The 144179-nt window shown below is 39.1% G+C and overlaps 1 long non-coding RNA gene across 2 annotated transcripts; it reads right to left on the bottom strand.

Annotated features, from left to right (window-relative positions):
* Positions 1–71672: 71672 nt before the first annotated feature.
* On the bottom strand, positions 71673–125937 carry LOC131054268 (uncharacterized). 2 transcript variants are annotated; one of them, XR_009107975.2, is made up of 4 exons: positions 125589–125937; positions 124315–124376; positions 123482–123568; positions 71673–71775 (listed from the first exon to the last, which is right to left on the bottom strand). It is a non-coding gene; the product is annotated as an uncharacterized LOC131054268 (long non-coding RNA). The 2 variants fall into 2 exon arrangements; XR_009107974.2 differs by lacking the exon at positions 71673–71775 and having other exon boundaries at positions 121902–123568; positions 125589–125928.
* Between the last annotated feature and the right edge of the window lie 18242 nt (positions 125938–144179).

The raw sequence follows: 144179 nt of genomic DNA, 5'->3' as shown, positions 1-144179 counted from the left end.
TCGAATTCTCCCAAGTAGAGGCGAGCAAAATGTTTCGAAATCCTTGAAAATTCTTTGTGAGGTAAAACCAATTCCATCATATTTTTCCCTAAGAGTGCAGGGTAAAATGAAGTTCCATAGAGAAAAACTCACTTAGGGGTCAAATTTCCCACGTGAAGAGGTAATAAAAGTTAAGTGTAATAATGGTGGAAATGGGGATGACGCGCGTGCAGGAGATCGCGAGCGGCAGAGCTAGGGTTTCGAGGCCCTAGCTCACGGGAGGCGACTGTGCAGGTGCGGGAGGGGGTTGGCAGTGCAGGGTGTCGGGGAAGTGCAAAGGGTGGCATTCGGACGACGCGGGAGAAGGGCTCTGGTCTGCTGTGATTCATGGGCATCCCGTGGGTTTCACGTGGCTTTGGGGGTTTTGGTGGGCCTCCCCCTTTGGAGGTGCTTGGGAGGGGTGGCATCTTGGAGTCTGCAATCTCGTTAGGGGCCCTTCGGGTTGGGATCCTTGGATCTCCCATTTTTGCCTTTTAATTATTTGTGCATTCCGATGTCGGGCTCTAGTGGTGAGGCTTCGCGGGTGGCTCCTACCATGGACTTCTGTGCTGCAGTGGGCTCAAAACCCCGACCTCAGAGTATGAAGACATTTACCAATAATCTTTTTTCATCAGAACTGGGGGTTGTGAGTGTTGGTAGCTCTCACCTTATGAAGGTTAATGGGTGTCTGGAGCGATGCAGTGAAAGGCCGAAGCTAGTTATTCTTGCTGAGATGATAGCAGAGGACGTTGAGTACTACTCAAAACACTTGCTATATTGCAAATTTTTGGGAATGAGGGTCTCCTTGCAGTTCCTGGAAAACTGGGTGCAGAGGACTTGGGCACTGAATAGGGAGATGGAGATAATGTTGTTGGCAAACAACTATTTCATGGTTACTTTCAACTGCATGGAGGATCACAATAGGGTTTTTGAAGGAGGCCCCTATTTTTACAACCAGGTGGGGTTGTTCATCAAACCTTGGCATGCGAGGTTTAACCCTTTGAAGGAACTCCCAAATAGAGTTCATGTGTGGGTTCGGTTACCACGTTTTCCAATGGAGTGTTGTTGGGAGGATGTGTTACGGATGCTGGCAACTCTGCTTGGGAAGCCAGTTGGATCTTCAACGCAAACCCTAGGGAGAAACGTAATGACCTTTGTGCGCATCTATGTTGAAATTGATCTCAGTAAACCTTTGCCAGATGCTATAGATATGTGTGCGGGCTCTTACTCATGGGTGCAGCAGTTAGACTATGAGACCTTACCCTTTCGTTGCCGTCTATGTCATGAGTATGGTTATTTACAACATAAGTGCCCTAGATATAAACCAGTGGTGCACCAAGCTCAACAACCGGCCCAGAGTCAAGATAAGGCTGATAAAGGAAAAGCTACTATGTCAGCCGAGGTGGTGGGTGTTGATGGGTTTGTTTTAGTTAAGACAAAGAACAAAAATCGGGGCCAAAAGAGGTCCCTTCAGGAGAGACAGGAGGAGGACACCTTTAACAGATTTGAAATATTGGATGACCTCAACCAACAGGAATTGAATCCAGGGTTAACTTCTTTGGACCAAGGTGCTTCAGGGGGGGTCTGGAAGGAGTTATGGAGGATTTTACCCAGGCCTTGCTAGGGGTTGGAAGTCAACAAATGAAGATGGAGCAGTCAGTAGGGGCCGAGGTGGGACTTACTCCTATTGCGGAGGTGAATTTGGTTGGGGGGAGGGATCCCCAATTGCTCTGAAATTGGAACCGGCCGGAGCTAAATCTAATGTCTTCTGTTCACCTAGGTCTTCATCAGAAAGATATTAAGAAAAGTTCTTCAGAGAAAAATTCAAAGGTTGGCAGAAAGAAGGACTTGGATAAAATCAAATTGATGGGAGAGAACTTGGTTGAGTCAGGGTCTGTAAAGACTTTGGATTCTCACTTTTCCAACCCTCCTAAATGATTGTGCTTTCATGGAATGTGAGGGGCTTGAACAACAGCCCTAGACAAAAAGTTGTTCAGGAATTGATTAGAAATCATTCACCTGATGTCCTGTTCTTGCAAGAAACTAAACTCTCGGTGGACAATATGATGGGGTTGGTGTTGAAGCTCTAGGGGCAAGGCGAGTGTTAGTGTATTGCGGCAGCTGGCTCCTCCAGAGGGGTGGCTTGTCTTTGGAATCCTTCAAAGATCTGCCTTGTCTGGTGGGTGGCTTCCAGATCTTCGTTAGCTGGGGTTGCCTCTAGTCTTGAGACCGGAGATCTTAGCTAGGGTAAGCAAAACTTATGGTCTCATATTTCTTGTATGCGAAAGCCGGTCCCCTTTTATCCTTAGATTATGGCGGGAGACTTCAATGCTATCACTGAGTTGAGTGAGAAGAAGGGGGGTGTCATGCGGCTGGAGCCTTCTTCTTTTCTCTTTCGGGATAGTATATCTTTGTTGCATCTGGTTGACATTAAGCCTGGTAATGGTTTGTTCACTTGGAACAATAGGAGAATGGGAGAATATTGGATTGCTGAGACGCTGGATAGATTCTTGGTTTCCAGTTCTTGGTTCGGTGGGGGGTGGTCCACAAGTTATGAGATTCTTGACTGGAGAGGGTCTGACCACTGGCCTATCAAGCTAGTATCTTCTTCTGCCCGGGTTGCCCGCTCTCCTTCCTTCAAATTTCAGCTTATGTGGCTTCGGGATCTCGATCTGTACGCTCTTGTTGAGAAGTGGTGGAGGAAGGGGAGGCTGGCCTTTGGCACTGCTATGTATACTTTTGCCAAGCAGCTGTAGTTTGTCAAGTTTCAGCTGAAACAGTGGAACAGGCAGGGTTTTGGGAACATTTTTCTGTTGAAATGTGGTGACTAATCAGCAAAGTACTGTACACTTAGCATGTATCCTCGCCAGGGTCCGGGGCCGGGCTAGGCCTCGGCGGCAGCCCCCGAGAAAAAAAAAATTTTGCCGTTTTTTTTTCGTTGATGAAAACTGACATTGTAATAAAACCCTAAAAAGGCAGACTTTGTTTGTTGCCCTAAAAACACATGTTATAAGCGGCTGGGATGCTTAAGGCATTGTAAAGTTGATGTACTATTTTTGCTGGATAATAAGAAAGATTGGATGACTGTGTATAGTGGACGTAACCCATTCTGGGTGAACCACGTTAAATCTCTGTGTTATCTGTTTCTTGTTTTATTTCTTTATCTTTTGTATTTAAATCTGCATATAATTGTTAGTTCATATTTGCTTTGGATCTGATTGAAACCCTAACAATTGGTATCAAAGCAAGGTTTTCTGTAAATTGGCAGGACTTTCAAATTTGAGTGGGAGCAATGGAGGATTCCAAATTCAAGGTTGAAAAGTTTAACGGCCAGAATTATCAGTTATGGAAAATGCAGATGGAGGATTACCTGTATCAAAAGGATTTGTGGCGGCCATTGGAAGGAAAGGCAAAGAAACCGACCACAATATCAGATGAAGAGTGGGACATTTTAGATAGAAAGGCACTGGGATCCATTCGATTGTGCCTTGCGTCGTCTGTAGCATTCAATATAACAAAAGCAAAAACGACTATAGATTTGATGGCAACATTGGCTAAGTTGTATGAGAAACCCTCGACTTTGAATAAGGTATTTCTTATGAAGCGTTTGTTTAATTTGAAAATGAGTGAGGGAAGATCTGTAGCGGAGCACTTAAATGAATTTAATACAATTACCAATCAATTGTCTTCGGTAAAAATTACCTTTGCAGAAGAGGTTAGGGCTCTCTTGATTTTATGTTCTTTGCCAGAAAGCTGGAATAGCTTGGTTATGGCTGTAACTCTGTCTTTGGTAAAAATACTTTGGTATTTGATGATATTGTTGGTGTTATCCTAAGCGAGGAAATGCGAAGGAAAAACACAGGTGAGACTTCAACATCATTGGGTAGTGTTTTGAATGTGGAGAACAGAGGAAGATCAAAGGCCCTAGGAATGAGAAGTCACGAGGGAAGTCAAAGAAAGGACGCTCTCAATCTAGAGGAAAGAAAGATTGCTGATACTGCAAAAAGCCTGGTCATCTAAAGAAAGACTGTTGGTTTCGGAAAAACAAAGAAGGAGACAAAAATGAAAATGACAGTAAGGAAGCTAATATTGCAAGTAATACTTTACAAGATGCTTTAATCTTATGTTTGGATAATGTTAATGATTCCTGGGTAATAGATTTTGGGGCTTCATTTCATGCTACACCCCATAGAAAATATTTGCTAGATTATGTTCAAGGTGATTTTGGACAGGTATATTTGGGTGATGATGAGCCCTGTCAAATTGTTGGAAAAGGAAAGATAAAGATCAAGTTGCAGAATGGTAATGACTGGTTTCTGCAGGAGGTAAGAACTGTTCCTAATTTAAGAAGAAATTTAATTTCTGCAGGGCAACTAGGTAGTGAAGGTTGCATAGTTACCTTCTCAGACAGTATGTGGAAGGTCACTAAAGGATCATTAGTAGTAGCTAAAGGTGCGAAGGTAGGCACATTATATCTGTGTACTGGTAACACTTACTCTACCTTAGCTGTTACAGATAAAGTTACTGCAGGGACAACAACAATAAATGTTGCAAGAACAGATTCGATAATGTGGCACCATAGGCTTGGGCAGATGAGTGAGAAAGGGATGAAAATCCTTCACTCTAAAAATCTATTGCCAGGACTAAAGAAGATTGATTTAGAGTTCTGTGAAAACTGTGTTTATGGTAAACAGAAAAGAGTCAGATTTCTCAAGGTTGGGAAAGAGAAGAAGAGTGAGAAGTTAGAGCTTGTACATTCAGATGTATGGGGACCGGCTCAGGTATCATCTCTTGGTGGCTCTTGTTATTATGTTATTTTTATTGATGACTCAACAGAAAAACATGGGTATATTTCCTAAAACAAAAATCAGATGTTTTTAAAACTTTTAAGAAATGGAAAGCTTTGGTTGAGAATGAGACAAGAAAAAAGTTGAAGTGTCTCAGATTGGATAATGGAGGTGAGTATTGCAGCAAAGCATTTGAAGATTACTGTTCCTTAAATGGGATTCGAAAGCAGAAGACAGTTCCAGGAACTCCACAGGAAAATGATGTGTCAGAGAGAATGAATAGGACCATCATGGAACATGCGAGGAGCATGAGATTGCATGCTGGATTGCCCTTACATTTTTGGGCAGATGCTGTACATACTGCTGTCTATTTGATAAATAGAGGACCTTCAACCCCTTTAAATGGTGGTATTCCAGAGGAGGCATGGACTGGTAAAAAGGTAAATTATTCTTTTCTAAAAACTTTTGGTTGCGAAGCTTTTGTCCATGTTGATAAAGAAAACAGAACCAAGCTTGATGCTAAATCTCAGAAATGTACCTTCATTAGATATGGGATAGATGAATATGGCTATCGGTTATGGGATTTTGAAAATAAGAAAATAATTAGAAGTAGAGATGTTATATTCAATGAGAAGGTTATGTATAAAGAACAGATGCAGGAAAAGAAGCATGAACAGGACAAACAAGAATATGTGGTGTTGGATGAGATTCCTGAAAATGAAATGCCACAGGTACCTGATGCTCAACAACAACAGATTGTCCCACAAACTCTTGCAAGTGTTAGACATTCTACAAGGACAAGTAGACCCCTGAAAGATTTTCTCCTTCTTTGTATTCTATTTTATTAACGGATTCTGGTGAACCAGAAGAATATGAAGAAGCAATGCAGGTAGATGCCAGACAACAGTGGGAACTAGGCATGAAAGAGATGGACTCCTTGATGAAAAATAAGACTTGGGACTTAGTCCCTTTACCTGTAGAAAAAAAAGCCTTGCCTAACAAATGGGTTTATCAGCTAAAGGAGGAGGAAGGAGGTCAGAAAAGATATAAGGCCAGACTTGTGGTAAAAGGTTTTGCACAGAAAAAGGGTATAGACTATGATGAAATATTTTTTCCAGTTGTAAAAATGACTTCAATTAGAACTGTACTTAGTCTTGTAGCTGCAGATGATTTACATCTTGAACAATTAGATGTCAAAGCAGCTTTTCTCCATGGAGATTTGGAGGAGGAAATTTACATGTTGCAACCACAGGGATATGAGGTCAAAGGTAAGGAGAACTTGGTGTGCAGGTTGAAGAAAAGTCTGTATGGCCTAAAGCAAGCACCCTGACAATGGTATTTAAAATTTGATAGTTTCATAGTTGAACACGGTTATCATAGATGTCATTCTGATCATTGTGTATATTTTAAGAGATTTGATAATGGCAGTTATATTATCCTGTTGCTTTATGTTGATGACATGCTTGTTGCTGGGTCTAACATGCAACATATAAATGATCTTAAACAGAAATTAGCCAGGTCATTTGCTATGAAGGATTTGGGTGCAGCTAAGCAAATTCTCGGTATGACGATTACACGGGACAGGAAAAATAGAACCTTGAATTTGTCCCAAAGTGAGTATATAAAGGTGTTGAAAAGATTTAACATGCAAGATGAAAAAGCAGTTAGTACACCTTTGGCTAGTCATTTCAAATTGACAAAGGAGATGTGCCAAAAGGCACAGGAAGAGGTTAATAAAATGTCTAACATCCCATATTCATCAGCTGTTGGCAGTCTGATGTATGCAATGGTATGCACAAGGCCAGATATTGTACATGCAGTGGGAGTTGTGAGCAAGTTTATGAGTAATCCGGGTATGGAACATTGGAATGCTGTGAAATGGACTCTTCGGTATTTGAAAGGAACTACTACGAAGGCATTATGTTTCAAAGGATCTAATGCTGCTCTAAGTGGATTTGTTGACTCTGATCTGGCAGGTGATATTGATTTACGGAGGAGTACTACAGGGTATGTTTTTACTATAGGGGGAACTGCAGTCAGTTGGATTTCTAGGCTGCAAAAGGTTGTTGCACTTTCAACCACTGAAGTTGAGTATGTTGCTGCTACAGAAGCCAGCAAGGAGATGATTTGGTTACAATGTTTTCTGGAGGAATTGGGTCAGACACAGGAGTATCGCCCATTGTATACTGAAAGCTAGAGTGCCATTCATCTTGCAAAGAACTCTGCTTTTCATTCAAGGACAAAGCACATTCAACTCAGGTACCACTTCATCCGAATTGTTTTGGAGGAGGGTCAATTACGGCTTGAGAAGATTCACACAAGTGAGAATCCTACCGATATGTTCACAAAGGCAGTTCCACAGGAGAAGCTGCTTTCTTCATCAGTTTCTGTTGGTCTTCTTGATTGATAATTGTGGAATTTATACCAATCGAGTCCTAGTGTTTTATCCAGTGGATGTTGCATGTACAGTGGTGTCGTGTAGTATCAGTCTCCAAGTGGGAGATTGTTCAGTGTGGAGCCTGATGAGTCTCCAAGTGGGAGATTGTTGAAATGTGGCGACTGATCAGCAAAGTACTGTACACTCAGCACGTATCGTCGCTGGGGTCTGGGGCCAAGCTGGGCCCCAAGTAGGGGTTCGGGGGCGGCAGCCCCCGAGAAAAGTGAGGGTTCGAGGGCGGCAACCCCCGAGAAAAAAAAATTTTGCCGTTTTTTTTTCGTTGATGAAAACCGACATTGTAATAAAACCCTAAAAAGGCCGACTTTGTTGCCCTAAAAACGCATGTTATAAGCGGCTGGGATGCTTAAGGCATTGTAAGGTTGATGTACTGTTTTTGCTGGATAATAAGAAAGATTAGACGACTGTGTATGGTGGACGTAACCCATTCTGGGTGAACCACGTTAAATCTCTGTGTTATTTGTGTCTTGTTTTATTTCTTTATCTTTTGTATTTAAATCTGCATATAATTGTTAGTTCATATTTGCTTTGGATCTGATTGAAACCCTAACATTTTCATGCTAAGAAAGCTGCCCAAACAGTGTTAAACAACATCACCAGTGAAATCAGAGAGCAGGGTTTGTCTAAAGCCTTGCTTAGGAAGGAGGACAGGGCTCTCAAGGTTTTAGAGGAATGGGAACTCAAAGAAGAAATTTACTGGAAACAGAGAGATTGCAATGATTGGCTTCAAGCGAGCGATAAGAACACTGCTTTCTTTTTAAATTCTGTGAAAGCGAGATGCCATGGAAATTCCATTTCAGCTCTGGTCAATGATAGAGGTGAGATGTTATTATCCTTGAAGGAAATTTCTAGGGAGGCTCTTCAGTATTTCCGATCCCTCTTTAGTGAGGATTCTCAGGGGGAATTGGTGGAGGAGAACCATGTCTTGCTTGCATTCCTCCTCTCGTTACTAGGGAAATGAATGAGCATCTCATGGGCCCCATTTTGTTCCCAGTTGAATTCTTCCAAGAGTTCTGGGAAATCATCAAATTGGACTTACTGGAGGTAGTCCAAGAGTCCCAAAGGAACAAACAAATGCTGCGGGCCTTGAATGCGACCTTCATTGCGCTAAACCCTAAGTGTGATGGGGCCGATAGGTTAGGCCAATTCCGCCCTATATCTCTTTGTAATGTGATTTACAAGATCATCTCTAAGTTGATTGCAGAGAGGCTTGAAGAAGTGTCTGGGGGCAGTTATCTCAGAGGAACAGAGCGGGTTTGTGGAAGGGCATCAAATTTTGGATGGTGTGGTCATTGCTACGGAGACCATTCATTCTATGGCTTCCTCCAAGGAAAAAGCTATGTTTATCAAGTTGGATATGGCTAAGGCTTATGATAGAGTTCATTGGTCCTTCCTCCAGAGGATCCTTAGGGCTTTTGACTTTGCTGAGGAATGGATCCAATGGGTTATGAGTTGTGTTTCATCCACCTCTTTCTCAGTGCTAATCAATGGGGATCACACTGAGCTATTTGGTACATCTAGGGGCCTCCGCCAGGGGGACCCCCTCTCCCCTTACTTATTCATTCTCTTGGATGAGGGTCTGGGGAGGCTGATCAAGCATAATGTGGGTCTAGGTAGTATTCAGGGGTGGAGTTGGGGTAATGACTTGCAGCCTCAATCTCATCTGCAATTTGTTGATGACACGGCCTTGATGGGGCTTGCTCGGATCAAAGAAGCTACTAATCTTCGAAAGGTTTTGGATGTTTACCTGGCAGCCTTGGGTCAGTTGATCAATGAAGATAAGTCTTCTATTCTTTTCTTCAAAACTCTTGGAGCTATTCAAAGGAGGATTGCTCTTATCTTGAGGTTCCAAGTGGGTACTTTGCCATTGACTTACCTTGGTATTCCTATCTCTCCTGGTAAGCCTCCTCGGGAGTCATGGCAGGGTATCTTGGATAAATTTTGCTCAAAGGTGGAACATTGGACTCATAGATGGTTATCATTGTTAATGGTGTATAAACATACTCGATAATGAATCGGTGTCAAAGCAAATGATAATGGATCAATATAAACACATCAATAATGAATCGGTTTAAAGTAAACAATAACAATAACTGTTAGCATTATATGTTATTGGGTTAATACCCCGATAGTATATTAATGTCGATTCATATATGAATCAACATTAATATGCTATCGGGTTACTAGCCCGATAGCATTTAGATTGATGCTTAACATAGTTAAGTAGGTCGTCAATCAAATCCATCATTATCAAATATCAATATCATAATTATGATCAGTGTTATAGTCTGATAAATATAAAGCATGAATGAGTAAGCTAATAACAAAATAGAGGAGATTAATGATTTAGGAGACTCTTATCTTGCAGAAGCTACTAATGCATTAACACTTACAACATCTATTTGATTAGGAGATATCCTTGTGTTACTTTTCAAAATTCTTCAATTATAGGTATCTCAAATTTGAACTATTAATTTATGTTTCTATAGGCGTCTATTGGAGAATGTCCATTATTTATTACTATTTGAGTCCTCGATTCTTTCATGCCTTCCAATAGCTCTCAGTAGAGTTTTCTACTCATTTTCAATACTTAACTTATTTTTCTAATGAGGTGAGCTTTGTTTGTTTGATTGCTTACCATTTATGTAATGATACATCATCATGTGACGTTACTATCTTTGATGCATGAGGTTGAACCCACACTCTCATATGCACTCATTAGATTCTTTACAATAGATTTTTCACTTGAAGCGTCTAATGTTCTGTTGATGTGTCTGAAATCACATTGCTGCAAACTCCATCCAGCCAACACATAATAGAATAGCCAGCTGAGTATCCTATCCTCTCTTGAAATAAGGGAATCCCTAATGCTATTTTCTACGTTTTGATCAAATGAGATAACCTCAAGGTTTCTTTCGTCAGGTCTTGACTGCGGGATCTCTCAGTGGTCTGATGTGTTTATGCTGGTAACACAAGGGGGACTTACGTTGAATGGGTAATTTATAGATAAGTTCCCTGGAACTTTTATAATCTTTCTATCAAATGATTTCGGTTAAGTTGATACTGTTTTAATGGGACTGCAGATTTTCTGGATAAAAAAGGGGAAAAAGGAGGGAAGGATAGGGAGAGAGAGAGAGAGAGAGACAGGAAATGTGAATTCTAACTAAGATAGCAAATTCAGTCAAGCAGACAGACACCTCCAAGAAACTAGATTAAACATCACTAGCTACTTAAGCACAATGTTTGCATAAATCCAGTGTAATCTTCAAAGGAAAAGCAAGATTTTCATGTTATCAAGTACAACATTAGAACTTTTACATTCATAGTATGTGTTTGATAACCGAACTAAGTATGAAAGGTCCAGATTAACCATGCAGAGAGAAAGGCAATCAGTCGTTCCCTAATGGTGTGGACTGCAAGGATTCTATCAGATGCTTGCTTGAAAATGCTATGTAAAGGAAATAAACACAACTGAAAGATTTCTAAATTAAGTGAAGAAGGAGACCATGCACTCACAAGGAAACTTGAAAATAGTCTTAATCTTTGCATTAATTCCTGTAAAATTTCGCCAGAGCTTTTGCAACAATCCAAGAACTTCTTACAAAATAAGGGAAAACCAGTCCCTTAAATAGACTTCAAAAAGGATGAATGGCCTAGATTTAATCTAAACAAGTGGCCCAGATTCATCCATAAAGCATGGTTGCCCATACCCATAAATGGGATGCAAATATCAACAACCACCCCAAAATGGGCAATAACTACCCAAAAAGGGATAATTAAATCAATTTGAAATAATCCAAAAAGGTGTATCAATAAAGTTTTACATTTTGTTGACTAGAAGTCAAATGTCACCTTTTGGTGCAAAAGCGCACTTTTAAGATTTAGAGGGAAAAAAGCACTTTTGATAAATCACTTTCTCTATTTCAGTCCCACACTCCTTTTCTAGAAATTGATCTTCGTCGTGCAAATATTCCCGCCATAAATTACGACTTGCTGTCCGTTCCTCACGAACGTATTCCTGGAACCTGATGCATAACTGGAAAAGCAGACTGAACGGAGGCATGGGAAAGCAGACTGAACGGAGGCATGGGAGGATGGCGAATTTTGTATTGCATGCCTTCGAGATACTGGTCCACGTGCTTTAAACCGTCCTTCCAGCTGGAGCGATTACGCTCAAAGCATAATATGTTTGAATGGAACTGACCAGCAAAACTCAAGTCCTTAGCAGAATAGGTAATCCTATCCGTTCCCAATCTTTCTTCCCAGTCCGACTGGATTGCATTATCGGACAAGTCATTTATCCATCCCGAAACCATTGATCGAAGGATGGTCTTACCTAGTTCTTGCATGTTTCCCAGAATCACTTCACATGCGTCACTCTCTTTGTCAATAATTTCTTTGGTGTCGTTCTTCATGGTGATAGTCCAGTACCATTCCTTAAGAGCACTGATACTATGAGGATCTAGGATGGCGGACAATGTAGGAATCTGTGCATGTGTCTAGAAAAGAGCTCTCATGAGGGGAAGGGTAGTGGCAGCCACTTCGTGCATGTGAAGGGATTCCCTCTTTACCTCTAATAACTTGACTAGAGTGAGCTCTCAATGGAGGGCCATTTCTTTTACTTCCTTAAGGATTCGCTCTCCCCTTTTCTTGATGTCTTGTATCCATTCCCTGACGGCCCTTGCAGTGTCCCGTACTCCTTCAAATTCTGTTGTGGTCTTTTGCGCCAATGCCATCGGGGAATGTGGGATTCGAAGTGTAGTGGCCTTAGGAGCTGATCGATGTATCCCTCGTCTTGCTCAGCATGAGCCCGATACATGTCCTTTTCAGCTATTATCTCTTCGAGCTGCCTGAGTATATTCTACACTGAATCCTTAAATTTTTCTTTTTCTTGCTCTTTAGTGGCTCGTCCGATGGGGATAGTTGTGATGCTATAATTTGCCAGTGTAATTTGATCTGCTAGCTTGTCTACAGGCGGGGTGGCATTGTGGAGAGTGCGGTTCCTTTGCTCATCTTTGGTCACTCTAGAATATGCCTTGGGCTTTTTCTTCCCCTTAGCTTTTGCTTGGTCTATGCGCGAGAAGCTATCCTCTAGATCAATAGGTGGTTTGGTGGCGGCCTTACGCTGGGCTTTGGCAATCAACCATTCTTGAGGCGCTGTTTGGGCTGATAATAAGGTTAAGTTTGCATTTTGTTCTTTGACGTTCTCAGCCGACTCACCACAGATTCGCAGCTGCTCTGCTACCGGAGGAGTGAAAGAGGTGTGAAGTTCTTTGCTTGCAGCTGAATTTTCTCCTATTTCACTAAACAACTGTCTGACATCTTCATGTGATGGTTGGTCTTCAGTTTTTTCGAGCTCATGAGTCTCATCTATCCTTTGCTCTCCTTCGACGGTGGGGTCATCTTTGGCTGTATTGTGGAGCAGCAACTCATGGTGGCTCTGTTGAGTGGGTTCATGCACTTTGACCCCCTGGGTGGATGTAATCTCTCCTTCCTCTATTTGGTTGCCTAGTTCGGTTGATTCGAGGACTTTTAGCTCAACTTCCAGCATGTCAGGCACGAGAGGATCATCAGTTCCAAATGCATCAATGTCGCTTTGAGAAGGCAGAGCAGGTATATGATCTAATTCCACTACATCATCAGACGAACTGGGGTTCTTTGACGATGACGTGACCTCTAGTCTCCTTATAGGAATCTTCTCCCTTCTTGTTCTTTTGGACGTCCGAGTCCCTCTGCAAGCCTTAGCCTTTTTTATTTTCTCTGGTTTCTTAGTTTCTTCCCGGGGTGTACTAGATGTTCCCCCATCTTCGGAGGACTAAGAATCAAGGCTACCCATTAGGTGGTAGGTGAATTGGACTCCTTCGTGAATTAGCCTCTCAATCTATTGATGTAACCATTGATCTATGTACCTTGTTGGGGCTGCCATGACTGCCTCGAAATCAGTGATTGGGTCCTGGGACCAATCAACGCCTGGCAAGAGATGCCTTACTGCTTCAAATTCTCGGACTTGGAGGCAATTCCCTGAATCTGTGAGCTGATCTTGGACTCGATGGTATTCAAAGAGTCACATTTGCTGCACACTCAGTCTAGAATATTCCTGCCTCCTGACCTCGTAGTCATCAGAGCAATTCTTCCAATAGTCTTCAACTGATTCCTTTGCTCTGTACCGCCTGCCATGGGCTCTCTTCGCCAGATTATCATGATCGAAGTATTTTCTTGGAAAATGGTCCTGTAGGCCATAAGAGGCTAGCTCTGCAAGGGATTCCTCTGCTAGGGTAGGGGTCTTCAGGTGGACATCATGGTTGCCTATGATCATGGAGAATGTGAATCCAGCCTACTTGCATTCTCCGAGTAAGATGCTGGCTGGACGTGACTGCCTTGCAACCTCCATAAGAATTACTTTGTCGGTTGGGTACCGTGGAAGTCGGAGAGGGGCACCATCAAAGTCTACTATTCGGATGTAGGAGAACCTTGGGAACTGAATGAACTAGGCTCCATACCTCTGTACTAGAATAGTAGCTTGCTCTGAGAGCCTTATATGTAATCCTCCCTCCATTAGCCTGACCAGGCGCATTGTGAAGGCATCATTGATGCGCTCATATTGGCCAACTGCATAAGCTGGGCTGCTCTTTCCCTCTAAGCTATATCTTGGTAATACAGCTGTGGGTAACAATCATAGACCTTTACCTGATCAGGCCCATTCCCGATTTCACCTTTCATTATCAAACCTGGCAGCGGCTGGTTCTTGGCAAACATATAGACCAAATAAGAGGTCATGGTGAAGTATTTCTTCGTTTCGAGCTCTATCAGCTGGGTGTGAATGTTGTCGCTTATGATCTGGGCCCAGTCAAATTTAGACTTCCCCGTGAAGACTTGCTCTATGAAATAGAACATCAACTCTTCAAAGTAGTTGGATTTAGGGAGTCCCATAACTAAGCTAAGTAACGTGACCATATCCTCATGTTCATTATGAAAATCACTTCTAGGGGTCTTTTTCACAATTCTAGTGCTTGGAGGCCTTTTCTCATTGTACCACTCTTCGTTGATCAGTGCTTTGCATCGAGCCGGATTCATATGATATGCCCCTTGTGCTTCATCTATAGTTGTGGCTGTGGGATTGTTTGGAAAGGGAATGTCAAATGCATCGCCAATGGCCTCAGGAGTGAAGTTGGCGATGGTCATGTTCTCAAGGAGCACCAGTCTAGAATTTGGCTGATAATGTCGGGCAGCCTCTACCACTAGCTCATAGTTTTGTACTGCTGGAGGAAATCCTGCTACTTGGGAGATGCCACTTTCCACTATCTGTCTAGGCTTGCCATATGCGTTAGGTGAGAAGACCCGATTCCTGAAGTCTTGAATGTCAATATAACCAAGGTCGGTATCACCGACATTGTCCCAGACGCTCTGCACTTTTGACACCCTCAATCCTCCCCTCTGATATTGATACTTCATCCTTTCAACCTTGCGCGGGATATCTGATTTGGATGCTCGCGATGTCTCGACTGCAACGGGCGTTTTTGATGATTCTACCGCCGATTTAGGCATTTATCTTGCACAGCCGGACGCGGATTATGAGGTGATACAAAAAAAGTAAGGTGGGTTAGATAGAAAATATTCCAGCACGCCGGGATTAATTCAAAATTTGGATTGGACATGGAGCGACATTTCTAGCTAAAAAAAGGGCTTGATCAATTTTAACCACAGCATTCATGAAGATTTTTTATTGTGAATGAATTTACTTAACGTTTTCTGGATTTTGGATTAATTTTCAATAGAGAGAAAACATGAAAAATTCTCCTAAGTTTGAAAATGCAATTTCTGGCTAAACCTTAGGAGTGAATTCCAAATTTTGACTATTTTGAACAACGTTTTACAAGCGTAAGAGATGCAGATTTCGAAAATTTAGGCATTTTAATCAGATTTCGCACATATGTCTGTTTGATTTATAAGCATTTCAGATTGATCAAGGAAGACAAAGCGTACTTACCTGACGAAATGGATGGCGAAGAATTGAGGCGAATGGACGATTCTGCAAAGTTTCAAATTCCAACGGTTATCTCCTTGATTTAAATTTTTCGTGGTTGTTGGATGAAAGAGAATTTATCATTTTAAATGGTTTTTACCCTCGGTAATTGGCAATCTGAATTTGAATGATTTGGAATAGCTAATGAAGCGTTTTACCTTGAATATGAATCACGTGAAATTAGCTTTCTTTGCCTTCCAAAATCAGACGTGGTCTCCTTTACATGAAATGTAGCAGCGTGGAGGGGGTTTATCAAATTTGAATGGCGTTTATCTTCTCATTTTCGGACCTTCTGGAGAGTTTTGTAAATTTTGCGTCTATCTTCCACCTATCGGCCTTGGGGATATGGAGGCCCTTTGAAATTTAAACTTTGCTTTTATTTAATCCTAGCGGCAAACTTCGGACCCAATAACACCTCTTGCGAGCTATGCAAACCTTGGAGCCATGGTGTCCTTCGCGATTTTCACGTCTATGGCAAATTTCAGAGATTTTGCAAGGACTTCGGAGCTAGACCTGGACGCCTTCTATGCAAACTTCAGAGCATTCATCGCCTTTTGCGATTTTGGAGATTTTTAACCTTCTGGTGAATTTCGGAGTGAATTCCGGAGCACTTAACATGTTTCGCAAATTTTCAAAACTTCGGACCCTAGGCCCATTTTCGCATGCTTTTGCATCTTCAAACTTCGGAGCTTCAAGGCATTTTGCGATTTTGGCGATTTCTGGAGTTCAACGCTTTGCCAAAAACTTCGGACCTTTCATATGATTTTGCAAATTTCGGAGCATTTAAGCATTTTTGTGAGTTAGAAAAGGTTTTCGGACCTAAATGCCATTCGCAAAAACTTCGGACCTAAATGCGCTTTTACAAATTTGCACTAATTTCGGACCTTACGCCACTCTTTGCAAGTTTTTAAAAAAAAACTTCGGACCTCATAACATCTTTTGCAAATTTGATATATTTTGAAATTTCGGAGCTAGAGTCCGAATTTGGAGGTCTAAAGCGAATTTCGGACCTTGAGGGTTTCTCTTTGCAACTTTCCGCCCTTTTCAAATTTTCTAATTTTCGCCCCAAGGTCCGAAAATGGGCGTGTTAAGCAATTTTCGGACCTTGACCCACTTTTGCAAGATTTCACGTTTTCCAGTTTTTGCCCCAGGGTCTGAAAATGGAGACTTAAGTGATTTCGGAGTTTTCGAGCATTTTTTGGCAAACTGGGAGTATTTTCAGAGCTAAACGCGCTTTTGGCAAATTTGTCATATTTTGAAATTTCGGAGCTAGGGTTAGAATTTGGAGGTCTAAAGCGAATTTCAGACCTTGAGGGTCTCTTTGCAACTTTTAACATTTTTCACATTTCGCCCCAGGGTCCGAAAATGGACATGTTAAGTGATTTTCGGACCTAACCCATCTTTTGCAATATTTAAAAAGCATTTTCGAACCAAGTAGGAAACTTTGAATTTTGAAATTTTCGCCCCAAGGTCCGAAATTCGGCCCCCTGGGTGATTTTAGCAAATTCTCAACCTTGTGAAATTTTAACCTTTGGCCTCTGGGTCCGAAATTCGGCCCATAAGACAATTTTGGGAACTTTAGCAAAATTTTAGACTCCAAACCAGTTTCGCCAAATTCTACAAATTTGGATTTCGGAGGCTTCGGAACTCCAAGGCATTTGGGCAAGTTTCGCAACCTCGGCACTTTGGTCAAGAAATTCGCTTCTTCATCAGCAGGCAAAAATCATTCTTTACTCAAATCCCACAAACATCGCGGAGACAAATCTTATGCAATCTACTTCATAGCTCTTTGTGTGAAAAAACAGCGACTTTGGTCCTCGTGCGACCTTTAGACACACTGCTCTTGCTTGGCGGGCTTCGCCAATTTCCATCACCTTATGCCTATCCAAGGCGATTTTCAAAATTTCGAACAAACCTCTTGGCATTCGTGCCTGAGGGCTAGACTAGCTGAGAGGATTCATCGGCTCTTTTCTTCGATACCATCACTTTACAGACCAGTCGTGGACTCGCTCGAAAGGACGCGAGACACTACGTGCGAAACTTAACAGGGCAAAGACAAAAGGCTCAAAAACAGGAAGGGGGACCCTATCGGCGACAGGGAGCATGTGCAACGCACAACAAATGGTGACTCTGCTAGAGAAATGCTTCCAGTCATTTCGAGGATGCAAGTCCGGATCGAACCTAGGATCTCTAGTTAACCACCACGATTCAGACAAAAAAACGAGAAGTCTTTCAAAAAAAGATAGTGTTAAGAGTCAAATCGAATCACATGCAAATCGGATTAACAAGTGTGTCCAAGTGGAGTTTATTCCAACTTAGAAAAAGTTGAGGCATCAATGTTTCACCGTGTCGAGATGTCCAGCGAGTTGATACTTCAAAAGCAACCTGGATAGAGCCCCGCTACCACCACGATTCAAACGAAAAAACGAGAAGAGTCTTTCAAAACAAGATAGTGTTAAGAGTCAAATCGAATCACATGCAAATCGGATTAACAAGTGTGTCCAAGTGGAGTTTATTCCAGCTTAGAAAAAGTTGAGGCATCAATGTTTCACTGTGTCGAGATGTCCAGCGAGTTGATACTTCAAAAGCAACCTGGATAGAGCCCCGCTGCCAGCGAGCGTTCATAGCCCCAACGAAGTTATCGCCCATTAGCTCACAGAGATTGCTCTGTTTCCGGCAAGAAAGTTTTACCTTTTTGCTCTATACCGGCAAAGATGCCTGCATTCCCATTTGTCAATCTTATGCTTGGTATCAAATTGATTTCAGAGTGGTTTTTTGCTCTTGTTTGTTTTCTCTCTCTTTTTTTTGGGCATAGTAGGCAGTGAAGCCTACGCGGGATTGAACGTAACAAGGGTCGCTGAAACATAGCTTCGGACCTTTCATCGATGTGGTGTCCCTTTGATTAACAATTGATTGTATGCGATTTTAAAATGTGTTTGTGCGGTAATCACGATATCGGAGATAGGTTTTGACAAAAACAAGATCGTGCAGAGAAAAGTCATCTAGATTAAACCGACCTCATCATGGGGCGCTCCATCAATCAAGAGTCCTCCCCGAGCTTGGATCCTAGAAATAGAAGGTTACAGAAAATCTGGCATCGCACCAAAGTTGTACATGGCATAATGTGGTGTCCCTTTGATTAACAATTGATTGTATGCGATTTTAAAATGTGTTTGTGCGGTAATCACGATATCGGAGATAGGTTTTGACAAAAATAAGATCTTGCAGAGAAAAGTCATCTAGATTAAACTGACCTCATCATGGGGCGCTCCATCAATCAAGAGTCCTCCCCGAGCTTGGATCCTAGAAATAGAAGGTTACAGAAATCTAGCATCACACCAAAGTTGTACATGACATAGGCTTCCTTTCAAAATTGACAGGGGTCCCAAAACAAAACAGGGAAATAGGAAACTAAACTAAAACAGGAAACGGAAAATTAAACTATTACAAACAGCAAAAAGGCTTTGAGAAGCCTAAGGTTGGAAATAATGCTTGAGGAATTGACCATTCACAGGCAAGGGGACGTCCTCACCTGTTAGAGTGTCCTGAGTCGGAATGCATTCTCTCCCAAAATTTTGAAAATCTGGAAAGGACCGAGCCATAGATTATCAAACTTGTTGTGTTCTCCTTTCCGTTCATGAGCTTTGTCCCAACAAAGGACGAGATCGGAAATGTGGAAGGCTTTTACTTTGGCCCTTCTGTCGAACCAACGCTTGACCACTTCTTGGTGTTTGGCAAAATTATCTATGGCGTTGTCTCTCTTTTCTTCTAAGTAATACCTGGGACAACCTAGCCTCTACGGCGTTGTCGATTCCTAGATATTCGCTCATGAATTGCAAAGTTGGTATTCTTAATTGTATAGGAAAGATGGGGTCGAGACCATACACCAAATGGTACGATGAAGTTCCAATGGCGGCCTTGCATCTAGTGCGGTCTGCCCAAAGGGCAAATCGGAGTTGGGTATGCCAATCTTTCAGGTTCTTGTCTAGGAGTTTTTTAATCACTTGCAGTAGATTCTTGTTAGTGGATTCAGCTAGACCATTACCTTGGGGATAGTAGTTAGATGAAAATTTTAAGGTAATCCCATAATCAAAGGCCCAATTTGAAAATTTTAACGATGCAAAAGCGGAACCATTATCACAAACCAAAGCATGAGGACAGCCAAAACGTGTAATAATGTTCTCTTCTAAAAATTTAATAACAGCATTAGCATTACATTGTTTCAAAGATTAAGCTTCAGACCACCTCGTGCAATAATCAAAAGCGGTTAGAATGTACCTGTGTTGCACAAAGGAGGGTGGGTTCATCATACATATGAAGTCGAGCATCCACTGGCCAAATGGTTTTACCTCTATGACTGGTCGAAGTGGCATGGCTGGGGTTCGCTCCCTAGTTGTAGATACTTGGCAAACATGGCAAATCTTCACATGCTCATGGGTGTCCCGGAATAAGGTAGGCCAATAATAGCCTACCCTGAGGATCTGGTGGGCTGTTGCTAAGCCTGACCCATGACCTGTTCCAAACTTAGTATGGAACTGTTCTATAATTTGGCGTGCTTCATCTCTGTTCACGCATCTTAGGTAGATGCCCTCATGGTTCCTTCAATACAGGACAACACCTTGCAGCATGAAACGGATGCTCTTCATTCTTAGTGCCCTCTTTTGTACTGGGTTAAGGCGTGATGGACATTTCTGATTAAGAAGGGAGAAGGTTATGTCATCATACCACTCATCTGGCGAAACTTGCTCAATCAGGTATTGTTGATGCATGACTCCTGAGCATTCAGACGCGAGGGTTTGCATCAAAGCCTGACCTCGTACTAGCTTCATAGGCTAGATTTCAATGTCATACTCCTGGATGATGGTTACCCATTTGCCTCTCCTTTCACCTAGCTCATTCTGCATCAACAACGTTTTTACTGCAACATCCGGCACTATGGCATATATCTTACTCCTGAGTATATAATGTCGGAATTTCCTGATGGCTTTAACTAGCGCATACGCTTGCTTCTCAATATTCGGGTATCTTAATTCAGCCTCCTTCAGCGGAGTGCTCATGAATGCTATCAAGTGTTCTCCCTCTTCTTCCTTTCGCTGAGTCAAAATTGTTGCACAGGTGTGTTCAGAAGCAAAGGAATATATGTAAAATGGCCTTAGGTAGTCGGGGCTTACCAAAACTGGCGCCTAGACGATAGCTTGTTTGATCTCTTCGAATGCCTTCTTGGTCACTGGGGTCCACTCTATCTTGGCATCTTTCTTTAGCATATCATTGAGAAGGCGAACTATTTCAGCAAATCCAGTTATAAACTTCCTAACAAAATTTATCTTCCCGAAATATGACTTAAGTTCTTTTTTGCTTGCGGGAAGATTGATCTACAATATGGCTTTGATCCTATCAAGATCGATTGATATCCCCCTTTCTGAAATAACATGGCTGAGAAGCTTACATTCGGTCACACCAAACATACACTTCTTGGGGTTTAGAGATATCCCAAATTGACGACAGTGCTGAAAAACTTTCCGCAGATCACTCACATGATCCGCCCTTTGCTTGGAGAAAATGGTCAAGTCGTCCATATAAATAATGATGCAGCGGCCTACAAGATCTTTAAATGCGATGTCCATGGCGCGCTGAAATGTAGCTCCTGCGTTGATCAAACCAAAAGGCATTCTTCTATAGGCAAATATTCCCCACTTGGTGGTGAATGCAGTCTTGAGTCAGTCTTCATACTCGACCATTATTTGGTTGTACCCGGAATAACCGTCTAAAAAAGACATCATCTGGGATCCATTGACCATTTGCAGGACCTCATCAAGAGAGGGCAGCGAGTAATTGTCTTTTTCTGATGCTCTATTTAGATTGCGGAAGTTGACGCACAATCTGATTTCACCGCTCTTCTTCCTTACAGGAACTAGGTTAGCGACCCAGGTAGAATGTCGTACTGGAAAGATGATGCGGGCAGCCAGTAGTTTCTTTACTTCTTGATATATTAAAGGCTCGAGGAGGGCATTCATTGGCCGCTGCCTCTGTCTAAAAGGTTTTGAGTCTGGCTTAAGGGGTATGGTATGGGTTATCACTGAAGTGTCATAAGTTTTGAGATCTTCATACCCCCAAGCGATGATATCTAGGAATTCTCTCATGTTTTTGAGGATTCCATCTCTTTCCTGTGATGTACATGCCTTGCCAATCAGTACGTTCTTTTGATTTTCTTGTGTGCCGATGTTGATTTTATCGCAGGTGCCTCCTTTAGAGTACCTTGCAAGACTTGAGTTGGTCCCAGTCGAAAACCCTTTCCAACTGTACCATACCTCTAGGAATGGTATTTGTCCTAAGATTCAAGACTCCTATGTCGATTTTGGCTTCTTGAGATTCTTCCTCATCAATAATCTGTGTTGCAAACACATCTGAGCTTGTAATGAAGTCGATGATGTGCTTATCATCATCGAACACCTGGAAATTAGTAACATTGTCCGGGACTGATGGGACTGATGTTAACTCCACTGTAAATTTCTTTAAACTTTGCATTGATAGAGGCTCGAGCATACTTGCAGCCTGTGCCAATGAATCAGCAACCTGGTTCTGTGATCTGAATATGGTCTTGATGTTGAAAGCATCAAAACTTTCCATTATATCCCACACACGGTTGCAGTAGACGCTAAGTCTCTTGTCATGGCAGGTATATTGTTTTCGTACTTGCCGGACTACCACTTCGGAATCTCCGAAACAATGCAGGATCTGAGCTCCTTTCTTGATGGCTAGCAGCAAACCATGAATCAAAGATTCATGCTCTGCTATATTATTGGTGCAGTGAAACTGTAGTCAGTAGGAGGCCAAATAGGTCTCACCGGTAGGGCTTATCAGTTCTACCCCTGCTCCAGCTCCTCGCTTGGACTTTGAACCATCAAACCTTAGAGTCCAAGTCTAATTTGGGCTGGAAACCTTATTCGTTGCGATTGTTGGGCCTATTATTTCATACTTTTCTTGCTCAGGAGGCCTCCTTTCAGGAAGCTCTGGGAAAGCGGTGTCTTCTGGCAAGAGGGTGTGGGTTTGTAGCACCTCTGAATGTCTCTTCCATGCCTGATTTAATGTTGTTCTGCATAATGAGCATATTATTTCTGAATGGGCGGCATTGTGAACTCTGCACCAGCCGGTTAGGAGCAAACTCTTAATAGAATCTTGAGGTTAAGGTGTGACACCTGCTCTTTGTATTTGCAGAAAAACTCCTTAAGGCTGCTGAATAGCTCACTTTCTTCTGGTGGCGGGATCTCTTTATCATAACTCTTTGCAATTCCTTTCAAATTTTGGATTGGACTTGAGCATTGTACCAACAAAACTTCGTTTACTGAGCTTATGTCAGCCTTGTATGTGCCCATGTCTGACTCTAGAAACAGGGTCTCATTGGCCTGATTATATTCTGTAATCATCAATTTGAGCTGAGGTTCGGACTCAATCCGGATCTGGTTTGCTACCCCTCTCCATGGTAGCCACATATGAGTGAAACTAGAATGCAGCCAGCCATTAAGGACGCGGGTCCAATCTCAACTAAGCAGCATGCCATAGGCTTCCGGGATGTCCACTACTTGGATATCAATGTACATCTGGATACGTGGATCTGCTATCAATTGCATGTGTATATTGTTTAACTCCCCTACTACCATCACTTCAGATTTGTTTAATTGAGTAACCTTTCAGTTAGTCTTGGTGGGGGTTAGGCCTAGAGCACTGCATACCGATAGAGGCATAACATTAGCTGAAGCTCCTGAGTCTATCAGACAGTTGTGCAAGTTTTTACCAAAGATTCTGAGAGTTAATAGGAAAGGCGAGGGTTCTAGCTTTTCAGTGAACAAACTAATAGTAGGCTCTGATCGCAGGGTGTCATTGTTCATGATTGAGATGTCCTGAGTTCTGCTTCGTGCACACACTCCAAAACCAGTCTCCATAGGCTGATCATTTGAGAACTCAGGTGGTGCAGCATAATTTACTGTTGCACCCCTAGGATTTGTTGGTCCCCTTACCTCATTGCTGATCTTCTGGGGTTGTCCTTGCAGTACACTCTGTCCGGAGTTCTCATCGGTTCCTTTGGATTGAACTGGCAAGGGTTCCCTAAGGCTACCCAAGACCACGTCTCTAACTTCGGAGACTTTCATCAGTTCAACAAGGGATAAGCTGACTTTGATCTTTTTGAACTCATCTGCCACCAACTGGCCTAGTTTACTAATCTCTATATTGCTGGATGGCTTATCACTGGAGCACTGATTTGTGGTAGCAGTCGGCTGATTCTGTGGAGTAAGTATTCTCGGAGGGGCTTGTGTCTTTTGCGGCTGACCTTGGCTCGCATACTGCTGCGATGCCTTAGGATAATTCGGGTTGTTGTTGGCATTCTGATCTGGAGAAACTTGGATGTCCTTGGGAGGCGTGGAAGTAGTGTAAGGACCACTATTGCTATTTTGGTTATTATTGTTGTAATATCCCCGATTTCCGTGCTGGTATTGCTGAAATGCATTCACGTCAGCAGGCTGATTTGGGTCGGCCACATCATTTTCATCATGATTAGGGAAGAAGAATGGGGGAATGTAAGTCTCTAAGACAAGTGCTATATCGTACCTTGGTTACGGCACTATTTCAAATCCGAAGGGAGGAAGCACTGGTTGGGGCATTGTATTCTCAACTTCCCGCTAGAATATATTGGCTGCAACCTAAAATTCTTCGCATTGCAACTCTGAGTGCTAGTTAGTATTATGCAACCTGCACCAATTAGAAAGTGTTGCTTCTGCCAAAAATAATCTATCTGTTGGCCTGTTTTCTGATGCTAGCGGATTATCAAGTGGAGTGGGTACCCCTCTATTGTTGGGACGGATGTTCCATGTCCTTGTGGGTCTTTGATATCCCTGGTTTTGGTACTGACCTTAATGTTGACCTTGGCTCGCATACTGCTAATTCCTCTGACTATTCTGCAATTGATTATTCTGATTTCGCAGATAAGTGACCTCAGAGGAAAGCTTCTTCATTTGTTCAGTCAGTTCCCGCATCCCGTCCTTTTCCTCTTGGGTTCTAGATGACACTGTGGTATTTTGCAGATATATGGGTTGTTTAGGAGGGATCTAGGATATAGGTGGTCCTGGATGAAGTACCAACTGATTGGTAGATTGCTAAGGCTGATATGCCAGCTGCGGAATTGGATTCATAACAAGGGTTTGGTGAGCCAAAGCCTGGTTGATTTCTTGAACCTGATTGGGCATAGCAGGAGGTCCTAATTGCACTAATGGTCCGGCGATGTTTTGGCCTAGTCCCTTACTAATTTCCATAGCTTTGGCATAGGCTTTAGTTAATGTGGTCGTTGCGGTGTGTGACTGTCGGACAAACATAGCTGTTAGGTAGTCCAGAGATGAATAGTAGATTTCCCTTACCGAAGCGTCACTTACCACATATGGATCTTGCAATCGGGTAAAGGCTTTATGGAACCTGTTATTGAAGGAACTAATAGGCTCATGTCCTTGTCTCTTAACTTCTACAAATCACCTGTATAGCTCTGTCGGGGTTATAGGGATGCCATACTTTCCCGTAAAAGCTGCTTTCAGCTTCTCCCAAGAGTCAATAGAGGATATTGGCAAATGGATAAACCAGTAAAATGCGTCTTCCCCCAATGAATAAGAGAAAAGTCTACATACAACATTTGCATACTCAATTTGTCTATTGCGTAACGCATCCTCAAACATCTTGATATGTTCTTTTGCTGTTCTATTCAAATCATTTGCATGAAAAATGGAACAAAACCTGTCCGGGCTCTTAGGCATATCATGATAAGTTGGGAAAAGGATGGGCGATGGATTGTCTACCAACTAGGTGGCACCATTTGGAGCGGGTGGATTATGCGCCATCTGTGGCTGATTTGCTTGAGTCAAAATAGGAATCGGAGTTGTAACTGCTGGAACTATAAAAACTCAATTTGATGGGCCGCAAACTGCTGATTTGCAAAGCTGGACTCACTGGGATCTGCAGTCCGGCAATAACTCCTGCATCTGTAGAACTGAAATCCAACAAATCTTTCCCGCTCTAGGCTTGACCTTAGGACTCTTTCGAATCTCTCCGAAGAGAAGGATCCAATTCATTCCAGCGTGAGTTGTTTTCAATGTCAAACCTGTTGGTGCGGTGCGGGAGCTAGATTAGCCTCCTCTTGATCTCTCTAATTTTGTGCGTCGATGCGATCAGCAATATCCTGTTCTTCTTCAAGGATCATGCACATTCGGGACCAATCTGGATAGTTTCTTTTTATTGACCAAGCCAAGCTATATAATTCAGTAATAAGGCTTTCTTGCTCATCGCTGAAATCCAAATCTGGTTGTATCACTGGTTGAGGGTCTCTTTCTGGCTAAGGAGGATTAATGGGTAGGCCCATTATTCACCATTTTAGCGGACCCGAAAGAGAACTGTCGGATTTTCTTAAGAACTTGCTTGCGAAGGGCAGCAATCCGTTGTCTTTCCAGATTTTCCCTGATCACAACCTCTATTTGCGAACCCTTTTCTTCTTCCTGATTAATAGTGCAACTTACTTGTCTAAAAAGAAGATGATCTGCTTCTGATTTCCAAGCCAGGGATTGTAACTGATCTGCAATATATGACTGGAACAGTCCTTGATCAGGCTGTTCAAGGGGAAGGTTGAGCAGGAATTCATGCAGCAATACCATACTACATCCTGAGCTGCCCTCCTAGTGTCGTTTCTGCTGTGCGTGGAAGAGGGTAAAGAGCTATAAGGTTACTCTTTACAAATGCAGGCTGATATGATATTGATTTAGTAGTTTAAACATTCATTATGCGCCAATTCTGTTGATGTGTCTGAAATCGCATTGCTGCAAACTTCATACAGCCAACACAGAATAGAATAGCCAGCTGAGTATCCTATCCTCTCTTGAAATAAGGGAATCCCTAATGCTATTTTCTACGTTTTGATCAAATGGGATAACCTCAAGGTTTCTTTCGTCAGGTCTTGACTGCGGGATCTCTCAGTGGTCTGATGTGTTTATGCTGGAAACACAAGGGGGACTTACATTGAATGGGTAATTTATAGATAAGTTCTCTGGAACTTTTATAATCTCTCTATCAAATGATTTCGGTTAAGTTGATACTATTTTAATGGGACTACAGATTTTCTGGATAAAAAAGGGGAAAAAGGAGGGAAGGATAGGGAGAGAGAGAGACAGGAAATGTGAATTCTAACTAAGATAGCAAATTCAGTCAAGCAAACAGACACCTCCAAGAAACTAGATTAAACATCACCAGCTACTTAAGCACAATGTTTGCATAAATCCAGTGTAATCTTCAAAGGAAAAACAAGATTTTCATGTTATCAAGTACAACATTAGAACTTTTACATTCATAGTATGTGTTTGATAACCGAACTAAGCATGAAAGGTCCAGATTAACCATGCAGTGAGAAAGGCAATCAGCCGTTCCCTAATGGTGTGGACTGCAAGGATTCTATCAGATGCTTGCTTGAAAATGCTATGTAAAGGAAATAAACACAACTGAAAGATTTCTAAATTAAGTGAAGAAGGAGACCATGCACTCACAAGGAAACTTGGAAATAGTCTTAATCTTTACATTAATTCCTGTAAAATTTCGCCAGAGCTTTTGCAACAATCCAAGAACTGCTTACAAAATAAGGGAAAACCAGTCCCTTAAATAGACTTCAAAAAGGATGAATGGCCTAGATTTAATCTAAACAAGTGGCCCAGATTCATCCATAAAGCATGGCTGCCCATACCCATAAATGCGATGCAAATATCAACAACCACCCCAAAATGGGCAATAACTACCCAAAAAGGGATAATTAAATCAATTTGAAATAATCCAAAAAGGTGTATCAATAAAGTTTTACATTTTGTTGACTAGAAGTCAAATGTCACCTTTTGGTGCAAAAGTGCACTTTTAAGATTTAGAGGGAAAAAAGCACTTTTGATAAATCACTTTCTCTATTTCAGTCCCACACTCCTTTTCTAGAAATTGATCTTTGTCGTGCAAATATTCCCGCCATAAATCACGACCTGCTGTCCGTTCCTCACGAACGTATTCTTGGAACCTGATGCATAACTGGAAAAGCAGATTGAACGGAGGCATGGGAGGATGGCGAATTTTGTATTGCATGCCTTCAAGATACTGGTCCACATGCTTTAAACCGTCCTTCCAGCTGGAGCGATTATGCTCAAAGCATAATATGTCTGAATGGAACAGACCAGCAAAACTCAAGTCCTTAGCAGAATAGGTAATCCTATCTGTTCCCAATCTTTCTTCCCAGTCCGACTGGATTGCATTATCGGACAAGTCATTTATCCATCCCGAAACCATTGATCGGAGGATGGTCTTACCTAGTTCTTGCATGTTTCCCAGAATCACTTCACATGCGTCACTCTCTTTGTCAATAATTTCTTTGGTGTCGTTCTTCATGGTGATAGTCGAGTACCATTCCTTAAGAGCACTGATACTATGAGGATCTAGGATGGCGGACAATGTAGAAATCTGCGCGTGTCTAGAAAAGAGCTCTCATGAGGGGAAGGGTAGTGGCAGCCACTTCGTGCATGTGAAGGGATTCCCTCTTTACCTCTAATAACTTGACTAGAGTGAGCTCTCAATGGAGGGCCATTTCTTTTACTTCCTTAAGGATTCGCTCTCCCCTTTTCTTGATGTCTTGTATCCATTCCCTGACGGCCCTTGCGGTGTCCCGTACTCCTTCAAATTCTGTTGTGGTCTTTTGCACCAATGTCGTCAGGGAATGTGGGATTCGGAGGCATTGGAGCTGATCGATGTATCCCTCATCTTGCTCAGCACGAGCCCGATACATGTCCTTTTCAGCTGTTATCTCTTCGAGCTGCCTGAGTATATTCTACACTAAATCCTTAAATTCTTCTTTTTCTTGCTCTTTAGTGGCTCGTCCGATGGGGACAGTTGTGATGCTATAATCTGCCAGTGTAATCTGATCTGCTAGCTATTCTATTTTGTGTTGGCCATATGGAGTTTGCAGCAATGCGATTTCAGACACGTCAACAAGTTCTTAGGTTAAGAATCTTCATAATGGACTACATTTAAGATTTCTCATCATTTCAACAAATAGTTGACATATTCCAATTTCACTTGAACTTCTCATCAAAAATCTCCAAATGTTAATGGGAATCTAATCGACCATTAGTTTCAAAACATTCTCATCAATATCAATAAAAATCTTCGGCTTTCTATGTAAAATTTTAGGTGTTCTCAATGGCAAAGTCATCTCAATATTAGAATTTTTTTCAATGTTGAATTGAGATGGGTAGATGGTGCACCTTCAACATGAGATGGAAAAGATGACCAAAGACCAAAGATTATAACATTAGATGAGCGTGAAGATACGAATATGAAGAATAGAGAAAGAATGAGGCTACTTCATGAAAGAAGAAAATTGAACACCATAGAAGAAGGCATTTCATCATTACCAATCAAAGTTGAATATGAAACATACACTCAAGCTAAGAGAGAGAAGAGTTTGGCTGCACAAAGGCAGTGAATGCAAAACCTTCGTGCAATAAGGAAATCAAATTCCAAAGTTAGAGGAACACCATCGTTTACATCTGACGTTGAAAGTACATCATCTTTCACATCTCAAGTTGGAGTCATGTCATCTTTCCAATCTCAAATTGAAGATACATCATCTTTCACAACTGAATTTGGAGGCACACCATCTTTCACATCTCAATTTGAAGGTACACCATCTTTTCAATCTCAACTTGAAGGTACATTGTCTTTTCCGTCTCAAGTTGAAGATATTGAAGAAATTTCACATCTCAAGTTGGAGTCATGTCATCTTTCCAATCTCAAATTGAAGATACATCATCTTTCACAACTGAATTTGGAGGCACACCATCTTTCACATCTCAATTTGAAGGTACACCATCTTTTCAATCTCAACTTGAAGGTACATTGTCTTTTCCGTCTCAAGTTGAAGATATTGAAGAAATTCCTCATATTGAAGCAACTTTACCATTGAGAACACCTCTTATAATTTTGCATAGAATAAGTTTTTAATTGACATTGATGATAATATTTTGAAACTGATGGTTGATAAGATTCCCAAGCATACTTGTCAAAAATATGCCAATAAGATATGAAGATTGTTTTCTGAGAAGTTAAATAAAACCAAAAGAAATCGGCTATTTGTTATAACGATGAGAAATCTAAAGTTTAGGCCCATCATGGAGATTCTTGGCCTAAGAACATTGGATGCTTCAAGTGAAAAATCTATTGTAAAGAATCTAATTAGTGCATGTGAGAGTGTGGGTTCCACCTCACGCACCAAAGGTAATAATGTCACACAACGTGTCATTACATCAACAATAGTAAGCAATCAAACAAAGAAAGTTCACCTCATTACAAAAACAAACATTGAAAATAGGTAGAAAAACTCTATTAAGAGCTATTCGAAAGCATGAAAGAGTGGAGGACCTAAATAGCAATGAATTATGGGCATTCTCCAATAAACTCCCATAGAAAGATAAATCGATAGTTCAAACCAAATTAACACAAGGATATCTCTTAATCAAAGAGATGTAAGAAGAAGAATTGGTTGTCGAAACTGTAGTCACATCCAAAGCATTTTTTGTAGGATTGGAAAGAGCTTATTGCAAAATCATTTAAAAAAAAAAGGCTACAAGTGTCGGGAATCAACAAAATCCTTACATTGATTAGCTCCTCGAACAATCACGTAAGTCCTCCTTGAGATCACATTTGAGAACCTTGGAATCATCTTTGTGATCACACAATTCAACTATTTAGCACATAGAAGATTTTGATCAATAGAGAATAGGATATCTCTAGGTATTTTATTCTATGTTGAACGTCCTGCATTCTGTGTTGAGACATGGACCAGCTAGGACTCGAACCTACGACCTTCCATACGTTGCTGGAGTGCTCTACCACTGAGCTACTGGCCCCTCTTGGACCAATCCATCGTCGGTCCAGGTGTGGCTTATTTCCAACACCAACACCCCCCTTAAGCCACACCTCTTGTGTGCTTGGGGCTCCCAGCCTGAACCTGGCTTTGATACCATGTTAAAGTTTGGATCAGATTTATATAGGTTAATAATTTTAAAAGTTTAATAACACTTTGTGTATTACAATAGTTCAGATATCAATATGAGTCAATTGGTTGAATGTAATATACTTATTTGATAACTTAGATTATAAGGTAATTCTGATTCACTGTAATTTGATCAGAATTCTTTATGACTATCAACAGGGATATTCAAACAACCCAAGTTCGAATATATTTAATAATCCTCACTGCATATATTGCTGTCAACCAGCACAATCCTTATTGACTTATATAATAGACTATTTTTGCATCTCTCACGATATTATGGTATATCGTGCTAGCAGCAGTTTTCTATCACAGCGAACTGTTCTTGTTTTTTCTCCCCTCAATATCACCTCTACTACGTATGCGGTGAGATTAAATATATCATATGCAACTCGTCGGTCACATAGAGTTGCGACTCTGTGGAACCGACATGGTTCCCCATAGAGTTGTAACTCTATGAGATTCTACGATAGTCATTCGAATATATTAAATAGCAATTTAAGATCGGTGACTAATCCACCGTTCTATATGTAATTAACTAATAATATAAAATTATTATTAATTACATATAGAATCGGTAATAGTCAATCAATTTAATTTATAATATAAATCAATACTAATGATCTGTTAATAGGATTACTGATCTACAGTTTAAGGATGATTAAAGGATAGATATGATTAGTCGAATATACAAATGTCTAAGGCTGATAAGCCAGTTAGACATTTGATTAATCAGATCGTTTCATGATGATCGGACCGAAGCTACATATTTTCAACACTCCCTCTTAGCTAGGGAGGAATCATACTCAGTCTTTAATAATTTACATCACCTCTTGTGATGATTGATCATAATAGCTACATCTATATGTGGAAGAGAACCAATATCACCTTGCTGTGATATCAAGCATTATGGCAAGTCCATGGATATCACTTCACATGATATCCACCATAAGTCTCTTAATGTAATATCCACCATGGATATCACATCTCATGATATCCACCATTATGGCATTTTAAGGATATTAGATCATGGCTTGCCCATGGATATTACATCACATAATATCCACCATGAATATCTCTTTATGTAATATCATCCATCATGGCTTATCCACAGATATCACGTCTCATGATATCCACCATCAACAACTATTACTTCTAGAGATATCAACCATCATGACACATCCACAGATATCATGTCTCATGATATCCATCATGATGGTAAAATCAATATTGTAAGATCGTCACCTTACAATAAAGATCAGATATACAAGTGTTCATCATTGAAAGATCATCACCTCCCAATAATGTTCATAGGGGCCCATCAAGCACTGAACCAATGAAGTCATGGAGTCACACACATGACAATAATCATGAACCATATCAGATTACACATTAAACATCTTGGAGAATACATTAGTACTATAGAAATCAAATCAATGTTGTTGAGTCTCAATCTCAGCTAGGGCTACATTTTCTACTATACCAAGCTTACCTCAAAACTATGCAAACTTTATTCTAGAGAGAGGCTTGGTGAGGGTATCTGTCGTTTGTTCATTTGTACTAATATATCTCAATTGTATAAAATACCTTTTCTCTTGATCTCCGCATGCCTTGACCTTTCATGAAATACAAGGTTGTAGTCTGCATCACTCTTGGTGTATTCCAAGCTCACCAAGTCTCCATCTATCCAGGAACCTCATGAACAAGGAGTTAGTGTAAAGGCGTTCCAACCTATATATATATATATGAGATTCCATCTCATGAAGCATAGTCTTCTTATTGATCACTAGAGAAATTAACTCGACATAGTCCACTCCCTCTAAATCAATATGATCAAGATCCTCGGATATTAATCGAAGCATATTCTCTTAGCTACTCCCTCTGTCACAAAAGCATCCCTTGCTCACATGGTCCCAATCATGGAAGATATCTTGCTTCAGGAGACTCTTATCATCTGGTATGATCTTCATACAGTTGAAGGTGCCAAATCCACAACCACCATGGATCTACTATCATAAGATTGAGCCCTAGGTAGGAATATGACCGTCCTCAGATTTAGAACAAAATCCCCTAGCAGTATGCTCCCTCTGACTTGGAGAGCCATCTTGTCTCAACTTTGCTTTGTAACCCTAGATGTCATCATCCCTTGTATGAATGCCTCAATAATTACCTCCAATGGACTAATGCACTTTAGCAGGTAAATATAAAAAATGGAAATGTAAAATCTCAAAATCTCCACTGAAAACACTATAGCCTAAAAAACCAACAGCTTTGTGATTCTAAAGATGTCCTAATAGTAAATAAGATATCCAGCTGCAGCTTGTCATAAACAGACATCTGTTGACAATGTTGATTCACAAAGGAAATGCATAATGTAATTGCATGAAATAATAACTAGATATGGAATTCATGTACATTATTCAACCATAAAAAAAAAAATTATCTATTTCAAGTCAAAATATGAATCCATCTGAATCCTTTTGTGGAAGAGTTTCACCAATATCTGCAATGGAAGCTTGATGCATAGTCCTGGTTGGACATTGCATCGCATAGTGACCATATTTATCACACCTAAAGCATTGGATTTCTGAAATGTCCTTCCTTCTTTTGTGTGTAGGAGCATCATTTGATTCCTCATCTTTCTTTCTTCTGGAGTGTCCTTTCTTACCCTTCTTCTTTGAGGAGTGTACAGCAAGAACATGAATATCTTCATTTATGGAGCTATGTCCAATCCCTCTTGTGATTAGTCTCTGCTCTTCTTGAATGCTATCAGTTTTTAGAGAATCAAACTTAGGGAGTATGAATCATTCCCAAGAAGAAGGGAGACCATTGAGGGCCAACATGGTTAAAACTCTTTAATTTCAATTGTGTGACCAATGGTGGAGAGCTAGTCTCTAAATTCTGTTATCCTCATAAAGTATGAGGTGATAGATTCTCCCTTGATCATCTTCACATGATGTAGTTGTTGCTTTAAAGCAAGCGCTCTACTAGTGTTATTTATCTCATACATACTTTCCAGATTTGAACATGTCATATGCCGTTTCCAGTTTTGAGATAATTGGAACAATGTGATCTTTCACAGCATCCACCAACATTTTCATGGCTTTATTGTTCTTTTTCATCCATTGGAGCTTCTTACTTTCTTCATCAGATGCTGGTATATCCTTCTTTACGAATTCATCTAATTCGCTTTCCCTTAATGCAAGCATGATTCTAAACTTCCAAGATACAAAGTTGGAAGCTCCTTCGAGATGATCTTCAAATCTAACACCATTCACCATTTTGATGTATAGATGGATGTTGAAAACGTTGAGTATATATACAAGATAACTTTGTCTATATATAAATTTGATCTTGATCGTTTCCTTATGCTGGCTCTGATACCATGTTGAGACATGGACCACCTAGGACTTGAACCTAGGACCTTCCATACGTTGTTGGAGTGCTCTACCACTGAGCTACTCGCCCCTCTTGGACCAGTCCATCGTCAGTCCGGGTGTGGCTTATTTCCAACACCAACATTTTGAATATTGCTTCCAAGAAAATTGGAATTAGTAGCCTTGGTATTCAAGTCATCAGTTTCTATCTTAATATGATTGTTTCCTTATGCTAGCTCTGATACCATGTTGAGACATGGACCACCTAGGACTTTCCATACACTGTTGGAGTGCTCTACCAATGAGCTACTCACCCCTCTTGGACTAGTCCATCATCGGTCCGAGTGTGGCTTATTTCCAACACCAACATTCTGAATATTGCTTCCAAGAAAATTGGAATTAGTAGTTTTGGTATTCAAGTCATCAGTTTCTATCTTAATGCAAGCCATAAAGACCTTAAATTTACTAATCTCTGGATTAGACCTTTGTTCTCTTACTAGTTTTAACAATAGAGGTGATGGGTTTAGGCCATACATTTCACTTGTAGTTGTGTTACTAACAAAAGTATGGGATGGGGGTGGGAACAAGATAGATTGGTGTTCTTCACACACTTTTACTATCTTTTTCTTGATTTTGAGAATTTCCATAGAGAGTGTTAAGAACCCTTGTGTCCTCGTTGATAATGTGGCTTAGGGATTCAACTGATGAGCTGATTCCTTCTATTATTCTTGTTGTTTTGTGGATCTCAATGAATTTTTCATTCATGATGAGTGACTTGAACATATAGTTTGGAAAAATCAGAAACAACAATTTGATTTTGCTTATTTTTCTCAGTCCGCCCATGCTTCATGTTGTGCTTTAGCTCGATGATAACCATTATGCAGATTATCATATAATTTTTGAATTTGAGCAGTAAATTGCTGCTCTAGCTTGAAAATTAGGCTAATTCAAAGAGGCAATCCTTGAATGGAAAGAGGCATGTTATACCTATAATTTTTCCAAGAGAAGTTTTATTTTTATTTCTTCATACTTCTCCTCTGCCATCAAAATGTTTTGTATTTGAATGGACAAGTTGGTCTAGTTCAACAGATTTTCTCCACTAGGGGTGGTTAAACCTTTTGCTACATCTCTCTAAGGCAATTGGGTAAAATTACCTTGCACTTTATAAAATCTTCAAATTTAGGGACTTGTCCCTCACAATAGCTTGGTCCGACAAGTGTTGTGATTGTGTGCTCTTCTTCTTCCTCTTAGGGAAATCTGACAACTATGAAAAAGAGCATTTTAATATGAAATGGTTTACCATTCTACGTTTGTTCATTGAACAACAAGTGGCAATGGCAACAATGAAGTGAGCTGAAACCATCTTCAAAACATTCAGGATGTGAACAACCATATTGTGAAGATTCTACCTTTTTCTTCTCCTTCCCATACATATATTTTGCCTGTGCAGGTGTCCAACAAACGTGAACAACCAAATTGTGAAGATTCTACCTTTCACTTCTCCTTCCCATACATATATTTTGACTGTGCAGGTGTCTAACAGACATGAACAACCAGATTGTGAAGATTCCACCTTTCACTTCTCCTTCCCGTACATATATTTTCCCTATGCAAGTGTTTGATGGATAACTCTTTCGGGTGAAGAGTCAATACGGCTAGATGAACCAAAATTAGCAATAAAAACTACTTTCTTCACACTAACTTGAATTCCAACAATTTAAATACCATTATTCAATTTTTTATAACTACTTTATTGAATTAATAACATTCAATTAGAAATTTAAATGGAGTTCACCCCTTATGCTTTGTCTCCAAGTCCGCTTCAAACACACATCCATTCCATTAAAGTTCAAGAAAAATACATCAAAAACAATTTTAAAACCTATAAAATTAGTCTTCCAAATTCTTTTAGGAAGATATGAACTCACAAAGAGTTCCTCTCAATTCTTCCTACAAATTAGAAAAAGGCTATAAAACCTTTGGCTCTCCAAAACTACTTATATAATCAATTCTAGGCATTTTTCTATCATCAACAAGCGTGTGTTGCAATAGTAATACTGCACTTTTATATAGGCATGGTTGCAAGTTCAAGTTTTGTCGCTGCATTAAATTTTCTTTATCAAAAAGATAGCATTTCAAATGCATATTTTTGTTTATTCAAACACATCCATAACATGTGGTGTAGTGGATAAGGATAAGCCTTATCCCATGGAGGTCGTGGATTCAAACGTGAGCAACCTTTGTTGACTTTTTTTTCAGTGCTAGGTTGTATTTAAATATAATTTGCTCTCATCGATAGTCATATTTAATTGCATGGCACATTGGTTGATATGTTGGGATTTGGTGGAGCAGGTCTTGGGATCAAATCCCACCAAATACACTTTTTCATTAAATATAGTGTCATCTTTTATCTTGTTATAAATATAATTTAAAACTTATCCGTTCATGTGTAAAGCACATGGCATAATTGATAAAGTTGTTGAGCATTGTTGTAGATAGGTTTTGGGTTCAAATCTCACTTCTTGTGCCAATAAATTGACTTGCTATATGTTAATTTTTTAATGGTCCATGTCGCATCTTTTGATTGATCCATGTGGTCATATTTGATTGGTCCACTTATTGCCACATGTCCAATTTGCATTGTACCATGTTTCAACCTCACCTTGCCATGCCATTTTTCACCATATCATGTGTCATCCTCATTATGCCATGTCAAACTGTGAATGTACCACATTTCACCCATGTCCTTCTATCAACTTTTGAAGGCCATAACTTTTGCATATGATGTTTGTTTAAGCCCGTTCAAAAAACGTTGGAAAACTCTTGACAAGCTCTACAACATGGACTTTTCATCAACTTTTAGTATCATCAATTTTTTGAGATCATCAGTTTGGATTGATTCTGGGAGATCCTCCTGGATCACTAGATATTGAGAGGTGTGTGGGAGTTGGACAAGTGGCAAATGAGGCTGAAGAATTGCTTCTTGTAAGAGTTGGTTGTGTAGGTTTGAATGTTATTTGAACTTAGGTCCTCGATGCCAATTGATCCAGGAGGATTCCCAGCAATCGATCCAAATTGATGATCTCAAAAAGTTGTTGATATTAAAAATTAATTAAAAATCTTTCATGTTGTAGAGCTTGTCAAGAGCTTTCTAGTGCATTTTGAACAGACTTAAATAGATATCGTATGCAAAAGTTATGGCCTTCAGAAATTGAGGGAAGGACACATGGGTGCATTGACACATGGCAGACTCACAATTTGACACATGGCATAATGAGGATGACACATGACATGGTGAAAAATGACATGGCAAGGTGAGGTTTAAATATGGTACAATGCAAATTTGACATGTGGCAGCAAGTGGACCAATCAAATATGACAACATTGACCAATCAAAAGATGCCACGTGAACCACTCAAAAATTAACACATGGCAAGTTAATTTATTAGCACAGTAAGTGCGATTTGAAGCCAAAACCTATCCACAACAATGTTCAACAACCTTACCATTATGCCATGTGCTTTACAAATGAATGGATAAGAATTAAATTATATTTAAAACAAGATAAAAGATGACATTGTATTTAATGAAAAAGTGTATTTGGTGGGATTTGATCCCAAGACCTGCACCACCAAATCCAAACACCTCAACCAATGTGCCATGCATTTAAACGTGAGTATTGATGGGAGAAAATTATATTTAAATACAATCTAGTATTAAAAAAAAAAGTCAACAAAAGTTACTCATGTGGGATTTAAAAAAAGAAATCTTTTTGAAATAAGTCTTAGCCGCCCACGTGAATATTTGAACACATAATCTCCATGGGATAAGACTTATCCTTATCTACTACACCACATGCTATGGATATGTTTAAATAGGCAAAAATATGCATTTAAAACACCATCTTCTAGATAAAAATAAAATTTAGTACAACAACAAGACTTGAACCTACAACCTTGCCTATATAAAGGTAGAGTGTTACCATTGCAACACATGCATGTTGATGACAAAAAAGTGCCCAGAATTGAATATATAAATAGTTTTGGAGAAACAAAAAAGTTTTATAGCCTTTTTTTATTTGCAAGAAGAATTTAGAGGAACTATTAGTGAGTTCATATCTTCCTAGAAGAATTTGGAAGACTAATTATGCAGATTTTAAACTTATTTTTAATGTATTTTTCAACTTTAATAGATCGGTTCTGCATTTGAAGCAAACCTGGAGGCGTAGCCCATAAGGGGTGAACTCCATTAACAACTTGCAGTGTATGGTCTATAATGTTATTAATTCAATAAAGTACTTACAAAAAATTGAATAATGATATTTAATTGTTGGATTAAAATCAGGTCTGGATGTTTGCTTTGCAATTGCTCTAACTTGTGTGAAGGTATCCTCCAAACCAATGAAAAATTTCTTATAGCGACCCAAAATGCACTTCAAGTTATCAAGAGACACTTGAAGGTCTACAAACTTGTCAATAGAAGCTATTGACAAATCATCTGAATCAATTTCCTTTTGAATGAGAGATGCAAATTCTTGCAATATTGTATCCTCAAGAAGAAGTTTCTAACTCTCATCAAGGATCTTGCAAGGGATTTGTTCAATTTTGGCAACAATGTCTTGCCCTTTCTCTTCACCTGTCTCCAAAGCCAACGACAAATCTTTTGTGAATTCCTCACTAACTTCTTTCCTATTTCTCATGAGTTCTCTGAACTCAATATATTTTTCCCTGGATGGAATAACACCATTGTTGACTAGAGTCTCCAAATTCATATCTTTGAATATGGTCCAACCTGTTAAATCTAAGGTTTGTGACTCTAGGTCCTGTGATTGAACTTCCAATATCTATTCCAATTTTGACTCAATATCTTTCCAATTTTCCATTGTCTTGAGTGCAGTTTTTAAGAGATGAGTGTCTTGTTCCATTATTCTCTCTGACCATACATCAACTACTCTTGCTTTGTTTCTAGCCCTTTCAGCCTTCTTGATTGACTCCTCGACAACGGAGGTATTCATAGGTTTGATCTCTTGAGACGACTTAGTGATTTTAAGAACCGAAGTGAGCTCTTCATTCCTAAGTTTCAATTTATCTTTAATCTTGATCATAACTTTGCATCAAGGCATCCATTGTCGTTTGGGAATCCTGCTTGGCACTATCATGTGTTTGTTTGTCGAGCTCAACTCTTCTTAACACATAATATAAAATTTGCACTTCTGATATGTCTTTCTCTGTACCCGCAACTAAAGTTTGAACTTTCATTGCTTCATTTTGTACCTCAATCGATACAATAGGTGTCTCAGTTTGGATTGCAGCAATAGTCTCAACATTTGATACTTGAGGCATGGAAAAAGAAATTAGCTTATAAAAATCCAGAACATTACTATCAAGCATAGAAGTGGAAACGTCAGATAAGCTTGGGAAGGAAGTATCAAAAACATTCTCAAAATTGTCATGAGTATCTAGGATAGACTCAGTAGAAAATGAGGAAGATAGAAACAAGAGTAATGAGATCTACAATAACACTGGAAAAGGCATCAACATTGGTATCAAGAGAAACATTTGGAATGACAATAGGAGGGGTTACCTGTTGTAACCTAGTCACACATCACCCCATTCCAAATGGGGGCCCCCTACTTTTTAGGTCCTCTTGATCTTTTGGCTTTGGCTTGTTGGGTCTTTTCGCAGCACTCTTGTTAGTCTCCTTGTTTTGCAAGTATTTGGGGGTCAATTTGATCAAGTCTACAAGTCGTTTGAGTGAATTTGGCTAAGTCTGGAACTTGTTTTGTCCATTTTAGGGTTTTGCCCTTCAGACTTGGATTTGAGGCCTTTCCTTTAGGGTTTTGAAAAAACTGAGCATTTCATTAGAATCAAGACCCTTCAAGGAACCTACCAATGAAATTTGAGTGAATTCAGAGAAACTTTCTATTTTTAGAAAGTTTCTATTTTTTAGGGATTTCACTGCCTCCCGGATTGGTCTATTTTTTCCAAAAAATCAAGCTTACTATTTTTAGCAGTTTTTATTTTTAGTAAGTTTCTATTTTTAGTGGCATTCGTCTTGTTTTGCCCTAATCCTAACATTTTGAAGTACTTACTATTTATAGTAATTCTATTCTTGGCAGGTCCATCAATAGGCAGGGCTCCTGACACTGAAGACTGAGCATTCCTAAACATTTATATATCTAGAAATTTAAAAAAACCAAGTTAGTGATCGAAAAATGGCTATGTAATGTCCCCTTCTTAGCAGTGACTAGTTCAATTGGTCGTTAGCCTATTTCGGAGACCCGTAGGCTAGTTGAAAGCAGAAATTAGGGTTTCCTTTTTTCTAGGATGATTCCTTGGAGTTTTTTGGGGTGTATTCATGGAAGTTTGTTAGTTTGGATTCTAGATTCCTTCTGGGTTTTCAGAATGCTTCAAGATGGTTTGATATGCATCTGCATCAAATGACTTTTTCAGACTTACTACTTTTAGTAAGTTCGACAGCTGCTCAGAATGTGGTAAAAATCACTTTCGAAACACTTACTATTTTTAGCAATATACTATTTATAGTAAGTACTATTTTTAGTAATGCTATTTTTGGCAAGGGTCCTGCAACTCAGCTCAGTGGCTATTTCTAGCAATGTTATTTTGGTTCAGATGACTATTTTTGCAATTCAGTACCTTGGCTTCAACTCAAGATGGCAGTTGTTCAATATTTGAGGAAAAAAGTATTTTTTAATATTTTTTTAAAGCCTTGGCATGAGAGAAATATGTCTTTATTGACTTGGATGACTTAAAGGGAATGAAATATTATTTCTATCGTGTCCTTTTGGCGAAATATTTCACCTTCCAATTGGGACGTGTTGACATTTGTTTTGACACACTCACCAATAGTCACGTAGTCAATGTGAACACTCACCACCTCTCCTGAAAAAAAATAAGTTCTGGGGAACTGATCCCTCCAAGGTCTCTATAGTTGGGTCTCGACATTTATGGGCAACTCAATGGTTGATGCAGACGTACCTACTGGTTGAAACTAAATCCCAATAATTTTTAATAACTAAACTTCTTTTTTTTGTATTTTATGATTTAAGATTCTCCTGGAAATAAATTGCAAAAGATAGAGAAACAAGAAAATAACAATGAAATCAATTCAATAACAACTTAATGAACTACTCAATTAATACCCTGCAATCCAAAAATCATCAAATATTATCCAAATAAACATTCAATAACAGACCTCCAATACACATGCAAAGTCATGCAACCTCACAAATTCATGGAAACAATACCACCACAAATATCGTTCTATCACATTAATTCTCATACACCACTTACGTGCGCAATATGATTCATAAAGCAATAAAACATAGACTAAAATAAGTTGTTGATTTCAAACAATAGACATTACCAGATTACAAAGAATGAACTCGTAGAACATAAGAATAGATCAGGCAATCTATAACATGCTTCTTGTATTAATTTCAAAGAATGCATCACAAAAATAACTCAAGTTCATAACAATCTACAAAAATAATCTAAAATCTCTAAGCGGGCCTCAAATCATCAATTTGTGGACCTTTACAAATGAATCAAACTCAATTTATAGAGTTTTCTGCCCTAATTTCTAGGAAATAAACCTAATCTAAATTAAGAACGAAAAAACAAGGAGTCGTAGTTGACTTGCAAGTCTCTGCCTCTATACTCTAGTTAACTATTATGAAACAAAGACTAGGTGAGCACTACAAAGACCGAAAAAGCAAGGAGTCGAAGTTGACTTGCAAGTCTCTGCCTCTATACTCCAGTTAACTATTACGAAACGGAGACTGGGTGAGCACTACGAAGACCGTGCTGCATGAGCCAGGCTTTCGTAGTCATGCACAATTTTGCTCAAAACTGAAGCAAGAGTTGGAGGTGTAGTTGGAGGCGCAATTGAAGTCCTAGTGGGGTGGTCATGCAAAAACTCCTTTTAAAAGTCATGCTATCATTAGCAACTATACCATTATCTTTCACTTCTTTTTATAGACTTTATAATTGCTGATGATACATGCAATCACTTCAGTAGGAGGATCAGTAACATGTTTGATTCTGAACTTGTACTTCTTCAAAATTTCCTCCGCATTCTTTCTTTCACTTTCTAACTCCTCTATTGTCTCTGTAGCCTGTTGACACTGGGTTATCAAATATGTATGTATACCTACCCATTAATGCAACACTAAATTGAGTCGGAGCTACAAAATGTTGTGCCTCATACGCATCCCACTGGAGGAGTACCTGACCTTCCTCCATACCTCCCGCATTGGTTATTCCAAGAAAAAAAACTCCTAATAGCCGTCCTACAAAATTCTCGTACTTTTCAAATGCCCCAAAGAGGGGAGACCAAATACCTATTATATCCCCCACATACTGTTGAAGCATTTCAATCTTCAACTCCAAAATGTATATGTAGGATTGCAAATTCTTACAGCTGTCTCCGCCCAAGAGGTCGTCCCTTATTATCTCTTCTTCCCCAAGACTCAAAACTTTATTCAAGACCCAAAACTGCTTGCCAAAAGAGTTGAGCTTCCGCTCCCACTGCTGAGAACAAGAAGCTAATGCTCCTCCAACTTGCATGGCCTTCCTATATTCCTTCATGGTGTTCTACAAAAATAGTCTAATTTTAGAGGCATTTATTTGTGCCCATGACTTTGTCGTGGCTGCCACCTGTCTTACCTCAACCAATGCTTTTATATCTCCCTCTGGGAGTGATGAAGTTGAAGGTAAATTATCATTTACACAAGTATCCAAGGGCTTTCCCATCTCTACCAACGACTGCTTATATTGTTCCAGTTGTGCCTTGATCTCTAAATGGGAGGTGTGTTCTTTTTCTATTCGCCCCCTGATGATGCTAGTAGCCAATTCCAACGTATCTAATTCTCCCCACTTAGTCTGCTTACCTAGTTTCACCAGTGATACTTGGTACTTTGGAGAGCTCTAACCTTCTGCTTGTTAGGAACTACCATATCTGCAATCGCCTCACCAAAACCTGTTCTTGATAAATGATGTACCGTCTTGGCCTTATTTGTTTTCCTTGGTTCTTCAGTGATTGTCTATTATAATGTAACTTTTGGTAGTGTTGTGACCTAATCACACATCACCCCATCTCAGATAGGGACCCCCTAACTTTTAGGCCCTTTTTGGTCTTTTGGTCTTGGTCTTTTGTGAGTTTTGGTGGCAGTCTCGCCAGTTTCTCCACTTTGCAGGTGTTTGAGGGTCATTTGGATTTAATCTACTTTTCGTTTGAGTGAGTTTGGTGAAGTCTAGGGTCCATTTTGTTCTTTTTTAGGGTTTCTGCCTTTTGTCCTAGATTTTAGGGGTTTCTGTTAGGGTTTTGGAAAAACTGAACATACGACTAGAATCAGGACCCTTCAAGGAACCTCCCAATAAGATTTGAGCCAAAACAGAGCAACTTTCTATTTTTAGAAAGTTCCTATTTTTTAGGGATTTTACTGAGTCCCGAAATGTCGTCATTTTGCCAAAAATCAAACTTACTATTTTCAGTAAGTCATTCTTGTATCCTGTCTAGGGGTCTAACACTGACATTTTAAAGGTTTCTATTTTTAGAAAGTTTGTTCAGACAGGACCATTCAGGCAAGGTGAGAAAGATCAGGCATTCGCGACTACTTCTAATTCCGGAAAGTCAAAAAGTAGATAGGGAGAGTCAAAAAATGGTTAAGTGTTGAAAGCCCATTCCTGATCTGAAAGAAGCTCAAAAATCCACCTAAGTCTGAAGGAAGCAAAGAAAGGATGAAATTCCCTCTTCAAGTCAAAAATCCGCCCCAAGCCAAGGACAAGCGCCAAAATGAAACATGCACGGAGAGGTGGAAAATTGCGAGAATCCATGCCAAGGGTGTTGCCAAAAATCAAACTTACTATTTTTAGTAAGTCATTCTTGTATCCTGTCTAGGGGTCTAACACTGACATTTTAAAGGTTTTTATTTTTAGAAAGTTTGTTCAGACAGGACCATTCAGGCAAGGTGACAAAGATCAGGCATTCGCGACTACTTCTAATTCTGGAAAGTCAAAAAGTAGATAGGGAGAGTCAAAAAATGGTTAAGTGTTGAAAGCCCATTCCTGATCCGAAAGAAGCTCAAAAATCCACCTAAGTCCAAAGGAAGCAAAGAAAGGATGAAATTCCCTCTTCAAGTCAAAAATCCACCCCAAGCCAAGGACATGCGCCAAAATGAAGCATGCACGGAGAGGTGGAAAATTGCGAGAATCCATGCCAAGGGTGAAATAGCGCCATGAAATAGAGTTAGGCGCTAAAATTAGGTTGCCTTGGAATTCACAAAAGCATCAAAATTCCTCCTCTAAGGCAAATCTCGCCCTACACCAAGGATGGGCACTAGAATGGAATGGTCATGGAAGGAAGGAAAAGTTGTGAATTCCTTCCCTTAGGTAGATTTGCGCCCTTGCAAGGATGAGGGCGCCAAAGTGGAAGAGTCATGGAAGGAGGAAAATATGTTGAATTCCTTGTTAAACACAATGCACCACTGAGAGGGGGGTGACTTTTCCCTTTAACTATCCTATGTGTGCATACCGGTTATCAAATCTAACTTAATGCAGACTTACCAATTAGTGAGAAGACTAATCACAAATGCATTCACACAAGAGGGACATCACGTAACACCACCATATACGAGAAAAACCCAAGATGGAAAAAACCTCGGTGAGAAATGTTGCTGGAGACAACTGCTCCAATCCAGCCTCACAATGAATCTCTGATTATAATATTTAGGGCACCAACCCAGGGAGCATCAACCCCTAATTTTAGGGCACCAACCCAAGGAGCTACAACCCCTGCACCAAGCTCCAACTCAGTGAATATAAAACATAATCATTTGCAAGTTAATAGCCTTGTTACAAATAGATTTTGTAACTCTTCTATCTAGTTCACTGTCGGTTCCCTCTCTGTCACCCTCTCACTTCTGCAACCTTATCTCATGTTGCAACCTTATCGGTTCAGCCTTTTCTCCTTCTCTACCGGTTCTCTCCTTGTGCTAGTTCTCTCTGCAGGTTGTCTCTTCTCTCAACTACTTTGCTGTTCTCCACCGGTTCCATCTTCTGTCGGTTCCTTCTTGCCTACTCTGCACTCTTCTGCTACTCTTCTCTATCGGTTTGGTCACCACCGATTATCTCACTATTGCTGGTTGAACTCTTCAACCCTAGCCTCTCACAAATACACTCAGTCTCTCTTCTGATACTCGTTGAGTATTTGAGTGATTTTCTCTCACATGCAGAAGCAATACATTCTACTTCAGTAGCCCTCAACAATATCTTTGGCTTGCATACATATAGCCTGGTTTTACCGCCAAAAGCCAATTCAAATTTCAGGTGGTTACGGTTTCCTCATCAACCTCGAGGCTAACCAAATCCAAGCAGATCTCATTCGATCTGATATCCAAGATAGTTGTTTGCACATCACCGCCATTAACGTACCTTCCAATACACATTTTCTAAACTTAGCAAACACGGCCCTGTATCTTGACCTGCATTTGTCAAAACGCCATTAATATCTCAGTTGTTTCCTTTGACAAGCGAGAACAAAGATCAGATCATCCTTCCTTGATCCACTCAACAAACTGCTCCTTCAATCTGCTTCGATCTGCAAGATCATTCCTTTCTAGATTTCTATTGTTTTCTTCATCTCGAGCCGCAATCTTCTGCTTTTCTTCCTCGAGCCTTGCAAGTCAATATTTAATGTCAACCAACTACCAACTACCTCACTGACATGACACTTCATCTACCTCTGTGAGCTTGCCACTTCATCTCCACGTGGCATCCATGTCGGCATCCACCTTCGTTTGAACAACTTTGTCGGTATGGATTGGATCACCGACCAACTCCATTACCAGGTTTATCTACCGGCATACTAACCCTGTCGATTAAACCTTCAAACTGGTCTGTCATCAACCTTGCACTTTGTTTCTCTTCCAGTGGAACACTCAACCTGTCAGCACTCTTGCTAACCTACCTTATGCACATCTTTATCAGATGGAAAGTCTTCTACATCTGCACCTTGTCCATATTATCGGTGGACTTTCATACCGGTAAACTCTCTTGATGACACCATGTCATCAACCTTCAACAGACTCCATCTTCAATCCGGCCATTTTCCTCTGTCTGCATTTACTCACCCTTGCCTTCTTCCTAATCAGCTTGGACCATATCTCAACCGGTTTATCAAAGTGACAAACTCATCACACTTCATCTATTTCAGCAGCTCAACATGCCTTCTCTGTCGGTCCAGTGCCTATCCCTGATTTCATGCACTTGAGGCATTCCTTTGATTCACCGGTAGATCCGGTGTGAGCCTTCAAACAACTGCCTTTACCTCTTTTGTCTTATCTCATAGAACTATGATGCACAGTTTGCATAATAGGAGATAAGTTCCACTTACCGGTGGTAGTGGATCCTTGTCATCTACATCCTGCAATGCACTCATGTGGCTTTCCTATTTGTGCAGCATATCTTCAAATAGGCACATGTGATCCGGTGTGGGCACATTCATTGTCAGTCATCTCTTCACATGGTGATTGCATCTCTATCCAATGGGAGTCCTGTTGTTTTGTATCCACACAGCATACCAGTGACTTGTACATCGTTCTCCTCCTGTGTTGATGTGATATAGGTAACATTCTACCTCTTCATTACTAACAACATCCAAGCATCCTGCTCATTGTCAACACATCACTTACCAGTTGACATACTCTCCTTATCGGTGAGAGACTGTGTTGGTAACCTTCCCATATCATCCATACAAGTCAAACACTGACTTGTATACCGGTGACTCCAAAGGTCATTCTATTGAATGACATTCTCTCCTTTACCTTACCAATGCATTACAACACAAGGTGATATCAAAGATATCTCATTCTGTATGCATCAATGACAATGCAGCACATACATCTCTTATACTGGTTGACATCAATGACAACTCAATGCCAACATTCCTTCCTTAGGGTGAAATAGCGCCCAAAAGAGGGAAAAAGTGCCAAATTCACATGGTCTTGGAATTCTTAGTGAATCAAGGAATTCCCTGCCTAAGTCAAAATTGCGCCTAAGCACTATGGAGGGCGCCAAACTGGAGAAGGCAAGGATAGCATGGAAAGTTTGAAAATCCATGACCAAGGCAAAATCCCGCCCAAGAAGGCCATATGGCGCTAGAATGGAGTCTCCTTGGAATGCATGAAATTTGATGAATTCCTTCCTCAAGTCAAAAATCTGCCCTAGGAAGATGGAGGGCGCCAAATTAAACATTCCATGGAGAAAGATGAATAATGATGAATTCCTTCACCTATGCAAAATTTCGCCCTAGCCTTACATAGGGCGCTCAAAGAAGGTATGCATAGAGAAATGGAAAAAGTATGAATTCCATGACCAGGAGCAAAATGCGCCCTAGCACTATGGAGGGCGCCAAAATCATGTGTGCAAGGAGAATTGAAGAAATTGTGAATTCCTTGCCTTCGGTAGAATTGCGCATAAGGTATGAGGAAGGTGCCAGGCCAAGGTAGTCATGGAAAATGTGAAAAGCATGAATTCTCCTTTCCAAGTGGAATCCATGCCCATGCATAGAGATAAACTCTTGAATGATTAAGACATGGAGAATGATCAAATTCCAAGACATGGTGAATTCCATGCTTAAGCTTGAAAATTGAAAATTTGTCTAAGGCATGAAAGTCAAAGGGTCAAGGAGGAATCAAAAGTAAAAATCCCCTCGGACAAATTTTTTAATTTTCTATTTTTAGACACCGAATCTTATTAGGATGTGGAAAATTTTATAGATTCCGAATCATGGTGAATTTCTCTATCCAATGAACCTAGCTCCTAAATTTTAGGGGTATCCCTAAAAAATAGGAGATGTTGAAAAGGGCGTGAAAATTCCTTCAGAAGAAGAAGGCAACAAGTTAGAATGAAATCAAGCAAATCTTGAAAAAAAATCGTTCAATTTCCCTCCGAAATTTGAAAGAATGGAAGTTAATGAGTTGGCGAGGAGAATCTTCCAAGTATGACGCTTGACTTAGTGCATTTAATGAAACTTCTAAATTCAAACTCACTCACAAGGGAAGTTTCTTTTGCATGGCGCAGTGATTGGAAAAGTATGACACAACATAAATACAATTGCTAATTTGATGCCTCCTAACTTAGCAGGACATTTTGAAGGATTCTATATAAGCATGGAGAGGCATTTCATTTCTCACGTGCAGGATTCAGGAAAGAAGAATTGGAGAAGTGAAGAGTGGTCATACTCAGTCTTTGTTTTCATTATTTCCAAAGTGCTTTTCAGGATGGCGGAATCAAGCAAGGCAGCTACCCTCTCCAGGTAGGCATTGGTCAAGGTAGAAATGAAAGGTTTTCTTCCTCATTCCCGGTTGAATTCCAGATGGGAAGAAATCAGCGATACTAATTTAGGCACATTCAATCTAGTTGCATTCAAGATCAAAATGTTTGGGACAGCAGGGCATAGTCCATGACCAACAGCTGTCAAAATTGTCAAAAGCGGAATCGTTGCAGCAGCTGGTTTTCCTCCTGCTATTCAATGTCCAGACTTGGTCATGGAATGTGCAGAACATTATAATTTGGAGTGGAAGGCAATCTCAACACCAGATGGCAAGTTGTTGGCAACATTGACTCCGGAGTCAATTGGTGAGGCTTTTGGAATTCCTTCGCACTATTCCATGACATACTGGACCAATAGCGACGCTAAAGCAGTATATGAAGCAGGTCCTGCCAGGTGTGCTGATTTGATTAATAAGCAGTGGTTGCTAAAGCCTAAGGTGCATGCCTCCAAGATGCCAAAGACTCACTATCTTTGAGTTCAAGCAGGAGTATGTGGACCTGATAAAGATGCTGAGAAGAGTAATGGGGTGTTCACATTCTGTGAACTTTGAAACCTAGATGTTCTTCTACATAGGCGAGATCATGAATTCAAATGGGCTAATCGATTGGGCCAGATTGATCAGTCACTACTTACATGAGCAGTTGAAAAACTTAAAAGAAAAAAGGTCCCAGTCCTTTTTCATGAGCTCCTACCTGTTCTATATACTTGCACGAAGGGGAGGATTTGATGGTCTGCCAGCAAGAGGAATTATGGGTTGCGGACCAGCTCAACTGAAAGTACATGAGTGTTATCCCTAGCTACATCTTCACAATGTTAATTCTTACAGGTTGGCGAATGACACCTTCACTATGTACTTGACACGACTTATGCAGAAGAAATTGCGCGTAAGGGTGTCACTGCAAGCAAGCGCCCTGGTCCAGAAGTATGGAGCTACATTCTTACAATTTTCTAAATTCACCTAAATCAGGACACAAGGATTCTCATTCCAGTCATACAAATTGCCAAGAAATCCATCAGACAAGCTCATATTGCTGGAGCTCATGAGACAGTTAACTACCTATGATCAATTGCAAAAGAAGAAGAAGCAATCAATTGAATTCCCAGTTGTCTTGGGTGACTTCATGGAAATATGCCCAGGCTTGGAAGCCGATGAAAGTGCAGCAGGGGAATTGGCATTCTATCGCCTGTCGTTTTATACATTCATGACCCAGTATGATCCTTACCGCCAAATCAGGAAGGTTGTTGGCGTCAAATTCATACACAAGTTTCACTTAGAAGATTATTGGGCAGGTGTCGAGGATGACCTTAAGGTTCGAAAGAGAATGCATTCCAGATTGCCCCTCGACACCATCAGGGGAAGTGAAATTTATCAAGTGCCGGATCAGGTGAAGGAGGATTCAGATTTGGTGCAACCTGAATTTGAGAAAGTAAAAGATCAGCCCATTCAGTTGTCGGATTGGTCAGAACCTGAAATGGATGATTTGAGTGTCTTGGCTAGACCAGTGCTGAAATTCACTAAGCACTGGATTGACTGGCAGATAAGTTGGTTGGTGGAAGGAAATGTTCATCTGACATATCAGCTAATGGGAAGTCTAGATTCCCATAGTGAGGTGACGGAAGGCATTTGAGTGTCTTGGCTAGACCAGTGCTGAAATTCACTAAGCACTGGATTGACCGGCAGATAAGGAAGTTGGTGGAAGGAAATGTTCATCTGACATATCAGCTAATGGGAAGTCTAGATTCCCATAGTGAGGTGACGGAAGGCATTTGAGTGTCTTGGCTAGACCAGTGCTGAAATTCACTAAGCACTGGATTGACCGGCAGATAAGGAAGTTGTTGGAAGGAAATGTTCATCTGACATATCAGCTAATGGGAAGTCTAGATTCCCATAGTGAGGTGACGGAAGGCTCTTCATAGACCCAGATAGGAGGGGAAGTCCGGATGGATAAAGGAAAAAATGCCCCAAAGAGACCAAGGACAGCAAGGAAGATCCAGCAGGAAGCCCCACAGGAGGTTCAACAAAAAGTCCAACAGGAAGAACCTCCACAAAAGAAAGCAAGGGCTGAGAGGGAGCATTCAGCAACGAGTTCCTCGAGTGTGTAGGAGGTATAGATGTTTCCACATCCAACAGGTCCACCTCCAGAGAGCATTCTGGCACCAGATATACTCAGCATTAATGCTTCACAGGGACACCATCGGCCAAGAAGTCAAAGACAAGAAAGTCCCTCACACCAGGAAGAGGCTCGCCAAGATAGCTTCGAGGAAGCTATCCTTGGTGAAATGGAGGAAGAGTCACAGGAGCAGGAGCACGTAGAGGTTCATAGTCACTCCATCCCCACTCCGGATTGGTTGATAGGAAGGCTAAGAAAGGAACCAGAAGGGGAAACTGATCCAGCCCGGGAGTTGGAAGAATTGTTGAAAAAGATGGATCAGCCACCAGAAAGGAAGGCTCCCCGGAAATTTTCCAAAGTTGTCAAGGAAGAATCTGGATCTCGTACCCTACACATTGCTGAGCCTACAGTAGATAAAGGCAGGCACGAAATCAGGAACGAAGATTATGTTATCAGGCAAATTGATCTTGGCCATGCTTCCACAGGTCAAGTAATGGAAGACTTTGAAGAATCTTCCTTAGCCATGAGGGGAAAGATGTCGAAATCAAAGGCGAAATGTAAGTGGCTGAAGGAAGAAAATAGAGCCCTATGCGAGTACATCAAGAGTTTCAAAAGACCCCTCAAGGAGGCAGGTCCTTCATTCTCCCCTCCTTCCTCCCTTCCTAAGGAAGTTGTTGATGATGTGGAAGTTATTAGAGCGATGATGCAAAATTCCTGGGAATGTATAGAAGATGTTTACACTGAAGCGGGAAAATTCATTGAGGACCTGTCTCAACTTCATTCAAAGTTTGTGGCCCTCCTCCGCAGATTAGAGACAGCAGAAGGATTATGGGAGGGTGTGCACATACACCAAGACTTAACCATTATGCGGCTCAGGGCCCTGGCAAAGATTCCAAGGCAAATTTTGATTGATGGGAAAGTAATTCAGGAGAATGAAGCTTATGACTTTCCCCGATGGTTCTACGTCGTTTGTTCAAGAAAGAACACCTTCGATAAATTCAACGTAGAATCCTTTACTATGACAGATTCCATCAGAGGGGTGCAAGAGGAAATCATCAGTGCAATTGAGGCATTGTTCGTAAGGAAACTCAATGACGGTGGAATAACGATAAACTCCCTGAAATCTCAGTTGCACGAGTTCTTCTTCGTAGGTTCATTCCCTAAGGAACATTTTGCAAATGGTTCTTCATTTTTTGTTATAATGAAGAAGACACAGGAAATCATGATGGAGTGGGAGAACATCTTTTCCAAAAGGGAGGAAGAAATTGCCTTCATGGAATTCGACATTGAAAATGTGCCAAGTGTCTCCATCGGAGAGCTGGAAGTCATCGTCAATAAATTCATTGCATATGCCATAAATGAGTGGGATAATGGTCATCCATTCTTGGACGAGAATCTTTTAGTTGAATAGTGGTGGCGTATTTACTGCTGGGGGTATTTTGACTAAGTGTGGGTCCAATCAATGCATATCGTCGTCGGATGAGGAATCTTCTTGCATGCAACCTCCTCATTTATGGTTTTATTGCAGATTCTCCATGCATGTCGTCGTCGCATGAAGAATGATAGGCATTTATTCCTTGCATGGAGGTGTTTATTATATTTTGGGCATAATCGGTATCATGGGGCGTATTTAATGCACTAGTGGGCACTATTTTAGGCTTTTGAATTAATTGTATATGGGCATGATTGGTTATTAATTGCCGATTCCCACCTTGTTGCATCTTGAGTGGGGAATTTTTTGGGGTGAAATCCTAATTAGGGTTTGCATGGCCTAAGGCCTATATAAGGGGGTGAACCCCTTCATTTGTAAAGAGAGGAGAGATTATTATCTGAGATTGTTGCATCAAGATTGTGAAGTAGCTAACTTAATACATTGTTAGACTTTGATGGTGTATTCTTGTTCTATTTTGGCAATCTTAATGGTCTTGCTCTCTTCAATTAGATTAGATTTGCTTATATGTTGTTAGGAGAACTAGATTTGATAGGAGTACTTGTTGCAAAATCTGAGCTCATACTTTTGGTGTGCAGTTGATTGTTGTATACCGTGGAAAGTTAGCCTGAGCCTTTTGATGTGTGTACGCTTAACTTTGATCATCAGTAAAGATTGTTCAATCCGATGGTCCATATTGGTGATCTGAAAAACCTCCACACACCCTTTGAAGATTGCACCGCCTACGTGTAGTTGTGCTCTGTTGGCGAAACGAAGTGTGGTTTGATTTTGTATGAGTGATCCCATATCCTATTCTTAGGATTAGATTAGCTTTAGCATAGTCTTCTCTACCCTACTCTCATTTACTTTCCGCATAATTCAAAAATCTAAAATAGAAAATCTAAAACTAGATCTTTCATTGCAAATCATCCGTGTAGAAATCCTTGAGCTTGCATGAGTTTTCTTCAATTGAACACACATAAGGCCCCTTGGGTTAACAACAAACCCATCAAACAACTGAGTCACGTCCACGCACTAAAGGAACCTTGGAATTAGCCATTTGAACTTTAAGCAATCCTAGCATACGGACTTATCTTGATCAGGAGAGGATAAAGTGAGTGTTGGTGACTTTATTCTGTGTTCGACACTATCATAAAAAACACGTCAACAGGTAGCACTACTTTCCTTTTCTTTTTCTCAAATGTGAAGTTTAACCATCGCAACACATCCTTATCTTTTTCACCTTCGTGGGGCACGATGTCAACGGTCAATACGTGCATGTCTGACTACTCTTTTGCTTCATCTTTCTCCTCTTCTTCTATATGCTTAGGGTCTTGGGGTGAAGCAATTTGACGGGCCAGGCTAGCTTGGAGAGAAGTACAACCGTTGCTGCTTGTGTAACTGTACCAACTTATCATTGATCTCTTCTTCAAATGTCCTGCCATCTTTATCAGTTTCCTCCATACCTTGCTTGGCAGCTATCTCTTTCAGTAAATCTTCTTGGTCCTGTGGAGTTAAGACCAACCTTTCATCTTGTGAATCTTCAGACTCATTTCGTTCCTTCTCTCCTCCAAGTGGTTGTTGTTCCATAGGTTGCTCGTCCTCTTGGTCAGAATCTGATTCGATGTTATGGACCCTTACTATTTTTGTGGTAAGTCTTGACACCTGTGTCATGGGAGGCACTGTTGTTGTAACAAAAATATCAGTTGGTGGTGGCATAGGGATGGTAGCAGTTGAGGTCAAAATTGGGGCTTGCATTGCGGCGGTAGACGGAGGCTAAGTGGATGCACTTGTCGTATCAGGAGGAGGAGGTTGTGCACCTTCATCTACTTTCCCTTGTTCATCTTCCTTCTGAGTGCCCTCTCCTGGCATTTGTCCAATTGTCGTCCTCACAGGATATATCTCTGTCAGTGGCACAACTCTGGGCAGCCCTTCTTTTACTCCAAAATCTACAGCCTTTTTCAAAAGTTTAGACCTCCTCATTTGTTCTTTGGCTTTCTTCAATAATTCCTCAATACTTTCTTCGGGTTCGGCAATTTCATCTGGGTCAATTGATGTGTTCTTTCGAGAGATGGACCTTGTCTTACAGGAATACTCCTTATAACTCCTTAACTGGGGAACACCTGAAGTTGATTCCTTTTGCTTCCCTTTCGAAGCGCTTGGCCTAACCCTCAAACTTAGCCATTGCCTAGTTCTATCTATAACAATTTGAGTTACTTTGTCTATATCTACATCCTCTTGTGTCGACCACCTTATTGGAGAGAGGCTTCTTGTCAATTTCTTGCTCCTTATATACACAATCTAATAATTCACCATCATCCCTTAGTTCTTTAGGGAGATTGGTCTCTATTTCAAAAACATTTATTTGTGGTACTAACAGCCTATAATAATTCTTTTCTCTAACTTCAAAACTGTCTTGGAGGTTTGCCCAAAAATCCTCCAATCTAGACTTACACGCCTCATATGCCTTTGGCATTATTTGCTTTAGCTTGCCGTAGGGATCATAGTACTCCCTTGCATAATTAAATTCTTTAAGATTTAAATCCCGAAGTTCCTGCTCTCCTGTCTTTGCCAACATGCCCATTCCCTGATGATTGCCATTGCTTCTGGTCTTATTCTATAACCTATATCACTTGTGAGTTTGATGATGACAGGGAAAAGGAAGGCATCGTTTATTCTTTTAAAATGTGTCTTTGCGTTGTTTAGAGGGAGTTGTGAGTAATACTTCCCACACCTTCTTCTGCCCTTCCTCATCACCTAGCTAGCCCTCTATTTGCAACCCTGGGAATTCGCTTGCTCAGGCAGCTACCCAGATAACATAGGAGGTAAAAAAGAATTTCTTCATTTGATGCACCTCCTTCATCTGCTTATGTATGTTGTCAGAAAGACTTTGGGCCTTGTCAAAGTATTGTTTCCCTATTAGTATAGTTGTCATAAAATGGAACATCCAAGGACTGAAGTGCCAGGAATCTGACTTGCCAAAGGCCTTGCTCAACATGATGATTAAGTCTCGTTGTGGCTCCTTGAAATCTACTCTCAAAATATTTGTGGCCTTTAGCCCTAACTTCCTCTCCTCTTCCAGCCAATTCTCATTCATATGCCTTTTTTTGAAGCAATATTCTTATTCCATAATTTGGCGGCTTCTTCCTTTGTAGTCAGGAGTACTTCATCCCTCGCGGGGATGCCAAACACAAATCTCAGCATATCCACTAATAAATCAATCTCAGTTCTACCCTGATCATCTATGCACTTTCTAGTGTCATGATGTCAACAACGTTAAGATCTAACAGCAGGATACAACAACCCTGTCCAAAAAAGCCATGATGTTATCCATGTGAAGCCCAGACAACAGGATGCAAACTTGTGTAAAAAAACAAGATCCTTGTAGCCACTTATGGGTGTTAAGTGGACCGTTCTCACTTTTCGAGTATATCAAAAGTGATAGTGAATAAATTATTAAATAATGAGTCTATAGGAAAATGATAGAAATTATTGAATAATAAGGGGTCCAACATATGCTTACAAATCTCAGAGTACGTACTCCACTATGACAAGATTCCAAAGTGCGTACTACACCTACCACTCCCCACATTTACCACCTTCCAAAAATTTCTTCTACTTTTCCAGCTACTTTTCTTATCTACCAGTACTACCATCTACCAATACTTTCATCTACCACCTACATCTACCGGTAATTCAAAACTACTACTTCACATCTACCATTAATTTTCATCTACCCCTTGACCTCCAATTGCTATAAATAGAGACCTTTTGATCTCATTTAAGGCATCAAGTGTTGGAATCTAGTATTGTATCAAGTGTGGAGTGTAATAAGAGTCTCATAGGAGCAAGTTAAGAGTATCCTCTACCCTTGCACTTCCATGCAATTTTGGGATCATGAAAAATTAACTTGCATAGGGTTGACCAATTTGTCATATGTAATGAAGTTTTAACGAAATATCGGTTCTAAGTTATTATTGTATTAAGAAATACAACAATAAAGCTTAGAGTCAGAAATACAACAATAACTTAGAGCTAATATTTCATTAAAACTTCATGACATATGACAGACTAGATAACCTATGCAAATTAATTTCTAATAATCCTAAGATCACATGAAAGTGCAAGGGTAGAGGATACTCTTAACTTACTCCTATGGGACTCTTATGACACTTCACACTTGATACTCAATACTAGACTCAAACACCTGATATCCCAAATGAGCTCACCAGGCCTCTATTTATAGCATTTAGAGGCTGAGGGGTAGATGGAAATTACCAGTAGATGTGAGTAGTAGTTTTTGAATTACCAGTAGATATAGGCGGTAGATGAAAGTACTGGTAGATGTGAGTAGTAGATGGTAGTACTAGTAGATGTGGGTGGTAGATAAAAAAAAGTAGTTAGAAGAGTAGAAGGAATTTTTGGAAGGTAGTAAAAGTGGAGTGGTTGGTGTTAGTGCGTACTTTGAAATATTGTCATAGTGGAGTACATTCTCTAAGATTTGTAAGCTCATGTAGGTGCCTTATTATTTATTTAATAATTTATATAATTTTCCTATAGACTCATTATTTACTAATTTATTTACTATCAATTTTGATATACCCAAAAAGTGAAAATGGACCACTTAACATCTGTAAGTAGCTATAAGGATCTTTCATTTTACATAGGTTTGCATCCTATTGTCAAAGCTTCACATGGCTAACATCATAGATTTTTTAGACAAGGTTGCATCCTATTGTCAAATCTTAACGTGGTTGTGGCTGACATCACAACACAAAAAAAACCTTGTGCCAGTTGAGATGAGATCCAGGTGGCAAAAGATCATCTGGAAGAGGTTCAAAAATATCATCCCAATCTTGTAAAGTCCCATTTTGAGGAAAGCATGGACGATTCTGATTTATTATTTGCCTCTTATAAAGTCCCATTTTGTGCGGATAGCTAGTTTGGCAGGACATAAGCTTGGCATTACATCTTCAATCATTACTTTTGGAAACCATGGATATGTGAGGGGATAGAATTCAACTCTTGTGAGGCAATATCCTTCTAGTTCAACAAGATAACTAACCGTTCCTTCAAAATGGCATGAAACAAATTTCCATGTATGAGATTAAAGAACTATCTCATATTAGGTGGAAAGTTTGGAGTAGATATATCTGCATAGTCTTCGAATTCACTTTGCAAGAGATTGATATTGTTAATGAGTCCAAACTTACAACATTTAAGGAAATTCATTTTTATTGGATTGGTCCAACATAAGGATTGAAACCTTGTAATCAGTATATCCATAGAGCAATGGTTCCAATTCACTTTGCAAGAGAGTGATATTGTCAATGAGTCCAAACTCACAACATTTAAGGAAATTCATTTTTATTGGATTGGTCCAACATAAGGATTGAAACCTTGTCATCTATATATCCATAGAGCAATGGTTCCTATAGGTGAAAGCAATTGGAGCATATGACAACCCAAAAGTTTTTAAGAACTTTTCTTCTTCTTCTGGAGAATGAATTCTTTGGTCGTGATATTCTAGAATGAGTCTTTTGAGATCCCAGAGCCATTTTTCCAAAATCCATTCTTCAACAAGAGAAGTGATAACTTGTGTTGGAAGTTGTGGAAGTTCTATAATGCTCACATCTGATAATTCCCATTGGCATTGAAGCATCAACTTGAATTTGGATGGTTGTTGCTAGTTCTCTGGTTAATGAGTCTGCAAGTGGGTTGTTTTCCCCTTTGATCCATTCAATATCAAAATCATATCCAAGAAACTCAAAATACCATCAGGCAATTCTCCCTTGTGCTATATCTTTATTGTATTTTTTCTTCATGAGACTCCTCATAGCTTGACTATCTGTTCTAACCACAAAATGCTTTGGTTTGAGAAATGTTTTGAATTTCTCAATTCCCTTTTTAAAGAAAAGAATCTCTTTTTCATAAATGTGATATAGAGATTTTGTAAAGTTTTATTCAATTGCAATAAAAGAGCAAATTATATATGTGAGAATTTTATATGATTATATTGTCTGATAATCTGATTGTTTTGTTGCAGGCTGAAGGAGAGAGATCATTAATATTTTTATATGTCTTCTCCAAATGATTCATGTCGGGTTTTATATGTTTTAGAAGACCGATCAATAGATGTCTTAACCGGACATGTCTTTTAGACATGACCGATCAAGGCACCTATTGATCAGTGTCTTTCCATATTGCACATCCCGATTTCGGTTATGTTTGGTAACTAACATTTAATACTTAAACACTTGGTTGAAACGGTGTTAGTTATGATGCTTTTTTAATGGCCCGATTATAAATGTTTATCGGTATGAACTAAACCCGACAACAAATAGCATTACATATGCTATCGGGTTATTAGCCCGATAGCATTTAGATCGACGCTTAACTATGTGTTGACGTGGATAGAATCGCATTGCTGCAAACTCCATACGGCCAACGCAGAATAGAATAAACTCACTGAGTATCCTACCCTCTCTTGAAATAAGGGAATCCCTAATGCTATCTTCTACGTTTTGATCAATGGGGATAACCTCAAGGTTTTTTTTGTCAGGACTTGACTGCGGGATCTCTCAGTGGCTTGATGTGTTTGTGCTGGAAACACAAGGGGACTTACGTTTGATTGGCAATTCCATGTATAAATTCCTGGGGACCTTTTACGGTTTTCCTTCAGGTGATGTTGGTTAATTTGAAGCTGATTTAGCAGGACTGCAGATTTCTAAAAAAAAGGGATAAAATTGGGAGGAAAGAAAGGAAGGATAGGGAGAGAGAGAACTGTAAATTCTAACTAGGACAGCAGATTCAATCAAGCAGACAGACACCTCCAGGAAACTAAATTAGGCATCATCAGTCATTCAGACACAATGTTTGCATAAACTTAGTGCAATCTTCAAAGGAGAAACCAGATTTTTATATTACCAAATACGATATTAGAACTTCTACATTCATGATATGTATATATTTGATAATCGAACTGAATCATAAAATAGCCCAGATTAACCATGCGGAAAGGAAAAAAGCAATCAGCTATCCTCTAATGGTATGGACTGTGAAGGTTCTATCAGATGCTTGGTGAAAAAAACTGCTGTGCGAAATGAATAGACATAATTAAAAGCTTTCAAAATTAAGTGAAGAAGGAGACCATGCACTCACAAGGAAACTTGAAAGTAGTTTTAATCCATTGTATTAATTCCTGCAAATTCCTTCAGAGCTTTCGCAACAATCCAAGAACTTTTTTTAAAATGAGGGAAAACCAGTCCCTTTAAATAGGTTTCCAAAAATGGATGAATGGCCAAGATCTAATCTAGACAAGTGGCCCAGATTCATCCTTACAAAAAAGGGGGACCCACACCCATAAATGGGGGGTAAATATCAACAACCACCCCAAAGGGAGCAATAACTACCCAAAAAAGGATAATTACAACAATTGGAATAATCCAAAAAGGTGTACAAAAAAATTTACAATATGTTGACCAGAAGTCAACTGTCACCTTTTAGGAACAAAAGTGCACTTTTTAAGACTTGGAGGGAAAAAGGCATTTTTGAGAAACTAATTTCTCTATTTTGGTTTCACATTCTTTCTTTAGAAACTGGTCTTCGTCATGCAGGTATTCCCGCCATAAATCACGACCTGCCGCTCGTTCCTTGCGAACATATTCCTGAAACTTGATACATAATTGGAAGAGGAGACTAAAAGGTGGCATGGGAGGGTGGCGAATTTTGTACTGCATGCCTTCGAGATACTGGTCCACGTGCCTTAAACCATCCTTCCAGCTGGAGCGATTACGCTCGAAGCACAATATGTCTGAATGGAACTGACCAGCAAAACTCAAGTCTTCAATGGAATAAGAAACCTTATCTGCTCCCAACCTTTCCTCCCAATCCGGCCGGATTACACTGTCGGATAGGTCATTTATCCACCCCGAAACCATTGATCGGAGGATGGTCTTGCCTAGTTCTTGCATGTTCCCCAGAATTGCCTCACATGCGTCATTTTCTTTGTCAATAATTTCCTGGGCGTCGTTCTTCATGGTGACGGTCCAGTACCATTCCTTGAGAACACTGATGCCATGGGGATCTAGGATGTCAGGCAGTGTGGGAATCTGTGTATGTGTCCAGAAAAGAGCTCTTATGAGGGGAAGGGTAGAGGCCGCAACTTCATGCATGAGAAGGGATTCCCTCTTTACCTCCAACAGCCTGACTAGAGTGAGCTCTCGATGGAGAGCCATTTCCTTTACTTCTCTAAGGATCTGTTCTCCCTTTTTCTTGATGTCCTGCATCCATTCCTTGACGGCCTTTGCGGTATCCCGAATTCCTTCAAATTCAGTTGTGGTCCTTTGCGCCAATGCTATTGGGGGAATATGGGATTCAGAGGGGTTGTGTAATGGCCGTAGGAGCTTATCGATGTATCCCTCGGCTTGTTCAGCATGGGCCCGATACATATCCTTTTCGGCAGTGATTTCCTCGAGCTGTCTGAGTATGTTCTGCACTGAGTCCTTAAATTCCTCCTTTTCTTGCTCTTTTGTAGCTCGTCCGATGGGGACAGTCGTAATGCTATAATCTGCCAGTGTTATTTGATCTGCTGGCTTGTTCACGGGCGGGGTGGCAATATGAAGAGTGCGGTTCCTTTGCTCATCCCTCGTTATCTTAGAGTATGTTCTTGGTTTCTTCTTCCCCTTAGCTTTTGCTTGATCCATTCGTGAGAAGATGTCCTCTAGATCGATGGGTGCCTTGGTGGCGGCCCTGCGCTGAGCTCTGGCGATCAGCCACTCTTGAGGCACCGTCTGGGTTGAGGATAGGGTTAAGTTAGCACCTTGTTCTCCCATGCTCTCAACCGGCTGATCACAAATTAGCAGCTGTCCCGCCATCGGAGGGGTGAAAGAAGGAGGAAGCTCCTTGTTTGCATCTGAGTTCTCCCCTATCTCACTGAACAATTGTCTGACATCCGACGGTTGCTCCTTGGTTCTTTCGAGCTCATGAATCTCGTCTGTTCTTTGTTCCCCTTCGACAGTCGAGTCGTCCTTGGCTGCATGGAGGAGTAGCAATTCGTGACGGCTCTGCTGGGTAGGTTCATGCACTTCGATCCCCTGGGTGGATGGGATTTCTCCTTCCTTTATTTGGTCACCCAGCTTGGTCGAATTGGGGCCTTTTTGCTTGGTGTCCGGCATATCTGGTGCAGGAGGATCATTGGCTTCGAATGCATCTATGTCGCTCTGGGAAGGTGGAGCAGGTATGCAATCCAATTCTATGGCGTCGTCGGACGAACTGGGGTCCTTTGAAGATGAAGTGGCCTCTGGCCTCCTTATGGGAATCTTCTCCCTTCTTGTTCTTTTGGACGTCCGAGTCCCTCTGCAAGCCTTAGCTTTCTTTCTTTTCTCTGGTTTCTCAGCTGATGTCCTTTCATCTTCGGAAGACTGAGAGTCGAAGCTGCCCATCAGATGGTAAGTAAACTGGACCCCCTCATGGACTAGCCTCTCGATCTGGTGATGTAACCATTGATCTGTGTATCTTGTCGGGGCTGCCATAACTGCTTCGAAATCCGTGATTGGGTCTTGAGACCAATCAACGCCTGGCAAGAGGTGCCTTACTGCCTCGAATTCTCGGACTTGGAGGCAGTTCCCCGAGTCCGTGAGCTGATCCGGGACCTGACGGTACTCAAAGAGTCGCATTTGCTGCACACTCAATCTAGAATATTCCCGTCGCCTGACTTCGTAGTCATCGGAGCAATTTTTCCAATAATCTTCAATTGACTCCTTTGCTCTGTAGCGCCTACCGTAAGCTCTCTTCGCCAAATTGTCATGATCAAAACATTTCCTTGGGAAATGTTCCTGTAGGCCATAAGAGGCTAGCTCTGCAAGGGACTCCTCTGCTAGGGTGGGGGTTCTCAATTGGACATCATGGCTGCCTATGATCATAGGAAATGCGAATCCAGCCTACTTGCTCTCTCGTAGTAATATGCCGGCAGGGCGTGATTGCCTTGCCACCTCCATGAGGACTACTTTATCGGTTGGGTACCGCGGAAGTCGAAGGGGGGCACCATCGAAGCCAGCTATTCGGATGTAGGAGAACCTTGGGAACTGAATGAACCAGGCCCCATACCTCTGCACCAAAGTGGTAGCTTGCTCCGAGCGCCTTATGTGTAACCCTCCCTGCATTAGCCTGACTAGGCGCATTGTGAAGGCGTCATTGACTCGTTTGTACTGACCAACCACGTAAGCCGGGTTGTTCTTTTCCCTTTGAGCTATATCCTGGTAATGCAGCTGCGGGTAGCAATCATAAACCTTCACCTGACCAGGCCCATTCCCGATCTCACCTTTCATTATTAACCCTGGCAGTGGCTGGTTCTTTGCGAACATATAGACCAAATAGGAGGTCATGGTGAAATACTTCTTTGTCTCGAGTTCACTTAGCTGAGCGTGGATGTTATCACTTATGATCTGGGCCCAGTCAAACTTAGACTTTCCGACAAAGACCGGCTCTGTAAAATAGAACATCCACTCTTCAAAGTAGCTGGACTTAGGAAGTCCCATGACTCGGCTAAGTAAGGTGACCATGTCCCCATGTTCATTATGAAAGTCACTCCTGGGGGTCTTTTTCACAATCCTGGTGTTCGGAGGCCTTTTCTCCTTGAACCATTCTTCGTTAATCAATGCCCTGCATCGGACCGGGTTCATATCATATGCCCCTTGCGCCTCGTCCATTGTTGTAGCTATGGGATTATTTGGAAAGGGGATATCAAATGCATCACCGATAGCCTCAGGGGAGAAGTCGGCGATAGTCATATCTTCCAGAAGCACTAATCTGGACTTTGGTTCGTAATGCCGAGCAGCCTCCACTACTAATTCATAGTTCTGGATTGTTGGAGGAAAACCTGCTGCTTGGGCGATGCCACTTTCCACCATTTGCCTAGGCCTGCCATATGTGTTGGGTGAGAAGACCCGATTCTTGAAGTCCTGAATATCAATGTGGCCAAGGTCGGTGTCACCAATGTTGTCCCAGACGCTCTGGACCTTCGACTCTCTTAATCCTCCCCTCTGATATTGATACTTCATTCTTTCAACTTTCTGCGAGATGTCTGATTTGGATGCTCGTGAAGTTTCGGCTATAGCGGGTGTTTTTGATGATTCTGCCGCCGATTTAGGCATTTATCCTGCACAGCCAGACACGGATTACAAGGTGATACAAGAACGATAATGCAGGTTAGATAATAACAGAAGTGTTTCAGCAGACCGGGATTAGTTTAAATATCATTTTGGCTAACAACTTGATTAACTTTAACAGCATCATATTCCTGAAGATTTATGACTACGCATTATCACTTTCGGATTTTTGGATTAATTTTCAACAGAGGCAAAACATGAGAAATTTGAATTTGAAAAGAGATGCAGTTTCTGGCTAAACCTCGGGAATGAATCCTAAATTTCGGATGTTCGAATAACGCTTTATAAAAAGGAGATGCAGACTCCAAGCATTTCAAATTTCGCGCATTTGCCTATTTGATTTACACATTTTAAATGACCATACGCGTTAAAGCGTACTTACCTGATGGGAGCGAATGACGAGAGATTGCTTGACCTCGTCGCGTGAAGCGAACGGACGATCCTGCAAAGTTTGAATCCCAACGGTTATCCTTTCTATTTAAATTTTCGCGCCTTGGCGGATGAAAGAGGATTTATCAATTTCACACGGTTCTATCCTTAGCAATCTGAATTTTAAATGGTTGACGGGAGGGTAATGCGGCGTCTTACCTCCTTGTTTTTCGGATTTGGGAGCTCTTTCAAATTTTGAATTGCATTCTTTCTGACTTTGGATTTTGACAAATTTGGAGGCTTCGGATTTAACCTGGCTTCGCGATACGACCTTCGGCTCCGTGGTTTAAAACTTCGGCTTCGCGTTGAAAGCTTTGGCTCTCCGTGGTTTAAAACTGTGCTTTGCGCTGAAAGCTTTGGCTCTCCGTGGTTTAAAACTGTGCTTTGCGCTAGAGCTTTGGGTTTTGCGTTAAAACTTACCGGCTTCGGATTTAACCTCGGACCTCAAGTTGGAAATAAGCTCCTTGCGCTTTGCGAACTTCGGACCTCAAGTTGGAAATAAGCTCCTTGCGCTTTGCGAACTTCGGACCTCAAGCCCGAAAATGAGCTCCGCGATATAACTTCAGGGGTCCGAAAGATGAGCTCAGCGTCTTAAATGGTCTCCGCGATATAACTTTGCTCTCCGTGGTTTAAGGGTCCGAAACTCGGACTTTCGGACTTTCGCCTCCGCGTTTTTTCTTTTTCGTTTTTAAAACTTCGGACCTAAAGTCCGAAAAGAGATGAGCGCCTTATGTTTTAAACTTCACTTTTTTTTAAAACTTCGGGTTTGGGGTCCAAAAGATGAGCGCCTTAGGTTTTAAACTTCGCTTTTTTAAAAAAACTTCGGACCTGGGGTCCGAAAGTGAGCGCTTTATGTTTTCAACTTCGCTTTTTTTTTTTTTTAAAAAGACATCGCGCTAACTTCGAACTTAGGGGTCCGAAACTCAGGAACTAAACGCCTTTTCGGGCTTTCGGACCCTAAGCGTCTCTTTTGCTTTTCGCCCTCTGCTAAAACTTTCTTCGAGGGGCCGAAAAATAAAGGTTTGCCTTTTAAACTTCGGACCTGGGGTCCGTTCTTAAACGTTTCGCGACATAAACTTTAAACTCAGGGGTCCGAGAATGTTTTACCCAACTTTCGGACTTTCGGACCGAATGCATCCTTTTCAAAACAATCTGCCTTCATTAAAAACTTCGGACCTGGGGTCCGAAAATCGTTCTCCTATACTTGTGATCTTGGGGGGGGGGAATCTGCTCTTTAGAGAATTTTGGAAATTTACACAGAATGTCGGACCTCCCACCAACTTCGCCAGACTCCACAAACTTGGACTTGGGAGGCACCAAAATACCCAGGCACTCGGCCAAGCAATTTGATCCTTTAGGAGGTGAAAATCATCTCTTGCCCAAACTTCGCAAGGGTCGGGTAGCGAGCTTTATGCAATTGGCCTTATAGCTCTGGGTTGGCGGGGTCCGTTAGTTCTTACCATCTTACGCCTATCCAAGGCAATCTTTTAAAATTTTGGAACAAAACCTTCGGCATTCACGCCCGAAAGCCGGATCAGCTAGGGGGACTCACTGGTTCATTACTCCAACGTCAATCAGCTTACGAACTGGTCACGAACTCGCTCGAAGAGACATGAGAAACTCCGCTTGGATCCTCGGGACAACGATCAAAAACTCAAAACAGGAAAGGGGGACCCTGTCGGCGACAGGGAGCGTGTGCAACGTTCAACACTATGTTAAGCAAGTCGTCGATCTAATCCATCTTTATCCAATGCCAATATCATAATCATGATCAATGTTACAATTTGATAAACATATTCAGTTCGGAAAGCATAAATCAGATAATCTAATAGCATAGATGAATAAACCATAACAGAATAAAGGAGATTAACGGGTTAGAGAAGTCTTATCTTGCAGAAGCTACTAATGCATTAAAACTCCCTCTTAGCTTTGAAAGATAGATAAAGTAACCTACATCACATTTCTCTTTCATAACTAGAATAATGTCAGTCTCCAAGAATATATATCATCTATACATATGATATGAAGTACCATCGAGACACAAGATACAAATATAAAACATCACTCTAAGTATGTGACATAGAGTATCACCTAACCATGTGATATAGAAGATTCATCATTTCATTATGACAAGATATCACCTGAACACGTGATATCAATATTGCCTAAACACGCAATACTACGGATAAACGTATGAGGATGGTTAAATTCTCATCTTATCCAGGTTCTCATCTTATCCAGGTTGTGATATGTGCACAAACATTTTATACAAATGTTTTACCACAACACCATCATGGCATATCCATGACATACTAGAGATCCAACATGATATCTGGTTTAGAGAATCATAAGATCGTCACCTTATGATGTCTGCATACAAGTGTTCATAATCTGAGAGATCGTCACCTCTTAGATATGAACACAGGGGGTGAAACCCAAAATGTCCCAACATGACAAAAGAAGTTTACACATTAAACATCTTATTTACAAAGTAGATTACCTTTCTATCATACCTAAACCTTTTCTGAAGTGATCAATATTCACTCTGGAAAGAGGTTTGGTCAAAATGTCTGCAGTTTGATCTCCTGTACAAACATATTCTAATTGAATTACATTCCTGTCAACCATATCTCATACATAGTGGTATGGGATCTCAATATGTTTGGACCTGTCATGGAATACTGGATTTACTGAAAGTTTTATGCAGCTCTGATTGTCACAATGAATAATAGTAGGTTTCATAGGTTCTCCAAACAATCCCACAAGCAACTTCCTAAGCCATACTACCTCTCGGGCAACCATAGAAGCTGCAATATATTCGGCCTCGGTGGAACTTTGAGCTACAGAAGACTGCTTTCTGTTGATCCAAGATATCATGGCTGAACCTAAACTGAAACAACACCCTGAAGTGCTTTTTCTGTCAATCACGTTGCCAGCCCAATTTGAATCTGTAAATCCGTGTAGATCTATATCAACTTTCTCATATTTAAGACCAACGTTTAGGGTACCTTGTAAGTATCTCATAATATGTTTTACTGCCACCAGGTTTATCTTCTTAGGTTCACACATAAATTGACTTAGAGCATTAACAGCATAACAGATATCTAGCCTTGTATTTAATAGATACATTAGGGACCCAATCATCTGCCTGTACTGAGTAGGATCAGTAGACTGTGATTCTGTTGCTGCTTCTTTAAGTTTATGTAAGTTGGTTTCCATAGGAGAGGTCATGGGCCTACAGTTTAGCATTCCGAATCTCGTCAAAATGTCCAAGGTGTACTTTCCTTGGTTTAGTACAATATTATTGGAATTCTACCATACTTCTAACCCTAGGAAGTAATGAAGTAGTCCCCAGTCTTTCATATCAAATTTTGTGGATAGATATTTCTTGCATTGATCTATAAGGTGATCATCTCCTATGATTAATAGGTCATCAACATATAAAATCAATATTAGCATATCACCTTTATTTCTTTTGTAGTAGAGATTAGGATCTGCATCATTTTTAGTGAAACCTAGTTTTGAGAAATAGGTGTCAATTCTTTCATACCAGGCCCTGGGAGCCTGTTTGAGCCCATAGAGAGCTTTCTTAAGTCTGCATACATGAGACTCTACATTATGAATTTCAAACCCTTCAGGTTGCTCTAGGTAGACTTATTATGAGATCTCACCATTTAAAAATGTTGTCTTAACATCCATCTGGTGTACCTTCCATCCCTTTGCTGCTGCAATGGCTAGTACAGCTCTTACCGATGTATATCTAGCAACAGGTGCAAATGTTTCTTCATAATCTATTCCTTGCCTTTGTGAGAACCCTCTAGCTACAAATCTGGCCTTGTGTTTTTCAATACTACCATCTGCAGCATGTTTGATCTTGAAAAGCCATTTAGATGAAACAACAGATTTCTTAGTTGGCCTAGGAACAATCTCCCAAACATCATTCTTCTTGTTCTATAGGCCAAAATTCTAGAGGATTCATGCTATACAACCATATCTTCTTTTTCACTCTTATCTTCATTTAGGTGTTCATCCATTTATTTAACTTCACTAGGGCTTAATAAATATGCAGGCTCATAGGGTATAATGGACATGCATTCTATTATTTTCTTGATTTCTCATTCTTCTGATTATATAGGCCAAAATTCTAGAGGATTCATGCTACACAACCATATCTTCTTTTTCACTCTTATCTTCTGAAACCTCTTTTGCCCATTCTTTGGTAGAATTCTTCCCTAATCATTCCAATCTATAAGTAACTGCTTTTAAAATTGGAATTTTGACTTCTTCATCCTTATGATGTAAAGGAATGTGTTCGTTTGAGAATGAAGGGTTCATATTTGACCAGGAATCAATATGCTAGTAAAATATCACTATACATGATATCATTAAATTCTACAGAATCTATAATAAATATTTTACCATGAATTCAGGTATGAATATCTTGTGCATACCTGCCCCATTTCAATTTTTCTCCAGTGATAGAATGTCCATTTGGCAATTCTAGTTTTGGCTTCCAAAATTTTTTTGGGATTCCTTTTGTTTTGGCAAAAGATTGTGCTGATCTTGAGTCAATGAATGCATCAAATTCAATGGGCTGACTTCTATCCTTCAAAACATAAAGAAATTCTAATATATATAGTATTATTTGCTAGTACCATAACAACAAAAGATTTTTCTTTTTCTTGTTCTTTAGGTTTTGTGTAATTTGTATTTTTGTCAGTCTTAAATAAAACAATTCTTCCACATCATTTCTTATTACATCTAAATTTTTTAGAAAAGCAATTTGATCATTACTTTGAGTTTTCATTGCAATTCTTTTCTTTGGATCAAATTATGCTTCTGAATTTGAATCTTTGCCATAATCATATCCATCAAACCTGTTGGCTCTATTCTTTGACTTATTTTGACGTTCTCGTTGCCATGGTGGAATCTTGTAACCAACAATTTTCTTACCATATGCTGATAATTCCTCATTTATGTGTTTCATTTCTTCTTTGAGATCATTTAATCTCTTTAAATGTCTTCTTCTTGCAGACCTTCTTTCTTCTCGAGATTTAGTTTCTCTAGAAGGATCTCTACTTTTTTTGTATCATAATTCTTTTGAGTTTCACTCAATTTTTTGCTTAGGAGACTCACTACATAATCTTGCTTTTCTTCAGCAGAAGAGCTTTCTTCAGAATATACCAGTTTTTATTTTCCTTTTTCTTTTACCATATTATAAGTTTCTAGTCCTATAAGAAAGAGTTCAAAATAATCATCTTCCTCAAGAAATCACTAAAATCCTAGAATAACACCCCACTCTGTGTTTTGTTGTTGAAATACTGCATATACTGCATAAACTTTGGCTGCTACATTCATTTTTCTTTTGGAATCAATTGCATAATGAGGTCCATTACAAATGAAACATTTAATATATTTTGGAACCTTTTTAGATATAGTTTTTCTCCTAAGCATATGGTAGAGGTCTAAAACATTTCCTTTTAAACCGATTGCTTTTGATGGGAGAAACTCTAAATTTCCTCCAACAACAAGGAAATGATTGCATCTCGCCAGTATAGTATGAGTCAGGAGCAGAGTAAGATTTCTTCTTTAGGCTTTTTGCAAGAACATTTTCTTTTAAGCTCTTTAACTAAAGCAAACTCCTTGAAATCCTTATTTGGGGGCAAACTGTAGAATTCCTTAAGATTACATCTAGAATTAAACTCATTATCATTCTAGTTGATTGCCTTGAGGAAACAATGTTTTGTAGCTTATTCGCTATAACATTTTTTAGTTCAACAAATGTGCAATTTTGGACTTAAAATCCCTTCTTTTGCATTACATAATCTTCTACCCAACTTCCCAGTTGACAAGACAAAGAATTTAGATAATGTCTTTTGGCTGATTCGTTATCTTGCAGGCAGGCTTGGAAAAGATACTTCTCAAAGACCAAATTATATCTATGAAGCAAACTTAGGTTTTTTTAGTTTCAAAGTGTATAAAATTCTTGTAGCTTGTCTAGCCTTATTTTTGGTAGCTATACAAAATTCATCAATCATCTTAAATTTTAAAGATGCAAAACTCGTAGTCATTGTATCTTGTTTCCCAAGATTTAAACCTTTGACAAGGGCCTCTTCAAAATCTTTAGTCTAGTCACCTATAGCATCTATGTGGCCTTCATCTAGCAAACCTTCCCACCAGTCTCTCAATTTTCCTGAGAACAATCTTACTGCATAGGCCACTTTTTGTGATTCTATCTAAGATGTTCTAGTATCAAAGAAATTTTCGAAAGAATCACGCCATACAGCAATTGTATCATAAGGATCAATCAATTCATCAATATTCAAGATATACCCATGTAGCTTGTGACCTTAGTTGTTCAGGTAAATATTCTGGGTAAGAGGACTTGGTGAACTATTTTCTTGCATACTTTCATCAAAAACATCATCAATTTTGGTGAATTGTTCTCATTCTTCTTCTTCTGATGGGAGTTCTATGATTGGTTCTTTCTCTGGTGCTGGGTCTGAAGTTTCATCATCAGTAATTTCCATTTCTATTGTCATTTCTGGAATAAATTCCGTTTCAGAATCTTTGTCTTGTTTAGCATACATAGGCTCACTAATTTGTTCAGTTAGCCATTTTGTTGTAGCCAATCTATTTCTACCACAGCACTGGTGTGTTATTCTGTACTAGAATGATGAGATCTAAGATTTTTTTTAGGCTCGTCATCATCATCATCATCATCATCAAAAAGACCATTTCGTTTTTACATGATAGCCCTTCTCAGAGGTTTAGTTGGGAGTTTTATCTTCTTTTTAGCCTCTTCTTCAAAACTATCATATTTAGCCTAAGTTACTGTGGTCTTTTTGACATAAGATCTAATTTTATCAAACTTTTTAGAAAATAGATTAACTAATACTTTCTTTTCTAACATATCTTGTTCAGCTCTTTGCTGGCTATGGGTTATTGAAGAAATCTTTGTATATGTAGCATTTATTTGAACATGATTGCTTTCAAAAATTTGTAAAATCCTGGAGACATCAAGAGCTATATCATCAATATTTTCTTGAGCTAATATCTATATCATCAATATTTTCTTGAGCTAATATATTCCATTGAGCAAGCCAATTTCTTTGAGCCTAAGATTTTTTTGTGTTTAACCAATTTTTGTGTGCAATCTAGACTCATATCTACCCCAAAGTTTAGAGTCCTCATTAAGTATGGTGAATGAATTAAGAGTTGGCCATCTACTTGGTTCATAACTAATAAGTTCTTTTTTGCCCAAAATATTTATTTGAAATCTTGTTCTTTTCTCCTCTTGAATCTTGTGCTCTTGGGAGGGATTCTCTAATCATAGTTGCTTTTTTGGCATCTTACTTATCTTAATCCCTTTTCCCTTATTATCCTGATTAGGTTCTTTTTCTTTAGGAGTCAAGGCAAGCTTTAGATTGACTAGTCTTGCCATAGCATCCATGAATTTAAGATTACTGCTCAGATCAAAGGGTGTTGCCATGGAAGAACTGGAAGGATAAGGATTTAAAGACCTACCAAAAGATAGTTGTCATTTTAGGAGATTTCTGTACAGGAAGGGGAGGCGTCTTCAGGATTGTAATCAATAAATGGATTATTTATGGAACTCAAAACATTACCTAAATCTCTACACCCCCAATGACTTCTAAAAACACCTTTGCAAGAATCGTTTGTTCAAGAATAAACACCTCGGGATATGTAACAAGGTTGATTACAAACAACTTCCTTCTTTGGACCCTTGAAGTTAAGGACAACACATGATGAGGAGGTGTGTCTAAATCTTAAAATCTTGGACCTCTATTATCTTAGATAAGTTTTTTTATAATAGGAAATCTACTATGAAAACCTTTGAAATCAATGTGTCTGTCATAGTCTAACAACTTGTTATTTCCTTCTAGGTAAGACACACCTAATGGAAAGTTTGGAGGGAATAAAATGTTTAGTAGACGATAGATGCACCTACCACCAATGGTGGTATAAATAGATTCAGGTTGTAGATACCTTTGACCTCAATTTACAAACAAAAGGCTAAGCAAATATATTTATCATCAAGATAAATTATGAAATTAAGTCTAACAACCAATTTCCCATCACGCCTTTCTAGATTTAACATCATTTGGGTCAATAAAGGGTAGATATACTGGACGAATACCTTGACCTTGGATACTCAGTCTGTCTTATAGTAGTCATTAGCCTAGCTTTTATTCCCTTTCCAGGATAAATATCAATAATATAAACCTCAAGAAATTTAAAGTTTTCTTTCTCATCTACTATAACATCCTTTTCCTCAATTATATCATGCAAGGGTGCAATTCTAGACATGCTGGTGTATTTAAACTCTTACGACCTGAAATTTATTAAAACACGAGAAAGCCTTAGAGATCTTACTCGTAATTTTGTTTTGCATTTGTTGCTACAATTTATCAGCTTACGGCTGCCCTTCACAATAGCTCCTTGGATTCAACAACGGGTCTTACTTTCGCAGGGTCCATAGCTACTTGCAGGAATCACCTTCAAAATTACAAACTTTAAGCTTTCTCAATATTTCTTAAAATGAAAATATAGCAAGAGACTAATAGACACAATGCTGAAATAGACTCTGAAAAATATTTTATTATGCTCAAAGATATTACAATGATGATAAGGATTTTACAATATTACTCCAGACTCTAATACTAATTTCATAGCAGAAATGAAAGATTCCCTCTGGTCTATTGACTGCAAATTCTGATTTTTTTTTTCTTAGACTTCTCTAATTTTTTTGAGGTTTTGCAATATTTTAATTTTTTTTGGTATTTTGGGATTCTCAAATGTTTTTTGTGTTTTGATGATTATGCAATGAACTGATATAAAAGACAATGCTGGGAATGAAAAGAAATTGAAAACTATTGTTGTCCTACGTATTAAATCGCTAGAAACACGTGATATGGGCAAAACATGACAATACCCATTTCATTAGATGGCTTTTAAATGATTTAATACATGTCTGATGTGAATTTTCAAGTCTGACCTAAGTTCTGGGACAGCATCAAATGATTGTTGCAGGTCTCATATGTAATTTACAGCCACCTAGGTACTGTTGTTGACCAAAAGGAGGTGCGGTTGGGTTATTTTGGTGCCGAAGATGGGTGTGTAGGCCTCAAACAACCCCGATATGAAGTCTAATATCCTAGATCTTCTCTTTAGAAGGACTAATCTACTGATTTCTTCTCCCAATAATGGGGAAGGTACTTGTTGACGTGTTTTTTATGACAGCGTCCAACACAGAATAAAGTTGCCCAACGGTCACTTCACTCTCTCTTGATCAAAGTATGATTGCATGCTGATATAGTAGGAGAATCGAACAACCGACTCCAAGGTTCCTTTTATGCTGCGGATGTGACTCAGTTGGCTGATGTGATTGCTGGTAATCCAAGGGGCCTTACGTATGTCGAAGAAATTTATGCAAGCTCAAGAATTTACTGACGCGGATGATTTGCAATGAAGCTCTAAGTTTTAGATTTTAGATTTTGAAATATGCGGAAGGTAAATAGAATAGGGCAGAGGGAAATTAAACTAAAGGTAATCTAATCCTATGAACAAGGAGACGGGATAAACTTGTGCAAAATCCAACCGCGCTTTGCTTTGCCAACAATGCACAACTGCACGAAGGCGGTGCAATCTTCAGGGGGAGTGCTAAAGATTTTCAAATCGTCAAAAGAAACCATCAGATAGAACAATCTCTTCTAACAATCGAAGTTGAACATACACATATAATGAGGCTCAGACTAACTTTGCACGGTATGCAACAATCAGCTGCACACCAAAAGTATGAGCACAAATTTGGCAACAAGCGATCCTATCGAATCCAGTTCGTCTAACAGCATGAAAACAAATCTAATCTATGAAGAGAACGAGACCATGCGAGTTCCAAAACAACACAAGAACACACCAACAATTGAACACTGTATTAAGTGTTTGCTTCAAAAACTCCTAGCAACAATCTCTGACGATAGTCTCTCCTGATTACAAATGAGGGGGTCACCCCCTTATATAGGCCTCAAAGCCCAGATTACATGCAAAACCCTAATTAGGGTTTTCCCTAAAGATCCCCCACTCAAGGTGCAACAAGGTGGGAATCTGCATTAAATAACCCATTATGCCCACTTACGATAAATTTTTAAAAGGGCCTAAAATAGCGCCCATGATGATGATCATGCCTGGAATATAACTGATGTCGTCATAAATGCCCATCACCCTCCAAGCGACGGCGACATGCAAGAAGAATCCGTCATAAAACCTTTATGAGGGGATGACATGCAAGAAGATTCCCTTAGCCCGTGGTGGCATGCGTTGACCGGTCACACACCTAGTCAATGTTCCCTTCAGCCATAAATACGCCATTATTGTTCAGTCAAAAGACTTTTGTCCAAAAACGGAAGACCATTATCTCTCATTAATGGTGTATGCAATGAATCTACCGACGACGGCCTCCAATTCTCCGATGGAGACACTTGGCACATTCTCGATGTTGAATTCCATCAAGGCAATCTCCTCTTCACTTCTGGAAAAGAAACTTTTCCAATCCGCCATGGCTTCCTGTGTTTTCTTCATCATACTGGAGAATGAAGAAACATTTGCAAAATGTTCCTTGGAAAACGAATCGTCGAAGAAGAAATCATGCAACTAGGATTTCAAAGAATTCACTGTTATTCCCCCGTCGCTGAGTTTCCTTGAAAATAAAGCTTCCATGGCACTGAGGATTTCTTCAAGTTGACAGAATCAATGCTGAATTTATCAAGGGTGTTCTTCCCTGAACAGATGCTGTAGAACCATCGGGGAAAGTCATAGGCTTCATTCTCCTGGATTACTTTCCCGCCTACCAGTGTTTGCCTTGGGGTCCTCATCAGAGCCCTAAGTCGGGAAATGGTTAAATCTTGGTAGACATCAACATCTTCCCATAGTCCTTCCACCGTTTCCAACCTACTCAGGAGGGCCACGAATCTCAAATGGAGCTAAGCTAGATCTTCTACAAATTTCCCTACCTCAGCATAAACATCTTCTACCCATTCTCGGGAATTCTGTGCCATTGCCTTTGCAAGTTCTGCATCATCAATTACTTCCTTGGGAAGGAAGGGAGGGGGAGTGGATGAAGGACCTGCTTCCCTAAGGGGTTTCTTGAAACTCCTAACATACTCGCATAGAAGTCCGTTTTTCTCCTTCAACCGCTTACATTTTACTTTTGACTTCAGCAATTTCTCCTTCATGGTAAAGGAAGAATCGTCGAAATCTCCCATTACTTGACTGGTGGAAGCATGGCCGAGATCCACCTGTCTGATGACGTAATCTTCCTGCCTAATCATATCCTTATCCACCGCAGGTTCAGCAATGTGCAAGGTCCAGGCTCCGGATTCTTCCCTGACTACCTTGGAAAACTTCCGGGGGGCTTTTCTTTCTGGTGGCTGATCCATCCTCTTCAATAATTCTTCTAATTCCTGAGCAGGATTGGGCTCCCTTCCTGCTTCATTTCCCAATCTGTCTACCAACCAATCTGGCACGGGGATGGAATGGCTGTAATCCTCTGTATGCTCCCGTTCTTGAGATTCCTCTTCCATTTTGCCAAAGATAGTCTCTATGAAATTATCCTGGCGAACCTCTTCCAGGTGTGGGGAAACTTCTTGTCTCTGACTTCTTGGCTGATGACAGCCCTGTGAAGCATTGATGCTAAGTATATCAGGTGCTGGAACATTCCCTGGAAGTGGGCCTGCGAGATGTGGGAACATTTCTTCTTGTACGCTTGCGGAGCTGACTGGTGAATGTTCCCTTCCCGTCCTCATTCTCTTTTGTGGAGGCTCCTCCTGCTGGGCTTCTTGCTGTACCTCGCGCGGGATTTCCTGTTGGATATCCTTTGTCTTTGTTACCCTTGGCCTCTTTGGGGCACTTTTTCCTTTGTCCACCTGAGCCTCTCTTTCTACCTGACCTTGTGAAGAGCCTTCAGTTGCCTCGCTGTGAGAATCCAGATTTCCCATTAGCTGGTATGTCAGATGGACATGGTTTTCCACCAACTTTCTTGTCTGCCTGTCAATCCAGTGCTTAGTGAATTTTAGCACTGGTTTGGCCAAAGTGTTCAAATCATCTACCTCCGGCTCCGACCAATCTGGCAATAGGATAGGTTGATCCTTTATCCTTTCGAATTCGGGTTGCATCAAATTTGAGTCTTCCTTCACCTGGTCTGGTACCTGATGAATCTCACTTATTCTGATGGTGTCGAGGGGCAGTCTGGAGTGCATTCTTCTCCGTACCTCAAGGTCATCCTCGGCTCCTGCCCAGTAATCCTCCAAGTGAAATCTATGTATGAATTTGACACCGGCAACCTTCCTAATCTGGCTGTAAGGATCATATTGGGCCCTGGAAGTGTAAAAAGGTAGGCGGTAAAACACCAATTCGCTCGCTGCACTTTCAGCGGCCTCCACTCCTGGGCATATCTCCATGAAATCCCCCAAGACAATTGGAAATTCAATAGATTGCTTCTTCTTCTTCTTCTGCAGCTAATCGTAGGCAGAGTCAATTGCCTCATGAGCTCAAGCAATATAAGCTTATCCGATGGATATCTAGGCAATTTGTAAGACTGGATATATCTAGGCAATTTGTAAGACTGGAAGGAGAAGCCCTGCGTCTTGATGTAGGTGAACTTGGGGAACTACAGGAATGCGGCGCCATGCTTCTGGACCAAAGCACTTGCTTGCGGAGACAACCTCATGTGCAACTTATTTTGTATAAGTCGTGTCAAGTACATGGTGAAGGTGTCATTCGCCAATTTGTAAGAATTCACGTTGTGGAGATGTAGCTGAGGATAACATTCATGCACCTTTAGCTGAGTTGGCCCGCAGCCCATGATTCCTCTTGCTACCAGCCCATCGAATCCACCCCTTTGTGCCAGCATATAGAATAGGTAGGAACTCATGAAAAAGGACTGAGAGCTTTTCTCTTGCAGGTTCTTCAATTGTTCGTGCAAGTAGTGGCTGATCAATCTAGCCCAGTCGATCAATGTATTAGAATTCATGATCTCGCCAATGTAGAAGAACATCCAAGGCTCGGAGTTTACCGAGTGTGAGCATCCCATTACTCTACTCAGCATCTTTATCATGTCCACATATTCCTGCTTGAACTCGAAGATTGTGAGAGTTTTGGGCATCTTGGAAACGTGTACTCTAGGCTTCAGCAACCATTGCTTGTTGATCAAATCAGCACATCTGGCAGGGCTTGCTTCATAGACTGCTTGAGCTCCGCTGCTGGTCCTGTACATCATGGAGTAATGTGAAGGGATTCTGAAGGCTTCACTAATTGCTTCTGGAGTCGATGTTGCCAGTAACTTGCCATCTGGCGTTGAGATTGTCTTCCGCTCCAGATTGTAATGTGCTGCACATTCCAAGACTAGATCTGGGCATTGAATGGCGGGAGGAAAGCCAGCTGCTGCAACTATTCCACTTCTCACAATTTTGACAGCTATCGGAGATGGATTGTGTCTTGCAGTTCCGAACATTCTTATCTTGAATGCAGCCCAGTTGAACGTGCCGAAGTTGGTATCACTAATCTCTTCCCATCTTGAATTCAACCGAGAATGGGGAAGGAAACCCTTCATCTCTGCTTTGATCATTGCCTGCCTGGAGATAGTAGCTGTCCTGCTAGGTTCCGCCATCTTGGGAATACTTTGAAATGATGAAATAGAGACTAAGTATAAAAAAAAAATTTAACTTCTTTACTCTTTCTTTCCTGAATCTTGCACGTGAAAAATGAAATGTTTTTCCCAACTTATATAGAATTCCCAAGAGGCATCAAATTAGTAATTGTATTTATGGCATGTCATACTTTCCTTAATTACTATGTCATGCAAGGCAATTTCCCATGCTGTATTTATGGCGCGTCATACTTTCCTTAATTACTATGTCATGCAAGGCAATTTCCCATGCTGTATTTATGGCGCGTCATACTTTCCTTAATTACTATGTCATGCAAGGCAATTTCCCATGCGTGTGAGTTCAAATTTAGAACTTTCCTTAAATGCTCCAAGTCATGCGTCATACTTGGAAGATTCCTCCTGCCAACTCGTTGATTTCACACTTTCCAATTTTGGAGGGAGATTGCAGGATCTTTCTCGGGATTTCCTCAACTCCACTTTGACTTGTCATCTCGCTTTGTCGAAGGAACTTTCCTAGCTTTTCTCCATATCCCTATTTTTTAGGGATCTTCCTAATTTTTAGGGGTCAAGTTCATTGGATCGAGAATTTTGTCCTGATTCGGAATCTATAAAAATTTCTATATTTGGTCCAGGTTTGATGTCTAAAAATAGCATATTTGAAAAATCACCCGAGGGGAATTTCTGTTTTTAACCTTCCTTGACTCCTTGGATTCCGTGCCTTAGGAAAAATTTCAAATTCTCTGCTTGGGTGAAATTTTACCACGCCAAGGATTCATGAATTTTCCACTTGTGAATGTCTTCATGGATTCAGCACCCCAGACCAGACTTGGGCGCATTTTTGCTCTGTCCATGGAGAGGCAGAAAATTGCACTTGTGAATCCATCCTTGGTTTCAGCGCCCCAGACCAGACCTGGGCGCATTTTGCACATGTCCATGGAGAGGTGGAAAATTGCACTTGTGAATGCCTCCTTGGTTTCAACGCCCCAGACCAAACCTGGCCGCATTTTTGCTCTATCCATGGAGAGGCAGAAAATTGCACTTGTGAATCCATCCTTGGTTTCAGCGCCCCAGACCAGACCTGGGCGCATTTTTGCTTTGTCCATGGGGAGGCGGAAAATTGCACTTGTGAATGCCTCCTTGGTTTCAGTGCCCCAGACCAGACCTGGGCGCATTTTTGCTCTGTCCATGGAGAGGTGGAAAATTGCACTTGTGAATGCCTCCTTGGTTTCAGCGCCCCAGACCAGACCTGGGCGCATTTTGGCTCTGTCCATGGAGAGGCAGATAATCGCACTTGTGAATCCATCCTTGGTTTCAGTGCCCCAGACCAGACCTGGGCGCATTTTGGCTCTGTCCATGGAGAGGTGGATTATTGCACTTGTGAATGGCTTCCAGACTTAGAATATTTTGACCTTCCACTTCAAAGATGATTCTCACATTTAGTCATTTTAGACCCCTGCCTGTCTGCTTTCAACTTTCCAGATTTAGAAGTGATTGTGCATGTTGATTCTCCGTTGTATGCTAGCCTGATCCTGCCATAAATAGATTTTCCCGAAATAGAAACTTTCCAAAATGTCAGAGTTAGAGCCCAAGACAGGATGTCGGATGACTTACTAAAAATAGAAATTTACTAAAAAATAGAAATTACTAAAAGTAGTAAGTTTGATTTTTGGCAAAATGGCGACATTCTCGGACTCGGAAAAATCCCTAAAAAATAGGGACTTTCTAAAAATAGAAAGTTGCTCTGTTTGGGCTCAAATTTCATCGGGATGTCCCTTGAAGGGTCCTGATTCCAGTCATACGCTTAGTTTTCCCGAAACCCTAACAGGAACCCCTAAAATCTAGGACAAAAGGCAAAACCCTAGAAAGAGGACAAAACAGGGCCTAGACCTCACAGAATTTGCTTGACAAAGAAGCAGATCAACCCTAACAGACTCCCAAACACCCATAATGTGGAGAGATTGAAGAGATTGCCACTAACACACACAAAAAACGAAAGCCAAACGACCGGAAGGGCCTAAAGCTAAGGGGGGTCCCTATCTGGGATGGGGCGATGTGTAATTAGGTCACAACAGTACTCTGTTTTGTGAACCCAGTATTTTGCTCAAGAGCCTGTGTTTAAGTCTTGGTCTGCAATTTGTGAGATATGCTATTGAAGACTTTGACCTGCTTTTCAACATGGGAGGTAACCTAAACCGGAATGAGCCCTCTGGTTGTGAGAACTGGAAAAGTGAGCGGAAAGTGTGGAGGAGGCTCCATAGACATGGATTTTACAGACTACATGGAAAAGCTGCATGGAAGCAGAAAATTAGTATCTCAAGGCTTTGCTAAGGGTTGGAACAACAGCAAAGTTACTTTGTTGGGGAGACCTGGAAGATTGATGAGAATTTGGTTGCAGAGGTCACGGGATTACAGAAGGAGGGCACAAAGTTCTACAGAGAACGAAAGTTTGCCGCTGAAGCAATTAAAAATTTCCCGAAAACTGATGATGAGAAGGCTCGGCTTGCCAAGAAACACAACGTTTCTTACTACCTCCCTCATCAAGTAAAGTCTTTTTGGCAGAAGATGCTAAGAGTTTTGATGGAATTCCTGACTGTTGATGGTAGATTTACTAAAGTTTACAATTATCATTTTGCTATACTTAATCATTTCCGCCTTGGGGTTAAGATTTCTCTGCCCTTTTATTTAGCATCCTCCGTAAATGAGAGCTTGGCTGACCATGCCAAAAAGCCCAAATCTTACCCCATAGCCCATCAGGGGCTTATCCTGCTCATTTACGAACACTTGAAGTAAAAAGCTAGGGGTAGCAAGGATGATAATTTTATTCACTTTCATTTTTTGGATCAGTCTACCCATGCTCTCCACCAAGATGGTAAATAGGATAGGAGATATGGGATCTCCTTGTCTAAGCCCCCTAGAAGATTTAAAGAATCTAGATGGAGACCCATTGATGAGAATTGATAACATTGGGGTGGAGATCAGCTCTCTGGTAATTTTGATTATCTTCTCATCAAATCCAAAGGCCTCCATAATTCTGAAAAGAGCTTACCATTCCACTCTGTCATATGCTTTAGCCAGATCCAACTTTATCAGAAAGCCTTCTTTATTGGCAACATTAAGAGAATGAATATTCTCATGGACAAGGATGATAGAATCCAAAATCTGCCTACCACGGACAAATCTTTTTTGCTCCTATGAGATGATAAAGGGGAGGACAGAGAAAAGTCTGGAAGTCATAACTTTAGAAATGATCTTACAAAAGGAGTTACATAGACTTATTGGCCTGAATTTTCCCATGGAATCCGCCCCAGCCACCTTAGGAATTAAGGCAATAAAAGTAGAGTTGATTTCCTTAAGGATTCTTCTTGATCCAAAAAATTCTTTAACAGCATTGATCGTGTCTTTTCCCACAATATGCCAAAATTCGTGAAAAAAGAACATGGGGAAGCCATCAAGTCCCAGAGCCTTATCCCCCTGAAAGCACAAGACCGCTTTTTTAATTTCCTCAACAGAAGGGATAGCAGAAAGGGCCTTATTCTGGTGAGGTTCAATAATCTTGGGGATGTTGTCAACCAGATCCTGTTGCTTAGTGTAGCGTCCTAAAATTGCGACACTTGCAATTTCGACTGCATTTCGGTCTTCACGATGGCGACGCAACACGCAACCTGAATGGAGACCCCGAAACTTGCTCACGACACTGAAAACTGCATTTTTCAAGCACCCTGGCCTGAACCTCCTTGCACCCTGCTGTCCCGCGAGGCGCCCTGGTCCCCCAGGACCATGGCGCCCAGTGCCCTGGTCCCTGGGCCTATTTTGAGCCCGGTCTCCTATGGGGTCTCGGGTCTTTTTGTTTGCAAATTGGAAAATAAACTTTCCTGGTCGGCCTAAGGTCGGGAAAATCAATCTTTTAACCCTAATTGGCAAGTATATAAACTACATTTTCCTCTCTCATTTGGGTAGATGGAAAAAAGGTGAGAGCAAGATTCAAACATTCAAGCATTCAAGCATTCCTTCTAAGTCTCCATTCAAGGCTAAGTGTTGCATTCAAGACAAGGATTCAACCATTGAAGAGGAGATCACTTACTACATACTACATGCAACATACAACATACAACAAACAACATCTATACCTTCGCACATAAGGATACAAACATCCTTAGAACAAGGTATTAGTACTTGTTTTACATTACAGACATTTACATTTACAGCATTTCTCATTTCTTGGTTAATTCCAAAACCGGGGTTTGACCTAAAGGCAAACCCCTAATCCCTAACCCCCCAATCGTCTTCGCTTTTCTGTGTGTAGGTTGCAGGTACGCGGCTGAAATTGAAGATCTGGAATCCTCGTGCAGAGACGAACAGATCCCCCTTCGTTTCGCGGATTTTTCGGAGGACCGTGGCGCCGGGCGCCATCGTCCCGACAACTTTTGCTCAAATTTGCAGGACAGCGCCGTATCGACATTTTACTGCTAATTCCAGGTCCGCAGCTTCATCCTATATCCCAAACTCAGTTTATAAGCGAATCTTTGTCACTTTCTATGCCTTCCTAGCTTAATTCCTCTATGCACATTCTTTACAAAAGAGGGTAGCCTTGCTGTCTTAACCCTTGAAACTCATTTAGCATCCAATCTTGCCTTGTGTGGGATTGGATCTTGTGGGTTTCAACCCCTCTTTTGAATGTAAAGTATCTCCCTTAAGTGAAAACCATCAACCCTAGCGAGCCTCCCTTCTCTCTCCTCGGAGTTGGAAGAGGGGAGAGCAACTAGGGTTCGATTGCGATTTTCCGCTTTACATTTTGGTGAACCCGACGTGAACATCCTTTCTGATTATTCATGATTAGATCTGAAAATTGATTCCTTGATTACATTTCCATGTTTGATCTTTTGCAAAATTTTAGAGGTTGATTGCATAAAAACCCTAAATTTTCTTTTTGAAAATTGAACTTGTGAAATTGTTAATGCTTGCTTCAGATCTGCCCTTCTGTTACAAATCATCAATTCATATTTGTGCTTTAATTTTGAAAATTAAGTGGTTAAGTGTCAAAACCCTAATTTTTGAAACCCTCTTGATTCAACCTTTGTTTGACAATTTCACTGATCAAAACATCTCCAAATCAGCTGTAACTTTGGATTCCGCAATAAAATCACAATATCTTTCATCCCTGAAAATTTGGAAAAAAGTTGCGAGGACCGTGTGCACTCCGAGCGCCATCGTCCCCGACATTTTTTCCGAAATTTCGGGAGCAAGATCTTACTGTATTTTCCTACTAAAATCCAGAATTTGGGCTGATTTTATCAATTATAACACTTTCAAAATTACAGTCAAAGTTGGTCTTGTGATTGCTTGGCTTAAAGCTTCTAATCATTCAAAAATCATTGAAATTGAAATTGTGTCAAAATTGTGTTCTTACTGTCCTAAATCTGAAAAATGTGTTTGCATTCATTCAAAATTTCAGTGCTTTATTCAAATTCTTGCATTTTGTGACTTTTGAAATCAAGTGCTTAATTACAACAACTTTGATTTCCGCTTTCAAAATTGAATTTTGCGTGAAATTGAGTCAATTTTTAAATTTCAAAATTTGCATTGCTTTTGACATTCCCTCTAAAATCATAAAATTCAAAATTTCAGTTTCCCTCTCTTTTTCAAAATTCAAATTTTGCATTTTTCGACAATCTTGGTAGGGTTCAATTTTGAGATTGCAACTTTAATTTGGCCTATCTACAGATCGTAAAATCACTCAATTTTTTTCAGATTAGCTCTAAAATCATCATAACTTTCATCCTTGCAAATTTCGAAAAAAGTTGCAAGGACCGTGTGCACTCCGAGAGCCACGGTCTCGGACATTTTTTCCGAAATTTCGGGAGACTGTCGTGATTGCATTTAACAGCTTAAATCTAGAAGATTGGCTGATTTTACTGAAAATTGCTACCTCTAAATTCAAAATCTTCTCTCTCTTTCTAGTGCATGAGTTTTACAACAATAAGCCCTACTTACACTATTCCCGTTAGACGAAGCCGTAGAATTAAGTCTTTCCGAGGTTTAACTACCGAGGAGATGGAACCTAATTTGAGTAGTCTTTTTAACGAGGATATGGGTAATTCCTCTAATCCTCCTAATGATGAAGAAGCTCTCCATGAGGTTTCTGTAGAACAACTTTCGAAATTGGATAATCAATTTGATGATTTTCACCAATGGATGTCTCATGAGTATCCCGATAGTCAAGCTCTTCCTTTAATTGAGGGTTTAAAATGTATGCTTCAAAGTGATAAGAATGGAATTGATATTTTGCGTGGTATTTCACACATTGTGAATTCGAATGTGATGCCTATGAAGAGTTGTGCCGAAACTTTAGGTTATACACAACCTCCTACTCAAGTCACTCATTCTATTCCTTTGACAACTTTTATTGCTAGCATACCTACCTTTACATCAAACATAATGACTACTTCTATACAAGACATTCCTCCTGTGATCACTAGTCATGGGGGCAATCCTCCCTCTTCAATTAACCCTATTCCTTCATTTAATCCGACTTCTTCATTCATTCCTTCAATGAGTGTTCCTATTACATCTCCACCAATGAACATGACGCAAGGGGGCAATTCATTTAACCATTCCATTCCTCCTTGTAGTGTTCCTCCTGTCGAATCATCCCCTATGATTGACTATCATAGAGTCCCACCACCTTACTCTCTACCTTCTTTCAATAACATAACACCTCCATCTCAATCTAACACACCTAATATGAACTCTTCGACTGAAGCTACCATTAACAATCTTGCACAAACTGTCTCTTCTTTACAGCAACAAATTGCCTCTATGAATCAATCTAAGTTTAGTGTGCCCACATTTGATGTTGCGAGCCCACTTTCTCTTGACATCGTTCGAGCTATTCCCCCTAAACATGTTGAAATCCCGCATTTGGAGCTTTATAATGGTAAAGGTGATCCTCTAACACATGTCAAGACTTTTCAAACAATATGTACCGATTTTGCTTATGACCAAAGGTTGCTCGCAAAATTGTTTACTAGAACATTAAGAGATAAAGCCTTACAATGGTATTGCTCGTTGCCTTCTTATTCTATTACTTCTTTCGAACAACTTGCAAATGCTTTCATTCAACAATTTCAAAACAATATAAGTCCTAAAGTTACTTTGATTGATTTAATGCATTGTAAACAAGGTGTTACAGAAAAAGTGACTGATTTCATTGGTAGATATAAGCATTTGTATGCTCAAATTTCTTTTCCAGTGCCTGACAATGATATTCAAAGAATCTTTATTTCTAATTTACAAAAAGATATTCGAGACAAACTTCTGTTTTCTGAGTTTACTTCTTTCCAACAGTTGTGTGCAACTCTTCACAATTATCAACTGACTATGAGTCAAATGGAACAATCACATCCTATGGCTCCGAGTGATAAGGGTGATAGCAGTCAACAACCATTTGGAAAGTTTAAACCGAACAAAGATTCCATCAAATTCAATGAAAACATCATCAACAATAATGTGAATGCAGCATCAGGTGTGCCTCCTATTTCTAAGTTTTTCAAGAAAGAAAGAAAGTATACTCCTTTGAATGAATCATTGCATAGTATTATGAATAAGTTATTGGAACAAAATGTGCTTACTCTTCCTCCTATAAGACAAATTGATCCTGCAAAGATTACTTCACCTTATTTTGATAACAAAGCTTTTTGTCACTTTCATCGTCAGCCTGGGCATGATACTGAAAAATGTTTTTCTTTAAAGGGTAAAATTCAAGATTTGATTGATAATAATACTATCTCTGTTTCTGGAGTGAATGATAAAGGCAATACATCTGTAGCTCCTCCTAACCAAAATCTTCAGATTTTTACTGATCCATTACCTTCTCATACCTCTAATGCGATTGAGGCTAATGATTCCTCTCTCTCATCTGATGGTCTTGTGTCTATGACTCCGAATGTGATTAACTTTGTAGAGCAGCAAGAAAACCCTAAAGAACCTTCCATCACATTTGATTCTTGTGAAACCATTAAAGCACCTGATGGTCCTTTATACATAGTTGCAAAAGTCAAGAATACACCTTGCCGTGGAGTGCTTATTGATCCTTCGTGCATGGTTAATGTTATTACTGAAGAGTTTCTTTTTACTTTGCAATTGAATCAAGTGATCTATGACAAAATAGATGTGGTTGTGAAATTATTTGATGCATTTTCTTCTCCTGCAATTGGTTCTATTACATTACCCATTGAGGTCCATAACAAATCTCTTGATGTGAACTTTGCTATTATTCCTTCATCCGAACAATTTCGTGTGAAGCTTGGCTATCCTTGGCTATCTTCCATGAAAGCTATTGCTTCTCCTATACATAAATGTTTGAAATTTCCCCATAATGGTGAAGTTGTTACTGTTAATCATAGTCTCTTTAAACCAGCTGAAAGAACTTCTAGTGTTCCTATTGATTACTTTTGGCCTAAACAATTCCAATCTCTTCCTCCGCGAAGTGATCATCTTTTCAAATCTTATCAAAAATGGAAAATAGATATGATCCTATCTCTCAGTGAACCTAGAACACCTAAACTTGACATTCCTATCATTCTTGAGAAGGAAGTTCTTCCTTTGAAAGATAAAACTAATATCTTTCCTCAAGAAGATTCTCAACCCATCCCTATGGATGTGACTATGTCTATGCCTAATAAACCTTCTAAGAGTAGACCTATACCTCCTCGTCATGATGGACTTGGTCTTCTTCCTAAACCAAAAATTCCTCCTTTATATGGAGCAGTTCCTCCTCCTGCCTTTTATAGAGAAAAGAGACCTTCCTCTTCTCCTATTATCCAACCTAAGAGACCACAACCTAAACACCCAAGTGATAGGGATGAGAACATTCCTCCTCCTCAATCTTCTCCACTTCCTACTAAGACTAGACGAAATTGTTCTGCACGTGAACGCCGACGAAAGCGTCGTCTTAGGGCTCAAGTAGCTGCTTCTCAAACTTCACAATCTCTAAAAACACCTTCAACAAGCATTATTCCATTTTCTCCTCAGCCGGATATTGAGCCTAAATCTCCTAAACATAAGATGCATGATGGTCTTGATCCTGTGCGAGTTAAAGATCCTATTTTTATAAATCTTGATGATGATATAGATGAAAATGTTATTCATGATGAAAATGTTACTTCTTTTCATTCTGATAGTGAATATGAACTTGTTGATGTTGATAACCATTTATCTAACGAATTTTCTAAAGCACTTATCCTAGCTCCTAGACAAGAACAATGTGGCTCGGAACATGAACATAGCCCTTGTTTGGATCTTGTGATAGCTCCATCTGCTGTGTTGGATGTTCCTCCTCTAGCGTGTTCCCTGCCTTCCCGAAACATTGATCAGCAAGATCGGGGGGTAGATGACATGCTAGACTAGTTTCATTAGCATAGCAGATTCTTTCCTTCTCTCTTTTGTTACTTCTTCTATGTGTTATTCTCATTCTTCTATTTGTTGTCCTTGGTGTTGTCTACTTGAGGACGATGCAAAACATCAAGATCTCTTTTGGTCTCTCTCATGTTGACTCAAAAGACACATGTGTTCCCTTCTTCTAGGTGACCTTCTTTGATTGGGGAATGAAGAACAATTATGCATACATACATATGATATATATACATGAACTATCATACAGCATACTGACCTCGAGGAAAGCGAAGTCACCTCGTGCTTTGTGTTTTGTGTCTATTATCCTTTGGTTTATCTCACACTTGGGGGCTAAATCTTTGTGATAACGTGCTCCTTCCCCTTCTCATTTCTTATGTGTATCACTACGTTAAAACAATCACCCCTGTTGAGGCGTGTGCGATCGCTTTAACGTAGGGGGGCATACACCCTGTCTATCCTTTCAAAATACTTGAAAATTTCTTGGCGAACTTAGCTTTGCCTTGAAAATTTTTGGTATTTCTTTTGCATGACTCATGGTGAGGGAATCTTACTACTGACAGTCATGGTTCTCCCTCGTGATCTTCCCTTTTACTTTGTCAATCGAAGTCGTAAGATCCTTAGTCCACTGGGGGCTTGGTGTATCTTGCCTCCTTGACGTGGTGAAAGTCTTTCAATGTTGTTTCCTTGTACTTTACCGGAAGTATGAACATACATACTCCCGCTAAAGTGGGGGCTAAATGTAGCGTCCTAAAATTGCGACACTTGCAATTTCGACTGCATTTCAGTCTTCACGATGGCGACGCAACACGCAACCTGAATGGAGACCCCGAAACTTGCTCACAACACTGAAAACTGCATTTTTCAAGCACCCTGGCCTGAACCTCCTTGCACCCTGCTGTCCCGGGAGGTGGGACCAGAGCGCCCAGCGCCCTGGTCCCTCAGGACCAGGGCGCTCAGCGCCCTAGTCCCCCAGGACCATGGCGCCCAGTGCCCTGGTCCCTAGGCCTATTTTGGGCCCGGTCTCCTATGGGGTCTCGGGTCTTTTTGTTTGCAAATTGGAAAATAAACTTTCCTGGTCGGCCTAAGGTCGGGAAAATCAGTCTTTTAACCCTAATTGGCAAGTATATAAACTACATTTTCCTCTCTCATTTGGGTAGATGGAAAAAGGCGAGAGCAAGATTCAAACATTCAAGCATTCAAGCATTCCTTCTAAGTCTCCATTCAAGGCTAAGTGTTGCATTCAAGACAAGGATTCAACCATTGAAGAGGAGATCACTTACTACATACTACATGCAACATACAACATACAACAAACAACAACATCTATACCTTCGCACATAAGGATACAAACATCCTTAGAACAAGGTATTAGTACTTGTTTTACATTACAGACATTTACATTTACAGCATTTCTCATTTCTTGGTTAATTCCAAAACCGGGGTTTGACCTAAAGGCAAACCCCTAATCCCTAACCCCCCAATCGTCTTCGCTTTTCTGTGTGTAGGTTGCAGGTACGCGGCTGAAATTGAAGATCTGGAATCCTCGTGCAGAGACGAACAGATCCCCCTTCGTTTCGCGGATTTTTCGGAGGACCGTGGCACCGGGCGCCATCGTCCCGACAACTTTTGCTCAAATTTGCAGGACAGCGCCGTATCGACATTTTACTGCTAATTCCAGGTCCGCAGCTTCATCCTATATCCCGAACTCAGTTTATAAGCGAATCTTTGTCACTTTCTATGCCTTCCTAGCTTAATTCCTCTATGCACATTCTTTACAAAAGAAGGTAGCCTTGCTGTCTTAACCCTTGAAACTCATTTAGCATCCAATCTTGCCTTGTGTGGGATTGGATCTTGTGGGTTTCAACCCCTCTTTTGAATGTAAAGTATCTCCCTTAAGTGAAAACCATCAACCCTAGCGAGCCTCCCTTCTCTCTCCTCGGAGTTGGAAGAGGGGAGAGCAACTAGGGTTCGATTGCGATTTTCCGCTTTACACTTAGCAAAATCAATCTCCTTACCACTTGTGAGGAGCTGAGAGAAGAAACTAACAGCTTCATCCCCAATGTCATCATCCTTAAGAAGAATTTTGTCCTCAGCAATTAATCTGGATATTCTATTTGCAACTTTATGTTTCATAGAAGTCATGTGAAAAAATTTAGTATTTCTATCCCCAGTTTCCAGCCAAATAGCCCTGGATCTCTGTCTCCAATAGATTTCCTCCCTAGATATAATGTTGTGAAGTTTGATTAAAATATCATCTTCCTTAGCCTTGGGATACTTTTTATGGCCATCTTTCTGTATAGAGTTTTGGATCTGTTCTAATTCCTCCTTCAGCTCTTTTTTTTAATTCAAAACTATCACCAAAAACCTTTTTATTCCAGATCTTGATGTTTCTAAGTTTTTAGCAACTTTGTACATGGTTGTTCCATCCACATCAATATTCCACCAATTGGCAATGGATTTTTCCAAAAAGGGGTGAAAAATCCACATTTTCTCAAACCGAAAAGGGAAACACTGTTTACTCTTAATAGACTCAGCAACAAAAGAAATGGGATAATGATCCAAACCAATTCTATTGACAACTGACAGGGAACATCTATGAGAAAGGATCCAGTCATAAGTAATAAGGGATCTGTCAAGCCTTACCTGAATGAGGTCTTCTCCATCCCTTCGATTAGACCAGGTGTAAGAAGCTCCAGTGAGATCAGTATCAATAAGAGCATTGACATTGACGAAGTCCATCGAATCGGTTCTGCCATCCAATCGGGCTTGAGTTCCTCCAAATTTTTCAGTTCCTTGCAATGGAGTATTGAAATCTCCCATCAACATCCAGCTGTCCTGAGAGAAAGAGCATCTTTTCTACTGGATTTTATCCCAAAATTTACTCCTAGCAGCTTTGGAATTAGGGCGATAGATATTTGTAACCACCCATTCCTTTCCTTCAGTGATGCTTTTAACTTTCATAGATATAATATTACCATCTTCATCAATCATATCTCCTAAAATAGTTTTCTTGTTCCAAAAAATAGCCACCCCACCTGAGGCGCCATTCGAGCTACTACCACAGACTCCTCCATTTTTAAAGAAATTTAAATTCTCAACTTTCTCCTTACTCATTTTGGTTTCCTGCACAAGAAAAATATCTGGCTTATGATCTCTAATGAGATTCCGTAATATATCCTGTTTATTGAGACCATTTATGTAAAGTTATTTCAATTTCAATTAAAGAACAAGTTATGAACTATGAATGCTATATATGGATATGAGGAATTATATCAATGTCTAATAATTCTGATTTTTATCTGCAGGTCTGAAGGAGAGAGATCATTTATATTTTTTTATGTCTTCTCCAAATGAATTCAATTGGCATATATATCATTTAGGCAACCGGTCAATTGGTGTATTGACCGGTCATGCCTTTTAGGCATGACCGATCAATGCACCCATTGATCGGTGCCTTCACAATTATACCATTAACACAATGCTGATTATCGGTTCAAAAACCCCCGATAGCATATTGTTATATCATAATATAATGACTGATCAATATAATGAATCAGTTCATATAAACACCGATGATTCAAAGTGCACGATGTATATAATCCAACTGGTGCATTTGTTAACCAATGTTAATGCCAAATGAAGCGGTGTATTCATTAAACCCGATAACAAATATGCCCAATATAATTAAGCCTGATAACAGATGTGAATCAGTGCCAATGTTTATGCACCCAATAGCAAGTATGTATCGGCGAATTTAACCCGATAACTTATAGCATTTAATATGCTATCGGGTTAATACCCCGATAGCATATTAATGCCAATTAACAATTGACATTAATATGCTATCGGGTTGTTAGCCCGATAGCATAATGATAAGCAATGTTTGTACAATCCGATAATCATATGCAATATAAATCAGACATGAAGCATGTAGATAAATAACATAACAAGGAAGGTTAGGAAGATCTTATCTTGCATAAGCTACCATGCATTAACACTCCCTCTTAGCTTTGGAAGATAGATAAGGCAACCTGCATCACATTTCCTTTTCATAACTAAGATAATGTCAGTCAGCAAAAATCATTTATACATGAGAAGTACCATCAAGAAATATGATACAAAATAGAAGAACATCACCTGAGCATGTGACATAAAGTATTATTTTAACATGTGATAAAAGTAAGAGAATCATCACTTGATCATGTGAGAAATCACCAAAACATGTGATCTGTAAGATTCATCAAGATATCACCTAACACGTGATATCAGTATTGCCTAACAAGCAATACTTAAGGATAAGTCTATGAGAAAGATTAGTTTCTCATCATATCCAAGTTGTGATAAGTGCAATAACATTTATAAATGTTTATCACAACATAGTCATGGCACATCCATGACTTACCAGAGATCCAACATGATCAATGGTTGAGATATCACCTACACGTGATATCAGTATTGCCTAACACGCAATACAAGGATAACAATATGAGAAGTGCTTAAGTTCTCATCATATCCAAGTTGTGATAATGCAATAACATTTGTACAAATGTTGTATCACAACATAGTCATGGCACATCCATGACTTACCAGTGATCCAACATGATTACTGGTTTGACTATCATAAGATCGTCACCTTATGATGTCTACATACAAGTGTTCAGTATCTGAGAGATCGTCACCTTTTAGATATGAACACAGGTGGCAAGAAGCCAAGAGATAGTCCAAACATGACAAAGAAGTTTACATATTAAACATCTTAAATATATGTAAATATAGATTACAAAGCAGATTACCTTTCTATCATACCTAAACCCTTTCTGAAGTGATCAACCTTCACTCTGGAAAGTGGTTTGGTCAGAATATCTGCAGTCTGATCTTCTGTACACACATATTCTAACTTTATCACATTCTTGTCAACCATATCTCGTACATAGTGATATGGAATCTCAATATGTTTGGACCTGTCATGAAATACTGGATTTACAGAGAGTTTTATACAACTTTGATTATCACACTGAATGACTGTAGGTTTCATAGGTTCTCCAAATAATCCCACGAGCAATTTTCTTAGCCATACCACTTCTCGGGCAGCCATTGAAGCTACAATATATTCAGCCTCTGTGGAACTCTGAGCTACTAAAGATTGTTTTCTGTTGATCCAGGATATCATGGCTGGCCCTAAACTGAAGCAGCACCCTGAAGTGCTCTTTCTGTCAGGTACACTACCAGCCCAATCTGAATCTGTAAATCCATGCAGATCTATGTCAACCTTTTCATATTTAAGACCAAGCTTTAGGGTACCTTGTAGATATCTCATTATATGCTTTACTGCAACCAAGTGTATCTCCTTAGGTTCACACATGAACTAACTTAAGGCATTAACAGCATAGCAGATATCTGGCCTTGTATTTACTAGATACATCAGGGACCCAATCATCTGCCTATATTGAGTGGGGTCAGTAGGTCTTGATTTTGCTTGTGCTTCTTTAAGTTTATGGAAGTTGGTTTCCATAGGAGAGATCATGGGTCTGCAGTTTAGCATTCCAAATCTTGTCAATATGTCCAAGATGTACTTCCCTTGGTTCAGTACAATATTATTAGAATTCTGCCATACTTCCAATCCTAGGAAGTAAAGAAGCCCCAAGTCTTTCATATCAAATTTTGTGGATAGATCTTTCTTGCATTGATCTATTAGGTGATCATCTCCTGTGATTAATAAGTCATCAACATATAAAATTAATATTAACATATCACCTTTATTTCTTTTAAGGTAGAGATTAGGATCTGCATCATTCTTAGAGAAACCCAGCTTCGAGAGATAGGTGTCAATTCTTTCATACCAGGCTCTGGGAGCCTATTTGAGCCCATAGAGAGCTTTCTTGAGTCTACACACATGAGACTCTACACCATGAATTTCAAACCCTTCAAGTTGCTCTAAGTAGACTTCTTCCATGATCTCGCCATTAAGGAATGCTATCTTAACATCCATCTAATGTACCTTCCACCCCTTTGCTGTTGCAATGGCTAGGACAGCTCTTACTGATGTGTACCTGGCAACAGGTGCAAATGTTTCTTCGTAATCTATTCCTTCCTTCTGTGAGAACCCTCTAGCTACAAATCTAGCCTTGTGTTTTTCAATACTGCCATATGCAGCATGCTTGATTTTAAACAACCATTTAGAAGACACAATAGACTTCTTGGTTGGCCTAGGAACAATCTCCCAAACATCATTCTTCATAATGGACTGATATTCTTCAGTCATGGCATCTATCCATACTTGATGTTTGAGTGCATCTGAAACATTGTTAAGTTTAGCTTTAGAGAGATCATTCATAAGTGCAACATAGTTTATGAATTTATTAGGCCTCTTGCTTTCTCTGAAGGTTCCTGAAGGAGCAGCGAACTTCTGAGCTTCTACTATAGTTTTGGTGGCCCATAGTGGTCTTTTCTTGCGATTATCTATAGGTGGGTCTTGTGTTTCACTTATAGTTTCCTCAAGATACTCCCTCTGAAGCTCAGGAGTAGGTTCTTCTTCTAGGTTAGGAGTAGGATTATGAATTTCAGGTTCCATTGTATTTTGGGCCCTTTTGAAGGCTAAATCTTCTTCAAAGATTACATCCCTACTGAGTTCAATATTTCTCTGCCCTTGTACATAGATTCTGTAGGCTTTAGAAGTTTCACTATATCCTACAAGTATTCCCCTTTTTCCAGAGGGTTCTAGTTTTAGTCTTTTCTCTTTAGGTACATTAATATAGACCTAACACCCAAATATCCTAAGATGGCTGATATCTGGTTTTGTCTTGGTAAAGACTTCCTCGGGAGTTTTATCTTCAAGGTGTGAATGAGGACATCTATTTTGTATGTACACAGCAGTGTTAGTTGCTTCTACCCAAAGGTTCAAGTTTAGATTTTGATCTAGTATCATAGCTTTGGCAGCTTCTACTATGGTCCTATTTTTCCTTTCAGCTACTCCATTTTGTTGTGGATTATAAGGTATTGTCAACTCCCTCTTAATCCTAGAATTTTTACAAAAGTCTTTAAATAGTCCTGATATGTATTCCCCCCCATTGTTAGTTCTTAAGGTTTTAATTTTGTTTTCAGAGAGATTTTCTGTTAATGTTTTAAACTCTTTAAACCTACTTAGGATCTCTTATGATTCTTTACATTTCAGAAAGTAGATCCACGTCTTCCTAGAGTAATCATCAACAAAAATTACATAGTACAAAAATCCCCCTAGCGAGGGTACGGACATAGGTCCACATACATCAGAATGAATTAACTCCAAAACTTTGCTAGTTTTCCTAGTACTATTCTGAAATGCACTTTTGGTATTTTTACCTAAGGCACACCCTTTGCATGCCACTGAATGATATTGCTTCAACTTAGGTAGACCTGTGACAAGGTTTCTCATAGTTGACAAAGCTCAATAATTTAGATGGCCTAATCTCCTGTGCCATACTTCATTTGCATTAGTTGCTTCATGGATCAATGCTAGATTGGGCTCTGTACATAGCTCATACAAATAGTCTTGTCTTCCACCAATGACCTTAGCGTCTTTGATGGAGGATCTCTTTGGCCAAGCCAACACCTTGTTTTCCATGAAGGTCACTTTGTATCCTTGATCTTCTAGTGCTGATATGGAGATTAGATTTCTTTTGATGCCGAGAACATATAGTACTTCTTCAAGTCGTAGTGACATGCCTGTCTTCAGTTTGATGGTGCAGGTTCCAATTCCTCTAACTGGATGTGAAGAATCGTCTCCGATGGTTACTTCCTCATCATCTTTCTCTATCATGGAGTCTAGTATTTCTCTAAAGCCGGTGATGTGTCTGGATGAACCACTGTCGATCACCCATGAGTTAGACTTGTTTGAAGCATGGCTTGTAAGTGCTGAGTAGAGGACATAGTTCTCGGAGTCATTTTCTCTTCTAGATTTCCTCACTTTTGCAAATGTGGCTTGCTCCCCTTTCTCCGAACAATTTGCAACATAGTGTCCGAATTTGTCACACCTATAACATTTAGCATGTGATAGGTCTTTCTTAGAAGTGTTCTTGCCTTGTTTAGCTTTTCTTTTCCTAAATTGCTTCTTTTTGTACTTCTTATTGATGTTTGTATTTAGGACTTGCAAGTCTTCATCTATATTCTTTTGTTTTATTCCTACTTTGTTCAATCTGGATTCTTCTTGTAGACAGTCATCTCTTAGTCTTTCAAACTTAGGATATTTGGACCTAGCACTGATGCCTTGGACGAATGTGTCCATCCACTAGGCAATCCATCTAGAGCAATGAGTGTTAACACTTTGCTTTGGATGTCGTATCCAAGGGAAGCTAGGTCATCTCTTAGGCTTGATATCCTCATGAAGTAGGAGTTAATTGTCTCCCCTTTGTTCATACTGATATGGTTGATCTCTCGTTTTAATGCCAGAGTACGACTTGCATTTGATATCTCAAATGTCCTTTCAAATGCCTTGAACATTTTATAAGCCGTCTCCTGCTTTCTAATGATGGGCATTATATTATTTCTTACCCCATCCACTATTATTTTAATAGCCTTATCATTTCCCTCGATCCATGTGGATTCCTCGGTTTCATCTTCTGGTTGTGTACTTTCAATTTGGACATATGAATCAACTTTGTTTTCTCTTAAAATCATTTTGATTCTAAACTTCCAAGCTGAAAAATCTTCGCTACCTCCGAGTCTATCTTCGAATCTGATAGCGTTGGCCATTATGGAAATGTGATGTAGTTTGTAACTTAGTCCTTGAATTTTATCAAAATTGAATAGCGTTAGGTTCGATTACCTTGGCTCTGATACCATGTAAAGTTATTTCAATTTCAATTAAAGAACAAGTTATGAACTATGAATGCTATATATGGATATGAGAAATTATGTCAATGTCTAATAATTCTGATTTTTATCTGCAGGTCTGAAGGAGAGAGATCATTTAATATTTTCTATGTCTTCTACAAATGAATTCAATTGGCATATATATCATTTAGGCAACCGGTCAATTGGTGTATTGACTGGTCATGCCTTTTTAGGCATGACCGATCAATGCACCCATTGATCAGTGCCTTTACAATTATACCATTAACACAATGCTGATTATCGGTTCAAAAACCCCCGATAGCATATTGTAATATCATAATATAATGACTGATCAATATAATGAATCAGTTCATATAAACACCGATGATTCAAAGTGCACGATGTATATAATCCAACCGGTGCATTTGTTAACCAATGTTAATGCCAAATGAAGCGGTGTATTCATTAAACCCGATAACAAATATGCCCGATATAATTAAGCCCAATAACAGATGTGAATCGGTGCCAATGTTTATGCACCCGATAGCAAGTATGTATCGGTGAATTTAACCTGATAACTTATAGCATTTAATATGCTATCGGGTTAATACCCCGATAGCATATTAATGCCAATTAACAATTGACATTAATATGCTATGCCAATCAAATGTCAATTGACAATTGACATTAATATGCATAATGATAAGCAATGTTTGTACAATCCGATAATCATATGCAATATAAATCAGACATGAAGCATGTAGATAAATAACAGAACAAGGAAGGTTAGGAAGATCTTATCTTGCATAAGCTACCATGCATTAACAATTTAGGCCTCGAATGTTCCAGGAGATTACCTTCATTTGGAAACCTAGGAGCAGGATTCCTGTATAGTTCGTTGCCTTCCATCAGCTATGGTTTGCTTACTCTCTTGGTCCCTATGCCATTTCATGGGTTTATGACCCTGCGGAGATTTGGAAAGACCAATGTCTGCCTTGGATCTGGTCCTAGTTTTCACCCCATTAGGGCATCCTGCCTTCTTATTTTTCTTTTTTCCATTCCCTATTATTTCTTCCTCATGTTCATCTCTGAGATCAGCTTGCATGTTATTCCACAGTTGTCCTCTTTTCTGGGATGAAGTGGGGCGTGTCAACTCCAACATTCTAAAATAAAGAGTTTAGGTTAACCTTAGGCGATCCGAACTTGTTCTTCCTTCCAGAATTAGCTTCAGGTCCTTCAAAATCATTTGGGCAATCTTTATCACTTTTCATTACTGAGACTTGAAGGTCCTCATGTTGGGATTCAATTATATCATCAATCTCACCTTCTTCAAGAATCTCTTCAATGATTACATTCTCTTCCTCCTGAGTTTGTAAGACTTCAAAAATATTGATTGTTTTGATCTCAAATCCACTAATTTCATCCTTTTTATCTTCCTTCAAAAGGGAAACCTTAAGAGGGTTTGCTTTGTTAATGCATTAGTAGCTTCTGCAAGATAAGACTTTCCTAACCCGTTAATCTTCTCTATTCTGTTTTGGTTTACTCATCTATGCTATTAGATTATCTGATTTATGCTTTCCGAACTGAATATGTTTATCAGACTGTAACAATTATCATGATTATGATATTGACATTGGATAAAGATGGATTAGATCGGCGACTTGCTTAACATAGTTAAGCGTCGATCTAAATGCTATTGGGCTAGTAACCCGATAGCATATGTAATGCTATTAGTTATCAGGCTTGTTTGCTTTGATACCGATTCATTATCGGGTGTTTTTATATCGATCTGTAATCATTTGCAATGGCACCGATTAGTTATCATAGACACCGAGTGGATCGGTTGACATTTGTAAGAGTCACGACCAAGTGACATCTTGGTCGGACATGTCCGATCAAGGTGCCACTTGATTGTGACTACCTTACTATATATGCATCATTCAAAAGAAAGGGGATGACATTGAAATCGATACATGTTCATCCTCCATACCTGCAGCAAAAGAAAGACAACAATATTATTGTCATAGTCATAATACCAAAATCTTAAATACACCATCTTGCATATAACTTGTTCATTAAATTGGAAATTGCAATAACATTTACATGGTATCAAAGCCACATTGATCGAACTTGAGGCTATTCAATTTTGTGAATAATTTAAGAACAAGGTTATATACTACATCACATTTCTCCAATGGCCAGCACTATCAAATTCGAAGACAGACTCGGAGGTGGCGATGATTTTTCAGCCTAAAAGTTCAGAATCCAGATGATCTTAAAGGAGAACAAAGTGGATTCATTTGTTCAAACTAAAAATGACCAACCTGAAAATGAACCTGACAAAACAGCATGGATTGAGGGAAATGAAAAGGCCATAAAAATAATAGTTGATGGGGTGAGAAACAACATAATGCCCATCATAAGAAAACATCAGACAGCCTATAAAATGTTCAATGCACTTGAAAGCACATTTGAGATATCAAATGCAAGTCGAACTCTGGCATTAAAACGAGAAATAAATCATATCACCATCAACAAGGGGGAGACAATCAACGCCTACTTTATGCGGATATCAATTCTAAGAGATGAACTAGCAACTCTGGATTACGAGATCCAAAGCAAAGAGTTAACACTCATTGCTCTAGATGGGTTGCCTAGTGGATGGAGTACATTCGTCCAAGGCATCAGTGCAAGGTCCAAGTATCCTAAGTTTGAAAGATTAAGGGACGATTGTCTCCAAGAAAAATCAAGATTGAACAAGATGGGAATAAAACAAAAAAACATAGACGAAGACCTTCAAGTTCTAAATACTAACACAAATAAGACAACCAAGAAGAAGCAATTTAGGAAGAGGAAGGGTCATCAAGGCAAGAACACTTCAAAGAGAGACCTATCACATATTCAATGCTATAGGTGTGATAAGTTCAGGTACTTTGTTGCAAAATGTCTAGAGAGAGCCAAACAAGCCACATTTGCCAGAGCAGGAAAATCTAAAAGAGAAGAATCCCAGAACTATGTCCTCTACTCAGCACTTACAAGCCATGCATCAAATCAGTCTCCTTTTACTTGCTCTCTTGCACATGTTTCGGTTGAATGATTTGTGATCAGTTTGTTAAGCCATAAAAGCTCAGTTAGCCATAAAATTCTCTGTGTTTTGGGTATTAAAGGCAGTTTTGGCAGTGTCCGTAGTAAGTCCTTGTGTTTAACCCAGTATTTTCAGAGAAGGACGCCGTTAACTGTGTGGACGCCATTTAACAAACAACCAGCAAAATCATCAGCTCCCTCTATACGAGATGGCAGGACGAAGATCTGATGCAGGAAAAGAGACGGAAGCCGTGACCGACTTTACAGCTTTCAGGAGTTCAGAAGTCTCTCTTGGGGACTACATAGTTCAGCAAGATATCTCTGCGACCATACCTGAGGAAGTTTCAGTCAGCGAGGATCCAACGGGTAGATTTACCATACCTCCTCTTAGCTTTACAGATTTATATCCAGATTTGAAATCCATTTCCTTTAAAGCATATAAATCTAAGCTTGTATGTAAAGTAGCTGAACTTCAAATACCTGTTAAGGGTATGTGTACAGAAACAATTCCATTACTAGGTAATGAAGAACTTAGGCGATTGCATGAAATGGCTAAGAGTAGTAAACCTGCTTATCAATATATGCATATCTCAGCTATTCGCATCGGCCTAGAAAAGAAATATAGGGATGGTTTACCTGTAGTAGCATTCCTAGCTTTGGCGGATGAACGCCATAAAAGAACCAGTGATGCCTTATTAGGAGGAGTTATGAAAAGTTTAAGTCAGGGGTCCTGTATGTTTGATTGTTACCCCAACTTTTCAGTCTCTCTAAAAGATCCCCATCTGAATAAAGTTTATCTTTCAAGTTTGCAACAGACTATCTTCAGATGGAGAAAGATGCAATCTCCCACATAGTCCATTTCCGGGTCTATTATAGACTCTTTAATACCACTATGCCTTTCTTGCAAAAACCTGTCATAGACGGTCAACCTATAGGAACAGCACATAGTGTAACATGGAATACTGATTGCTCCGGGTCTAAGATATCCGCTCCCCAGGCCTTACACTGAAAAGACATTAAGTTGCCCAATCAGTGGACACTGGATCTATTTACAAAAAAATCAAACCCAGATCCAATAGAAGTATCCCATGTAGAAGAAATAGGGGATAAAACAATTTTGCACTTCGGAGGAAGTCAGACGATCTTTAACCCTCAAACGAGACAGACCTCTGCTTCAACCTCTCGAGCCTATACAGTAGAAGAACCCTATTCGCGTTCTTCATCCTTTAGATTGGCTGGATCTTCATCCCAGCGATTTGCAGCTCCAGAAATTAGGAGAGAAGTAATTCCTCCTAATACAACACCTGTATGCGATCATCAGGGAGCTACTATTTATCACCATTCTGGCACTGGTAAATGTCCAAAGTGTCATAATGTGTTTACTGTACCCAAATGTATGCATACGAAAGTCCAGTCTGTAGATGTATTTGGTACAGTTAGGTGTCTCAACTGTCAATATGAATTCAGAGGACAGATTGATTCACATCCAGAGCCTAATGAAAAATATACATTAGAACAGAAATCCATTCTTGGAGATACGGCATGGCCTGTACAGTCTTGTAAACATGCCAATCTCATTGAAGATCCCTTGGGCCCAATTAAGTGTCCAAGTTGCCTCAAAAATTTCACCTATGTATTTACCAGTAATATGCTCAGTGCTGTTCATTTCGAAGAACCTGAACATTTGAAAGGTGAAGATGAAGAGGAAGAATTAGTAATTCCAGGAGGAAAATCATCTAAACCTGGAATACTGCCTAAATTTGCAGATTTTGCAAGATATGATAAGACAGGAAAATATTGGATTCAGGCTTGGCCTTAAAAGGTTAACCCAGTAGGCACTGAATCAACAACAGAGACCAGATTAATGAACTGGACAAATCTGTGTTTAAGACACCAGTCTTTAGTCAATCTGAGAACTCTTAGAGTTGCAATAGAAGTCCGAGATGAAGTTAGATATCATAAGGCAACCACTCTAGAGCAAAAGGATCAGATTGCAAAATAAATACAGATAGATCGACAGATCTATGATGAATATCTCAAAAATGAGATATCAGATTTCAAGAAAGAATTCAGGGTTTTTGCCCAAAGAGCAGAAAACTGGTGGGGTCATCACCAGACAGAGCTAAAAAAGGCTCAACTAGCTGCTGAAGAAGCCAAGCAGATAGCGCAAAAAATAGCAAAAGCAACTGTAGCTATCCACGAAGATGTCAAAACCATAGCTCAACGGATTGACATCAATTCAGCTTCTCTAGATACCCTACACATCAGAATGGGTAATCTTGAAATTCATGGGACTGATAGTAATACTCAGATACAAGAAGTTGCCAACAAGGTTGACAACATTCTACATAGTCCATTTGGAGAAGGCACCTCTGCACCAACAACAAGGAGGTTTCCTTTAGGAGAAACTTCGGCTGAAAGACTAGATCGAAAGATCCGAAAGCAAGTCTTTCTTGAACCGGATCCCAACCAAAGATGGGATTCTAGACGTGGCCAATTTGTACCTAAATCAAGCTCTATGGCAAAAATACAGGCAAGTGGCTCAGCTAACCAACCCGGACCTGATCCATACTTGTCAAATGTCAAAAGTCAAGGTACACTTCTTCCATCATGGACGACCATGGACTCTTATGACCCTGTAAAGAATAAAAGCACAATTGAAGCAATGCAGAGCTGGGTTGATAATCAACAACTCAAGTTTCCCAACACTCCTCCAGAAGAGATCGTGGAAATGGCAGTCAACTCAATGATGGGACTAGCTGCAACAGTATGGAAGGGTCTAGATGCACAACTGCGACAAGAACTAATTCAACGCGGCATGCTAACCGTAGCAGGAGAACTCTGTCGACAGTTTGTGGGTAACATTCCTACTCTCGAAGCTAAATTTTTGAAAAAATTCGAGACCCTGGATTGTTGTGAAATAAAGTATCTTCACAAATATTTTAAAGAACAATTTGTAAATTTCAATTCTTCTGGTGCACAAATGTCTGAAAGATTAGGCACCATATTCTTAAAAAGTATACATCATGTAGGGGATTTGTATTATAACAAATTTTGTGAGTCCCTGCGAGTACAGAATAAAGCATGGCCAGCAGTGACCATGATAGAAATGTTTGAATTTATTGATAAACTCAATGCAGAAATTCTTCAGGCAGATGAAGATGCCGGAGCTATCAGAGAAGTTCAGCCTTTACTCAGAGACAATGTCCTGAAAGTCCTGATTCCAAAAAAGGGATTTGGTTGTGACCCACCTGAAAAGCGAATCAGTACTTTAAAGCGAACCAGTCTGAAGAAAGGGAAACTCCGTGGAAAAACCACAGTTTCTCAGAAATGTGAAATATGCGCCTCCAAACCCAGAAAAGGATTCTTCAAAAAGCACAGCAGTTTTCCAAAAAAGGTTGGTAAAAAATTTACTCCAACTTGTTATATCTGTAAAGGTCCTCACTATGCCACCAAATGCCCACAGAAAGGATCTAAAAAAGGAATAAAAAAGTCAAATATGGCATTAGAATTGGGCATAAAAGATGAAGAAGTTATTTTCTTCTATGATACACCTTCTGAATTAGATGAAGAATGTGTACATTTCCATTCAGATTATTCAGAGGTAGAAATCAGTTCTGAAGAAGAAATGGAAGACGAGGATGAAGAAGCATACCCTTAAGAAGCAGTCTTCTCAGTTTTAATGGCGCAAGGATTCACTTTGGGTAAAACCAAAGAACAAGAGTTAGAAGAAGCTCTTGCTGAAAAAAGAGAACTGCTCTTAAAAATTAACAGTTTCAGTGATGGAATAGCAGTTCAGAAACAAAGAGAAATGGAGTTAGCAGAACTCCAGAGAGCCATCGACGGCCTAGTCGATGAAATTGAAAGAAGAGAACATCGTCACCAACGACGATTAGAAGAACTTGCTGCTGAAGCCGAGGAAAAGCAAGCAAGTCAACAGAAAGATAGGGCTGAGTCCCGTTCAACAACTCAGAATTATATTCGAAACAGACGAGAATGGCGTCATGCAAGAATACATCAGTTGGAACAAGTCTTAACAGAAGCCAGACTTGAATTAACCTGGTTACAAGCTGAAGAAAGAGAAGATCAAGAAAAAACAGCACAAGAACAAGAAAAGGCACTTGAAGAATTTTCAAAACAGCTATATCAAGGAGAGCCCTCTTCAAGGCATACTTAGGATTTTCTCAATAAAACTTATGCTCTCAGCAAGAAGGGAATCCATTTTCGTCAAACAATTGACCTGGATTCTGCAATGACAGAAGAAAAGGAAGCCCTGTTCGAACAGCTACAGAATAAGATCTCAGAACACAAATTTCGGAAGTTTCTACACAGCGACAGTTCTGATGATGAAGAAATTCCATATGATCGAAGAAGCAAAAGTTCCTTCATGGCTTTCACAATCTATCCAACAATAGAGGTAACAATTTGTTTTCCCGGTATTCAAAAGTATAAGTTAATGTCAATGCTAGATACCGGTGCTAACCTGAACCTTGCACGATGGCACTGTTTTCCTCAAGGAAATTGGGAGCCAAGTAGACAAGGAATTAATTTTGGCGGGAATTTTCGCATGTCACATTGGCAATGTTGGGCCCCCATTCTTTTTCCTAACAATACTATTCATGATTTATTATTTGTACATACTGAATTACCAGATCATGACTTAGCCATTGGTGCTACAAGTATGCGTACATGGGAACCATATACATTTGCAGCCAAAGAAGTAATTCTTCAGGGAAATTCTTTTCCCAGACTGATTAATTATGATTGTAGTTCTACAAAATGTACGACTGTACCAATTCCTGATTCTTATCAGAAACAGAAAAAGAAAGATAAATCCAGTTGGATTGGTAAGAAACTTGAGAAGGTGGAATCCGAACTACAACAAATTCAAGAGGAATTTGCCAAAGAAGTCATGAGAAAAGATCTCGGTTTATTGAAAAGAGATCTGTGGTGTTCACTTCCCTTAAAGAAGGATGATTCAGGTAAAAAATTGGTCCCTGTGTTTAAAGCTAATTATTTTCTTATGAACAGGGAAGAGCAGGACCAGTGTGCAGAAGAAATAAAGAAACTCCTGCAGCTCGGTATGATTCAAGAATCAAAATCTCCATTTTGTTGTCATGCTATGTATGTACCTAAAATGGATGAGAATGGAAATGAGTTAAAAGAAAAACGGCTAGTGGTTAATTATAAGCCGCTGAATAAGATTCTTGAGTCAAATCAGCATCCTTTACCTTCTAAGGATTTTATCTGGAGCCTTATTCAAGGCGCTAACCTTTTTTCCAAATTTGATTTAACTAAAAGTTTCTGGCAAATCAAGATTATGCCAGAAGATAGATACAAGACGGCCTTTTCGGTCCCACAAGGACTGTATGAATGGACAGTTCTCCCTTTCGGGATCAAGACCGCACCATCAATATTCCAAGGGCACATGGATCGGATTTTTCGACCCCACTTCAAAATAATGGTACCATATATTGATGATATTCTTTTATTTTCAAAGACCCCATCAGAGCACCTTTCGGCGCTCAAAGTTCTAAAAGATACCTGTCTAGCACATGGCCTCGTCATCAATCCGGATAAGTGCCATTTCTGTCAAAAAGAAATCATATTCCTTGGGATACGTCTCCTGCCAGGTGGCGAAATCCAAGTTCAAGAGCACATCCTCTGACGCATCAATCAAATAAAGGTAAAAACACGGAAGGATCTTGAAAGATTTCTTGGACTAATCAATTATATTGCAGGTCATTATCCGGCTATAGCCCAAGCATGGAGGAATCTTAATCGGTTGCTCCGAAAAGACTCTCCAGCATGGAACCAAGCACATCATGATGACATCCAGCGAATAAAGGACACATGTGCGACATTGCCACCACTCCACTTAACAGGAAAAGGCGAAAAGATAGTGGAGACTGACGCATCTGAACACTGTTGGGGTGCAGTACTCAAAGAACGAGATGCAAGTGGCAAAGAGGTACCAGTACGATATGCCTCTGGCACTTTCCAAGGTGCTGAACAGCGATACCACTCAACACATAAAGAGATTTTGGCGGTGGTAAAGGCTTTTGAACAGTTTGAACTGTTCATCCATGATCAGCCGTTCCTGGTACGATCTGACCTGAATAACCTGCAATCTTTTCTGAACACATCCACCAAGAAAAAGGTTGCAAGAAACCGGCTCCTCCGGTGGGCCGAATACCTCACCCAGTTCGACTATAAAGTTGAACATCTGAAAGGAAGTAAAAACGTATATGCAGATTTCCTTTCTAGAGAGTTCAATGGAGCTGAGAACGAGAACTGAGTTTCATGAAAATTATTTCTCGGGCAACTTAACCTTGCAGGAAATTCGTAGACGTCTGAGAAGTGATTACATTTGCCGTAAAGCTGCCCTCACAGGAAATCAAGTTTTTGATTTCCATGCTCCATATTCAGAGGTTGGAAGATGGCAAGATCCCCATCCAGAAGACCTTGACTGGGGATGCACTCATTGTGATCCTACTGAATATGTTTCTCGTCCTTGGGGAATTCATTTCAATGAGGTACCATCTGAAGGGGATACTTTTTACGTCCCTTTAATTGAAAATGGTCTACTCTGGTGCAGAACTATTTTTGAAGCACCACAACTGGAACAGCTGAGAGAAAACCTACCAGATCCTATCCGAGGACACATGCATGGTCAAATTTTTAGGCTCAGGTTTCGATCAATTTAGAATACAATCTGGAATCGACAACTTGTAGACGCATTTGGTCCTCAAGAGATATATCTTACAATCCCACTGTATGATCGTGTCCGAATAGTGGCAACCTACAGCGTTCCTACTTGGGTGTATGTTTTTCATCAATTTTTCAAAGAACGAACCCAACAAGGAAGGCTCATCTGGAAACATCATACCTATCAGACTCTAGCTTGGTATGATGAATTGCCACCCCGATTTTCTTCAGCATCATTCAAGTGACACATCCGATGCAGATTCCGCCGAAGGATGGCCGGACACCGACTAATGAATGGTTCTGTCATTCATCGTGGACATTGTCGGTCACGTTATCAAACCGACAAAGGACTGACCCACCTGTCCAAGGGTCCGTAAGCCCACTACCGATAAAGTAGGCACGAGTTTGAAATCTCGTGATCAAATATTCCATGCCGTATTTGCTTTCGGCTGTAAAGCAACCCTCCACGTGTAGGGGTCCCACACGTTTGTCTTTAATAAAAGATAAGGTTGTCCGAATCCAAGGTGGCTGTCCCTACCTAGGAACTGTACATACGAAATCTTATCTTCTCGTGAGTGCAGTCTCCACTCACTTGTCGGTCCATGTGATGAATGCCAAGTGTCCTCCATCCAAAGGCTTCGCCCAACTCCCAAATGCTATAAACGAAACTCAAAGCCATGAAGTTGGACACCAAATGTTTTGCATTCAAAACTTAATGTAAAGCGCGTCTAGTATATTAGAATTTTTTCCGCAGTCTTGAGTCTGTAAGTAATCAAGTCTTTCTAATAGACAGCTTTGAAAGATTGGTTTTGGTAAGCCCTGGCTTCGTTCTTGGTTTACCTTTGCCTGACCTTTCCAAAAGTTGGTATTAGAGCCTCGAGCTCATCTTTGTAATCCGGGAGAGGGACCCTAAACCCGAAAAACGTTACCAAAATGTTAAGCTCGAGGCTCTGATACCAACTTTTGGGAAGGTCAGGCAAAGGTAAACCAAGAACGAAGCCAGGGCTTACCAAAACCAATCTTTCAAAGCTGTCTATTAGAAAGACTTGATTACTTACAGACTCAAGACTGCGGAAAAAATTCTAATATACTAGACGCACTTTACATTAAGTTTTGAATGCAAAACATTTGGTGTCCAACTTCATGGCTTTGAGTTTCGTTTATAGCATTTGGGAGTTGGGCGAAGCCTTTGGATGGAGGACACTTGGCATTCATCACATGGACCGACAAGTGAGTGGAGACTGCACTCACGAGAAGATAAGATTTCGTATGTACAGTTCCTAGGTAGGGACAGCCACCTTGGATTCGGACAACCTTATCTTTTATTAAAGACAAACGTGTGGGACCCCTACACGTGGAGGGTTGCTTTACAGCCGAAAGCAAATACGGCATGGAATATTTGATCACGAGATTTCAAACTCGTGCCTACTTTATCGGTAGTGGGCTTACGGACCCTTGGACAGGTGGGTCAGTCCTTTGTCGGTTTGATAACGTGACCGACAATGTCCACGATGAATGACAGAACCATTCATTAGTCGGTGTCCGGCCATCCTTCGGCGGAATCTGCATCGGATGTGTCACTTGAATGATGCTGAAGAAAATCGGGTGGCAATTCATCATACCAAGCTAGAGTCTGATAGGTATGATGTTTCCAGATGAGCCTTCCTTGTTGGGTTCGTTCTTTGAAAAATTGATGAAAAACATACACCCAAGTAGGAACGCTGTAGGTTGCCACTATTCGGACACGATCATACAGTGGGATTGTAAGATATATCTCTTGAGGACCAAATGCGTCTACAAGTTGTCGATTCCAGATTGTATTCTAAATTGATCGAAACCTGAGCATAAAAATTTGACCATGCATGTGTCCTCGGATAGGATCTGGTAGGTTTTCTCTCAGCTGTTCCAGTTGTGGTGCTTCAAAAATAGTTCTGCACCAGAGTAGACCATTTTCAATTAAAGGGACGTAAAAAGTATCCCCTTCAGATGGTACCTCATTGAAATGAATTCCCCAAGGACGAGAATAAATTCAGTAGGATCACAATGAGTGCATCCCCAGTCAAGGTCTTCTGAATGGGGATCTTGCCATCTTCCAACCTCTGAATATGGAGCATGGAAATCAAAAACTCGATTTCCTGTGAGGGCAGCTTTACTGCAAATGTAATCACTTCTCAGACGTCTACGAATTTCTTGCAAGGTTAAGTTGCCCGAGAAATAATTTTCATGAAACTCAGTTCTCGTTCTCAGCTCCATTGAACTCTCTAGAAAGGAAATCTGCAAATACGGTTTTACTTCCTTTCAAATGTTCAACTTTATAGTCGAACTGGGTGAGGTATTCGGCCCACCGGAGGAGCCGGTTTCTTGCAACCTTTTTCTTGGTGGATGCGTTCAGAAAAGATTGCAAGTTATTCAGGTCAGACCGTACCAGGAACGGCTGGTAATGGATGAACTGTTCAAACTGTTCAAAAGCCTTTACCACCGCCAAAATCTCTTTATGTGTTGAGTGGTATCGCTGTTCAGCACCTTGGAAAGTGCCAGAGGCATATCGTACTAGTACCTCTTTGCCACTTGCATCTCGTTCTTTGAGTACTGCACCCCAATAGTGTTCAAATGCGTCAGTCTCCACTATCTTTTCGCCTTTTCCTGGTAAGTGGAGTGGTGGCAATGTCGCACATGTGTCCTTTATTCGCTAGATGTCATCATGATGTGCTTGGGTCCATGCTGGAGAGTCTTTTCGGAGCAACCGATTAAGATTCCTCCATGCTTGGGCTATAGCCGGATAATGACCTGCAATATAATTGATTAGTCCAAGAAATCTTTCAAGATCCTTCCGTGTTTTAACCTTTATTTGATTGATGCGTCGGAGGATGTATTCTTGAACTTGGATTTCGCCACCTGGCAGGAGACGTATCCCAAGGAATATGATTTCCTTTTGACAGAAATGGCACTTATCCGGATTGATGACGAGGCCATGTGCTAGACAGGTATCTTTTAGAACTTTGAGTGCCGAAAGGTGCTCTGATGGGGTCTTTGAAAATAAAAGAATATCATCAATATATGGCACCATTATTTTGAAGTGGCGTCGAAAAATCCGATCCATGTGCCCTTGAAATATTAATGGTGCGGTCTTGATCCCGAAAGGGAGAACTGTCCATTCATACAGTCCTTGTGGGACCGAAAAGACCGTCATGTATCTATCTTCTGGCATAATCTTGATTTGCCAGAAACCTTTAGTTAAATCAAATTTGGAAAAAAGGTTAGCGCCTTGAATAAGGCTCCAGATAAAATCCTTAGAAGGTAAAGGATGCTGATTTGACTCAAGAATCTTATTCAACGGCTTATAATTAACCACTAGCCGTTTTTCTTTTAACTCATTTCCATTCTCATCCATTTTAGATACATACATAGCATGACAACAAAATGGAGATTTTGATTCTTGAATCATACCGAGCTGCAGGAGTTTCTTTATTTCTTCTGCACACTGGTCCTGCTCTTCCCTGTTCATAAGAAAATAATTAGCTTTAAACACAGGGACCAATTTTTTACCTGAATCATCCTTCTTTAAGGGAAGTGAACACCACAGATCTCTTTTCAATAAACCGAGATCTTTTCTCATGACTTCTTTGGCAAATTCCTCTTGAACTTGTTGTAGTTCGGATTCCACCTTCTCAAGTTTCTTACCAATCCAACTGGATTTATCTTTCTTTTTCTGTTTCTGATAAGAATCAGGAATTGGTACAGTCGTACATTTTGTAGAACTACAATCATAATTAATCAGTCTGGGAAAAGAATTTCCCTGAAGAATTCCTTCTTTGGCTGCAAATGTATATGGTTCCCATGTACGCATACTTGTAGCACCAATGGCTAAGTCATGATCTGGTAATTCAGTATGTACAAATAATAAATCATGAATAGTATTGTTAGGAAAAAGAATGGGGGCCCAGCATTGCCAATGTGACATGCGAAAATTCCCGCCAAAATTAATTCCTTGTCTACTTGGCTCCCAATTTCCTTGAGGAAAACAGTGCCATCGTGCAAGGTTCAGGTTAGCACCGGTATCTAGCATTGACATTAACTTATACTTTTGAATACCGGGAAAACAAATTGTTACCTCGATTGTCGGACAGATTGTGAAAGCCATGAAGGAACTTTTGCTTCTTCGATCATATGGAATTTCTTCATCATCAGAACTGTCGCTGTGTAGAAACTTTTGAAATTTGTGTTCTGAGATCTTATTCTGTAGCTGTTCGAACAGGGCTTCCTCTTCTTCTGTCATTCCAGAATCCAGGTCAATTGTTTGACCAAAACGGATTCCCTTCTTGCTGAGAGGATAAGTTTTATTGAGAAAATCCTAAGTATGGCTTGAAGAGGGCTCTCCTTGATATAGCTATTTTGAAAATTCTTCAAGTGCCTTTTCTTGTTCTTGTGTTGTTTTTTCTTGATCTTCTCTTTCTTCAGCTTGTAACCAGGTTAATTCAAGTCTGGCTTCTGTTAAGACTTGTTCCAACTGATGTATTCTTGCATAACGCCATTCCCATCTGTTTGGAACATAATTCTGAGTCGTTGAACGGAACTCAGTCCTATCTTTCTGTTGACTTGCTTGCTTTTCCTCGGCTTTAGCAGCAAGTTCTTCTAATCGTCGTTGGCGACGATGTTCTCTTCCTTCAATTTCATTGACTAGGCCGTCGATGGCCCTCTGGAGTTCTGCTAACTCCATTTCTCTTTGTTTCTGAACTGCTATTCTATCACTGAAACTGTTAATTTTTAAGAGTAGTTCTCTTTTTTCAGCAAGAGCTTCTTCTAACTCTTGTTCTTTGGTTTTACCCAAAGTGAATCCTCGCGCCATTAAAACTAAGAAGAGTGCTTCTGAAGGGTATGCTTCTTCATCCTCGTCTTCCATTTCTTCTTCAGAACTGATTTCTACCTCTGAATAATCTGAATGGAAATGTACACATTCTTCATCTGATTCAGAAGGTGTATCATAGAAGAAAATAACTTCTTCATTTTTTATGCCCACTTCTAATGCCATATTTGACTTTTTTATTCCTTTTTTAGATCTTTTCTGTGGGCATTTGGTGGCATAGTGAGGACCTTTACAGATATAACAAGTTGGAGTAAATTTTTTACCAACCTTTTTTGGAAAACTGCTGCGCTTTTTGAAGAATCATTTTCTGGGTTTGGAGGCGCATATTTCACATTTCTGAGAAACTGTGGTTTTTCCATGGAGTTTCCCTTTCTTCAGACTGGTTCGCTTTAAAGTACTGATTCACTTTTCAGGTGGGTCACAACCAAATCCCTTTTTTGGAATCAGGACTTTCAGGACATTGTTTCTGAGTAAAGGCCGAACTTCTCTGATAGCTCGGGCATCTTCATCTGTCTGAAGAATTTCTGCATTGAGTTTATCAATAAACTCAAACATTTCTATCATGGTCACTACTGGCCATGCTTTATTCTGTACACGCAGGGACTCACAAAATTTGTTATAATACAAATCCCCTACATGATGTGTATTTTTTAAGAATATGGTGCCTAATCTTTCAGACATTTGTGCACCAAAAGAATTGAAATTTACAAATTGTTCTTTAAAATATTTGTGAAGATACTTTATTTCACAACATTCCAGGGTCTCGAATTTTTTCAAAAATTTAGCTTTGAGAGTAGGAATGTTACCCACAAACTGTCGACAAAGTTCTCCTGCTACGGCTGGCATGCCGCGTTGAATTAGTTCTTGTCGCAGTTGTGCATCTAGACCCTTCCATACTGTTGCAGCTAGTCCCGTCATTGAGTTGACCGCCATTTCCACGATCTCTTCCGGAGGAGTGTTGGGAAACTTGAGTTGTTGATTATCAACCCAGCTCTGCATTGCTTCAATTGTGCTTTTATTCTTTACAGGGTCATAAGAGTCCATGGCCGTCCATGATGGAAGAAGTGTACCTTAACTTTTGACATTTGACAAGTATGGATCAGGTCCGGGTTGGTTAGCTGAGCCACTTTCCTGTGTTTTTGCCATAGAGCTTGATTTAGGTACAAATTGGTCACGTCTAGAATCCCATCTTTGGTTGGGATCCGGTTCAAGAAAGACTTTCTTTCGGATCTCTCGATCTAGTCTTTCAGCCGAAGTTTCTCCTAAAGGAAACCTCCTTGTTGTTGTTGGTGCAGAGGTGCCTTCTGCAAATGGACTATGTAGAATGTTGTCAACTTTGTTGGCAACTTCTTGTATCTGAGTATTACTATCAGTCCCATGAATTTCAAGATTACCTATTCTGGTGTGTAGGGTATCTAGAGAAGCTGAATTGATGTCAATCCGTTGAGCTATGGTTTTGACATCTTCATGGATAGCTACAGTTGCTTTTGCTATTTTTTGCGCTATCTGCTTGGCTTCTTCAGCAGCTAGTTGAGCCCTTTTTAGCTCTGTCTGGTGATGACCCCACCAGTTTTCTGCTCTTTGGGCAAAAGCCCTGAATTCTTTCTTGAAATCTGATATCTCATTTTTGAGATATTCATCATAGATCTGTCGATCTATCTGTATTTGTTTTGCAATCTGATCCTTTTGCTCTAGAGTGGTTGCCTTATGATATCTAACTTCATCTCGGACTTCTATTGCAACTCTAAGAGTTCTCAGATTAACTAAAGACTGGTGTCTTAAACACAGATTTGTCCAGTTCATTAATCTGGTCTCTATTGTTGATTCAGTGCCTACTGGGTTAACCTTTTGAGGCCAAGCCTGAATCCAATATTTTCCTGCCTTATCATATCTTGCAAAATCTGCAAATTTAGGCAGTGTTCCAGGTTTAGATGATTTTCCTCCTGGAATTACTAATTCTTCCTCTTCATCTTCACCTTTCAAATGTTCAGGTTCTTCGAAATGAACAGCACTGAGCATATTACTGGTAAATACATAGGTGAAATTTTTGAGGCAACTTGGACACTTAATTGGGCCTAAGGGATCTTCAATGAGATTGGCATGTTTACAAGACTGTACAGGCCATGCCGTATTTCCAAGAATGGATTTCTGTCCTAATGTATATTTTTCATTAGGCTCTGGATGTGAATCAATCTGTCCTCTGAATTCATATTGATAGTTGAGACACCTAACTGTACCAAATACATCTACAGACTGGACTTTCGGATGCATACATTTGGGTACAGTAAACACATTATGACACTTTGGACATTTACCAGTGCCAGAATGGTGATAAATAGTAGCTCCTTGATGATCGCATACAGGTGTTGTATCAGGAGGAATTACTTCTCTCCTAATTTCTGGAGCTGCAAATCGCTGGGATGAAGATCCAGCTGATCTAAAGGATGAAGAACGCGAATAGGGTTCTTCTACTGTATAGGCTCGAGAGGTTGAAGCAGAGGTCTGTCCCGTTTGAGGGTTAAAGATCGTCTAACTTTCTCCGAAGTGCAAAATTGTTTTATCCCCTATTTCTTCTACATGGGATATTTCTACTCGATCTGGGTTTGATTTTTTTGTAAATAGATCCAGTGCCCACTGATTGGGCAACTTAATGTCTTTCCAGTGTAAGGCCTGGGGAGCGGATATCTTAGACCCGGAGCAATCAGTATTCCATGTTACACTATGTCCTGTTCCTATAGGTTGACCGTCTATGACAGGTTTTTGCAAGAAAGGCATAGTGGTATTAAAGAGTCTATAATAGACCCGGAAATGGACTACGTGGGAGATTGCATCTTTCTCCATCTGAAGATAGTCTGTTGCAAACTTGAAAGATAAAACTTTATTCAGATGGGGATCTTTTAGAGAGACTGAAAAGTTGGGGTAACAATCAAACATACAGGACCCCTGACTTAAACTTTTCATAACTCCTAATAAGGCATCACTGGTTCTTTTATGGCGTTCATCCGCCAAAGCTAGGAATGCTACTACAGGTAAACCATCCCTATATTTCTTTTCTAGGCCGATGCGAATAGCTGAGATATGCATATATTGATAAGCAGTTTTACTACTTTTAGCCATTTCATGCAATTGCCTAAGTTCTTCATTACCTAGTAATGGAATTGTTTCTGTACACATACCCTTAACAGGTATTTGAAGTTCAGCTACTTTACATACAAGCTTAGATTTATATGCTTTAAAGGAAATGGATTTCAAATCTGGATATAAATCTGTAAAGCTAAGAGGAGGTATGGTAAATCTACCCGTTGGATCCTCACTGACTGAAACTTCCTCAGGTATGGTCGCAGAGATATCTTGCTGAACTATGTAGTCCCCAAGAGAGACTTCTGAACTCCTGAAAGCTGTAAAGTCGGTCATCTCCTTTTAACCAGTATCTACCAAAATTATATATAAGCAAGAGATTACTGATATTATTCGGATCATCATAATATATCTATGTATTATTATGTACAATGGATTTCATTATGCTATTGTCTTATCATCCTAGGTCCAATGTCCAGTCGGACCACCATTCTAAGACACGTCATCGCCCAATGTCAAGAATAAGATGAAGTCTTGGTAGGTTGAAGACATTGTCAAATTCCATAACATACTTATATCTGTAAGTGTGTTTCAATCCTTTTGGCAGAAGTGATCCTTATGCTCGATTATCCATTCCAACTGGTTTCCAGAAAAATGTACAGCAAGATAGATAATATCTAGGAGGACAGTACTGGACTTATATGGAGTTAACTAGGATAATAATATCTTACGGAATTTCAAGAAGAAGATTTCCATCTACATCAAAGCTACCAATGACATTGACACAAACCAAGTCATGGTTAATATCAATGAATTTAGCCAAGTTATTTTCCAAAATAACAGTTGTCTGAGTAAAAGAAAACTTTTGAAATTGGCTTAAAAAATCCCATCCTAGGAGGATGCCAGTTTTGATGCTATCATCTTGCCAAAACGAACAATAATTATTTAGCCCTCCTATATTTACTAAGATATCACATGCATTGCTTTATAACCTTTTCTTGGCTCCTATTCGATTGCCAATAATAAGATGGTAAAACATAATCTTTCGCAATGCAGATTGCATATCCTATATCTAGAAGAGCAGAAAATTGTTTATCATCTTCTCCCAATGTGACAAAAATCATGGGCTTCCCAAGATTCATCTTATATTTGGACCATTCATCTTTTACCGCATCAAATTTCTCCATACATACTTTGCATAGGTGCTCCTCATGTCCTGAAAAAAATTTCCGGTTACTAGTTGGCTAAAACATTTCATATATTTGTGTTGTAGGTTCTATCTTAGGTACATAATGTGATATGACTTCTTTCTCCTCAAAAGATTCTTCATTAATTATTGCAAAATTTTCTTCAAGGAAATCTTTTGCATAATCAATTAGAGTTTGATAAGAAAGAACTTCTTTGCTATCTTTCATATTAACTTTGATTCATCTCTTCTATGTATAAATCTTCATCTTCCATTATTTTTGCTAGATTTTATAAACTATTTCCATTATCCTCTTCTTTTGTTACCATGTTAAATTGCTCTTTAGAGTGTTGAGATATTGTATCATAGTCCTTGCAAACTTCTTTTCTTTGAAAAAAACTTCCATCACAATCATGACTATTTTGATTATAATCTTCTCCTAAAAGCAACCCTTGAGAATAATTATAATCTACCTCATCAACCTTGTGTAAAAGCTTTTCTTCATTTTGGAGAGATTGAGATTCATCATTATTTTGTGGAAAACTTGCATCATTATAAGATATGCTTTGTTAATGTTTGTAGCTTCAGTCGAATGATCATTTAGAATACATATAATATATGTTGATTAATAATAATATATTATTATGTTATATTATTATATTATTATTAATCATATAAAATTTAATATTCAATATTAATCTATCATATTATTCTAAATTAATAATTGATTGATGAAACATTATAATATTGATTAAATTATTATAGTTAAAGGAGAGACATGTCCGTTCAAGGACATGCCTCTCCAAAGGAATATATATAGTATAATGTTATTCAATTTTGAGAACACATAGAATTCCAAGAATGCAAGTATATACATTAAAATACATCCAATAAAACCTAGGAAAATCAACATGGTATCAGAGCTCAGGCCTGTGAAGTTTAATTTGGAGGTTGGACAGGGTTGGAGAATTCAGTTTTTTTTAGAATTTTCAGTCTGAAATATGCCATTGTACGGCTCTTGGTTGGCCTCAAAATGAGAACTATAATATATGGATGGAAATATTTGTGTTTCTAGTTGTCAAATATGTTTATCTCATCAAATTTGATTCAGTTTTGTGCAAGATATGATGACTTTGGTGCAAGTCACTTGAAACCCTACCTAGGGTTAGCAGTTTTGGGAAAAATGTCATAACTTTTGTTTTAACCGTTGGATCTGCCTATAACTTAGAGGAAATGTTTGTAATTAGATTTTCTAACGTCTCACCAAAGAGATTGGATAAATTTGGTAAATTGCAAAAGTTATTAACGACTGTGTGTGGCAGATCATAATGAAAGTGTTGATCAAAATTATGAAAATGTTCTACATCATTCAAAGGGAATTATGATGAGAGATGATTCACGCGTGATATTTCTGATATGGGCTCACCTTATGAAAGGAAATGTTTTAAACTTAAGATAAGTATTCCATGTTTTATTACGGCACATGAATTATTGAGTTTGTAATTTATGCTATAATATTGGCTAGTAAAATCTTGTATGCTTCTATCATTGGTATTTTTGTTCGAGATAATTTAGTTTATGAGCTATTTGTAATCTCTGTCTGACATACCTTCAGAACGAAAGCACAATAAAATTGAATTAAAGGAAGAAATAAATTGATGCTTATAAATGAATTGATGATTGAGACCAGATGCAGAGGGAGTCTGACATTTCAAAAGAGGACAAGAGGTTGACACAAGAACTTGAGCTTCAGAGGGAGCAGATGGTTCAGTCAACTTGTGACAATTTCGATCATAGTGATTGTGAGGGATTTTCACTATTGAAGGTGAAACACTTATGAGGTAAAACTTGATTCAATTGATTATTATACTAATGAAATCATTTAATGCCTTATGGGCCCTGTGTAAATCATAAGGAAGTGACGACTTCCAAATGATTTCCACTTGTATTTTTGAGGTTATTGGAAGGTGACGATCTTACAATAACTTGAGCTTGTGGATAGAACTGCCGACAGAGGCAATCCACATGAGAGCTCGTGGATAGAATTGCCAACTGAGGCAATCCATGTAAGAACTTGTGGATAGAATCGCCGACTGAGGCAATCCACGTGAGAGCTCATGGATAGAATCGCCGACTGAAGCAATCCACTTAAGAGCTTGTAGATAGAATCGCCGACTGAGGCGATCCACGTGAGAGCTCATGGATAGAATCGCCGACTGAGGCAATCCACATAAGAGCTTGTGGATAGAATCGCCGATTGAGGCAATCCACGTGAGAGCTCATGGATAGAATCACCGACTGAGGCAATCCACATAAGAGCTTGTGGATAGAATCGCCGACTGAGGCAATCCACGTGAGAGCTCATGGATAGAATCGCCGACTGAGGCAATCCACATGAGAGCTCATGGATAGAATCGCCGACTGAGGCAATCCACACAAAAGCTTATGGATAGAATCGTCAATAGAGGCAATCCACGCAAGAGCTTGTGAATAGAATCGCCGACAGAGGCAAATTCACACCTTGAGACTATGGTTGATGCAAATACTCCCTTGTGATGAGCATCATATGGTTGATGCAAATACTCCCAATATCATGAGATGATATTTTTGAGTTATGGTGAATATCATGTGCCTTGATATTCTTGTTTATACCATACTTCCTGATATCATAGTGAGATAATATTTTCTCTATTCCATAATTAATCTAGACTTAATGCATTTGCATTGATTTTATCTTCCCTAGCTAAGAGGGAGTGTTAATTATGTTTTGTGTAGCTATGGTGAGGGCCATAAGTGTTGACATGGGAGATCACTACACATTCTGTCTGATCATCCTCCCTAGCTAAGAGGGAGTGTTAATGTTTGTAGCTTCAATCGAATGATCATTTAGAATACATATAATAAATGTTGATTAATAATAATATATTATTATATTATTATTAATCATATAAAATTTAATATTCAATATTAATCTATTATATTATTCTAAATTAATAATTGATTGATGAAACATTATAATATTGATTAAATTATTATAGTTAAAGGAGAGACATGTCTATTCAAGGACATGCCTCTCCAAAGGAATATATATAGTATAATGTTATTCAATTTTGAGAACACATAGAATTCCAAGAGTGCAAGTATCAAATTGAATCAGATATATACATTAAAATACATCCAATAAAAACTGGGAAAATCAACATGCTTTTACTGCAAAGAGATGGGAGGCATATTAGATCTTCTTGTTTTATATGTACCCACTCAAGATTTTTTCTTTTAGATAGGCTTTTTTCTTCCTTTCTATCTTGTCTACGATAATCTTAGTCATTTCCTAACCTTTATTCTTATCCTTCATATGTAGAAGGCTTATGCTTGGGATCTGGTCTTGAGAGATTTTTTTGCTTTCCTTTAACTTTCCAAAATTTTCTTAACTTTCCTTGTAGGAATTTTTGTAGCATGAGATCTTCTTCTTGCAAAAGATCAGTTTTTTATTTCATCATCCATTTATTTATTTCTCTTTCAATGTAATCTTTTTCTTTGTTAAGTTCCTTTGCAAATATTTTTCCCATTCTACTTCAAGATCTTCTTTTAGCATCTTTATATAGTCCTCTACATATTTCCCATCTGTAATTTTTCTTTTATTTTTACAAAGACTATTTAAGACTATTTAAGCCATTTTTCTTTTCTTTTCAAGGACTATCTAATTTAATCAACATCCCTTTAATTTTCTTTGTGACCATGGTATGTATCACCTCATTGGAAATGATAGTGTTGTCTATTATTTATCTTCCTAGGACAAAACCATTTCCTTCTTCCAAAATTATTGCATTGATGATCTTCTTTAATATATTAGCCAATACCTTTGTGAGTATTTTGTATAGTAAATTGCAAAGTGAAAATGGCATATACTCTCTGAAATATTGACAAAAAAAATTCTTTAGTATCAAGGTGATAACTGTGTTATTGATATCCTTTATAAACCTCCACTTCTATCTAAAATCTTCTACCATTCTCCAAATGTCCACCCCAATAAATTTCTAACACTTGTGAAAGAAAAGTGTAAGGAATAGTCTACATCTAGTAGAGATGTGTAGCAGCAAAGAGACTGAGTTAATATCATGCAAGGAATGAAGTTAGAGACATAAGAAGGCACATTGATACTTCCTCATAGAGTGAGCCAACGGGTGATAGGCTTAAGGACATGAGTTCAAAATAAAGAAGACAATCCACAGTCATACAAAGACATGTACTATTTATTTAAACAATATGATATGTATTGATGTTTGTATGGCATGGCTTTGACATCTTACCAAACAAGGTGACAGTCACAAAAGAGGACTTTGTTAAAACACAATGATAAACACATGATAGACCCTTTAAAGTGATAGTTGGTAGAGTGGATGAGACCTTGACACAAGCCAGTGAAGACTGCATGAAAGTGGAATAGAGAGAAGCCATTTATCACAAAGGGGCAATCTATGGGTGGGTTGCAAAGGTGTACATATCAAGCACTTGACAGTATATGTCATAGTATGGATTCAAAAGGATGTTAAGTCTACGGAAGATAAGAAAGAACATTATAAAAATTAAGAGTTTAATCCTCCTTCAAACATAGAGGTTTTATAAGAGGCAGAAGTAGAGGTTCCTAGTCTTAACCAGGGCTACAAACTCAGTTTTATGACTCCTAAATGGCATATTCACAAGCACAAGTACTCCTCGTGGATATGGAATATATCAATGAGCAGTTTCAGGCCATTAGAGGTCAATTTTAAGTAATTTTGGAAGCCTCAAATTACTTAGATTCTTTCCATATGACTCTAAGAGTCTTCTTGCCACTTCTATACCTTTTTTTCACATGCCCTATGATCATGAGAAGATGTTGACAGTAATTGAAAGAGTAAAGCCAGTTGTGCAACATGTGAAGAGTATCTAGGGGCAGCTGAATGACTTTTTCAAGTGATTGAGCAGATTTAGGGGGCAGTTTTACCTTTTCCTAGGCATTACCAAGCATCCGAGAGCTGATTGATGAGCCTCATCAATAGATGGGTCAAAGTAGAAGACTTTTCATCTTTCCACCATTCTGGAGCACTTTTGAAGGCTGAAAAGTGGGGACAACTCAGCTGGACACCCAAGAAGAAGGTTTGACCCTCCTTCAAACATAGAGGTTTTATAAGAGGCAGAAGTAGAGGTTCCTAGTCTTAACCAGGGCTACAAACTCAGTTTTATGACTCCTAAATGGCATATTCACAAGCACAAGTACTCCTCGTGGATATGGAATATATCAATGAGCAGTTTCAGGCCATTAGAGGTCAATTTTAAGTAATTTTGGAAGCCTCAAATTACTTAGATTCTTTCCATATGACTCTAAGAGTCTTCTTGCCACTTCTATACCTTTTTTTCACATGCCCTATGATCATGAGAAGATGTTGACAGTAATTGAAAGAGTAAAGCCAGTTGTGCAACATGTGAAGAGTATCTAGGGGCAGCTGAATGACTTTTTCAAGTGATTGAGCAGATTTAGGGGGCAGTTTTACCTTTTCCTAGGCATTACCAAGCATCCGAGAGCTGATTGATGAGCCTCATCAATAGATGGGTCAAAGTAGAAGACTTTTCATCTTTCCACCATTCTGGAGCACTTTTGAAGGCTGAAAAGTGGGGACAACTCAGCTGGACACCCAAGAAGAAGGTTTGACCCAGCAACGAGGCAAGACACTTGTCTTTCTTTCCTCCACACATTTTCCTAAGATGTAGCAGGCTATTGTACACTAAAAAGCACAGCCTTAGGCTTATTTCCTAGTTAGTTCTAGCTCTTTTCAGGCCAAGATTGTAATCTGAAACCAGTTCTTGCTGATATTGTAGTGGCAAAAGACTCAATTTTCCGACTTGTATTCAATTTTGCAAGCACCTTTTATCAATAACCTAAACAATTTTGCCTTCTCTAATCTATATTTTGTGTGCAAATATGAATCAAAACTATGGTTTTTGTGAAGTTGTATTCAATCCTTGAAAATCTTGTCTCATTCTCAGCACCTCCATATAGAAACAAACATATTTTGTGCGAGTCATAAGCTGTGTCACTTGTTCGAACAACCTTTTTATTGTGAAAATGTGATTTCCTTCCTTACGTTGTTGAGTTACAACCTTCTTATGAGACACTAATGAACAAATATGATAAAGAAAACCTGAGTTGTGTATATTATGGTTTGCTGATTGAACAGATTGTGTTTAAAACAGCAATATAAGTTTGAAATCATTTTTGGTGTATGATAAAGAAAACCTTCTTATGAGACACTAATGAACAAATATGATAAAGAAAACCTGAGTTGTGTATATTATGGTTTGCTGATTGAACAGATTGTGTTTAAAACAGCAATATAAGTTTGAAATCATTTTTGGTGTATCACCTTAGTAGTCTATAGGTTTTGTTTTATGTCTAGATTAGGTCAGATCCAAGGGAACCAGCCCTCTTTGGAGGTTGGAATTAAGCATCAGAGCCCACACTTTGTGAGACCATTCCATGTTTCAATAGGGTTGAGTTGAAAGCTCAACAAGGGTTATACTTCGTTGATAACACAAATAACGGCTGTAAGTCATTTACTAATTTAGATGCAATTTGGGAAAATCATCAAATTATAGAAAGCACGCATATACATATTGTTTTACGCTAGGAACTGGATTGGTTACACGGACTTCAAATAAGGGAAATATAGTGGCATTATTAGATAGAAAGACAAAATATGTTGCATTAACATGTATGCAAGTCATTTAGTTGAGAAGAGTTTTTGAGAATTTAGGAGAAGAACAAAGAAATCTGACTGTAATATTTTCTGGCAATGATGAAGCAACACAGTTATGGAAAATTTCAAATTTTTAAGCATGAACAAAACACATCGAATTGAAGCACCATTATGTAATAGAGCTGATGCAAGCGAAGAAAGTTAAAATTCAAATTCAGAAGAGGGAGAATGTCGGAAAATCTAGTGTCAAACAACAAAATACTGATGTACTTAAAAAAAGATGATGAAGATGAACTATTGATGTTGACAAAGTCAAACTATCCAGCAGTCTAAGATTATTTGTAGGAAACTAGATTTAGGGATTTATTTATCAATTAAATGTTTTAGAAGAAAGATAATTGCTATGTTTAGAATAAGCTTTTCTTGGAAATTTAGAAACTATCTTTAGAGGGCAGAATCTTCTGATTTATTTGCTCAAATTTTGGTTTTATTTTAATTTAAAATGCCCAATTGGAGAGCTACATGCAATATGTCCTATTTTTGCCAACTGCTTAGGTGTTTTGTATCCACTACTTTTAGATCAAATTTTATATTAGATGCGTTGTTTCAGTCTGTTTGCAAGTGATTGAAACAAAGAAATTTAGATTGTAATTCGGACTCAAGGAAGTCAATTTTAAAATAAATGAATAAGTGTTTCTTGATCTGCGTTAATTATAAGTAGTGAGTAGCCCCCCATTCCATACAAACTTTACTACCATGTTGGGCATAGGCAAACTCTCATCCCTTGTGCAGTGATGTTTTAAATGACACATCCCCAAAATGTGAATGATCATGTAATTCACCATTTCAACATGTTCATTTACCCAGTGATGAAATGAAATGGAATTCATCACCTTGGTGTGCATCACTACTCATATTGCTAACGAGAATTTGTTGAAGAACATACTATCCCTATCAAAAACAATGCTCTAGAGAAAATCGAAATGGACCCAAACATTCTCAAAGAAAAGCTTGGCAATGCCTTTTACCAAAAAACCTTTCTTGCAAGCTACATTATGGTTACTTTTGAGAATCCACCAACTACCACATACACACAATCATGGCCCTGCTTGGTCATAAGAAAAGGCTTGTCAAGAACTAGGAGATGTGCATACAATCCTAGTTTTTATTTGAGGGCTTTGCAACAACACAATATGTGCAATATTGAACATACAAGATGACATCATGATGCAATTTTAGCTAGTAGAAATACTTTTATAGTATAGCAATTGTCTTCTCTCTCCCAAAGTGTCTTGCAATGCAGTGTACTATATGCTTCCCAAATCATGTTTTTTGCTCCTCGGTATGAAGACAAATGTGCCCCATATCACAAAGGATTTTATCTTGCAAGTTGTTACCAATCTATCGTCTATTAGTCTTTGATAGATGTTAGCGAATCAAAAACAATGTCCCATGAGAGTCTAACACTGTTATTAGAGTAGTGATTGGGGGTTGACTCAAATAATTTACAATTGTGTTAATGAAATTTGCAATTGTGTTAATGATCCCCTTCTTGGGATAAATGTTGAGATGAAAATCCTAGAAGTAGGTGGTCCGGTCCACCTTTAATGCTGATCATTCTACAACTTTCTTTGTGTCTATATGAATTGGAGAGGCTCATGGTCTATGTAATGATAGTCCTCTCTACAAAATATAGCATCTACATTGTATATAGACTTGAACAATGGCATGCAACTCCTTGTCATATGTGGAGGGAAGCCAAAAACTCTCCCCTTTATCAACCACTGAAAGTCTCAAGGGCCGATTCCTCAAAAAATACAGATTATGGAAACATAGAAAATACTGTAATATCAAATTATTAATATCTTGGGCCAAAAGATGCTAAAAACATTCAATGAAATAGGGGTTAAAAATCCTAGTAGGAGGATAGAAGCAGCAGCCAAAATATTTTGACAGATCATTGCACTCATGGCAATGAAAGAAGATTCTTCCCCTATTTTAGTTTAAGAAAAAAATCTAGAAGAGCAGATGTTATATGAATCTATAGAAGGTGAAGGAAGAAAGCAGAAATAGGAAACAAAGTCCCATCATAGGGATGTGCCATAGTAGTAAACATTAGTGTACTAAACAATATGTAAATTATGGATATCACATGAGTAACAGCCAGAAGTTCAAGAGGCACACAAATCATTGCACCAATATTGCCAAAATTGTTAGGAGTTGAGAGAGGGAGGATGCTATCATTTTAACCAAGGACTAGCCCCACTAGATCTACTTTTAGGAAAGGAAAAAACAAAGTTTAAATCCTAGTGCAATACCAAGGAGTTGAGAGAGGGAGGATGCTATCATTTTAACCAAGGACTAGCCCCACTAGATCTACTTTTAGGAAAGGAAAAAACAAAGTTTAAATCCTAGTGCAATACCATTAAGCACACCTTTGGAAATATTAAGGCGTGTAACGAAGAGTTGGAATCAAAATGTACTTTACAGAAATGTTTCCCAATGGCATATGCATAAAATATGTTCATTTCCAAAAAAAATTATCATAATAATCATGATTATACAAGTTTGATGTATCAATAGAACTTTATGAATGACAAGTGTGCTCAAAACATTACCTTTCCCCTCTTTCAAACTAGAAAGAAAAATAGATTATTACTCACGATATTCCAGGGAGATACAGATTGATGATGAGTTGAATAGATGAAGAAGCCAGCAAAACTAAAAAGGAAAGCCCTTTAACAAAATATCTGGAATTAAATAAATCATTATGTTAGAAAACACACACATATACATAGAAATGGATGCAATGGTCTAAGATGTAAATGGCTTTAAATGTGTGGTGTTTATATGTTGTAATAAGCCCATGAAAACTAAAAAGGAAAAATAAAAAAAATAGTAAATACCCTACAATAAAATATCTAGTATTAAAAAAAATGTTCTGTTGAGAACATATCTAACTACCTTGATCTGGTATTGTAAATTGTGATTAATCAAGACAGATCAAGTTGTGGCTCTAGATGTAAGAGAGTCTAACTTCATTAGTAAACAATGAACAAATTATATATATCTCAAGAAATGACTACAATGATCAAAGATGTAAATACTTTAGATGAGTGGTGCTTAAACGTGTGGTGCTTGTATGTATTTAGCAGTGGGAAAAATAAGACCCATAAATTTGCAACTTGCTAACTTCCACAAAATCAATTTAAAAAACTTCCCAATTTTCTTAAAATCTTTTCTATTTTATACAAACAAAATTGAGCAACGATTGAAGATAAAAATTGTCATTAGAATTTAAAATTATTTTCCCATTTTCTTCAAATTCTATTCAGTTTATGCAAATTTCAGAAAATCTTAAATGTATAGAAATTGTGACAAACCTTATTTTCAGTTGACATATATGTTTTGAAAGTAATCTTTATAAAACTAGACAACTAGAGAACATTATCCATGAAAACTTCCCCAATTAGTTGTATGCAAAAATTTGACATACCTGCCACACAGCATTCTGCAGTGCATGGCTCTTCTTGAAAAACTCAACCATCTTCACTTGCTCTGTCACAAAATTTATAGTCACTTGATTTCCTGACATCGTATAAATGCAATTTCTAGTATAACAGAAAATGACTTTGCATTTCTTTAAATATTAACCATCAAAATTAGGCATCAGATAAATTATGGGCAATGGACAATAACAGATTGGATGTAGTAAAGAATTTACAGTGACTTGATCATTCAACCTGTTTAAATGCTATTTCTATTATAAGAGCATGACCTACTTTCAAATTCAACACAATGCAGTTAGATTTTTCTTTTAAGACGTTGAGGCAAAGGCTTCAAATGCATGCTCCATGTTTTTTTACACTCGTCCAAGTTATTGCCCTGACTTCTAGAGACACCCACTGGACTCCTACTCCAGTTTGCAGCTCTAGTTAATCAGTCTTACAAGCAATCTGAACAACCCCAGGAATACTCCTAATTGCAGGAAGAATCACCTCAACCCTGCGAACTATAAAAGGTCCATAAGCCTTGCCTCTGCATATGTGGCCAAAGGGGCTTACCTACAAACTTGAGGATTTGCATGCTATTTCTATTATAAGGGTGTGACCTAGCTTCAAAATTCGACACACTATAGTTAGATTTTGATTTTGAGATGTTGAGGCAAAGGTTCAAATGCATGCCCCATGTTTCTCACATTCGTCTAAGTCACTGCCCTGACTCCCACTCCAGTTTGCAGCTCTGCCTCCCACTCCAGTTTGCAGCTCTAGTTAATCAGTCTCACAAGCAATCTGAACAACCCCAGGAATACTCCAAATTGCAGGATGAATCACCGCAACCCTACGAACTACAAAAAGCCCATAAGCCTCCCCTCTGCATATGTGACAAAAGGGGCTTCCCTACGCACTTGGGCATTGGCAATGATTGTAGAATAGATTCAAATTTGACCCGTACAATCATATTCATTTCGTCACCAAAGATTCAATTCATAGTAATTGGCTCAATTAAAGCAAACTGAGACCCATAATTGATATACAGCATAATATCTTGCGGCCTGTGGTCCAGAAATGTTGTCATGGGTAATATCAAAGTTCAAGTCCAGGTGAGCTTCAGTGTAAGAATGTGTTTGATTCAGAATTTTATTCATAGGAAACTGAGACCCAATAGCCCTGACTGGGTGAAATTAAAATTTGAAAAAAATGTTTGCCATGTTGAAAATAATTGACAAAGAACATTCATAGAGTTGGATAGGAGCAGGAGCTGAGTTACCTTGATTTTCAAGTGCTTGAAGATCCTCGTATGATAATCTCCGCCATGCCGCCTTTATTTGCTTCATCCTCGCCCACCCTCTCTACCAAATCTCTGTGTGACTTAAAACGAGGACCTGGTTTAGCATTTATAACTTTAAAATGTCGTCTTCAACAAAATCCCACTCAGATGATATTCATTCGTTGATGCTTCTTTCAATTTGCATTGGTACGGCTATTCAGACAACGTCTATTGGCATAACGGATCCCTGTGTTTAAACGGTAAAATTTGCTTCTTTGTTTTTTTTTCTTTTTCAGGTGTGCATCTTAATTTGTTCTCAGATTATATTCATTCGTTGATGCTTCTTTCAATTTGCATCGGTACGGCTATTCAGACGTCGTCTATTGGCATAACGGATCCCTGTGTTTAAACGGTAAAATATGTTTTGTTTTTTTTTCTCTTTTTTAGGTGTGCATTTTTTTAAAAATAAAATTTATTTTATTTTACATTTTATGAGTTAAAAATTATCTTATAATTCAAATTTAAAATCTATCTAATAATTAAAATATGGTATATTCTTCTTTTAAAACATTTCTAATCTAATTAGTCACAATAAGCTCACCTTAGACAAGATTTTAATGGTGATTTTAGTTTTAGATAGGGTTGGTACAATTTTGACCCATGTTTAATAAAATTTAATTTTATATTTTCTGAAGTTAGCATTCTTGAAATTTAACAACCATCTATTAACATAGGTGTCAAAAATTTGAAGTTTTATCTAGGTTTATGTATATATATGTTGTACCTAAGAATATGATATTATAATGCATATACGTTGATGGAGATATTAACATGGGACATGTCCATTAAGTTAGTTATAATGATCATATGAACAAGTTTTATAATCAATTATACATAGCAATGAATAGGCCTACTTGAAATTTAGTGGTTTACCCTTCTAGTGTTATTAAGAGGATGTTTATATAAGGGAGATGAATATCATTGTAGGCATATGAAAAGAGTGTTATATGCATTTAAGATCTCTTAGACTACCTTCTTTTTATATTAGTATAAAATAGAGCTATTACATTATGAAAAGTAAGAGCCCCAACTGTCCAAAATATTTTAAAAATACATATTGTAGACGTATAAAAATGACCACTTTCCTAAGTGAATATTTAATATTCATTTTAACCCCATTCCTCTATTTAATTATTCACATTCATCTATTTAATTAAATAAGTTACTCAATTTATTTAATTAAGTTTGCCTAAGCCTTCCATAACCTTTAATTAAATAAATCATTTTATTTAATTAATTCCCCTTTTAATTAAATTTACATTTAATTAAATTGTTCATTGCAAGTAAATAAATCTAATTTATTTATTTAAATCCCCCACTTGTATTTATGCAAGTTGCATCTATTTAGTTGAAATAAAGTAATTTATTTTGATTAAAATTACCCTCCATCCACCTGCATTCTCCTACATATCCCACTTGCCTTTCTAAACCCCCTTCTAGATTCTTCTAATCACTTCTAAATTAGCCTAACACATCTCCTAAATATTGTCACATCCCTAAGCAAAGGGAAGTCACTTCTCAAACCCTCAAAGTCTTTGAAAACCATTAAAGGCTTTATGTCTTTAACAAGTTAACCTTGAAAGTCTTCCAAACCATTAATGGTTAACTCAACCCTCTTGCATGATTAGAGACTTTCTCTCTAACTCAACCTTCATCTAACCCAAGGGTCTCATCAAACATTGATGGCTTTAACCTTGGTTATCCCTTTAATTCTTGCACAAGAGTTTATCCTTTGGGTAAAAGCTTTATCCAATGGATAACCTTAGCCTAACATTAACCCTCAACTCCTAGGGTAACCATGAGGTCTTCTCAAACATTTAATGCTTCTTACATCTCCTCTCAAGCAGTCTTATGTTGACAATTGTCACCATTTCATTAGTGAGAATTGTAAACATGGATTGATAACTTTCAATCCTGGCCCTTGATAAGATTATCCAATCTTGATCATTCATTGCCCTGTTTTTCCTATAAATAGAGCCATCCTTCTCTCATTTTCATATCCAAGTCTTTAGTATCAAACTTATTGACATTTTACTAAGCATCTAACATAATCATTTTAAATCAAACATTTAGCCTCTCTTTGAATAGAAATCATCTAAATCAACATTTTTACAAGCATTTCTATTATCATAGCATTATCATATTAAACTAGTATAGCGTGTTAGGATAGTTTTTACTAATCATTTTATCTTATCCTCATATCCATGCTAGTTTAAATCATGTTAGATTTAGTATCATGCATAATTAGGAATGCATTCATACTAGATTGATCAATATCTCTCGTTCTCATGGTTGTCATCCCTAAGTCACTTTGCTCAGTGATGAGAGAGAAAAGGCATTGGCTTGAAGGGTCCTGTGAGATAGAGAATAATGGAATGTCCCTTGGGGAGTTGAGTTATTCAATACAACTCCATGACTTGCACCAAGAGTCCCATTGGTGTGTGGACTTGTCCAAAAACCGAAATATTTGTTTCATTGCACCACTTTTCCTGCACTCATTTTTGGCGCCCACTGTGGGGCAATACCCCATAAATAACATTGTTTTTGATACAGGACAAATATTGCAGGTACGCGAAAAAGTTGAGTTAACGTGTTGGTACCTTCTTTTAGCACATCTGGGTCGTCTGTCAGCGCATCTTGCTTACTGTTTAGCGCATCAGGTTGAAACCTTAGCACATCTAGTTGTCATACTAGCGCATAACACTTCCTCTGGTAACTAATAAATCACAGTGCAATGAAACATCAGTTCAATGCATCCAAGCAACAACTTAGTGCATCGAAGTCGGTTGTTAGCACATAGGTGCTCTTCAGTAGTGCGTAGGTTCTGCAGTTTAGCGCATATCTATAACAAAGAGAAAAACATAGTTTGTAACCAAGGCAAAAAGTTAGGCTTGTGTAAGCTCACGTTAAATTCAAAATCTTTCACTAACTAGTATTTTGCTGCAGGTTACTAATCTTTGTTTTGCAAGTTGGAAGATTTCAATTGTTTTAACATTTGATTATTTTTTGTTTCTAATTTTTTTAAAGTTAGTTATTAAAAATATTGCATTTCCTTGTTAGTAAAGAGAATAAACTTATTTTCCTTTGGTGTTACTTAAAAAGAACAAAAAAAAATCATTTTTTTTGCTTTCTTAGGGAGAACACACTTCATCTTGGGCTCTAAAAAGAACAAGACAAAATTTACTTTCTTGCAAAAGTTTAAAACGAACCTCACCATCCTTTGGTGTTTAAACGGATCCACTTTATTTTGCAAAGGTAAAAGAACCTCAATTTTAGATTCTAGGCAAAGAAAAAGAGGGAAATCTTTCCCCTAACCGAATTTACTTTTGTTGACCAAATCGCAATTTGCTTTGTTGACCAGGTTTGATTCAAGAATTTATTTTGAAAATACACACTTTGCTATGGGGAATTAAAAAGAACACCATGCTTGTTGGAGCAAAATCTCCAAGTAGAAGTTAGAAAATCATTGCCTTGAGGGATAAAAATAATCTTGTTTGCTTTGCCTCGAAAGTGGAAGATATATGCTCTCCCCTTAACTGGGTGATCAAAAAGCCAAACCACTCTTATGCTTTATTCATTTCAAGTACTTAATTCTTTTAGGAGTTGCCATTTAAATGGTCGGTGAGAGGGAAACAACCTAATTGGAAATGACTTTATTGCCAAGAGTTCCAACCCACTATAATCAAAAGTGTAGGTTGACGAAAGTCCCTTCAACGGTTTTTCTCAGTGATCAACCTTCCCCTAGTATCTTTACGATACCTAAAGTCTTTGTTCTAAAGGTTGGGAAGCCTCCTAAGGGAGTTTATCATTGAAGACCGAACATGAAGCCTGATTACGAACCTTAGCAATAGAAACCTTGAGCCGAGTCAGTATCCAAACATCTTCAATATCATAGTGCAAGGGTGGGGAAGAATCCGCCCCCAAGATTCCTCACTATATATCTCCCAAGATAACTACCCAATTGTGAAGCCATTCACTTTGGGTTAATTTTTGGCAAAAGGCAAAAAAACAAGCGCCCCTTAGGGGGTGACACGACTGTTTGAGCCGATGGAGTATTAAGACTAGTGGGCTATGGTATTGTTGATGACCATTGATTAAAGAGTCTGTCTAATTTGTCTTCTTTGTATCAAAACCTATGCAAACATTGGGGATTTGAACACATCCTCACAAAACATACACTATCTATTTAGCATAGGCAAAATTGGTTGTCTCTTTTATGTTGTGTTTTCAATTTATATTTTCAGAAAATCATCCATCAAAAATCAAAAAAGTGTTGAAAATTCCAAAAGAAAATCAGAAACAGAGCAATCAATTCAATTTAGCGCATAAGAGCAACTTCTTAGCACATTTGAAACATTCTCTAGCACATATCAACCAAATCTTAGTGCTTTTATCGATCAAGCTAGCACTTAACAGTTGTCTTCCTGGTAAACATTTCACTAGCGCTTTTTTATACCATATCAGTGCTTTAGAGCATTAGCCTAGCGCATTGGGGGCAAATTTAATGCTTCTAGTCTAAACCTTAGCGCTTATTCAAGACATATCAACGCATAATCATCCCGGTCAAAACAAATTTCAAAACTTTGAGTTAGCACGTAACATAGGCAATTTAGCGCATAGGGAACTTTGGGTAGTACATCTAGATCATACCTTAGCGCATTCGGTCCCTGTTTTAGCACATGGTTAAAACACAGAAAAACGGAGAGTAAACAAAGCAATTTTGGAAAATTTTATCATCGATCCTAGATACCCTTTTGGACCTTTTGTCAAGCTCACCAATCAGAATTTGAACCAAATCATCATAGCAAATATTTCCAAAAACAAGCAAGCATCCTTAGAGAAAAATTATCGAATCCAAAACTAGCTAGAGATAAAGACTTTATCCAAACAAAATCAGGTAGTACCATCACATTGATCGAAAGGTCCACCATCTAAATAGATTATATCAAATAAACATCATATTGAGTTTAAACCTTAAGTTGTCAAATTGACTTTCCATATCGGGAGACTCTTATCCATATCATTTGACACACTTCGTCATGGGGGTGCATCTAAACCTCCACTTGATAAAGTAAGCTTAAGTTTTTAAAACAAAGTATCTCAATCCAAACATCGAAGGAAACCATTCATCATTCATGTATGGCCACTCCTCATATTTTGAGAAGAACAAGTCTTCATCATAAAACTGAGTTGAAGAAGAGACGACGTAGTTCTAAAAAACTTGCCAAACGGAATAATTTTCTCTATATAAATCGTCAACTTTTTAAATCACATCGTGCATTCTTGCACCATATGCAATTATATCTTCAAGGAAAATCAAACGAGTTTGACAAAGAACCCTTAAGAAGAAGAGCTTACATTTAGAAAGAGACATTTAGTCAACATCTAAATAGAGGAGGAAGAGTCAACCTTGCTTTCTTCCCACAAGTTTGCATCACTTATAACATAGCTCGACCCGAACCACCAACCCTTGAACAAGTAGAAAAGGAGTTTGTTCCTTTTGTCATAGAAAGCTTTTACTAGATGCTCATTGTCACTCGCTCTCAACGCAACAAGCAAAGCGAACCACAACTAGAATCAAGTATGGGTAATCGATTATCAAACCCTTTCGATTATACTGATCTAGGAGAAACAGAGATCACTGAGGAACTTCTCCAAGAATGGCAAGAAAACCCCTCATTTCAAAAACTTATGGAGAGACTCATAGAAGCTAACAAAGAAAAATATATGCTCATGTTAACAAGTAAAGGAGTTAGACTTCCTAAAGACTTCGATATTGAAAACTTAAGGAAGGTTGATGAACAAATCTTTAGGATGAGGTCTCGAAATTACGCTTATCAAGAACAACAGAGAGAAGAAGAAACGCATGATCCTGACAACATACTTAAACACAACCATGCCCAAACTAGGGATAATGAAAGAGAAGAATCTTTCCCTCAGTGAAAAATGCACCTATGGTCGCTCTTACGCAACAAATCCAAATGTGGCAAAGACAAATGCAAGACATGCAACAAGGGACCACCATATGATACTCCTTGAATGAAATTTGTCCTTACCCCTTTGACAAGAGATTAAACATGATACCTTTTCCCCTGAATCCAGATATACCGAAATATGATAAATATGATGGTAAGAGTGATTCTCGCGATCATGTTCGGGAATTTTGTACCATAAGCCTTGAATTTGCTCACGACGGTACTTATTTGATGAGGCTATTCCCAAGAAGTTTAGGAGGGCAAACAATGGAGTGGTTGTCTAAACTTACACCTCCCATCAGATCCTTTGATGAGTTGGTAAACAAATTTATCACACAATATTCCTATAATATTCAACATGCAATCACCATGTTGGATGTATGTAATACCAAATAGAAAAACAATGAAACATTCATGGTGTTTCTCCAATGTTGGAGACGTATGGTTTCGAGGTATCCTCAAGATGTGCCTGAAAAAGAAAAGATGGAAATATTTATCGACAATCTAAATTGTGAGATGAGTTGTCTACTCAAGCTCCAGTGCATACTATCTTTTGCCAAGTTGATCGAGAATAGAATCCAAGTAGAGGAAGCATGCATCAAGAAAGGAACGTTGAAGTTCTTTAAGGAATGAACTAATTCATCCAACACTCACTTCAACAACCAAAACAACAACAACACTTTAGACGAATCTAGGTTCTGGACCAGAAACAAAAATTTTGTTAATGAGGGAGGAAATGATGCTAATGATATGAAGTCCAAACAACCAGTATTGGCTTTATCAGGTAACCCGCAAGTTAACAAGAATCAAAAGGGTTTTAACCAAGGCACTAACACTTATCCGCAAAATACCAATTAGGGACCTTCAAATGAAAACACCAACAACAATACCCAAACCAACAACAATACCCAAGGCAACAACACTAATTGAGGAACTAATCCAAATCAAAAGGGTAACACCAACAATTTCCCAAATAGACGCATCTACACGCCATTGGAGCAATCCTTAGAATCAGCATTCCGAGAACTCCTGGAAAACAAGATTATCGCATTACAAGCCATAAACTATTTCAAACCCCAGATCAAACCACCTTGGTGGAATGACTTGCATTTCTGTGATTTCATTGAAACAAAGGACATCCCACAAATGATTGCATGAGTCTCAAAAACATTGTTCAAGACATGATCAATAGAGGTGATTTAATGGTTGATGATCTCAAAACAAATGGTGATCATGACGCTTTTAAAAATCCTCTTCCAAATTACAACAAGGAAGGAGCTTCATCATCAAATGATACATGGGGAGCTTGCATAAATCATCTATACAACAACACTATCAATCATATATCAATAGAGGATAATCAGATAAATGTCATAAAGATCAAAGACATACAAGATCATACATCAATCAATGTGACAACCCGAGCTCAAAAATATGTCTTGAAAGGGCATACATCAACATCAACCACTATCCCTAAGACTCAATATGATTTGGTAAGTCAACTACGGAGAACTCCTACTCAGATATCCATACTTGAGTTACTCAAACTTTCGCCAAAACATAAGGACATCTTGGAACACGCACTAGTTGAAACAAATGTGCCTCAAGATCTGGATATTGACAAATTTCAAGCCATTGTGGATCATATGATAGGGCCTCATAATCTCACCTTTTCTAAACATGATAATATGTCTTTGAGTCATCCACATAATACTCCCCTTCATATTGAAGTCTTAGTCTACAAACATCGAGTTAAAAGAGTATTAATAGATGGAGGAGTTGGTCTCAATATCTGTACCTTAAAACTTATCTGTGCATTAGGCTTCTCTGAACAGTCTATTGATCCACACAAAAAGATCACCATAAAGGCATACGATGATGAAGAAAGATCATCCAAGGGAACAGTGATACTACCTATTCAGGTAGGACCAATACAAAGGGACACTATGTGCCAAATCTTAGACATAGACTTAACATACAATATTTTATTGGGTTGTCCGTGGATACATGAAATGCAAGCAGTGTCGTCAACCTACCATTAGTGTGTCAAATTCCCATATAATAGACAAGATATTTCCATCTATGCAGACAATAACCCCTTTCAACATTGCAAGGCTATGGGGCCAGCTCAAGATAGCTTGGTTCCACACAACAGAGAAGCCCAAACTTCCTCAACACTAGATCATCATCAAAAAAAGCTCAAATCTTTATCCATGGATTTCAAACAAAAGATAAAAATCAAAGAACAAGGCATGGGAGGATACTCTTTCGAGCCCATATGTCTATCCAAATTGCCAGCATCACCAAAATCTCATGGACAACCTTCTGCATCAACACATCAAGAAACACAGCCCATCACCAAGTTTGATGGCAAATTTATTCAATTGGGGACACTAGCACATGAATCAGAAGAGAAAGACATCCTAGTTGGCTATACAAGGATGATGGAGAAGTTAGAGCTGCTACTATTGAGGTAGCCATACACACACAACAGTATGGAAAGGGATTCCTAATCATGCAACAGATGGGATACAATGGCAAAGGACCTATAAGCAAGCGATAGAAGGCATTACAGAACCACTGGACCCTCCTTCACATTTTTCTCGAGACAAAACAGGATTTGGATATTGACACAACATACCCCCAAGGCAGAAACAAAATAAATATCAAAAACCTCAGTGGAAAGTAAAGAAGAAATACAACGAGGACTCATGGAAACAGGCATTACACCAAGCAGCAGAAACAATAAGGAAAGAGCGAGAACACTAGGAAAAAGAGAAATGATAAGAGGAGCTAATCATTCAAAAAGAAGAAACATCTTATGAGGAAGTACATCATGTTCAAGAACCTACTCAAAACAAGGAAGAATCACCTCCTAAAGAAATCACTACTCCCCAAGGACAAAAAGTGTATGAACAAATGCAAAGGCTACAAGAAGGCTTTGATTCGGAATCAAAAAAAACTACAAGACTGGTCTCAATTATCAAGAATCTCTTTTCACCCTACAACATACCTATCAAAAACACTGAAAGGCTTTGGGACGGTACTTCTAAAACTGATTCTAATGACTATGAATGGGGCAGTTGTTCAAATGTTACTGAATATGTCCTTGAAGGTGCTATTCATACACCCCTTTCTCAAGAATGACAAGGCACAGAGTCTCAACTACTTGAATTTGGTCCACAACATATCTACGAAGCTAAGGAAAATGAGCAACGACACTATGAGCAAGTCTACACGGAAGATGATACCATCGAAGACCTTAAAAATATCATTAACCAATATCACAAACAACCTTAACGATACCTCTATCATGACACTTGCCGCAGCCGACCTCTACCCACCAAATGACTCTTTACCGCTCATATTTCCTGATTTAATAAACTAGGATGAACTTGAACAACATGACATACCTATTTTCCTAGATGATGAATCCATTTTCCTTTACCTATGTATTGTCAACTCGGAAATAGACTCTACCAATGAACAAAATAACAATATCTGCAATTAGGAGGGTGCCAAGTATCTCAGTTGCAAAAATGAAAGAAACAAAGGATCTAATGCTAAAAACCAGTCAATGGTAGCACTAGATCACAAAAAGTAAAAATAAAGGATGCATATGAGGGTGAAAACCTTTTTAAGGCACCTAAGGATGGGAGACTTGACACTCTTCCTTAACACTATTAGGAGTGATCACCCATATTGATTGAGCCCACTCAATCAATCAACATTGGTATAGAAGAAGTAGCTAAAAACATACACCAAACAGAATCACTGACAGAAGAAGAAAAACCAATTTATCAGATTCTTCAAAGAAAAGCAAATCAATTTTTCTTGGTCCTATGTTGATATTCCTGGAATAGATCCAAACTTAATCATGCATCATTTATCTATTGCTCCAGGAGCTAAGCCAGTCAAACAGAAGTTAAGAAAGATGAATCCACATGTAGCATTAATGGTCAAAGTTGAACTAAAGAAGTTGTTAGACGTCGGATTCATTCAACCTATAGACTATGGTGAATGGATTTCAAACATTGTACTAGTTTCAAAACTAGACGGAAGCATCATAATATGCACATATTTTAGAGATGTTAACAAAACTTGTCCAAAGGATGACTTTCCTTTGCCCAACATAGACATAATTGTAGACCTGACAGCAGGACATGCAATGCTATCATTAATGGATGGTTTCTCTGGCTATAATCAAATCAAGATATCTCCAGAGGATCAAGATAAAACTACGTTCACCTATCCTTAGGGAATGTATTGTTGGAATGTCACGCATTTTGACTTGAAGAATGTTGGGGCAACTTATCAAAGAGAAATGACGACAATCTTTCATGATATGATGCATACCTTCATGGAGGACTATGGATGATGTACTGGCTAAGTCATTCACCCAGGCAGAACATCTGGGCATATTAGATAAAATATTTCAAAGATTGGAGAAATTCCAAGTTAGGCTAAACCCTAAGAAGTGTGTCTTTGGGGTGACATTAGGCAAATTATTAGGCTACATTGTGTCGGCAAAGGGCATTGAAGTAGATCCAATGAAGGTACATGCCATCATGGAGATGTCACCTCCCAAAAACATTAGTCAACTCAAATCTCTACAAGGACGGCTACAGTCAATCAAGTGACTCATAGCCCAACTAGCAGATAAAAGTTTACCATTCAATCATCTGCTATATAAGAACATACCATTTAGATGGGAAGCCAAGTGTGCAGAATAATTCTATTAAATCAAGCAATATCTAATGAACCCACCAGTTTTGGTACCACCAATAGCAGAGAAGCCACTCATTCTCTACATATCAACAATAGACATATCATTGGGGGCACTATTAACACAAGAAGATCAAGAAGAAAAGGAACGAGCTATATATTACATCAGCCAAACATTAAATGGATATGAGCTAAATTACACATTCATTGAGAAGGCTTGTTTAGCTATAGTCTTCACCTCTCAAAAGTTCCAACATTACATGCTCGCTCACACAATCAAGCTGATAGCAAAAATTGATCCACTCAATTATTTACTTAGCAAAGCAGCTCTCACAAGCCGACTGGCTAAAAGGTCATGATTCTTAGTGAGCTTGATATCCAATACACAGAGCATTGGGCTATGAAGGGACAAGTAATTGCAGATCAATTAGCTAAAGCACCATTACTAGATAAGCAACCAATGAAGGTAGAATTTCCAGACAGGGATGTCCTTACTGTTACACCCAAACAATGGACCCTGTACTTTGACGATTCCTATACTCAACATGGCTCAGGTGCCGACATCTTGTTTGTCACCTCTGAAGGACACACCATTCCAAGATCATATAGACTCATGTTTCCATGCACCAATAACATCGTTGAGTATGAAGCCCTAGTCACAGTAATCAAAATGGTTGTAGAATGGAGAATTATGGAACTGAAAATCTATGGAGATTCCCAACTGGTTATAAATCAGATCAACAATGAATATCAGACAAAAGATGATAAGTTGCTGGCATACAAACGAATGGTGGATGACTTCAAAAAGTACTTTGTACATATCACCTTCGAGAAAATACCAAGGTTGGACAATAGAGTGGCCGATGCAATGGCTACTATCGCTTCACTACTACAAATTCAAGAGCAACAGAGTTATTACGAGTTCCTGGTAGAGCAACTATTTTCCCCAGCCTATGACAATTTTGTATCCCATGTTATCTATGCCCTAACCAGTTCAGAATCTCCTTTATACAGAACCATCTATGAGTACCTTAAAACCAATAACCTACCCATTGACCTATCTCGTAATCAAAAATGCAATTTTATCCAACAAGCTGCCCGTTATACTTTAATCGTTGATACCCTTTATCGTCGACGTCTAGATGGTACTATTCTTCATTGCCTTGATCATAATGAATCTTACTCTTCTTTACACGAGTTTCTTGGGGTATCTGTGGCACACATTCAAGTGGTCCTACTCTCGCTAAAAAACTTTTGAGAATGGGATATTATTGGCCAACAACGAAAAAAGACTTACCAATTTGCAAAGAAATATCCTAAGTGCCAAATCCATGGCAATCTTATCCATGCACAAGCACATGAGTTGCAGCCATTTACAACATCATGGCCTTTCTGTCAGTGGCGACTTGATTTAGTAGGGAAAATACATCCGTCCTCTTCAAATGGACACGTTCATTATCACTGCAACAAAGTATGTCACAAAATGGATTGAATCAGTCCCAATGACCACAGTAACTGGAAAGAAAATTGCCTCCTTTATTCTCAATTATCTAATTTGCAGATATGGCATTCCCAGTTCCATCATCACAGACAATGGACATCCTTTCAAAAATCAGGATGTGCGAGAACTATGTGAAAAATTCAAAATCCAACATCATTTATCTACACCTTACTACCCACAGGGGAATGGTCAAGCCGAGGCATCAAATAAAACAATCTTGAAAATCCTAAAGAAGACAATAAATGATGCAGGTAAGGATTGGCATGTACAACTCAATCTGGCACTTTGGGCATACAAGACTAGCATCAGGACACCTACAAGAGCTACACCATATTCATTGGTGTATGGATTAGAAGCAATTTTACCCTTGGAGGTAGAAATTACATCACTCAGAGTATCTTTAAAAGGCCTCATACCAGATGAGGAGTATCAGGTAAATAGATTGCAAGAACTAGAGCTTCTGGATGAAAAATGACAACATGTCGATAATCATCTCAAAGCATACCAGCAGCGCATGTGCAGAAGCTACAACCACAAAGTCATCCCTAGGATTTTTAAATTCGTTGATCTCGTACTCAAAGAAAATCCCAAAAATCAACAGGATCGAGAAAAGAAGGGGAAGTTTGAACCTAATTGGTTAGGTCCCTATGTTATCATATCAGCCTATGGATCAGACGCCTATCAGCTAGCAACTTCAGAAGGAGATGTGCTCAATGAACCAACCAACAACATACATCTGAATAAATTATATACTTGAGTGGCCTAATGCACGGAAAAAGTGAAAAATACAAAAAAAATTGAAAAAAAATAGAAAAATACAAAAAAATTGAAAAAATACAAAAAAATAAAAAAGAAAACAAAAAGGTGCAATAAAAACAAGTGGTGAAAACCTGGCAACAGGTGCTATTTGTGAGGGAACAACTCCTTTATCTATCCTTACTCATATCTTTTTGCATCCAAAGTCAAAGCTAATGGCCATCACCCAACACTTTATACGCAACATTATCTTGGGCATACTTAGCGTAGTCACTGTCTTTGCTTATCTGAAGATTAGTTCATTATATTCCACCATGGCTTGGTACTCACTGTAAATATCCACATCGATCAATATCTATAGCTAGGGGCAGCATTCCTCTGACTTCAAACATTCCAACAATAAGAAAACTGATGAATACTAAGAGGGGGGGTGAATTAGTATACCAAAAAATACTGAACTCAAACACTTTAACAGTCTAGCAGTAAACTGATATAACAGTTTAACTAACAAGCCAGTTAACACAAATGCAAACCAAACAGCAAGGCATTCACCCATAGAAGCACAATCACCATAACACAAGAGATTTTGATGTGGAAACCCAAATGGAAAAAACCACGGTGAGATGTAACTCACAAGTAACTATCTGCAGAATAGTAACCAAACCGGTTAAGGTCATACAATGTTCTTTACCAGGAACAGATCTTGTTAGGAATCTCAATCACTGTTAGGAGATAAGTCCAATTAAAGACTACCTTGTGAGAGGATTTCAGATCCATAGATGTGAACCACCTTGTTAGAGGATTTACAAAGGCTTTTTTGGGCCTACCCGATTAAGGTTTTCAGACTTGTCGAAGATGTGAGTAGTCAACAAGTGAATGATCTAGCAAATAGCACAATCTACTTGGTTAGATCCATGATAGCTCATTGTTAATGCATTTTAGCATTACTTCAATCTTCAATATCTCCACACTCTATTTCTTCACACAGACCTATTCTTCTTTTGTAATCGCACATGCAAAAACCTCAACAATCACCTTGAACCCTAACACACCCTAAAACCCTAGACATGATGTCCTTAAAAGGAATCTGATTTCATGTCGGTCCAATAGGATTACATTGCAAGTTCCTAGGTTCAATGTATCTAGACACATTTGGTAACATGACACAAAATCATCATCAAAGTGTTGATGGATGGTAACTCATCACAAAAATATATCGGTTGGTAACTCATCACAAAGTATTACCAGTTTATACAACTTTACCGATTACCGGTTGGTAACTCAGAGTAATACTGGTTTAATTATTAAATAGATTACCAATTGACAAAAATGAAGACTGGTAAAATGATAACTGTCGCTTTTAGTTCCTTTGCTTCGTTCTGCTTGAGATCCTCGAACCGCTTGAGGTATTCATGCCACTTGAGATCGGTAAACACTTTCTGCAAAACACTGATAGTCTAAAGACTACAATATAATACCGGTTTGAAACAAATACCAGTTGAGCATAATTCATACATTCAAAAAGTGATCTCATAGAAAGTGTGTGTCCATCAATGACAATCACAACATAAACATAAAAAATGCCAACAAGCAAACAAGAATCACAACACACCAAAGAAACCCTATCAACAACAACTCAACAACCAAGAAAACAAAAAACTGATCTAATTAACAACTTCGACACACAAATGATGGATGATTTTCTGAATTATAATTTGTTTACATCTCACATGAAGTTTTGACTATTTTGCACTTCAATTTTTTGAATCATTGGATCTCTTGAATTTCTCAATGATGCATCAAGCTAGAGAAAATCGCAGGGGAGTCTAATACTTTTTTTGGTTTTCTGTTTGTGAGACGATCACTTGTACTGTGCAAATTTTGTCTTGAGATGTGATTGGAAACATATCACTGAAGACATTGTTCCACTTTGCACATATAAAGGGTTAACTCTTGTCTATTTATATGTAAGCAACACTCAGGTCGTCTTGGTTTAATTATACCTCGATGCTTGTATCGTCTTGCAAAATCAAAATCCATGTACGTTTTACTCAAGTAATTATGGTTCAATTATACCATTATGCTTGTATAAACTTCCAACATATTGAAAGCTCAATGATGAAAAACCAAAACAAAGCAAAAACATGTGACTACGCAGGAATGCCAACCAAAAAAGAGGGTGATCAATTAGTTGTGTATCATTATCTTGCATTTAGATGCACATCATTATCATCTTAATCTTGCATTATGTTTCATATCATTTTAATCTTGAATTAGCATCATATCATTATCATACATCTCATTTTCAATATACATCTCACATCATATCATTATAATGCATCTCATTTTCAAGATACATCTCACATCATATCATTATCATACATATCATTTTCAAGATACATCTCATATCATATCATTATCATACATCTCATTTTCAAGATACATCTCACATCATACATCGACAAAATCAAGATAAACAAAGTATCATCGTATTTTCATCCTTATCACTCATACATCATAAATCAAAAGCATTACCATCTAAATCATCATCACAACATTATATCAATGCATATCATAAATCATCATCCATAATGCATCACATGTGAATCAGAGAAATCAGTGCCATATATATATATAGAAAATGATCAAAATGTACAAAGGATGTCATGCTTGTCAAAGAACAACAAAATGATCACAATACAACAGAGACACGTCTCTCAGATATGACTATTTCCTGAGGATGAAAGTCTCGCAGCAGATGTCCCAACTCTTGGATCTCCCTCAGGTGGATCACGTCGATAAGGACTCGTAACACCTTTGCTCTTTGTCCCCATCTGACTCCGACCAAACCGACTAGTTGCATAGCTAGGAGCTCTCTACTCTCTAGGGACTAGATCCTCATATAATTGCCTATAGTACGCGGCCTCCTTGGTCATTTACCGTATCTCCCTCAGCGTATCTTGCATCGAGGCACCACCTGTCGCTCTCTACAGTCTCTCTGCAAGCTCCTCTGCCCGACCTCGATGCTCTATTTGTATCCCACTCTACTGTAATCTATGTAATCTGGCATTGTTGTGCTAGCACTTGTGCTTGTCGCTGCTACACTATGACCTGTAAGGCTCTAATCTAAGAGTCCTATCAATGGGTATGTACCCTAATCTGAATGGGTACCTATGTCATTCTCCCACCTATGCTTGTCCTTGTCCGAGGCATCGGTGGAGGTAAAACATCCTATCTCCTCCTCTGGGTGGGTCGCCTCTCATCCTCTATACCCCCCGTAGCTGCTAACACTGTACCTACCCTACCAGTACCACCAACACCAAGGAGTAGTTCTCCTCCTCTCCCTCTGTCTCCACCTTGTCCCCTATCCCGTCCTTTATCCCTCCCTCTGTCACCACCTCATCCTCTCTCTCTCCCCAAACCCTTTCTATCTACACCACCTCCTCCTCCATCATCACCTCCTCCATCATCCCCACCTCCCTCTCCAATCTCCTCTCCCTCCTCATCTCTCTGTCTCACTCCCCCTCACCTCTCTGGCTACTCATCCTCCTCATCATCAAAAGTAGGCATCATCTTTGTTGGATCCAATATCTATGCCACTGCATGTGCCACGAAGTAGGTCGAGAACTCCTCTGTCATCCCTACATCCACAACCCTAGCTTCGTAATCCAAGAGCTAGCCTGCTAATGTCATAGACTCCTCTACTACAGCTATGTTATCCACTGTAGGCCCCCACTCCAACACATCCTGTCTCTGATGAGCATATAAGCAAGCTCCCCATGGCATCCCATGATGTCTCCCATACTGCCATTGCACATGGCTATGCAAGAATCACTCGATAATAAAGGGCGTCTGCCTGATCAAATATATGGACATATAAACATAGGGCATCTCTAGCTCATCCTCCGCCCATACCTCGCAGTCCATATACAATCTCTAGATAACCATATCAATATCATCTAATGCTCTTCACCAGTGCTCTAGTTTGCTTATCTTACGCTGGACAACTATCCCTGTATACCCATATGCATAGGCCCATCCAACTGGTCTGTCCCTATCTGCAAGTGGTCTCACCATGGGGATGTGCTCCCAAGCCCACACCTATAATAATGTCACTCCTGCTGACAAACTATTGTATCCCATATACACCACTTGATGAAGCTCTCTGTAAAGATGAGATAGCATGCAGGACCCCCATGCAAACCTGCATCCCTGTGTAACCATGTCCTCCAGCACTAAACCACATCCAATAGTTAGTCCCTTTGACCTCTGGTCGGGACATAAGAATCCACGAATAAAACCTACTATAATAGAGGGTAGAGGCACATAACCAAGATCCACAAACTCCTGCCATGGGATCTCATATTCATAAATATGATCATCCTAGAGGATGCGATGGAGAGCCTATGTCCCACCCTCCTCATTTTGCTCATATGGCAACAAGGCCCCCATAATCGGAATCCGCAGAATGCGATAATAGTCCTAAAGTATCACTGGTATCTCTCTAGTAGCCAAATGAAAGGTGTTCGTATCACTGTGCCACCTCTCTACCAAAGTTGTCAACAAACCCTGGTTAATGATATACTGAGGCATGCCTAATAACGAAGTCAAGCCGCATCTCTCAATCACATCCCTATCGACCTGTGTCAATCACGGAATCAATGACCATGGTCTCAGAAATTACTCTCATGACTGGAGTACACCAAGTTGTGCCTACAAAAAAAAACATCCATCATCAGTTCCCACATCTATCTGATATATCCAATCAAAATAAAATCAACTTGAAACAACGAAGCATCAAATCAAGTTCCATATCGAACATCAAGTCCCATATTGAGAAATCATATCAAAGACTCATAATGCAAGCATCATATCAAGAAATCAAAAATCAAAGCATCATATTGAGAAATCAAATCAAGTTCCATATCAAACATCAAGTCCCATATCGAGAAATCATATCAAAGACTCATAACGCAAGCATCATATCAAGAAATCAAAAATCAAAGCATCATATCGAGAAATCAAATCAAGTTCCATATCGAACATCAAGTCCCATATCAAAAATCAAATACTCATAATGCAAGCACCATATCGAGAAATCATATTAAAGACCCATAATGCAAGCAACTCAAAAATCCATATCACGAGAATCATATCAAGAACCATATCAGAAATCATGAATCAAAACTCATATTGGACATCAAATTCAATCGCAAGCAAAAATCAAAGATCCACATCAACAGAAAATCAAGATCCTCATTCAAACAATCAATCAACTTGACACTTCATACACGACAGAAAATTTGACAGACTCTCAATCATCATATCAAGACTCAGACATCATCATAGCAAGCAAAACATTGGCTTGGAACCCATCCCAAAACACTCAGCAGGCACTTATTCACCCCTAAGCCATCTACCTCATTTATTTTCCCCTCGTGACGCATTCTCCAAAATCATTTTCTACCAAATTTTTATCCCACGCGCTAAAACAGTCCTTCCACGCACTATGCTGCTAGACATGCGCTAATCTAATCCACTTATGCGCTATAATATTTCTTCTATGTTCTATCA

This window comes from Cryptomeria japonica, chromosome 2 (genome assembly GCF_030272615.1).
Source record: "Cryptomeria japonica chromosome 2, Sugi_1.0, whole genome shotgun sequence".
Lineage (NCBI taxonomy): Eukaryota > Viridiplantae > Streptophyta > Pinopsida > Cupressales > Cupressaceae > Cryptomeria > Cryptomeria japonica.
The sequence above is the reverse complement of the archived record's forward strand: the minus strand, read 5'-3'. Positions and strand labels throughout refer to the sequence as shown.